Source organism: Rissa tridactyla, chromosome 1 (assembly GCF_028500815.1).
Source record: "Rissa tridactyla isolate bRisTri1 chromosome 1, bRisTri1.patW.cur.20221130, whole genome shotgun sequence".
Taxonomy (NCBI): Eukaryota; Metazoa; Chordata; class Aves; order Charadriiformes; family Laridae; genus Rissa; species Rissa tridactyla.
Window position 1 is genome coordinate 134,125,954 of NC_071466.1, and position 128,056 is coordinate 134,254,009.

At 41.8% G+C, this 128,056-nt stretch overlaps 1 protein-coding gene, 1 pseudogene and 2 gene segments (V, D, J or C); 3 read left to right on the plus strand and 1 right to left on the minus strand.

Annotated features, from left to right (window-relative positions):
* The first annotated feature begins 2,736 nt into the window (after positions 1-2,736).
* On the plus strand, positions 2,737-14,938 carry LOC128906050 (transient receptor potential cation channel subfamily V member 6-like; annotated as a pseudogene).
* An 11,680-nt stretch (positions 14,939-26,618) lies between these two features.
* LOC128910749 (ephrin type-B receptor 5) lies at positions 26,619-101,011 on the minus strand. 2 transcript variants are annotated; one of them, XM_054204378.1, is made up of 17 exons: positions 100,909-101,011; positions 82,312-82,530; positions 71,448-71,512; positions 69,181-69,877; positions 53,352-53,507; positions 50,888-51,226; positions 38,233-38,357; positions 36,965-37,127; positions 36,017-36,131; positions 33,204-33,259; positions 32,971-33,090; positions 32,314-32,561; positions 31,172-31,387; positions 29,976-30,125; positions 29,633-29,826; positions 28,244-28,399; positions 26,619-27,176 (listed from the first exon to the last, which is right to left on the minus strand). In XM_054204378.1, the coding sequence occupies exons 2-17, from the start codon at positions 82,403-82,405 to the stop codon at positions 27,068-27,070; spliced, it is 3,003 nt and encodes a 1,000-aa protein (XP_054060353.1). In that variant the 5' UTR covers positions 82,406-82,530; positions 100,909-101,011; the 3' UTR covers positions 26,619-27,067. The 2 variants fall into 2 exon arrangements, with proteins under 2 accessions (XP_054060353.1, XP_054060343.1); XM_054204368.1 differs by lacking the exon at positions 100,909-101,011 and adding an exon at positions 100,352-100,763.
* A 15,359-nt stretch (positions 101,012-116,370) lies between these two features.
* On the plus strand, positions 116,371-117,244 carry LOC128910763 (T cell receptor beta variable 6-1-like). The segment is given in 2 exon segments: positions 116,371-116,505; positions 116,601-117,244. Coding segments are annotated over 2 exon segments (489 nt in total).
* A 1,551-nt stretch (positions 117,245-118,795) lies between these two features.
* On the plus strand, positions 118,796-119,520 carry LOC128910770 (T cell receptor beta variable 6-1-like). The segment is given in 2 exon segments: positions 118,796-118,959; positions 119,055-119,520. Coding segments are annotated over 2 exon segments (489 nt in total).
* Positions 119,521-128,056: the final 8,536 nt, after the last annotated feature.

Below are 128,056 nucleotides of genomic sequence, written 5' to 3' on the forward strand. Positions count from 1 at the left end.
AGTTTCACTGCAGCAGAATGGTTGTATCCTCACCACAAAACTAGGCTCTTTCTTAGTAACAATCAAGACTGAGAGTTTCAAATTTAGAAAAGTATTTGAGGTAATCATCTGAGGTTTTGTGCTGGTTCATGGTACACGTTTCTCATCTCAACACATTCTTTGCAGATTTTAGTGTTAAAAATAGACTAGATTATTTTTCCTGCCCCAGACCAAATTCATTACATTTATTTCCAAAAAATAAATCACCCCAAACCCTAAATCTTTAGCCTTTGCATAGAAACTGATATTCAGGATTCCTTTCTGGACTGTTAGCAAATTTGGGTAGGTTTTTTTAGTATTAGGATCATTCTCAATCTTTTTTTTTTTTTTTTTTTTTTTTTTTAATCTGTCTGTGGATTTGTAGAAATTTGTGCAGACAGGTTTCCCATTCAGGCCAACAAGCCATTGAATCTGCCTGCCTATGTTGCCTTGGACCTTTTTTCTGTCTCTTTAGCATGGAGGCAACTTCATCCATACAGTCTTTCCAGCCCAGTGGGAAGAGAGAAATACAAGTTTTGTGCAAAATAAGTGTACTTCTGTGAAACTCTCAAGCTTTTGCAAGCCTGAGAAGTTCACATCCACCTGCCTATATCTGATACCTTTTCCATCTGGCACCAGATTTACTGCCGGCTTGTTTTCTCAGGGACAGTATCACTAAATCTTTTCAGGGGGAAAAAAAAGAAAAACAAACAAAAAACCCTAAACAAATTAAAGCACTGCAATAATAAGGTGGTCCATATATGTATCCCGCTGCTCTTTTCCCAGCAAAATCCATCCTGCTCAGCTCTGTGTCCTGGACAAAATTATATGTTTATCTTTTGTAGGCCACTAACACACCTGTCAGAACTGTTCTTACCTAAACTATCAGCCAAGCCGACCCCAGCTGGGTATTGTGAGGCAGCTGTTTGGGTAAGAGATGGGTGAATGAAGTGGCACCAGTTCTGAGACCACCACTGAAGTGCTGTGTAGAAAGATGCAACTCTTCTACCAAAGGGCGTACATCCTCTGTTTGTTCAAATTAAAGCAAGGCTGGGCTATGCGACTTTGGAGGCCTGAAGTTCTGTTGTTGTTTACGTATTGTGACATTGTTGGAGTATTTAAACAAACATACATGGAATGATAGCTTCAAAATTTGGAAAGGCTGTCTGACAGTCAAGATGAAATCATAATTAGTGACCAACCTTCAGGCTTTAATGATTGCTTTATGGTTTAATAATGAAACAATAAGAAGCCTTTAAATTGCCATGTGCTTCCAAGAGAAGTGACAGAACCTCATTGCTTGAGTCATCTTAATATGAATAATTGGCAAGTAGCACAATCAATCAAACATGTCTGGGAATAATGAAGATAAGTCTAGTGAGGCATGAGCTGAGATTAGTTTCTCTCTTGAAAGGTAGGAAGGACAAAGAAGCAGGGAGTTTCTCCCTGTTCTCTTCCTCCATTGACTGGAACTTCACTACAGATTAGCAGTATTATTTTAGAGCATGGAAGTACCAGGCACGTGGTGCTTTGACACTCTTCATTATATTTTTAATTAAAATATATTAAACATTTCTTTACTGAAATTATAATTTTTTAACCATTCTCAAAATTAGGCTTTTATTACTTGGAAAAAATAGTTGATTTAGAGACAAGATTCAAGGGTTGGGGAGGGAAATAATTAACCTAGTTCCATTATACAAATATTTACATGGGAAAGGACCTTTGGTGGTTTCTGCTCTGGAATTTTCTACTCCAAATCCTAGTTTACAGCAGGAGTGACTCCAAAGACAGATCAGGCTGTTCAGGTGGCTTCCGAACATCTCAAAGAATCTAGATTCCCCAGGATCTCTGGGTACCTTTTCTAGTGCAGAGCCAGAACCACCCTCAGGAGAAGAAATTTTTCCTCATGCTCTTTCAGAATTTCCCTTAATGCAACATGTTCCTGTCACCTCTCTCTTTCACTGCGTTGTTCTGAGAAGAGTTTGACTCCTCATTTTTTTTCCTCCCCCCATGGGTATTGGAAGATAGTAATTATATCTCCCCCGGGCTTCTCCAAGCTGAACAAACTAGCCATCCTCAGCCTCTCCTCATGTGTCATGTGCTCCAGCACCCTAAGCATCATAATGATTGTTAACTGTACTCGCTCCACTTCATCATTGTCTCTCTTGTACTGCAGAGCTCAACCCAAGACTTTTTTCTTGATGCAACCTCATCTGTGCTGAGGCAAATAATAATTTCTCTTACCCTGATGGCTGTGCTTTTCCTAATACATCACACCAAGCAGATAAACGGCATTATCCCAAAGGCACACTATACTGCTGACGCACATTCAAGTTGAAAGTCTTGTTGCAGAGCTGTCCCCGTCAGTCAGTCGGTCCCTGGCCTGAAGTGAGGCTTAAGTTAGTTCCATTCCTGATGTGGGACTTAGCCTTGAACACCTTAATGGCATATTTTTAGTTTCCCTTCTATTTTTTTTCCCCAAACTGTTATTCAGACACGTAACAATAAATAGAATTCCCACCTAAAATGTTTCAAAATTGTTCACTTCATTGAGCAAGTGGATTATTTCTAACTAGCTATCTAAAGCAGAGAAGATAATATTTGATTCAAGCTTGTCTTTTTTTTTTTTTTTTTGTATTTGAAAATTACCTCAACAAGAACAATCTTATTTAGGCTGTTAGGCTAGTTAGCCTATCTGGAAAAGTTAGATCGCCAATGCCAAAGGGAAGGTAAATTGTGAAAACGGACTATTTAGCATGTAAGTAATAAACAGGCCGCTTTCATAACATACGTATTTCTCAGAGGAAGAAACAGCAAGAAATCCTCTCATCAGCAGAATGACTTTTATGAACAGTTGCATGTCTAAAGATTGATCAAGTCATTTTCCTAGCTCACTGAAGGGTGAAAATTCTCACCAGCCTTTCTGCTGCTTCTAAAATGACTATAGGAATAGAAACCCTGAAGAACCCTAGCTCATTAACCATGTGTTTTTACCTTTTCCAGTTGTGGGCTTCTATTTTTCTGTGGATAGATTAATTCCTTTGAAGAAAACTTTAGCATGCTAAAAATAAGCTTCCATAATAAAAGAAAGGAACGTCTTAATTCCTGGACACTTCATAGGTAGTGAATCAACACATACACACTCTTTCAGAGTCCTGTTAGACAAGTTCATCAGATCTATGCAATTATCCAGCCTTAAGTGCACATATCCAATCAGATGAAGAGCACCTGGTTTAAAAATTATTCCAAATAATATATAATATATTTTACTGAAGTTTCATTAATGTATTAATTCAGGGATATTACATATACTGCATCTTCACAAAATTTTAATGGTGGGCTTTAAAAATTCATTTTAGGCATTTTAGTATCATGAACAACCTGTCAAGAATAAAGAAGGAGAGCACATTAGGCATAGGTACAAACAATTTTAAGACAAAGGTAAAGTTGTATAGACAGCGCTCTTATCCTTAAAGCAATCGAAATTGTTTAGGGTGGTCTGGAAGAACACAGAGAACTAAAGGAAGCAATTAGGCAAACCCAGAAGATTCAGGCAGGATGACAAGAGATCCTTCTGCCCAATTACAGCTCTCTAAGTCTATGAAACAGTCACCTCAAGCACAGAAGCCCCAGAAGAAAGTGTGATTTTGGACTATCCAGGGTAGATCACAATGAAATAACATTCCAGACTTTCATGTATATTTTCTTCTGAGATAAATTTTCTTTTCAAGTTTGACTTTTGACCATTTTTTTATTTCCTGCAACTCCACATTCAAATATTTAATTATTCTGTAATCAGCTTCCAGATTCTTTCCTTATCTTACACATAGTTCAGACTCAATTTTTCATAAAGGCATCAAATCCACTTTAACCTCAGAGATATACTAATTCCATTTCTAAAAATTCTAATTGAATGGTCTGAATTAGATTCAGGCCTCCCACCTTATACTCTGACTATTGGGGGACAGAAGAACCTCAACAATCCCCTTTGGAGGTAGCAATTTTTTGCAAAGCAGAGCATGTCCTTTGTGGGTCTAGAGAATATTAGCTAGAGAGGAAAGCCTTTTCTGCCCAATGTCTTCTTTGTGTCTTCACAGAAATTTGCAGATGATGTGATCTGTTGTGAAGTCTGAAGCAGGAGGTGAATTAGTTTTGGACTGTATTAATTTTGCAGAGATTTTACAGTATTCTCAGAGACTTCTTAGAGTCAATTCTGGAGAGAGTGTAAAAGCAACCTGAACAGTAGAGCCAGCTGGCTCTTGTCAGCTCTCTGATTTCTCACTCTCACCTTTTAGATGTATAGTAACCTACAGTATTCCTTGGGCCATCTCCCTCCCTTGGATTTCAGCCATCAGCCTCAAGGCATTTCATGTGCTCAAGTCCTGTTCTGTGCAGTGCATCTGCTGTATAGCTGCACCTGGGATAGAAGAATGCTTTGGATATTTCCCTGACCAGAAACCATCCAGAGAAGATTCTATATGGTGAACAGCTACTGCATGGTGACTCTTAGGACTTCCATTCTCTTTTGCTAGACTGAACATAGTCCGTTTAGATGTATTTTGTTTTGAACTGCTGAACTCCAAGTGATAACCCAGGAGACTGGAATCTCCTCCCTAAATAAACATTGCACAGAGATATTGCAGATTTCCAGCCTGCCGATTCTTTGGCAAACATTCAGGTTCAACACCTTTAGTTCATTCTTGACTTTGTCTGGGAGTAACAACTGTCAGGAAGGGATGGTGACTGTGAAGGCTTCATCAATATTCCTGAAGAACCTACTAAACTGAGGAACATTCAAAGATTTTGAAATGAGAAATGTCGTCTATTACCTGCCTTGCATGAACAAACTGTTCCTTCTACAGTTAGCTCAGGCAACCAACTACAGGTTGAAGGGGAATCCTAAAATTGCATTTTGTGGGAGAACTGTTTCTTTTTCAGTCTCTGTATATCTTGTATGCCTTCTGCAGCTGCAATCTCAGCCTAGAATTTTCATCTTGACTCATTGAAGAATGAAAGCTATTTGTTTGTTGAACTATTATTCCATGCTCCTCCTGGAGGAGAGCGCTAGTTTCTGCCATCTACATTGCTGCCTATTCCTAATCACTGAAGACATCATAGTCTGTATGCATAGAGAGAAGCTGTAACGACTTCAGAGCAGGCTCCTTTCCTATGAAGTATATGGAAACCAAGGGGAAACATGTGAAGGGAACATACAAGATTTGGTAGAAAGATTTCTCCCATCTTTTTCTGGGATACTTCTGGAAGATCAGGGCCCACCTTCCACAATAGATTTAGCATAAATGATGAGCCCTATGTCGTCTTTCAATGTTTCACTGAGACTAGCATGCAAATACTCACACTTAATACCTTTATTTCCTTGGGCATTGTGAGGCAGTGAAACAGAGGTACTGGATTGTAACTGCAGATGTTTATATTACCCACTGAACAATTAAGGAACTATTACAACCATTTTATCTTATCTATCATTTTAATAAATCAGGTATTGCATTGCCAGCAAAGATGAGTAGCTGACAGCACTACCTAGTGTTACGCAATGCCAACGAGTGCTGAACAAGTGTTGACCATATATTCAAGCATACTCCTGTATTCTTCTGCATCCTTTCTGCTCTTTCGTCTTCGGTTTCTGCATGCTGTTTTGCAGACGCAGGTCAGCAGAGAGACATAGCCCTTTTCCTAATTTAGTTCTTCAACCTTGTATAGCCGTGGTGTAATACCTGTTGGCAAGATCCTCTGTTACCCCAGTCTTGCCCTTTCAGCAGGTTTGCCAGTAACTTCAGGCTTGACTTCTCATTTTCTTAAGCACAGCCTGCCCCATTAAAAGCAGGCGGAGTGGTTTTCATTCTCTCCTTATGAAAAGCATGATGCTGCATGTTGTTAGTACATTTCCTTAGGGTATCACCTTATTTTACTTAAGTTAATAAGCTGATGAAGAAGAAGATTCTTTCTTTCTTTTTTTCATTTTGGCAGATTAAGTTGGCTGGTTACAGACAGACAGAACCCCTGTGGCTCTCAGCATCAGAGATAATTGCAATGGGCATGCAGCCAATCTTTATTTTTCTTAAAAATTATTTATTTCTGTTAACAATGATGTCTTTATTTTCAAACTTTCCAGAGGGATCATTATGCATTGTATTCAGCTGAAGCTCCCATGCTGGGATGGAGCAAGATGAAAGGTTTGCATATTTAATTAGGATTCTTTTTCTACGCAAGTTTCCTGGTTAGAGCAGAGGGCTGGGAGTCAAAGAGACAGTTTGTGTTCTGCCAGTGTATTTCCATCTGTCAGAAAGAAAGGATTTGGTTACTGAATTTTGTATTATGACAAGAATCAATGATCCAGCCTACTTGAGACTGGCTGATGAACTTGAAATGGGAACAAAAATCCAGAAATAATGCAGGGAATATGTGCAATTTCTGCATGGATCTCAGATGTCGCCTGCTAAAAAATGCTGAGGCCTGACAGTGTAAGATTGAAGGTAATTTGACACCTTGTACAAAAGCTAGTCAAGTACAGTAAATGTGCAATTACCCTGGAATGCTAAATTACCACCCGAGTGAGAATCATATTTCCTCTGTGATGTTTTCATCAGCTCTCTAGTCATTTAAAAGCGGAATTATAGATCTTCTGGTTATACAAAATGTCTGACCTTTAAAAGGTGGATCATTCATGTATGTGTCTTGACAGTTCTCAAAAGTGTCTGATATCTTAAGAACAAAAGCCTCTAACCAAGTCTGTTTTGCTGATGCAGCAAAACTAGTTTCCTATTATCACTTTTTTTTTTTTTTTAAGATTATGAATGGGGAATTTTTATTGTTCCAGGCTCCGGGAATCTCCCCTGCTCCAGGCCTCGAAGGATAATGACGTGCAAGCTATTCAGAAACTTCTTGCTTGTAAAGCCTGTGGTATGCATTAGAGTGGTAGTGCCCCTTCCTATACTAGCCTTGTCTGAAATACTTTTGAGAAGAAAACTTCTGGGGTCAGCATGTTTGGATAACGGGCTCAGGGCTGCAACTGTGGCAGAGAATAAACTTGCCAGGGTGGAGTGGAAACAGCTGAATGGTGGGCATTCAGCACTGAGGTGGTTAACTTACTATTGTGTCACTAGGTGCAATGAAGGAGACAGCCCTTCATGTGGCTGCCAGGTACGGCAATGTGGATGCTGCTCAGGCTGTGATGGAGGCATCCCTGGAGCTTGTCAATGAAGTAATGACATCTGAGCTGTAAGCAGGTAAAAATGATGAGCTGAAAGGAGAGTGTCAGAACACCCAAATGGTCCAAAACGGTCCAATAATGGTCCAGATCCATCTTAGAGAATCACTCAGGATCCCAAACAGCCAGTGAAACTTATCTACTCAAGGACGTTTGATTTTATTGTCCCCTGACTCGGTTGCTTGACACCTCTGGATACTCTGCTCTCATTCCAAGAAGTGAACTGTGTACCTACACTGATCTAAAAAAACTGTGTATATATGCTGACCTAAGTAGCCCAGAAGTTTATTTTGTCCTTACAATATATCCTGTTCTCAGCCTTTTTTCCCCATTTCTCATTCCCATTTGATTTGTCTGGATTGATAGTTGAGCAAGATCACTTCTTGATAACCTCTGCAGATATGTTTCAGTGCTTCAAGAAGCAGTATGGATTCATAAAATGATGCTTTTCCTGTCGGAAGTTCATTCTCACAGTTGTTGCTACACAGAGACATGCCAGAGGAAACAATGTAAGCAGCCCTGGGGAGGAGCCTCCTCCCTGACCAAACACACTCAATGAGAGGAGAACGCATCTGAATTTCTTGTACATTCATGTAGCCCTCAGGAGCAGCAGTACTGATCCAGTTGTTTTGCCTAAATTTCAGTGTGAACGTTACATTTAACTCTGTGAATTTTTCAAGGAGGATGCCGCTTTTTTAGAATGGTTTTGTAGCAACTCTGTACATTGTGTGAGAATTGAATCCCCTTATTTCAGAAAAAGACTGAAAAGAAGTAGCAAATACAGTGATTTATGTGGGAAACCTAGCTCTGGTCATTTGCCTGTCTCTGAACAATGGGCTTCATTTCTCTATGTCCCAGTTTCTCCATCTGCAAAATACCGTGAATTATTTCAGAGTTGTAAACAAAGGCTGATGTAAAATTTGGTGAACATTTCCAATGCTTGAGATACTCACACAGAAGTTATTACAGAAGCATAAAAATGTGAGTAGGAACGTAAGTGGAATAAACAAGGTGCTAAAACACTTTGAGAAATGCTGAGTATGAATATCATTCATTCTGAGTGGCAAGTCATTTCACAGTTGTAGTATCTGCCTTCAGGTCAAAACAAATTAAAGACTGCATGGCTGAAAAACTAGGCCAGATCCTGTGGTCCCTCTCACAGGACAAAATCCAGATTGTCTTCTACAAAGTCACTCCTAACATGTAAATGAGATGAGAGTCTGAATTGAGAATTTCAAGACTCTAGAGAAATCATACACTTCATGTCCCCAGTTCCATGGATATTCGTTACTCATTCCCATGGAAATTTCTTTAAATCCTGTATTTTACCAAGTATCTCTCAGTTTTCCACTGATAAAATGCCTGTGGCTGTGCTGTGGATGTCTAATTGTTGTAGTGCTTCTGGCACATTTGGTATGCTATGATAGACAACAAGCAAATTGTGTATTACAGGGGAGACTGCTCTTCACATTGCTGTGGTGAATGAAACCATCAGTTTGGTGAAGGCAAGAATGGAAAAGGGAGCTGATGTCAAGAATCCTCGGGCCACGGGATAAGTTTTCAGACACAACAGTTACCATCTCATCTACTTTGGTATTTACCTGTGGCCTAAACTGCTGTGATGTTTTCATCCGTGACATGCTAGCTGGGTGTCTTTGCATCTGTGCTCCTTTTCTTCCTCTTTCTATCAATCTGTCTAATCAGTAGCACATCCACGTGTCTTCCATAAGCCCTAACTTCAGAATTGCCAAGGAAGGCAAATCTTGTCAGAGACCTTTGCTCCATAGGTTTGGTCTTCGTTAAAAAAGGAAGTAATCTTTAGTCCATGTACTGAAGTGGAACTGTTACCCATGGAGAAATGCCTGTCTGAGCCTGCAGTTAGCCTGATACAGTTAAAAGAAGGACCAAACTTTAATCCTGGGTGTTGAGTCTGTAATATAATGATATTGACAAGAGCTGTTAATGTAGTCATTAACTATCACCCATTACAGCACTAATACAACTAATCTGAAACTTCATACCGTGCTTTCTCTTGTGCCCAAGAGCATCAGCTCTTCCATGTCCAACTATTAAAACATTCAGCAACCTCAACTATGAATGGAATTATGCAATATGAAATTCTGCTGTGTGTGGAAAGTAATACCAAACTAAAGTCAGCATAAAAATTATCTGAAGAACAAAAGTGTAGAATGTGCAAATGTATCCATACTGTTGAATAATGTTTTCTTCTCAAATGGAACTGTTCTTCTGTGGGTCCACATGTGTTGTAAGGAAATATTTGATATTTGATATGGTTTGTCCCTTAATATAATGCAGATGGCTTTGTGTCAGTGATATTGTTCACTTAAAATGTTACTGTCAGAAAGTATATATATATATATATATAAAATATTCACAGAATTTATCTACCATTTTGAAATTAAAGATCATTGTTTCAGACTGCACAGAGACTTATGATTTAGTCATCTGTCTTTCCTATTTCTTTCTCACGTGAATCTATTTCTTTCTGCTCTTCTTTCCTATAGTCTTCATGTCACATCACGTCATATCCTGTCACCGCTTCTCATCTCACCTCACCTCATCTCATCATCTCATCTCATCACCTCATCATATGCTTCAAAGAAGCATACGACAACCATAGAGAGCAATTTTTCAAAAAGGTCTCAGAAAATATAACAAAAAGTAAAGGATTGAAATTTGATAAGCAAAAGTGTAGTCTGAGTATTAGGAAATATTTGTGATAGTACAGAATTTGAGATACAGAATATTAGTCAATTAGCAGACAAAGCACTGGTCACTTAGAACTAGAGCAGAAAAAGCAAAGAAGAATTATATGTTTGCTAACAGTCAGTAAGGCTTGCTCTTGACACAAAGCATCAATCTGTGTATAATAAAAAAACACTCCCTGAAATGTTGGAAGACATCTGCTGCCAGGATTTGGCAAGACAGAGAAGATGTGAGATCAGCATCATGACTTGGTGCAGGACGGAATCATCTTTTCATTGTACTGTTAATCTGAATTACCCCTGAAGAGCAGAAAATCTCTGCAGGACAGATGGAAAAGAATGCAAACCCAAACCTGTTTTCATTTCCGTATTTCATTTCTGTTTTGATTTCTCAAAATTCTTTAACTTGCTGGTCATATTTCTTCTCTCTATAAAGTTGGGTTTTTCCCTTAAGTGCTACTGGTCTGAACTGTCATTTGATAAAAACTGGAATAGTGCAATAAATGTCATTAGTTGATTTCTGTTAGACAATGATCTGGCCAATTTACTTAGTAATTGTCAATGCCATGATCTATCAGTGTAAGAAAATAAGTTTAGGAGTGAAATTTACTACTACTTTTTATACAGACCCTTCAGTTCTTTATCAGTCAGACATCTGTGGTGTGTATGTATGTATATACCTGTGTTGGGTATATGTATGTACATGGAAGTTATATGTGCATGTACATATGTGTATATTAAACTTCTACTTTAATTTCTCTCCCAATAACATTAAAATTTACTCCTACTGAAACCAGTATCATAGATCTTTCCACCCCATTGAGTTTTCAACATTGTCCTCTAAAACAGCTACTGGTCCATTGTCTAATTTCAGATTGAGAAAGCATGAAAGCTTCCAAAAGAGGGTCACTTATCTTTCCATGTACTTGTTTAATGAATGCAAATTTTTGGAGAGTTAGACATTTTTCAGATAAATTTTGCTACAGATGGTGGTCTGATCTTACTCTTAATTACTTCACTGTAAATATAGTGACATTTCATTGAAGCAAAGGCATTTTAAGTGAACTACTTTTATGAGGAAAAAAATAATCTGTGTAAATAGAGCCATTAGGAGGCTTATCAACTCCTTTACATCCTACTCACACTATAAAATAAGAATGAAGTGGGACGTAGGCCTTGCACTGCTTCTCTGTACATGATGAACTTGTCTTAATGAATACTGAGTAGTTCTGTTTTGCCCTGTTAATAGAGACCATAGTCGGAGCTAAGATTATACGAAGGAGTTAAGATTAATATAAACTATTCCTTTCCCTTCTTGTTTGTCCTTTCTGATGTTTGTAAATAATAGAGTCTTTTCTTTGTTATGCTTCTGCTTGCATGTCATTGTACGAATGGTTCTTTCTCTCCATCCCGTAAGATCAAAGGGGAATTCCTTCTTTCACTCCTATACGAAAAAAGAAACCCTGAAAAAAAACCTGTTATAAATCATGCCTCTGGCTATGTGGCTTTGCAGAAAAGGACCTGGGGGTCCTGATGGACACCAAGTTGAACATGAGCCGGAAATGTGCCCCTGCCACAAAAAAATCTAATGGTACCTTGGTCTGATTAGGAGGAATGCTGCCAGCAGATCAAGGGAGGTGATTATGCCCTTCTACTCAGCTCTGGTGAGGCCACACCTGGAGTCCTGTGCCCAGTTCTGGGTGGAGCTGCTGCATGAAGTCCAACAAAACGCCACTAAGACAATTTAGGTTACTGGAGCTTCACCCCTATGAGGCAAGGCTGAGAGACCTGGGGCTGTTCGACATGTACAGAAATCTGGAGGGATGCTTTAAAGAAGGTAGAGCCAGGCTCTTTTAAGAGGTGCACAGTGACAGAACAAAAAGCAATCAGCACAAACTAAAACACAGGAGGTTCCGTCTGAACATCAGGAAACAATTTTTTACCGTGAGGGTGATAAAGCACTGGAGCAGGTTGCCCAGAGAAGTGGAATCTAGTTAGCCCTGTTCTCAAAAGTTTTGCTGCGTTTTTGTTCATTCTGAGGCTGTAGGTCCAAAGCAATTTCTCAGTTTCAAAATTCTTCCTGGATTTGCTCGTTGTTTGTGTCTTATGTTCTTCAGGCCCAGCCTGGAAGATCTTCTTTCTCCCTCCGCCTTCTCCTCTGAAGAACATACATCTTTCATTTGCTCTGCCTTTACTCTTTGCTATGACTTGATTCTCGTCAAAATAATTTTCTGTCTTTCTCAGGCAAAACCTCTACATTCCTCTGCTGCTTTCACCTTCAGCAAATAATTTGGAATGTTGTTGTGGGAATTTCAAATTAAGTGGTAGTGTGTAAATGGAGACATTTTTTGACACAGAGTTTTTCTGACTTTTTTATTAGTTTTGTTTAACTTCATGTTATTTCCTGCATTTCTTGTAACTGTTCTTCAGGAAAACATATTTGATCTTTCGCTGACTGTGCTGGGAGTGAGGAAATTGTGTATTTACTCATTGAAAATTGAGCTGATATCAGAGCACAAGACAAGACTCCTTGGGTAAGAAGTGTTCAATAACTTCTTTCAGATTTGCTTAAATGATGTGCTATCCCATTTTCCCAAACTGTTTCTGAGTGCTATCACTTCACTTTAAGAGTGCTAAAGTGTGAGGTTCAAACAGTCAAGTGAAAAACAGTAAAGAAGGATGGTCATGAATTTTACACAGTATATGGCCCTTCCAGAAGAGTCTGGTCCATGTCAAGGTTTCTGAAGACAATCTGTAAATCAGTAATGGACAGCTGATCTCTCCAGTTTCCAGAAGTCTAAGTTCTGTTGATGTCCTTTGTGAAAGAATATTAGTTTCAGCTCAGCAAAATCTGTCCCTTATGACAAGGCACAACACTGTAGGGATGCGCATATGAAAAATTATGCCCAAGACTGGAATTTCAAAGGTATCAACAATACCAACTGAAAACCAAGGGGAGAAAACAAACTGCTCTGGAGAGGCTGTGATACTAGAGCTACCTAGACAGAGAAAGGCTCAGTTGCAAACTGACTAGTCCTAAATCAGAAAGGAAAGAGGCTCTTGTACTGATATTCTATCACATCTACTTCAAGTCACCAGCAAACTACTTTTTTGATTTATTTCTTTTTTGTATATTGAAGGTCTCTACAAGGCAGCTGCCATCCTTAGGTTTTAAAGTGGATGTGTTTGTAGTGCACTGAGTTGGTGCAGGTTACTAAGAAATGGCTATTACTGAAGCTGAGTAGGGACTACCTGAGAGTCTGCCTTAGTTAGGAGATAAGGGGTTTCATCTTATTGTTTCATAAAAGGTCTCATTTTCTGTCAGACCTCTACAGGTAACACTGTTATCCATATGCTGGTTCTTCAACCCAACAAGACCTTTGCCTGTCAGATATACAACCTCATCCTTTCTTATGAGAGCAATAACATGGAGCAGGAAGCCCTGGACCAGATTCCTAACAACAAGCAACTCACTCCATTCAAGCTAGCAGGCATGGAAGGCAACACGATAGTGAGTGTGTGAATAGCCTAAAACTGTTAGGCTATTACCTAAAACTGTTGCCACTGTATCACCTCCTGAACTGAAGGAGTTGATGGATTACGTGTGTATGGGAGCTGCAGAAATGCAGCTGCCCAAGGTAAAAAGTGCTATGACTGGACCTGTGCTGATCCAGAGAGAACTTCTCAACCCCTGCATCATCATTGACAAGTTATCCTACCATGTATCACAGCACCAGTCTGGTCAGTGGTGACTTAGGAGACAAAACTTCTATTACTAATCACCTAGCATTACAGCAAGGGCTTGGGTTAATCCTGGATGAGGGAAAAGAGGACCTCTGTTAAACTGGTAGTGCTTGTAATACATGGGGATTTTTGGAAGTCTGTCCACCTTGCTATTGACCCCGATCAGCTTACTTAGCCTGAGAAACTGAGGCTGAGCCTGAGAAACTAACACCAGAGACTGACAAGTTCTGTTTTCCCTTCGCAGGAGAGCAAGGCAGTTGGTAAATCTGGGGAGACTATAAAGCCAATTGGTTTAAGTAAATGTTTTTATTGTTTCAATTGTTCCCACCTCATTAATTAGATATTTCAGCACCTCATGCAGAAAAGAAAACATGTCCAGTGAAATTTTGGCCCCCGACCTCCATCTTGTATGACCTCAGTGAGTTTGACTCATGGGAAGATTCTCTCTTGGAATTTATCATCGACACAATGAAGACAGAAGTATATTATTTGATCTCTAACTTCTTCTTTCACCGAGAAAGTCTTGCACACTTTCTAAATAGCCCAGAATATTAGAACTGTCCACATGTTGAAAGCTAGGAGTGCAGCTGTTACAGTGGAACATCACAACTGGCATAATCTCAGAGGAATTTGGGCTGAATGTCCAAGAATGGCCTGGTACCAGTGTCCTCTTTTCCTCCTAAGTGCCCCCTTATCCTATTTTCTTCCTCTGATGTTATTACGGCAGTGTTTATCTAGTGAGTACACCGGGTCTTTAAATAGGTGTAGTGGCAGTAAAGGAGTGAATAGGCCAGTGAGAAAAACTGTTGCTTTTTCTATTAGTCTTTCTCTGCCTGTGGCATTTTGATCATTCGTGTTTGACAGTAAGAGTGAGGTACAGCTAAGACTGGAAGGTTTACCTTCATCTTCATCATTCTGTGATATTCTATGATTTTGGGTTTTGATAACTTTGGCAATAACTGTCTTCCCAGTCTGGGGTGAGTTGTTCATAGGTTACTCTTCTCCTGATTGACAATGTAAATTTAGTCTGGTTTCTTTTCTGAGGCCCAGGTGATCCTTGATCTTACTCCTGTCACTGAGCTGGTGAGTCTGAAGTGGAATAAATATGGAAGTAGCTGTTTCTGTATACTGGTTGTGTTTTGTGCTCTACATGATCTGCTTCACCATGTGCTGCATTTACCGACCTCTGAAACTTCAAGACAGCACCAAAATAGATTAAAGAGACAATACAATACATGTGCAGAAACTGCTGCACGTGTCTGATTCTTCTTGTCCCCTTCATATCCCAAAGTGACTAAGCTTACACAGGGAGTCCTTAGTGTCAGCCACCAAGGTTGGGAATGACTGCAAAAGACTGACACTCTGCAGACGTAATGGAGTGACTCAAGAGCTTCACCCTAACTTTCCCAGGTCAAAATAACAAGGCAGCATAGGCTTCAGTATGTCCTAGAAGCATATTTGGGTTTCCTGAATAAGCTTTTATGCCCTACATTGAAACTCAGCATGACACTGCAATAGATCGCCCATTATTTAGGGATCCAATATTTCTCATAGTCATAGTGCGTCACTACAAAGGAAGAAGTAGCACTTCCTCCTGAGAAGCACACTTTTAAATCCTACAACACAGTCCAAAACATTAAGGTATTCTACAGCTGGCTACTTCCAGTTCTGGGGACATTTAGGCTACATGATATAGTCAAGACAGGGGACAGGTCCCCCACATGTGGAGTAGCTGAACAAGTGGCTATTACGTGATTCTGTATTAGTCTGCCTTTTTTATTCAAAACCTCTTTCCTCATTCTCTTCTTGTTCTTGTGTGTGAAAGGTATGTAAAAGTGTTAATGGAGAGCTCTGCTTACCAATACCTCTCAGAAACTGATGATTTATTTCCATTTTACAGATGAAGAAAGAGAGTCATGGAAGAGAAAAAGCTAGCACTTTGAAAACTGCTTGTGATTTTTAGTGCCCCAGTTCAATGGACAACATGAAATATCCATGGCCATATTCTGTGGAGTAGGTATCCACAATTCCAGGTGAATTCTTTGGCAGTTAAAATGCCCAGAACCTCTCAAAATCATCTGCTACTAGGTTGTCTACAACTGTGAACCTGACTGTGAGATAATTAGGTAGACATCTTCTGTTAGCAGTTGAGACCTAAATAAGTTCTCCTAGCCTAAGTCCTCCTCAGTTCTCCAGGCTGCAGAGTTTCATAATAACACTGAGAACTATGACAGAAGCTATACCATAAGGAGGATTTGTTTGTATTGATCACCACTGGGACAGCTTAAATGAAGCCTTATGGCTCCAATCTTTATCAGTTTCTAACATATCCTATGTGACTGCTGAAGATAACCTCCGGCTGGTCGGGGAACTGGTCACACCGACAGGGGCTACAATAATATTGATCTTGAAGGTAAATGAGAACATTTTATGTTTATAATATTTCCTCAGTCAACAAAATCTTAAAAAACTATATCCTCTTACCTAAATAGCTCAGATGGGGAGCTATGGATCACAGGCTTGGGCATTCAGGTGTTAAAGTCTTTTGTGGATCTGGATGCTCATGCTGTAAAATTATCCTGTCATTTATTATATAACTCTAATGATACTGTACTGTTGGTGTTGCATTGGACTGCAGTCTATGTGTTCCATCTTAGCAACTCAATGGTTTGTCCACACATTGCTGGGGATCTGTGATCCCACTCACATGGGAACTTACCATGTGAATTATCTAGTCTTTTGATCTGGTGGCAGAAATAAAGAATAACCTGAACTCCTTCCAGTTCTCTTTTCAAATTGAGCAGTCATAGTCAAGATCCTGATATCATAGTCAAGATACTGAACTGCTCTTACATTCTTAAGTAATGGTATCCTTAATATCCTAGTCATCGATCTACACTGTTTTTTCATTTTTTGGCATACCGAGTGGAATCAAAGGTCCATTCTTGGATTTCCTCTGTCTTGTTTGATCATCTGGTTAGATGGCAGCATAGGCAAAACAAAGTATAGGTTTATCCCTAGTCCCATGAATGTAAACTGGAGAACTGATTTCATTTTCTTCAGGTTTTTAGTGTACCAGTGAATAACACGAGGAATATTTTTTCTCTGAGGATGAAATGTACCATGTAAATGGTACTTGGTGGGTGGACTCTAATAGGCTGACAGCAGAATGACTTGACACTCTGAATCAATATGTTGAAGGGTCTGTAAGAAGTGGCTATAAAATAAGACTGTTTCCTGCTCTATAAAATTGTTGCCCTAAATCATAAACATCAATAGCCATATTATAGCAGTATCACAGTCAAGATTTTTTGGTCTATTATTTTGCAGAATAGATTGATAATACTGATTAAAGACTGCTTAACATTGTAAAATACTAATACAAAGATCCATTTTTTGAAAACTCTCATCCAAGGATAGTCCTTCACTGCTGGGAAAAAAAAGAGTGCACATTCTATATACATAGAACGAATTTCCTAAAAAAAACACTTATGTCAGAAGTATCTGTGTGTCCTCGCACACACAGTCCTGTCCACAAAGAAAATTGTGAAAGGCTTACTGTGGTCTGTGGGTGAATAAACAGTGAATAGAGTCACTGTGAAAAGCTGGCTTCCTGCCCACGTATAGTATCAGTGAGACTGGTTTCGCGTATTCTTGATATTCTCCTCTTAAAAAGTAGGGCCAAAAATGTGATGAAGAAGAGAACCATAACAATGATGGGAGGGCCAAAGGAGATGTGTGACAGAGAGACATTTAAATATTTCACTTTTTTAGTGTATAAAGAAGTGAATAGGTGACCTGATGATGGTGGATGAATAGGTGACCTGATGATGGTGGAAAATGCAGAAATACCAGATTACAAACAGTTCTTTATTCTAATTGTGTAGTGTACAAAAAAAGCTAGGCAAACTGCAATTAAAAATTATCGTAAAGGTAAGATTGAGTAGCCATGGGGAAAACCAGTCCAAGGTTCTGGTAGATTCATTATTCCTGAATTAATCAAGATTAAATGCCTTTCTAGCCAAGATTATTCAGTTGAGTGTAAATTGACTAACAGTGGGTAAAGAGGTGAAATATGATGTCCTGGAGGGTAAAGGAGATCAGACTAGATGATCAGTGTTTCCTCTCTGCCTGAATTTCCATGGCAATATGCCCATGGTTCTTTGTGAGAAGACTTTGTTTTATTGCTAGTATTTTGTCTAACCTGAAGATGATATTTGGAGATCTCATGTGCAGATTTAGGTCTATAAAGGGAGGGCTTGTTCAGAGGATCTAAATTCAGGATAAGAATTCAGAGGAAGAGAAGAGGACTGCTGGAATTTGATCCCAATTTCTGAAAAATTCTGATACCTGCAGTAAGAGAGAATATACATTCTCATTCTTCTTCAGAAGTAATATGGATTTACTGTTGTTATTGATGTGTTCCCTAAAATTTCATGAAATGTATGATGATTGAATGCAGCATAGCCAAGCATTGTAGTTGTCTTGCAATATAATGTCTGCATGATGTAGACCTTATACTTCTTTCATTCCAGCCTGCTTGGGTAACTCAGGAGGTGAGAACAGAATATTGGCCCATCAGTACACAATAGGACACTGAACTCAAGAGCATTGAAGACCATAAGAAGAGCTAACTGAAGGAGTTATAAGTAAATACACTGAGACATATAAAGGAGACATGGCTGTCTTGTCCTATTGTTCAGGCTAAAATTTGATGCTGTAGTTTACAGAGACAATCAGGTTATGCTGGCCAAGCCCATGATAACAGTCTTGGGGTTTTTTCCTTTCCCTCTTCTTTTTCCTCCTCTCTTTTGTCTTAGCTTTTTATACCACCTCCCAGACCCAGGATCCCCATGAGTTGGGCCACTTCCACAACTAGCCCATGGCACTTTTAGCAACTTTGAGCTCTTCCTCACCATTATTGATGGACCTGACAACTATGAAGTGGACCTGCCCTTCATGTATGGCATCGCTTACTCAGCCATTGCTGTTGTGGCTCCTTATGCCCAACTTGCTCATTGCCATGAAGGGTGGCACCCACTGGAGAGTGGCTCATAGAATCATAGAATCATAGGGTTGGAAGGGACCTCTGGAGATCATCTAGCCCAACCCCCCTGCCAGAGCAGGGTCACCTTAGAGCAGGTTGCACAGGAATGCGTCCAGGCAGGTTTTGAATGTCTCCAGAGAAGGAGAGTCCACCACGTCTCTGGGCAGCCTGTTCCAGTGCTCTGCCACCCTCAAATTAAAGATCCTCCTTATGTTTAGGTGGAACATCCTATGCTCAAGTTTGTGCCCGTTACCTCTTGTCCTATTGCCGGGCACCACTGAAAAGAGCCTGGCCCCATCCTCCTGACACCCACCCTTTAAGTATTTATAAGCATTGATAAGGTCCCCCCTCAGCCGTCTTTTTTCCAGACTAAAAAGACCCAAATCCCTCAGCCTTTCTTCATAAGAGAGGTGTTCCAGTCCCCTGATCATCTTTGTAGCCCTTTGCTGTACCCTGTCTTTCTTGAACTGGGGAGCCCAGAACTGGACACAGTAGTTCAGGTGCGGCCATACCAAGGCAGAGAAGAGGGGGAGGATGACCTCCCTCAACCTGCTGGCCACACTCTTCTTGATGCACCCCAGGATGCCGTTAGCCTTCTTGGCCACAAGGGCACATTGCTGGCTCATGGTCATCCTGTTGTCCACCACGACTCCCAGGTCTCTTTCCACTGAGCTGCTCTCCAGCAGGTCAGCCCCCAACCTGTACTGGTGCATGGGGTTATTCCTCCCCAGGTGCAACACCCTACACTTGCCCTTGTTGAATTTCATAAGGTTCCTCTTTTCCCAAATCTCCAACCGGTCTAGGTCTCTCTGTATGGCTGCACAGCCTTCTGGTGTGTCAGCCATCCCCCCCCGCCAGCTTTGTGTCATCAGCAAACTTGCTGAAGGTGCACTCTATCCCCTCATCCAGGTCATTGATGAATATATTGAAGAGGACTGGGCCCAGTACTGACCCCTGGGGAACACCACTCATCACTGACCTTCAACTAGACTCTGTGCCCCTAATCACGACCCTCTGAGCTCTGTCTTTCAACCAGTTATCTATCCACCTTACTGTCCATTCATCTAACCCGCTCTTCCTAAGCTTCCCTATGCCCTAAACTTCCTAAGCTTCCCTATGAGGATGCTGTGGGAGACCATGTCGAACACCTTGCTTAAGTCAAGGTAGACCACATCTACTGCCCTCACCTCATCTGTCCATCCAGTCATGCCATGAGTAGGATGACCTTGCTCTACAGGTCATCCTGTAGAGCATAGGTGAGAAAATTGTTTGACTATGTAACTCGTTGTGAATTATGAAGAGTGCGTTGGAAGGGACAGACTGCTTGCCAGTCCTGGAAGGGGCAGATTTGGGATCCCATTGACAAGTGAGGTATGTTCAGTTAAGAAGATTTGTGTATTTTCTTATGGAGGGAAGAACTGAATTCTTATGAGCAAAGGTAGGGCTAGATGAGAAGTATGTGTAAATGTTTCATGAATTTAAAGGTCATTAGAAGTGCGAATTTTATCTTTGCTTCTTTGATCTCATGGCAACTATGGAAATATTCTGTTTCCTCTGTTTCTGCATCCCTCAGTGCCTGCAAATATTTGCATATCCATTTATTTATTTACTGCAGATTGTTTCTAATCCTGCCATGCTGGAGAGGAAGCTTCCATGATGCCTCTGTCCTGGCACAAATATGGTCTAGGGGACAGGTAGTATCTCAAGTAAATTCTGTTAGAGTAGACAGCACGGTCAATTCATGTGTAAATCTATCAGGAAGGGCTACTCTGTTCTAAGAAGTCAGACCCAGTGAAACAAACCACGTAATGCTGGATAGGATTGTTGGGATCTGTTGTGGAGTTCTGAAATCTGAGGCTGGACAAGAACCATGAAAAAGATGGAATCAGAGCTTTAAAAACATTGTTATATGACATTAGGTCCCACACCCATACCCCAAGTAGAGAATTTTTATCTATAGTTCATCACAAAGTGAGGAACATACATCATGAAGTGAGCAACACAGCTTATAGGAGTCCTAACTAAATGGCTCAGCATAGTCACAGGCCCATAAACCATCACTTCTAGAAAATGTCTCTTCATGCTTAATCTTGAGTATCATGCAGTTCTTTTCCATTCGCTCCCACTCCTGAACTGCACTCTTTTAAACAATTCCTGTGTCCTACCTAAATGACTTGGGATGATACCCAGGTGGCATGGAAATTCTCTCTCATTGTTTGACCTTGTCAAACAAAGATTAAGGACAGATATTATTGCTTGCACGCAAAAAGCATATCAAATTCCTTTCTGAAGGGAAGGAGTCATTTCATAATCATAAGAAAAGGGACCTCACCTAGGTCTGTGGTACTGAAAGTTGAATTTACAGTCCAAGCTTGCCAGTTGTGCCACACTTTGACTGCGGCTGGATAAGAGAAGTCTTAAGAACAGTTCATTGATTTTATGTTATATATTTACGTGAAGCTACTCAACCTAAGATCCTCAGTGTTAGCTTAATAACTTAGTGCTATTTCCTAGAGAAGTTTAAAAAACATCCTAAATTTGAATAAAACCAGTCTAGCAGTCCTAACAATAACTACTACATCCTCACTAAGTTCTATGTGCATGCAGTTAAGCGGCTGTTCACATGAATCTAGGTATGTCCCTAGCCTGACATTTACTTTCCTAATTGTTAGGTTTGATAGACTGATCTTTCAGTTTGCAATAATATTTCACCTGTCAAAAAAATACATTGTTTCTCAGTACAAATTTCAGGCAACCCAGTTGTTGGACTACTGCTACTTCTACTGTAGTTCTCTTCATTGCGGAAAACCACATTTATTTATCTTCATAATCGTTATTATTGCTGCTGTTGGTTTATTCTTGTTATGAGTCAGCAGAGATGACAGGTTAAAAATAGCAACAGTTCTGCAACTGAACTCATAGTAGACACCCGAGGTGCCTAATGTACACATGTACACATTAGATGTATGTTATAATTACTGTCCTTTTTAACAGAGCAACACTAACAGATATATTTATAAATAACTTATTTCAGATAGTGCCTTCTCATTCATATCTTTCAAACTATCTGACTTCTCTGAATGAACCTGATTTTCTTATTTTTAATCTCCTGTTCACTTGCAGAGTCAATATGGTTCAAAGAAGACTAGAGTCTGTTCTCAGCAACAGGATTGTTTATAAATGATCAATCTGTTACAGCTGTCCAAATGCATGAACAGAAGTTGGTTTGTATAAAAGTTAGCAAAATGCAATGAGAGAATTGCATAGTTGTAACTAAAATTCTAGTTTTAGCCAGTAGTATGTAGAATTTCCAGTGCCACTGTAAACTAGAAAAAATCCAACCTTACTTAGCATGGCCTGAGTTTAAGGGATTAGTTTGCAGAAGTAAACAGCATTGCTGCTGTTAGCTAAGCACACTTGGTCCTGTATAAGAGGCACAAATAACAGACCGAACTCTATTAAATAGTTGAGGCATAGATGCCAAGACGCCAACCCATTGTTCATTCAAAGAACAAAGGTCATGGAAGAAACTAGAAAGAAATCTTTATATGTTTTCATGAATCTACATGTTTCAACTGAAAGTTTTCTCATCATGCAGAAAAGGAAGATAAATTATAAAAATATATAAGCTACAAGGCCGTTAAGCCTCCTCTTCTGTGTTTCATGTAGCAGATAGAACACCAGGGGGGAGTAATTCCTCTTTGAACCGGTCCGAGTTGCAAAATGGCAAACTCTAGAAGAAGACACAGTGATTTCTCATTAGCTCAGTGCAGCCCTTCAGTAACACAGAGGTGGAACAGGTTCACACACGGAGCGGAGCGTGATGGTCTTGAACACCACGACAAAAAGTAAATTCTGAGGGAGGTGCCAGTCAGCTTAATAACATGGGTATTGTCTGGGACTAAGGAAGCTACAGCAGCTTCTTTCTTTCTAGCTAGTCCCAGGTGCTGAATGCATTTGTACTAAACAGACAGTCTCTTTCAGCTCTCCTTCAGTAGCACTAAGCAACTTGTGCTCCCCTAACTAGCCTTAATATAGTGCTGTCGAAGTATGCACTATCTCATGCTTGAATTTAAAAATTAAAATTTTAAAAATTTTGGAATTTAAAACAAACCAACAAAACAAAAAATGGGGGCTGCAAGCCATATCATCTGCACGTGCACTGAGGATACTTGGGTGCCAAACATAGAAATCACTGTGTAAGTCATACTGTCATCAAGCCTTTCCTCAACATCATTTCAGGCATGGGTGCAAATACCTTAGCTTAAGTGCTTGTCTTCAAATAATCTGGGTGAGCAGGGCCTGCTTTTGCCATAAACATGCCATGGCTTAGTGAGGCAGGGGGTGCACAGACATGTAGCTCCTGGCTGAGAATTCCACTTGGCTGCCAAAGCAGCATAGGTGGGAACTTGCTTGCCTGATGTGCTCTTTGGCAGCACAATATGTTAACTGACATACTGGTGCAGACCCAATTGTCTGTCTGGGAGACTGTCCAGCAACAGACACCAAAAAAGGGAGGTGCAAAGAACCTCACCAGGAGTAATTACAAAACAGCTTGCCTTAAGGTGAAGTTTCTTCCTGTTTCCAGATAGTAAAAAGTTGGTGTTCAAGCAGAAGAGCTATTTGAATATATTCTTTCCAACTGTAAGTATGAGTCTTCTGAGTTTTCATACAAATGCTTAATGCCCTCATGAAAGTCTATGCATTGATACCTGTGCATTTAATTTACTCAGTCTTCTTATGCGCTGCATATTATAGATACCATAGGACTAAATGTGAGCAATAACTTATCAATCTCTCATTGCTTCTCTGGCAAAGACTACGGCTCTGTAAGTCTTTTTTTGTGCATTGTTTCTCACTCTTCTGGTGAAAGACAGATATTAGGTGCCTAGGTGAGTCCCACTCCTTTCCCTCCCGATTCTCATCCCTACCTGTTGAGGGTGCACACTGCAGGACATCCCAGATGATGTCTGCAGAAACAGAATGTAGGATTTCTGTTTTCACATAAGATTGAGAAAATTGAGATCAGGATATTTCTAATGCTTTTGCCACGACTGCCTTTCCTCCATGCTTGCAGAGTTGAGGACTGACATGATGACAAATCAGAGGGCTGGAGCACCTCTCCTATGAGGACAGGCTGAGAGAGCTGGCGTTGTTCAGCCTGGAGAAGAGAAGGCTCCGGGACACCTTATCACAGCCTTCCAGTACCTGAAGGGGGCCTACAGGAAAGATCGGGACGGACTCCTTATCAGGGAGTGTAGCAATAGGACGAGTGGTAACGGTTTTAAACTGAAAGAGGGGAGACTTAGTTTAGATATGAGGAAGAAACTCTTTACTGTGAGGGTGGTGAGACACTGGAACAGGTTGCCCAGAGAAGATGTGGATGCCCCTTCCCTGGAAGTGTTCAAGGCCAGGTTGGATGGGGCTTTGAGCAGCCTGGTCTAGTGGGAGGGGGTTGAACAAAATCTTTAAGATCCCTTTCAACACAAACCATTCTATGATTCTATGAAATAACACAAGATGCATTGCAATACAAGAGGTTTCACATCCCAAGTTATGGAAGAAGTAGTCTGAAAATAACGAATATCCTGAGAATAAAGAGAATGGTCAGACTTCTTACAGAAAACAGTCACCTTTTTATGCTCATTCTGTGACCTCAAATCTGTCCCTGTGCAGTTCTAGCCACAGCTAGGACATCCTGACACTCAACCCCTTGGAACTATCATAGGAACACTTCAAGCTTGCCTCAGAACAGGAGGAAGAAGAAATCTATGTCTGTTTTTGTATAGCGAGTAAATCCCTTTCCTCTGACTGTGAAAACAACATTGCCATAGCTTTCATATGCAAAAGTAAATGTCCTACTGATTGAACTACCACCAAGCATTTAATTTCACTGCAGCTCCCTATAATGGGCTACTAAGCCTCATTATCATTGATATGAGAGTCAGACAAGGCTCCCATTTTTTCTCCCATTGCATAGGGAGAAGGTATTTTCTGCATGTAAATTTCCACTATGCTGCAAAGAGGCCATAGGATTTAAGTAGGTGACCAATTTCTCCACTAATCTTGACCACCCAAGACATGGAAAATATAGCCTGCTGTATTTCCCTAAATGGGCCACAAAGCTTCAAGAATACACTCATACATGAATGCCTATATATGCATTGCTGTTTTCTGGTGAATAAATATGGAAGATGCTAGAGACCACAGATTCCCCGCAACATCTTGTGCTCAATATGCTTTCTGAAGAGGACAACATTTGTTCAGTCTCAGATGTTGTAGGTGGAGCTGACAGTCAGTATACACGTAACTGGATTTGTAAGTATTACAAGTTTGTAGAAACCCCTTAAAAAGCAACAGACTCAAAATTTTCTAGGGTTTCACTCCAGTCTATGTGGGTTTTTTCTTAATCTTCACACTGTCTTTGTACTGCTGTGAATGTTTTATTCCTGTTTCCTTGTATTGTTTTTGTATTGACTTTTTATACCTCGAAAGAATGCACTGCTATTCTCCCTCTTCAACTAAAAAAACCCAACATATGTCGCTCTAATGTTGTAATAAAGAGTCTGAACTGTGTTGGCTATTCTAGTGCAACTATTCTGGAGCACCTCCTATCATCTTATGGGACTCTTCAGTAACTATCAAACATGGTTTCTCAGCCTTCAGTTGCTGGGATGGCTGGGGGAATCCTTAAATCTTTACAGGAGTGGTATCGGCAGAAGTTGTGGTATTCTAACCTTGACAGCTGGAGAAATACAGTAAGTTGACGACTAGTTCACAGTGAGCCCACAGACGGGCACAGATTGAAACAGCTGGCATTATTTCCTCTATAGACACAAAGAAGATACCTTTTTATGCAATGTCTTCATTGGGGTCTTCCTTAACAAGGCCATTTCCATTTCCCTTCCTATGTGTTGGTCAGGTGGACAAGTGTACAGTTTATGAGGTTTCCTCTCAAGCTCAGATTCATGTTTTCATACTCTGCATACGGATAGATACAGAAATACAGTCTTGAAGCTCTGCTCCTCCTCAAAGCAGATCTTTCCTTAATCAGGCACTAATCTGTCTGAAGGGAGATATAAGCTCTGTCATTCTGGTCATTGTCATGCACCACTGTTTATTCCACGGACATTGTTATATGGTTTTTAAGGACTGAAGTGACTTGTGGGACTGGTACCCTTCCCTGATCACTCTTGGCAAGAACTTGTGAAAGAGTTTCACCTTCCTTATTCCAGTTGTCTATTTGGAGTTGACTTCTGCAGGTCTGCATTTTCTTCAGAAAGAATCTTCAACCAACTGTGCCCATTGATGCAGCTGGTTAGCGTGAAAAAAAGAACAAGTATTTTTCAGCAGCAAAGGGCTTCAGATTTTTTTCTGTAACACTCTTTACTATTTGTAAGGGGGTCAGAAGAGAACAAACCCCAAATCCTGGGTGCTCAGGATTTCAGAATGTCACAACTTGTGCCTTTCCTCTTAAGAATGGGCTTGTGAGGACCAGAACCTATGCTTCCCTCTCCACTGGAAGATCCATGAGGATGGATCCTAGGAATCCTCATTGTTCCATTCTGTTGCAGTCCCATAAACAGAGCTGCATAGCACAAGGGACTTGCTGTTCCTTGTGACAGCACAGTGGATTAGTAAGCTTCCCTCCTAGACCGTGGAGCAGACCCAAGAACTGCACATGAAATAGCATAGAGTTTTGAGCCCTTTACTCTCAACCTCTTCACCAGGTGACATGTCCTATTGCTTAGCACATATTGTGCACTAACTGGAACTTGAGTTCCCCACCAAGCTGGCATATCAAGTGACAGATTGATGCTTATCAGTAATAATTTCTCACACCATGACAGGATTCTTTTGGAAAAAAAATGGTAATTTTTTGCTCCCTTTATTAAGTCTCTGTAGCTTTGCTGGGCACCCAGCCACTGATAAAGCCTGCTGATGGCTTTGTAAAGTTGTCTGATACCTTTTGTTGGCAGAGAAGAGACAACAAGTGCTTGTGATCTGTCCAAGCTATTATTTCATCCCCTTCCCGTATTATTATAACTTTCCCTCCCCCAACCCATTCCCAATGTATGATGTCAGCCGCGTTTAAATGCCACCAGTTATGTAGCTCTGCTTTCGAATCATGGCAAGTCTTTGTTTTTGTTCATGGAACAGGACATGTAGTGTGCACACTCTGGGTGCAGTAAGTCTTCAAGTAGGATACTGACATCTCTTTTTCTTACAGCAAAAATCCTTCTGAATTCCTCCAGAACCTTTCCAGAGTTTGAGACTAGTGGAATAAGGATGGTGTAAACATCACACTTCTACTGGTTCAAGCTGATTCAAATGGACTCGCATGAGCTGTATGCTGTTTAGAATCTTTTTCTGGTGACCCACGAGGGTGATGCCAATATGTTGGATATCTCTGCAAGAGAAAAGAGGACGTGGAAGGTGTTAAAATGGGCTTCTTGTTCTCAACAGTCCCGGTCCCTTTCCCTGTAAATCTAAATCAATGTGCATGGATATCATCTTTGAGAAACAGTTGACAAGGCAGCTGCTTTTGCTTGGCAAATGTGTGTGGGTGGAGGTAGTGTCGGCAGAACTTGGTAGATTATGATACAAAAAGAAGCAGTGGAAATGGGCCATGAAAATGATCAGCAGGCTGGAACATCTCTCCTCTGAAGAAAGGCTGAGAAAACTGAGGTTGTTCAGCCTGGAGAAAATTAAGCCTCCAGAGAGACCTTCTTGCAGCCTTTCAATACATAAGGGGGGCTTACAAGAAAGATGGAGAGAGACGTTTTACTAGGGTCTGTAGTGATACAACAAGGGGCAAAGGCTTTAAACTGAAAAAGGGTAGCTTTAGATTAGATATAAGGAAGAAACTGGTTGTGGTGAGGGTGGTGAGACACTGGAGCAGGTTGCCCAGAGAAGTTGTGGATGGCCCTTCACTGGAAGTGTTCAAAGTCAAGTTGGATGGGCCTCTTAGCAACCTGATCTACTGAAAGATGTCCCTGTCCATGGCAGGGGGCCTGGACTAGATGATCTTTAAAGGTCCCTTACAACCCAAACCATTCTACAATTCTATGACTCTATGTATGCTCCTTTTCCTGGCTCCTGTCTTCTACGTAACACTTCAACACAGTGTATGGCATGGCTGGTTCTACGCATCCCCTTAAAAGTGGTTATTACCTGTGGCAGCTGTCATGAACATTCTGATGTAACAACCTCTCTTCAACACTGACAATATGTTTTGTAGTGTACATGGGATCAGTATTTGTGCTTATAGAGACATATTACAAATGTACAGTAGTATGGAGAGTGTCCAGAAGCCCTAATAACATGTAAGAAACAGTAGATACTTTGCTCTGGCTTCCCTCTCCTTTTTCATGTGTATGTATTCTCCCTATAGCCCTTATTAAATATTTCTCAGACTGCTTTCACTTTCTGCATGGAAAACTGTGTCTGGTATCTGCTCTCTACCCCTGTACTTACTCCAGAGTCATGCGTGATATGACATCAAATGTAATCAGACCAGCCTGGTCAAAATTCTCCTTGTAACGGCCCATCTTGATAGCATCCAACCACTCATGGGCATTGCTGAGTGAAGGGAAATCTGGAGGACAGTTGCTCAGGAGAGGCTGAGATGGTCTGCAAAAGAGGCAGGTTCTAAAAACTCAAGTTATCAACATCATCTGACCGCATTAATAAGGTCAGAGTTACGAGAGGGAGAGGATGCAACCTCTGAAGAGCACAGAATGGAGAACAATGATAATTTTCTTCATGCCCTAATTTCTAAAGCCCCACCTGGATGCCCTGTTTCTAGACTACCCATGTTCCTTTTTCTGCATGAAAACAATCAACCCAGCCCAAGAAATTGATACTTCCTTCCCATTTTATACTATCTCAGGCACATTCTCATCTTGTTGCCCCACATCTTTCCACGCTTTCTGGGTCTAGACCTATTAGCTGGACAAAGAGTTGCAGTAAGGAGGCTTCTGAGGCAGAGATGAGACCTTATACCTTTTTACCTTTGTGACTAGCTCTCCCTCTCCTAGATGCACTCCTTGGATCAGAAAGTAACCTATGAGACAATGAGTGCCTTGTTTCAGCTCCAACACCCACTAGATAAAAGCATAGCAGTAAAAGGCCAAATAAATGACTGTTTATACACAGCATTTGCTCTTCTCCCCATCATCTGACTCTGTCCCAAAGCTATAACTCTCTTTATGTGCTGTTTTTAGTAAACTGGGCATGACTAGGCAATTCCCTCCCCCCACCACCCCCCCTCAGCTGTGGAGTACATTCCACTGAGACAAGATTTATAACCACAGGGAAAAAACCTCCAGGCCAGCAGGATGTAGTTCCGTCATCAGCCCAACAGCCATCTAATCTTGGTGCCATTTACTTCCCCAGAGACTTGTCCTTTGCTGACCTCTTGCCTTTGGTTCCATAAGGCTGCAAAATGCAGTTGGGAAAATATGGGATGCAAGCCGCAGTTCTGATTAGTCTTAGCTACAGACTTCCTTCCATCCATAAGCCATGATCTTCTCTTCCTTCATCACCTTTTGTGCTCACACACAGATGTGTCCCTCCCTTCATTCCCTAACATCCCTCACTCACTCATGTTCATCCTCAGTGCTCCTCATCAAGAGATTTATCTCCCCTCACATTCAACACTCACAACTTCTCATCACCCATTAAGTGAACCAGGAAATACAGTTTTTCCAACACTCCCCCTCATTTTTTTTCCTTCCTTTTTGTTCCCAGCCTTAGACGAGAGGGTTGGAAAAAATACTATATAGCCTGATTTACTGCTTTCTTTTCCTCCTGATGCCTACCGAGACACAAGCCCTATTCTTCTGCACTAAATCCTTGTCTCACCTGCTGCTCCCAGTGCCAGTGGCTTTGAGGGCAGATGGCTTGCGGATCATTTTATCTAGGGCACTGACTATTTGCTCAAATTTGGGTCTCTGGACCCGCTCCTTCTGCCAGCAGTCAAGCATCAGCAGGTGCAAAACAGTTGGGCAGTCGGGGGGTGGTGGCAGGCGATAGTCCTGGTCAATGGCATTAATTACCTACAGGAAAAGAAGAACAAAGCTTTATCACAGCTGGGAAAATAAAAGACAAACAAGCTTCAATCACTTCATGAGGTATGACTTTCTTCTACTTGAACTGATACAGGACAGAGAGGTAGATGTGCATTCTCACTGCTTCTAAAACTTACATCCTGATTGGACATGTCCCAGTAAGGCCTCTCACCATAGGACATCACCTCCCACATGACAATGCCATAGCTCCAGACATCACTGGAGGAGGTGAACTTGCGATACTGGACAGCTTCAGGGGCAGTCCAACGGATGGGGATTTTGCAGCCCTAGAAAGCAGTCAGACAGCAACCAGAATGTCAGTGAGATAAAGACTGTTTGTGAAAATGACAACACTGAACTGATCAGATGCCTGTAGCACGACACAACTCTGAGCATGGGGCGCCTGTCCAGTTGACACCATCTTGTAGACATTGTTTGTTTAAATTATGTTCAAGGTTTCCACCTTGTTCTATTGACAAACATAGATGAAAAAACAGAATCGTGCCTCCTTGCTGTTACAAGTCCCATGATATAATAGATTTTCATTTTTATAGCTCTACTTTGCAGCATTTGAGAGGTGGCAGACAGTAAAATTCTCCTGAAAGTTACAACTGTTTGGAAATCTAAACCCATTTAAACAATCCCAACTTATAACATCAAGGACAGATACACTGAGTGGCTAGCATTAACTCCTTCTTCTTTCCATCTTGACCTCTCTGATCGCAGGTATGACCTGCCAAATGAGATATCATTCAGGTGCTGGTTCTTTAAAAACACATACATCTAAAACTTATTTCACCTTTCAGTGACTGAATTCTTTGTCATCCCTCACACACAAAATGGTAATTTCAATCTGCCTGTTATACTCGCGCCCCTTTTGTGGTATGTATAACAGGTATCAGAACTTCATAGGCAGTAATTTCATTTGATGGTTTGTTGTAAGCCCAGAAATATACTTATGTCAGTTATCTTTTCTGTAGGAAAAAACCAGCTCTTTCCTCAAAGGGTGGTAGTATGGGACTTCAATCTCTCCTTCAGTTCTTTATACTTTCTGATAACTCCTACATTGTTATGGGGTTTGTCCTATTCACCATCATTCCACAAAGAACGGCACCGAGACTCCATTTCTCATGCCAGAGGGGACCAAATATTCAGTTATTTTTGGTTTTTACTGGTTTGGAACAGATAGCCCACAAGATAGACAGAAAGCTCTAGCCCACTGGTCTCTCTGGTCTCAAGATGGACTAAAAAGGGTACACCAAATCAAGGAGGAAAATAGGAAAAAATTGTATCCGGCAGCACTGCAGTAACGCACTCCATAGCTGTAACTCACCAGAGCTCCAGTATAGGTGGGGTTTGAAGCATCATCCTCCAGAAAGCGGGACAAACCAAAGTCTGACACCTTGCACACAAGGTTACTATTGACTAAGATGTTACGTGCTGCCAGGTCACGATGCACATAGTTCATGTCTGAAAGGTAGCGCATGCCAGCTGCAATCCCCCGTAGCATTCCCACCAGCTGTAACACACTGAACTGTCCCTCCTTCTGCTGCAAGTAAGGAGGCAAACATAGGCTTTTATGACCACAGAACATGAAGCCAACAGGGAAGACTAACAAAGAGCAAGGTAACAAGGTGAATTTATGAAGTTAGAGAACATACATCTTAACTTCAGCCAAAATCTGAAGGTTCAGGGACAGCAAATAAGAAAGAAGGGTGGGCTTAAGGTAATGAATCTCAAATGAAGTCAGACACTGGTGATCTTTTTCTGAAGAGAAATCTCATCTTGTGGCCATATCCTCCTTTAGCATCCTACGCCTAGTCTCATTAACAACTAAGATGGTTAAATAAACATGAGCAAATCTGCTCTACTGCTTTAAGATCTTTACAATGGATTCTATGCAATTCTACACAATGGGTTCATGTGCTCTTCAAAATGTACCTGCCAAAGCATTTGTGGTTGAATTAGCATATGAATCAGTAAAAAAACCAAGTGAAGCGTCTATACTACAAAAACATCTGTATTTATGTTTCATTACTAGAAAAAACACTGGAAACCCTGAGTCCAAAAATAACTACAAGTTTCATTACTTCATTATAATGTTGCAACATTCAGTGGAATAAAGTCTGAAAATCATTATTAGGAAGGAAAACTTTGGAGCACGCACAAAAGGAACTGTAAGGCTGTGTACAGAGATAAACAATTTAGTACTGTTTACTATTAATTATTTGGGCTGGAGAAGTCTAAAATAATAAAGAAATTTTATGATGGGTGAGATTTTGGAATATTTTCACCATGTTGGTCCCAAACCACTTACTCTGGTAATTTGCTATCATTTCTATTGCACCTGAAGAGGGCAACTGAGGACTTATAGAAACAGGAGTGAAGAGGAAGGACAGGCAAAATTATCAGATCTGAGACCAGCACATAGCAAGATGAAGAGGTAACGGTTGTGGGAGACTCTGGTTGTGGTACCCTGAGGAAGGAATCCAGTGATCCATTCTCCATGAACTCTGTGACAATCATGACTGGTCGGCTCTTGGTGACCACACCCTCCAGATGGATGACATTGGGATGCTCAAATTGCCCCATGATGCTGGCCTCACTCAGGAACTCCCGCCGCTGTTCATCAGTGTAACCTGACTTCAGGGTCTTAATAGCTACTGTGTATTCACGCTTCCCTGGGTGTTTTAGGCGCCCAAAGCACACCTCTCCAAACTCTCCTGTCAGGGAAGGAAGAAACACACCTCAAGTAAGGAAACACAACAAAAAATTTTAGTTAGGTGCACTAAAACATTCCACTGTGTAAGATTTCAGGTGCTGCTTGGAAATAGGGTTACTAGGACTGTTTGGATTAAGGTAAAGTTCTCGATGAAGGCTCTGAATTCAGTCAGGTTGGAGACTACATCTTCAGGGTTCAAATGAGGAGCTCTGGATCTTCAAAGGGTGTTTTAGACTTGGTTTGGAGCCAGCATCTAAGGGTAAGTAGGTGAAGATGAATTTTGGTAAAAACGAAGGTTAGCTATCCTGAGACACTTGATGTACCATGGTTGGGTCCATTTCAGGCCAGTAGTGTGCCAGGTCTCAAGGTGAACAAGAAGGCACTTTGAAATCTGCAGATTCTCACACTACCTGATCCAATGACCTCCTCAATCTTGATGAAGGACACATCAATCTCCTTGGCAAATTCTCGAATAGCTTCATTGGGATCTTCATAGGTGGAAGGATCAATGTAATACTTCACTCCAAGTCCTGCAGTGGGGGAGACAGCCCAAAACATCACCAGAATCAAACCCTGAGAGATACGGGTGTTAATGACTCCTGAAGAGATAGACCCTTGTCATCCATTGCTCAAGAACACTTACCTCGTGCACTGATATACTGTTGCAGGCGGTCTGTGTATGGAGTCTCTCGCCTTTTACTGCAGGACATAAAGGAAAGAAAAGTCAAGACACACACACAAGAGCCTCTCACAGGATGTTGGGGTAGGCTTCGCAATGCAAGACTCAGGGAATCCTTGAATTTAGGGATAGAAGATGGGTGTTAAGATCCCGCCCATCTCTTGGTAACCAGTGCATGCTTGTTTTCTATGTGGTAGTTTTTACACCACTGTTTGCATCCCCACTTTAAATATGACAAATGATAGGGCCTCCAGCACTATCCTGAAAAAAAAATGTTATAGTTTAACATTACTGTTTTGGAAGTTTTCTTGCTATTCAGGCTAAATTTGCATTTTAATTTCATTAAATTATGACAAATTATCCTTATACTAATCTAAGGCATCTCCTGTGATGCCTTTTAAGTTCTTCAAAAACATTCCAAGATCTACTTACTCTAATGCTTAATTTGTATAAATTTCCCCCAAAGATTAATTTATTTTTCCTTCTGGTCTCTTAACAGCATTTACTTTGACTATTCTTTTCATAAGTGTGGTACCCAAAACCCACCACACAGAGCCAGATGAACAGTAATTTGTTCCATTATACTATTTTTGCATGTGCAGATCAAAACAGATATGGTCTTTATTATTGTAATATTTATTGCATATATGCTTCTAATTTCCAGTAAGCATAGGTCCCTCTCACCATAGGCATTTCTTGGATTTCATTCTCCTCTTAAATGTATGTGATTTAAACAATTTTTTCCCACATATTCTAGTTGTTTTATAAGTTTCATCTTATTCTTGGTTTGCTCTAAACATATTTTCCATTTTCAAGTCACTTCCTTTGTTCCCAACAATGTTCATATTTTTTTTCCAGAAATGTACACTTCATGCTAGTTTACAATCTTTTCTAAACCATATTCATTAGACCAGATTGTAAATTAAACCCTGTGGTATCCTGTAGTATCCCTGCAGTACGCGTGGATTTGTGTCGACTCATATGCATTGTTGTTTCAGGACCAGACCTTCTAGCTGGTGATTCAATTAGCAACTGAAGACAGAGTATCATGAAACATAATGATACTTTTCTTTACTAACATAACTAATTCAGTCATTCTAACAGGCAACTCTGTGTATTATTCTTACTTGTAAGGTTTAGATTTTAGATTCTGCTAAAATTGCAAAGAAACGGTTCTCCCTTCAAAATCTGTTCTGTTGTGAAAAGAAATTGGCCTTACTGAGGGCCTACGAGCTCTAATTCTGTTGTTGCATCAGGTATACATTCATGGGTTTTTTTATAGGTTATCATCTGACATACTAATGGTTTTCCATCATTTTAAAAAAAACCCAATAAGCTAAAATAGGTATTTCACAGTGTATACTGCCTGGAAAATGTGTACCAATGATTTACAAAACCAAGTTAAAATTATAGCGTTTGACTATATATATTCAACCTTTTAAAGAACTACTCATTTCCTATGGTGTTCCTCATTTCCTACATCTTCAAACTTACTTTTCTTATCAAGGACAAATTAAAATATAAATTTGGTATCTCCACTTTTTTCTGAACAACTATCTATTAATTGCACATTCAATTCAAGTATAAATTAATCTATTTTTTATGATATTTCCTTTTATGTAGATACATTTACAGAAACCCATCAATGTCTTTCCCCAACACAGTCTTGGTAATATTAATTTATTCTGGGTTTGATTTATTTTTTTAGAAAAATATACGCTTTATTGAGTTGTGCACATAATATTACATTTCCAGCTGTAACAAGAAATTATATTTTTAACAGTTCAAAGCTACAAAAGAAGGCAACAATGCAAGTATAACAATAATTGATAATTCTTTTCTTTCCAGAAAGAAAAATATTAAAAGAGAATATACACAGAAGAAGAAAACAAATGTAGAAAAGGGAAGAAAACAAAAAAGAAATAACTAAAACTAGATGTCACTTTCTAAAGCTAAGTAGTTTATACATTTTTTTAGGTCAGCAGAAAAAGCTAGAAAGTCCCTCTTGTGCAGAGGCAGAGTAGAGCAAAGATACAGAAATCCATTACTGGTAGTCTAGGGGATTAAGTTCAAACCTCAGCAAATTCAAGGTGCGGGTAATGACTGTTTCTTTTCTTCAAATAACAAACCCCCCAGTGTTCACTTTTGTACCTCTACAAAACCCTTACTTTTTTCTCTTTCTCTTTAAAATTTCCTTTTTTTGCCAGAACAGATTATCTCTACATTGACTCATCTGCCCTTTTTTCTTTCCAAAATGGGGAGCAGTATTTGCTTGCTTTAACATATATTTTATGAGTCAGTGTTCCATGGAACCATTGGGGTTGTACAGATTTTATTCTTCAGCAAATGAGCTATTGTCTCTTGGTCCTTGGTTAAAGGGTATTTGGCACCTTCTAAATAAGTGGATCTAAATATTTATTCCACCGGTCCTTCTTTACTACATTGATTCATTTTCCACTTGCTTGTCTAAAATGCAATTCACAGTCCTTTCTTTACAGTGATGCATTTAAATACTTTTTGAGCGCCAGCTTTAAAATGCTTTCCTTGTGTTCATATTGCTAACTAGCCGAATATCAGCTAAGTACATGAACAGTTTACCAAAGGAGAGGCTCCTCAGGTAGGAGTAATGGGGCAGGATCTTTCCTTAATTAGAAAATGGCATCTCAAGGACATCTGGGTAAGTGTAGATCAGGCTGTTTCCCTTGGGATGGGGTTATGTAGCGGGGGTAAGAAAGTTCCACTGTCTGCAGTGCACATGAGCAGGTCAAGGAATTCACCTCTTGAAGATGATGGCAAGGATGGCAATGGCAGCAATTACCAAGAAGGCTAGACCACCGAGCGCTGAGCCCACGATAAGCGGCAGTCGGTCCTGCACCATCTCCGAGCGCTCCCCTAGCAAGGAAGACACATGCATACACACACACAAATGCAGAGGACAGGAACTGTTAGAGTTTCCCTTCTACTCAACTAGGTCTTACACATAATTCCATCCCTACCAATCCTTTGCTTCACAGACTAGTCCTGACCGTTCAATAAATGCTTGACTTTGTTATCCCTTTACCCCTTCAGTCACTGTGCTTCTCCAGTGCCTTCCTTTCTACTTCTGAAAAGCCAGTGCTCCCTCTGAATCCACTTTTCCTTCCCCTGGTCCACTGACACCTTAGGTATAGGCTAGCTCTACACCTGGGCTTTGATCCCGTTGTCCCCTGTTAATTTAGCTTGTAGATGACATACACGAGTACCTTTGGTCCAGACCAAAGAGTATCACAAGGTAATATGTTGCTCTCTGCATGGACGGAGGGTGATACTGATGGAAGGCAAGCTTCTGGATGTATGTTCCGTGTATCACTTGTCTTTAAGACTTTCAGAGAGCTGTAAGATGTCCTCCAACAGCTGGAGACCAAACTGCAGCAGTGTATAGTGCTATGTACTGTAACACCCTCCTAAAGAGAGTTCTACTGACCCACTCTGCTCTGGCTGGTCAGAGGCGCAGAGCAACAAGGAGTGGCACTGGGGAATATGGTGTTAGCATAAACATTACGCTCTGACAGCATGAAACTTCTTTGACTGAACAACTCTGCATATGCAAATTATGATATACAGAAATACAAGTTGAGTAGGAGTGTCTGGTAGCAGTCCTCCAGATGATGAGCTAATACACTCAGGGACACACACAAGTGAAAGATGGTTGTGTGCAGATCTGACTACAAAATGGTAGCACTTACCTCCCATTAAAGTCTGGAAATACATCTTTCCACTATATGGGCCATAGCCCACTGCCGTTCTAGCTCGTACTTGGAAGGCATAGATCTTGCCTGGGCTCAGATTTGATATGGTGGCCATGTTGGTTTCACTAGTCAAGGTGAATGAATTATCCTCATCTTCTGCCTGTGAATGATAGTGACCAAAAAAGGAATGTGAGAATTCTGCCCACACTGCTGGCTCTCCTCATCAAGGAATGCTAGTTTCCATGTTGGCCCAACATTCTTTGAATCTGTTAAAGACCCTTGCAACCACAACTGCTATTCCAGACCTGACTTCATAGCATGCTCTTCGTTCCTCACTACTGTTTTTCATTCCCTTAGGCCTGGGCTTCCCACAAAGCTCAGCCAAAGACCTTCAGTCCTGACCTAAACAAAAGCGAGAGACAAAACTACCTTGTCCTGTGGTTCCTTGATAAGGATATCCATAAAAAAAACCCCTAGCCTGTCCTGAAATTTTGTTCTCTACAAGCTCCAAACTCATGTATTCTCCTATAAGAATCCAGAGCAAGAAAACATAATGCTGTAATCCAGGAAGCTGCTAAACATGTCATTACAAATAGCAGGCCCATTTATTGCTAGAAAAACAGTAGGCCTGAAAAATCCTGCAAAAATATTTATATGAAAGATTAAGAATACGGAATGGGAGCTTGTCTGAACAGCTCTACGTACCTCTTCCACTTGAATCAGTTGGATTAGGAGTCATGAAAGATGTGAATGGAGAACAACTTTATATTTGCCACCCTGTAATTCCAGCACTTAAACAGGTAACTGATATCCGCCACTTAGGTAATGAAAGAGTGCATTCCTCCTCCCAAAATTTCTTAGAGACACAGGACTTCCCTCCACAAACACATGACAATGTTGCAATGAGTCCAATTCCAATATACACATTTGGAAACTTCAGCTCCTTCCACTGTTACCTGTGCCAGTTGTGGCTAAACTTATTAGGTTGTTAACCATGGCTTTTTAGCTTGGCTACAAGTGTCTTCTCTTTTTTGATTCGCATTGTCCCCAGACAGTTTCAAGGTGGGAAATGAGATGGACTGATGTTAGATGAAGTGTATATTATAAAATTCTGGTTTTGCTACAGCTTGTTCTTCCCTTGTAATTGAAGCGTTTTTCTCCACCTTGTCCATCGTGATCCAGGGGTGCGCCTCCCAGACAGACTTCCCTGTTCTCTTTTGCATAACAGATATACAACAATCATCACTGCATCACCTTCTGCTCACCTTGTCGAAGTAGCGTAACTGGTAATCCAGGATGATCCCATTGGGCTGGTCTGGCTGAGGCCATGATAGCGTGATGCTACTGGTAGTACGACTCACCTGATGCATCATAGGGACAGCAGAGGGGACTGGAACAAAAGAGAGGAAGGAGAGATTGCCAAGGAATAAGCTTAACAAGGAACTATAATTGAATATTCATTATGATGAGTTAATAAGTAAGGTCAGCTCTTCCTTTAATTTCCCTTAATTTGCATTATGAAGTACTTTATAAAATAACCAGAAGAAATCCAGGCCCAATTCTACTCTACTGGGAGATACAGTCACTGACAACTTAGACAGAAAGAAAATGAAGAAATCCACATCCAACTGATCATGCACAGGAATTATGACATGAACCATATTGTAACTGGAACATTACCCTGATCTTCAAATTTGCAATTTTTACAAACAAGATGACAAGCTGCTCAGCGCCACTGCCTTGTTCTAGGATCGCGCTTGGAGGAACAATGCGAGAGTGGTCAGAGAAAAAGCAGAGCATACTACCTCTCTTCTGCTTCTCCCCCGGATTATAATTCTTTGCCTGGGGAAAAAAATCAAGTATGGGCTTGAGTAATGGAGGCCTTTCACTACCAGATGATGGCTGCAAACCAGAAGATGGAGGCAGACGAGAACACTGATGCGTCAAGGAACAGACTTTGAAGCATTGCTCAGTTCAGCGATCCCAGTTCAGTTGCAGATTACAAAGAATGAAAGCATCTCATTTTCATAGCCTGATACGCAGCCTTGTGTTCAGACCAGCTCCTGGATCTCAGGCCAACACCTGTCAGGACTGTTGCCCAGATGTCAAAACTGCCACTGTATTTGAGACTCTCAGTCCAATTCTGGGCCATTGAACCATAGAAGTCCAGTCTGAATGGGCTTCTAACTAGCACTACTGCCTGGAACCATCACCTAAAGATCATTGTTAAGTGTGTAAGTGTGGAAGCTTCACATATAGTTTTTCTGTCTGTTCTTAAATAGCTTGCTAAGTTTTTGTCTTTTGGTGAACAAGGCCAGCCTGGCGTACTACCCAGGTGGAGCTGTTAGCTCTCTTGATTCCACTATGATATTAAGTTCTTATAATCTGTGTCTGGTATTAATTACTGTGGGAAAATGTCAACTTCCCTTTATGTACAAAGCAAGGATCCGGACATCAAACATAAAAGAGGGCTTTGGAAGCATGAATCTAAACCAGAAAGCAAGCAAGAGCTTGTGTCTACCAATTTGAGAAATGTTTTGACTGGCTATTCTAAAAGCCTGAAGTTCAGTTCAAGACTTGTGTAATTGCCATTACTTGTCACTAACCCGAAATTCATTAGATCAGTAGGAAGGAAACAAAATACCATACTGAAGATAATATGATTAATGATTTCAAACACTGTTCACTGAACTAAAATTACATTGCAATGAGAAACAATCCAAGCTACTATTTGGGGCAGTTTTGCTTTCCATGTCTTTGTCCTCCTGGAAGCACCATTCACATGTTCTGAAGACAACAAAAGTACAGAATACCTATTTAATAACAGCCCCTTTCCTGAAGTAGTTACTTCTTCCAAAAAATGTCCTCAGATCAGGAAGGGGGATAAATGGTTATTAAAGGAAGTTGCATGTGAATCTTTCTCAAGAATGAAAATCCACTTCTACAAAAAACATCCACGAATTTATACGTACACACACACTCTCCAGGCTTGTGTGAAAGCTAAAAGAATATGAGTTTCTTCTTAGGAAGATACTTCCAAGGAAAAAATTCAGGGTACTTGGAAGAGAATCCTTCACCTTGCCAGTTGTCTGTCCATAAAGCTCTTCTCAAGTTTTGCTTTCCTTCTGCAAGCAAAATGTCATGTTGCCAAGAAGCCTCGACATAGAGGGCTAGAGAACGCTCGTTTTCCTGACGGAAATAATATTTTCAGCAACATTTACATCTTCCAGAAAAAGCATGCCAATGAAAAGCTGACACCTAAATCCACTGGTTTTACACAACGGACATAAACTTCCTTGAAGTGAGGAATGAGGCAGAGACATTTGGTAAATGATCAAAACCTGCTGAATAGCATTTTTTCCCCTCATAATCATGAAAAGGATAAAAGGAATGTTTTTAATAACAAGATACAATTATTCTGAAAGACACAATTCAAATGGGATCCAAACAGCTCAGGCAAGTGGGAACCAGTTAAAAATGTAAATGAAATAAAAATGTAAGAGTATAAACAATAAAATGCTTTCATCCTTATTCGCTTTATTTCTTACAATTGCTTGTCTTTCAAACAAGATTGCACAACTAATTCACCTGCTGATGACAATGTTTCAATAAGGGTGGAAGACAGCAGCAATTAATCAAGACCGTATGTAGCATTTAAGAAAAAAATCAAGAACATTGTATTCAAATGATGATGTGAGGAGAATGGGATAACTGGTCAGTTAACATTTGATCGAGACAGAGTTTGCTACATTTTAATGTTATGCAAAGTTTAACTTCCTTCTGATGGGACATAAAGCACACACTTTATGTGTGAGAGGTGCAAACCTAAATTCACAGCTACACTGTAACCGAAGAGTCCACTTCCTTCTAGTTTCGAATTTTGCAAAATGACTGGCATTAAATCTCCCCTCCATTCCTGCCCACCCACCTCTTTTCATTCCTCTCCTTCCCACCTCCAGCAGTTGTTCTTCCCACCCTTCTAATTTCTTCCCAGTCCACAATTTTTCCTGTACCTGGAAGGAATACTCAAGGTCAAGTAGCGACATCTGACCTGTATTTTAGTTAAAATATATCAATTCTGATTTTAATATATACTATCAATTTTCAGCTACCCATCAACAGGTTATCTTTTGCCAACAGTACAAAGAGCTGAGCTGGCACTGTGCATAGTACATTTAGGCACAGCGAAATCGGCACCAGAACAATGATGATACACAGTACCCCACTCAGATGGGCAGTATGCAGAAGCAGCACAACTAGTCGAATTAGAAATACTGGAAACATAAGAAAAAAATCACTGGAGTGGCTTTACCCAGAGTTACACTGTGTGTATCTCTCGACCATGCAGTGCAGCATTCTAGAATGTCCCTATTATCCAGGTATGTCCATCACTCAGGGTAATCGGATGGTGGTGGTGGGGATGCCCAGGATAATGCAGTCTGCTGTATTAAAAATAGTCATTTCAGTGGTACATACCTAATAAGCAGAAACTACTTAAGGCAGAAGCCTAAACCAGTAAAAATGCTCAGTAATAAAAATAGCTATGAATCAACGCAAGACAGTTAATCTACCTCTCTGAGACAGAGTTCAGATTTTGATAGGTGTGTTTGCCTCTCTTTTAAGGACAAAACTTATGAAACACTTGCCAGGAAGCTCTCCCACCACTTCAAGTAAAGGAGATATCTAGATTTCTTCTTTGAAAAAATTTATACTAGGGTGATGTGAACACTACTACTACAGTGATGTGAAGTGTGAACCTATTTGTGGGTGGAATAAGTGCCTATTTGTCAGAAGTGTATGATAAAGTTACACTCCTGGTGTTAATAAATTAGGAAATACAAAGGTCAAGGTTTTATGTCTTAAGAAAACACCCAAACTACCCTACCCTCTGCTGCCACAGAAGTGCTAGATGAGTATTTTCCTTTGTATGCATGCTGACTTTCAAATGTTTATAACAGGACATTGCTTTCAGAGCTCGTTTCCTACATACAAGTGTCCAGTTCCATGTTGATTTATCACTTTTATTCATTCCTTTCACATGGGCTTTATAAATGGAGAAATGCTAGGTCTGTCTCTAACAACAACTAAAATCACAGGGCCTCACTCAATCCAGTCGGGGCAGATCGACTAGATGATCGTTGTAGGTCCCTACCAACTGAACTACTCTGTTGTATTCTCTCCTCTCCTCTCCTCTCCTCTCCTCTCCTCTCCTCTCCTCTCCCCTCCCCTCCCCTCTCCTCTATGCTATTCTATTCTATTCTATTCTATTCTATTCTATTCTATTCTATTCTATTCTATTCTATTCTATTCTAATTATTCAATGAGTGCAAACAACATTTTGTGAGATCAAACCGCTAAGCAAGACTGAAAAAGGGCTACGGCTACTTTTTGTATACTATTTATAAAATAGCAAATGTATGGGAAAATCATGCACATATAAAACCTAATTAAAGCTGTAAAGCTGTCAAACTCCACTTAAATACAGCTCCCAGACTCTATTTTTTTGTGAGCTGTCAGTTGCAACTATTCTACATGGCAGGACAAATTTTTTCCTGGTAGCACACAAGGGTGGATTTAAGATATTTTGAGTACATTGAAAATGCTACATTCTCTGAACTACTCATGTTTGAAAAGTTTCTGCTGTTTTCGAGAAAAGATGAGGTCCTTGACTGTAGTATCTCCCCAGGCCAGCAACATGTGCTGCAAACCTAAAAATCTACCTAAATCGACAGACTAGGTAAGGAAGGAATGTGAAGGAAGTGCAGGCAAATATAAAGTTACATGGCAATCCCCACTTATGCAGAGCACAGCCAAGTGCCATTCTCAGGACACCAAGACCATCTCTGGCATGTGAGTGACATAGAATCCATATTCCGTGCAGATACCCGTGCTAGCCAGATGACTCCCATCCCCAGTCAATACAATCAGTGGAACCTAATGAGCAATAAGGCTCACTCTAAAGCAAAGACCCAAGCAGCAATTCAGTTACCCATGCATTTGAGAGGCCCCTCGTATCCATTCTCTCTGTCATCCAGATGGCATGGTAGGTGCTGGGTCTTCTGCTGTTCCTACGCCATATCTGCTAGCCCTGAGTAGATGTCTTGGCTACACCAGGGTGTCTCAGAGGGACTTAGATGCTTACATGGGAATAACTGAATGGAGCTGGCAGCTGGAAGTAGCCTCACGTTCGGAGGCACTGATCCTCAAGGGGGACTTCAAACACCCTAAGATCTGCTGGATGAGCAACACGGCAGGCCATAAGCAATCCAGGAAGTTCCTGGAAAGCATCAGGGACTACTTCCTGACTCAAGCAATAGAGGAGACAATGAGGGGAGCTGCCCTGACGGACCTCATGCTCACAAACAAGGAAGGGCTCTTTGGTGATGTGAAGTTGAAGGCATCCTTGGTTGCAGTGACCATGAGATGGTGGAGGTTAACATCCTGAGAGGGGTGACGAGAGCTAATATTGAGCTCGCAACACCAGATTCAGGAGAGCAGATTCAAGCCCTTTGGGGATCTGCTTGGAGAAGTCCCATGGAATAAGACCCTGGAGGCAAGACTGGCCCCCCAAAAGCGACGTAATGTGCAAGGCTTACCTGCTCCAGCTGCAAAAGTGGTGCATACCAACGAGCAGGAATTCAGGCAAAAAATGCCAGAAGGCCTGCATGTTTGAACAAGGGGCTCCCGGCTAAACTCGAACAAAAAAAGGGAGTACACAGAAGGTGTTAAGCAGAGACAGGTAACCTGGGAGGAACAGAGAGGCACTGTCCAAGCATGCAGAGATATGGTTAGGAAAGCCAAAGCCTGCCTGAAATCGGCAAAGGATCTGGCAAAGGATGTCAAAAGCAAGAAGGGCTTCTCTAGGTACATAAATGACTGAAGGAAGGCTGGAGAAATTGTGGGCCCGCTGCTGGGTGGCACAGGGAACCTGGTATCACAGGACATGAATGTCGTCTTCACATCAGTCTTTACTAGCAAGACCAGCGTTTAGGAGCTCCAGGTCACACGGACCAGTAGGGACGTCTGAAGCAAGGATGATCTTATTCCTGGTAGAAGATCAGGGCCAGGAATATTTAGGCAGACTGGACCTACATAATTCCATCCACCCTGATAGGGATCATGATTCCATGCGGAAGCTCGTTCATGTTCTTTAGAGGCCGCTCTTGATAATCTTTGAATGATTCTGGTGGCTGTGAGAGGTGCCTGAGAACTAGGGGAAAGCAAATGTCACTCCTATCTTCGAGAGGGGCAAGAAGGCGGACCCAGGGAAATGCAAGCAGCTCAGCCTCTGTCCCCTCATCCAGGTCATTGATACACATGTTGAACAATAATATCCTCATGGAGAACACTGTAAGGGCTTTAAGCACTGACTCCTCTAATATCCTCATAGACGACCTGATGAAGTATGGGCCAGATGAGCAGACAGTGAGGTTAATTGAAAACTGCCTGAACAACTGAGACCAGAGAGTGGTGATCAGTGAAATGAAGTCTAGATGGAGGCCAGCACCTAGTGGTGTACTCCAGGGGTCAATATCAGGTCCAATACTGTTCAATATCTTCACTAATGACATGGACGATGAGGCAATGTGCACCCTCAGCAAGGTTGTTGATAACACAAAACTGGGAGGAGTGGCTGATACACCAGCAGGTTGCCCTGCCGTCCAGAGGGCCTCGACAGGCTGGAGAAATGGGCTGACAGGAACCTCATGCAGTTCAACAAGGGGAACTGCACAGTCCTGCACCTGGAGAGGAATAATCCCATGAACCAGTATATGCTGGGGCCTGACCACCTGAAAGCAACTTTGCAGAAAATGTCTGGGAGGTCCTGGTCGACACCAAGTTGAACATGAGCCATCAATGTGCCCTTGCTGCAAAGAAAGCCAATGGTATCCTAGGCTGCATTAGGAGGAATGCTGCCAGCAGGTCGAGGGAGGTGACCTTTCCCCTCTACTCTTGTGAGGCCATGCTTGGAGTCCTGTGCCGAGTTCTGGGCCCCCCAGTACAAAAGAGACATGGACATACTGGAGAGAATCCAGGAAAGGGCTACAAAGATGACTAAGGGACTGAAGCAACTCTCACAGGAGGAGAGCTGAGACAGCTGGGACCATTCAGCCTGGAGAAGTAAGGCCTCCAGTGATCTCGTGAACGTGCACAAATACTTGAAGGGAGGATGCAAAGAGGACGAAGACAAGCTCTCTTCAGCAGTGCCCAGTGACAGGCCCAGAGGCAATGGGCAGAAACTGACACACAGGATGTTCCCTCTGAACACAAAGAAACGCTTTTTACCATGAGGGTGACTGAGCACTGGGGCGGGCTACCTAGAGGGCTTGAGGAGATTCCCTCCTTGGACATATTCAAAAGTGTTCTGGATGTGGTCGTGAACAACTTGCTCAAGGTGACCCTACTTGAGCAGAGGGGGTTTGCAGAAGATGTCCTCCAGAGGTCTCTTCCAAGCTTAGCCATTTTCTGATTGTGACCTGACAGCTGAATCATTCATTCTGCATTACTGACTAGGCATCCACGGGCTACAACAGGAATTCAGACAACTGGCTCACAGGTCACCACTTAATTGGGATTCAAGCTAAACCCTGCCAGGGCTTGTGTGTGCTTTCTAGGTATTTATGGGTTTTCTTCCCCTTCTGTCCCATAAGCTTCTGAAAGCATCCAGTGTCTCTCTCATTATATTTCACATGGTTTGATCAACCTCAGCTATGCCTCTGATGTTCTCTAATACGCCTCTATATTCTCTAATACTAGACCCAAATCTACCACTCTCACATTCTTCTTTCTCCTTCGTTACTTCTTCAGGTATCCTATTATGCTAATATTCCAAGCAAATGGCATGAAGACCCTAGCTTTGTTCCACACATCTTCCCACATATGATCTTCAAGGAAGATCGATCTGAATACAGCATAGAATTTCCTTCTTTATGTGTTTAATATCTTACCATTATTTTGAAAATGTCCTATGTCTTTTCCACAGACTTCAATTTAGTTCTAACCCTTTCTCTAAATACCCGAAAATCCTTTAAAAGTGTCTTGGGCTGTCTTCTGTCATAACCTCGTACTTTACTTCCTGTGGATGAAGAGTACTTTAGAAAGGCAAATTAGCTATTTTCACTTCCCTTACCTCTATTATTACTACTTTTTGTGTATGGGTTCCACTCATGCCTAATAAACGGGAAAAATTCCTTTATGCCACAGGGTGCCATGTTTTACTATGCACCTCCTATTTCTACTTGCTCAAAAAGTTTCCATCTTTGTTTAAGCAGTTGCTGAAACCTGAAATGTGAAAACAAGCACATTCATTCTCTGCTCGTGCTGCAGAGATAGGACATAGTAAAGAGAGAAACTGGAATAGTTTCTTTTTGTGGAGTGATCATAGAAATTTTTATGAAGTCCCAGTCATAACTAGGCGAATACGCTGAAGAGGGCAAAGTTGACTAATATAACTAAGGGAAAAATTAAACCTTAAGAGTATTTTTGTTGTTCCTATGTAAGAACAAAACAATACTGTTAAATTCTTAGGGATTTTGGCAAGTGGTCAGGGTTGTTCAAACCGCTTGTTATGTTGAAAATTAATGCAGTTCATTCAGCAGACAATGAACACAGAGCTCACACTCTACTTGTTTTTACTTGCTGGTTCTAGCCTGGCAAAACACAGTAGTATGTAGCTTTTGACAGCTCTCTTTTTATTCCTTTCCTGTTTTGATCAAGAAAATGCCTTGCCTCTGTCCCTGCTCTTGCCAGCTAAGTCTACTGGACTCTCTTGTCTCTCTTTGAAAAAGCAAACATCTTCAAGCAACTCATCCATTTCCCTTCATAATGTCGTAATCATACTTGGCATTTAATTCTTTTCCTCTTCTCACACCATTTCACCTGAAAATCTTCTGTCAAGTCCTCTTAAATTTCCTGGCACTACCCGTAACTGTCCTTGTCCCCATTCAGCCTCTTACACAAGCCTTCAGACTGTCTGGCTTTAATTCCTGCAGTTCTACAGATCTTCTGGTATTGCCAGGTCCCACTGCTCTGAGTCCAACTCATGTAGAAAGCTGCTACAAATCTTTTCACAGGTACAAGGCAACCTGGTCACATAACCTTTATCCTCACATATCTCCATTGCTCTCATAATGTCTGGATTCAGTTAAAAAAATCTACTTGCTTTTTAAAGCCTGCATAGATTTGCTCCAACATTTGAATCTTTGCTTTCTTTATCTCTTCCTCTTCTTTCTAGGAAGGTAACAACTGCCTGAATGAATAAGTTCAGTAGTGTGTCACTGGCAACAGATATTACTACATGCTTCAGCGGAAGATGTAAGAAAAAAATGGACAGGTATTTACAGCTCTGCACAGAGAAAGTTTTTTCACAATCCTTTAAATGAAAACCTGACTTCTGTCCTGAGACATGAGAAGAGATTGTTTTTTACCCTGATAATTACACTCCGAGATGTTAAAATAATCATTAAAATCTTAGTCAGATTTTTTTTTTTTTTAACAATAAGGTTGGATTTTAAGTTCTTTGCTTTTTTTGTGTCAGGTTCCCCTCTGTGAAGATGCATAACTCTACTACAATTACATAATAGCCTTTCCTCATGCACTTCATGCTCTCCAGAACAGCCTCACAACATCTTTCTATATATTCTGACACTTCTTTAGGTATTCACCCTCAGCAATTCAAACCTGAGCTGAGCGCAACTCCCTTCTCTCTTGTCTCATCTCTGGATAGTTTATCCTTCTGGTAATCTGCATGTCATACTATTACTATCCAAACAGGTTTTATTATTACTATCCAAAAAGGTTTCAGATGCTTTTTGTTACAGAAAGTTAGGTATTACTATATTAAAGGCAGTTTTTCAGTGCCAGCCCTTCTTATCCTGTCTTCAAACACATAGTCACTGAAGAGTAGGAACATCATAATCAGGCTACCACAGAAAAAAGTGATTGTGTAACCAAAGGATCCTATCACACTTCGAAGCAGGGCTAGCAGACTGTTAGGGGTAAGCAAATTCCTAGATGAACATTGTTTTGGAGACAGGAATAAAGAACAAATAGGTAGCAGGGGAAAAAGCAAAGCAGAACTGTTCCAGTACAGAATATTGCCTAAGAAATGTCTAACAAAGGGGCAGAGGGTGGGAAGGAGGAATTTTTTTGATCAGCAACTGGAATAAGCAAGATGCATGAGTAAGCAGAATATTGAGAAATTGCCAGGGCCGGAGGGTCTTTCTTTGGTCGTCTTTAATTCAATGTAGAGAAATTTTTTGCTACGGCCATTTATTCCAAAAGCTTATCTTTCTCCACTTTGCTTTTTTACACCCTTCATGCCTTCCTGCCCCCTCCTTGTCTCTTTCAGAATATAAGATCCTGAAACGTCCGTCTCTGTTTGAATAATAATAGTAATAATAATAATTGTTATAATAACACAACAACAACAACAATAAACCACACTAAAGTGAAAAGCTGCTGAAGGGATTGAAGGGAGGGGGTATGGATGAGACATGCCACGTGATAGAGGAAGCAGGGCCTTGTTAGTATGAGCTGTCACTACAAATCGAGGGCAGCTCATCTCAAGCTCATTCCTAACGATCTTGAGGAAGAGCAAGGAAAATAAATGTGAAACACAAAAAGAAGTCACTCGGTACACATTGCTGTTTAAGACAGTTGTCCTCCCCTGAAACTCCATCTGTGCACAAGAGAGGCACCTTAAAAAGAGAGAGAACCAACACACCCAGAGACACCAACAGACACCTGGAGGAATAGGAGTGGTGAGAGAAGTCAAACAGAAGCAAAAGAAGAGGGCAGATTTGGTGATTCCAGGTAGGAGAAGAAGCAGCCACTCAATTACATTACCTCAGATATAGGTGAAGAAGGCTGAGATGTGAAGCACGAAGAAAGATAACTCTTCAGGATGTTAATAGAACACCCACCTGCCTCCAGTAGAAGTCAAATGAACTGCCTGGAATTACTATACAAATTACCCAGACATATCTTTTACTGGAAACAAACGCGGATCACCCACTTGCAGCCAGCCTTTTAAGGGGACCGAGTATCCTATACATGCGCTACTACTCAGTGCCTGTCAGGTAACAATCCAGATGGAAAAACCGGACATTGTCTAACCCCTGGCATCTGCTAACAGTAGGAAATTACTTGGGGTGTATATATAATCCTTTCCATAGCATAGAAGCAGAAATTAAAAGATGTGATTTAATCAAGATCAAGATGCCACATCTGGCTCTGCAGCATTTCTCTTGAGCTTTATTGAAGCCTCGTTTTGCAATGGTTTCCACAACTACTCTGTGGAATCTCATCAGGAATTTGTTTAACATTTACACATTTCTAAATGTTTACAGACATTTTCTGTCACTCATTTCAAATTATTCCCCCTCTTTCTCCTCCTCATCACTTTAGTCCTCATTATATCCTCTTAAAGAAGCTGTGTACAATTCCTCTCCGTACCAGCTTATACATGCTTGTAAAGAACAACATATGCCTAGTCTCTTATTGCCGACATTTAGCAGAACCGTATGCCCGTTTGCGTGTGGCTCTCTCCAGCTCCAGTCTTTGAATATGATATTTACAGAAAATCAGAATTTGCTTAATGCTGGTCTCCATTCTCCTCTGCATTAAAGCTTTCTGTATGCTACCCATCCATATGACCTACTCTTCCACTGTTTAATCTCTTCCCTTCCTTTGCTTGCCCACACAAGCCACTAGTATTTTAGTTTAGTCATCTCTGTCATTTCGTTCCTAGTTACAGGGATCACAACAGCTTTGATACAACAGTACAACACATCAACACATTTTAATATCTCTATCATGTAAAAAACAAAAAAAAGAACAAAAATCCCACTTTGTTTCCTATTGACAAGAGAACAATATTCCAAGACCACTTATCAGAACAGCAAGGTTGAAAAGGCAAGAACAGGGTAGAAGAAAATACATGACATGTGGAAGAACCTAGAGTAATTTCAGTAAAATTGGAGTGGTGATTCTGCTTCTGGATCCTCTATCAAACTTCAGTTTAACAACTCCCCAACAATTGTAAAAACTGCAGTTTTCATATTCTTTTATGACCACAGGACCACACAGTATTAACATGCACCATCCCAAGGTCATGTATACTTAGTTGCCAAGTAAATATCAGTGTATACATTCTTTCTTGTCATACAGTGCCTATCTATATCTTTAACTGTATCTTCATCTTTAGACAGTGCCTATCTGTCTCTCTATTTCCCACTTCCTCGCTTTGATATGCAGCAAGGCAAAGGTGGACAGATTTGATGAAACACTCAATACCACTTGTTAAAGTGCAGTAGAGTATGAACTGAAATGAGGAGAATGGAAGGTGGTGTACAGGAACAAGAAAGGATGGAAAAACAGAGTACCTCGCAACATAGAAAGACAAAAAAAGAAAAGCGAACAGATGAAAAAATGCTAGGAAGACTGACTGAAGTATAAAAGATGAAATGGAGAAGAGTAGGATATAGAGAAGGTGAAGAGGGAATGAAGAAATGCTCTCTAAGAGCTGCTGTGGCAGCCTGATGCCCACAAAATCCCTGTCAAATCCTAATCGTGTCTCCTGTCCTTCACTATGAAGCAACATGATATGTCTGACTCACAGAACTACATCTCCCATTGCCATGTTCTCCAGGGCAGCTTCTGCCCCAACAACTCTTCTCATTATACAACCACATCAGCTGCTAAACTCAGTTTTTCTGCCAAGAGGGAAGAAAGGAAAGCCCATTCAGAGAAAGAAGGAATGAGAAGGGCAGAAGTGAAATCATGGAACTAGCAGGGCACAATAAAAAAAAGCACAACACAAAAGTAAGAAGACAAAGCTCCAGGATTCAAAAGATGAAAGCAAATCAAATGAGAGACAGAAGTGGAAATTTTGGGACTCAGATGCAGGAGTCTCCTCACCTGACTGGCTGGTGCTAACATTGATGGTGGCATAGTGGGGTGCTTCTGAGCTCAATTCAGTCACCAAGTTGACAGCCTGGATCTCAAAGGTGTACTGCACACGGGCCAAAAGGTTGGAGACTTGCACGCGACTTTCTGTCAGGCCCACTTGGCGTGGTTCAAATTGTATGCTGTCCCCACAACGCACACATGGCCCTGAGGACCCTGCTGGGCATACTTTGCAGATGACGTTGAAGAAAACATCCTTGCGGCCACCCAGGTCCTTGGGGAGGCGCCAGGTCAGGAGCACGTTGGAGCCAACAATTTCATAGCTAAGGTCACGGGGAGCAGACGGGATGCCTAGAACACAGAACGAAAGATCAAAATCCCATGAAAGAATGGGAGAGAGGCTGGGGAGGGGAGAAGACAAAGCAGGGGGAAAAGAACAGAAGAACAAGTTGCTTTTTCTTCTCATTCTTACTCTTCTCTAGTTGTTAATTTGAACAAGGCTAAGAAAAACATATTCTTCTCTACATCAAACATACAATTACATACACTAAGGAGCGACTGTACTATCACATTTTAAAGAAACAAAATTAACAAGGCTTTTTGTTTCAAGGGTGTGACTTTTGCTTTTCCCTAAAAGAATAGCCAATGTTTAGGGAACTTCCAAGCCTTTGAAATGTCAAATTTTGCACAAGTTTAGTAAAAACATGTCTCTACCGAGACCTCTAATTCTCTCCTTTGGCACCTAATATCTCTGGACAGTTAGCCTGTTCCACCTATTGCAGGAACTGAACACCAGTTTCCTTATGATTATTCCTGCTGCCAGCCAGATTCCTGAATGGCGTCAGGCGTAAACTCCGACAGCTGAAAAACTGCCCATTCTGTGCATCCAACCCTTCCCCTGCTGGCACAGAGACAGTGAAGAGATGGGGGAAAATGCAGAGGGTGAGAAGACGGCGTGGTGATGAGAATGGGACACGACACCAGAGTTAGAAAGTTAAAAGCTCAGACAACTAAAAATAAGCAGCAGTGTTGCACTGCTAAACCTGGGCATAGATGTGAAGGAGGACTGGAAGGGTAGGGACAGAGAGGCTGAGCTGGATAACAGGGAAGGTCGAGAGAAACATGATTTACAGAACATTTCCCTCCAAAGGCTGTAATGAAATCCAATAATACTCATTCTCACCATTAATCTATAGTCAAGAAATATTGATGAAATATTTCTCTGTCTAACGCTGATCAATATAAAGGATGATGCCCTTTGTTAGTACAGGTGGATGAGGCCTTTGTGGGGGATTTCTCTGGCTGCAATATAGTTCATTGCTGGAGCATTTGCGTATTTCCATTAGGTGTATTTCCCTGGGGACACACATTTCCAGTGTTGTTAAAAAAAAAATGCTGGAAAATTGCACAGAGATTTTTTTAAAATTGTATTACTGACAAGATGAAGCATTTGCACATCAGGAAATGTCAGAATTAAATTTTCTTTTGTGATCTTAACTGGGCTGTTCAGCATTTGTATTGTAGTATAGTATTTAATTGCATGATCACATACTAGTTTTCCCTGAGGATTCTTATCACAGTCAGTGCAAAGGATAGACAACTGCTCAGGAAAAATAATCCCTGTGAAGTAAAGATTGCTCGATGCTGCAGAAGAAGGATTGTATGCAGTATAGGAAACAAGGGATTACAGAAAAAAACCCCACAATCCCATTTCCTAATTTCTGAGTGTTTAACTTCAGAGCCATAAAGTGTTTGCAAGATGCTTTAGGAAGTTAAATTTTTTTCCCTGTCGCTTACACAAAATTCAAGAGTGATGTTTGATATATTATTTAAACTATATTTTTGATTGCTAATCACTAACCTTATTTAATTTTCTGCATCTAATTATTCTTTCTTGAACGATTAATATTCATAATCAATGACTGTGAAAAGTCATAACTGATGAGAACCACAGAGAAACCAATGAAAAAATTAATTATTTTCCCATAAATAAAATCTGAAGAATTTGAATTCTGTGTAGTAAATATGGTCTTCACACTTTCAATGATAAAGGGAAGAAAATACTGGTTAACTCCTTCAATGAACAATATTTACCCCATGTATTAAATTAGTTTAGTATTTCATGAGAAATTAGCATATTATTCTCTCATTAAAAGCTGGACCTTATGCATACACTTATGCAGTGGACCTATTTAAGGCTGCATGACTCTGAGCATCTAGTATTGCAACACCCCAGTATTCTCAAAACACAGTTTCAGCAATGTATCAACGTTGTAAAAACGCATGTGGGAACATGCCTTCTCATCTGCCTTCTCATCTACTTTCAGCCAGTGGATACACCCTGTAGGCAACTGAAGGGGCAAAGGGAAGTTCTGGGTTATTTCAGAGGTCACGAGGAGAGGTGAATCGCAACTTGGGCACGTTCTCTCTCATTAACTGCCCTTCTTGCTTTCCAACACTCCATCCAAATACTTACCAGTGCAGGGAGCATCAGAATTGTCGGAAGCAGATCGATAGTAGCGGTTCTGACACGCACATTCTCTGGAACCTGGCAGTGGAGCATGGCTGTGGGCAGGGCATGGGTGGCAGGGGTCATCTCCCACAGATACTTTAAAGAAACCAAGGGGACAGGCTAAGAGGAGGGAAAAGAGAGAAGCAAAGGCAGGAAACTCATTAATTCAGATTCCAGAAACAATGCAACTTTATTTACATTTAACTCATGCTGCTGCTCTAGGGAGAAGTTACTACATAGAGTAGCTACTACTGGTTTTATTGCTTTATGGAGCATGTATTGTTAAAGTTGCAATTTCAAAACAGTTTATTTCATTCTGTACTTAAACTGATTCACTGGCAGATGAAAGAGAACCAGTCCAGAAACAGCTTTGACCATCTGAAATAATCGTCTTCTCATTACTCACTCAAAGAGCTTTAGCATTGGAGAAGCGAAAGAGCACAGTCATGTGATCTACCTGGAAATAGCCATGACAGTTACAGGTATTATCCACAGCCCCTTCTCCCCACCCAACACAGCCACAAAAATGGATTTTTTATGCTGCCTTTAACAGTTTCATTGCTTAAAGTAATATAAGCTGTCGTGGCTGGTTTTGCACCAAAATTAGAAACAAGCACTCCGACTGGCAGTCTTATTCTTTTCCTGTAGGTCTGGAAACTTCCCAATAACAGATAAAACCCTCTTAATTTAGTCCAATTTAATCTGCAAATGCATAGGAACGTGCCTATGCAAAAAGCTAAAACAAGGATGGAAATTCATCCTACAGCAAAAGAAAAAAAAAAAAAAAGAAAAAAACCCCCAAACGCCTTATTAACAAAATGGGAGTATGGCACATTCTACATTTGGCAAAGATGCTATGCTGAATTACCTAACAGAAGGTGCTTGGATCTTACATTGAAGTGCTAGAGTAAAGCTTTTACAATTTTTATGTAAGTTTTATATACGTTTTCTAAAGCTGATTTTCTATATAAAGAGATACAGCTCTGATTTTATGGACCAGCAAGCTCAGGTGAAAGTTCATTTGTGGACTGACATTTGGTTAATTAACCACAAAATACATAGAGCATTTACAGGGTATAGGAAACTTTCAGATAGACCTCAGATGAGAGTTTGATGTCAAAAGACACAAGGGACACACTCAAGAAAAGAACTATGCTGGTGATCACCATAGTCAGAACATTCCAAATGATTGTGGATAGCAAAAAGTTATATAAAAAAGGAAAAATGTGTAAAAGAAGAGTATCGCATACAGGAGTTAAGATGAAATTAGGGTATCTAAGGAATGCTCCAAAATGGAACACCACACCAGAAGCTGCAGAATTACCCCATCTGGTTATTACTTACTGTACTTGCAGGCTTTCACCTCCAATAATAATTATTTGGAAATGTTTCTAGGTGCTGAATGGCCATTGATGCATCTTTCTTAGTAAATAAACAACTTCAGAAGAAGAGTAGCTTGCTTATTATCTAACCTTGTTTTCATTTGTATTTGATTCCCTTTCCTTTGGGTTTTCAAAGACCATTATAGAATTTTTGATGTATGCTGTGGGACTGCAGGTATGCAAACCTTAACAGAGCTGAAAACGTTACAGCCACAGTCCAGACATAACAGCCAGTAATATCTGTGAAGTCCCATCAGCTTTACACCTGTAATATTACTTAATTTTCTCTGTCAGGAGTCTTCTTGGCTGCAGAGTAACCTCCACATGTACTGTGATAAGAGTGCTAAGTCCTGGAACAGGTCAGACCACAAAAGGGACTTCAATAACTCTGAATGATAGCTATTAGATGGGAGAACGCAGATTCTTCCCAGCACTCAGAAAATGACAATGTTCAGTCTGTGATACACTGCCATATGAAAAGGAAGGGGGAAGAAGAGATTGTAATTTTGCACGTGATGGATGATGGTAAGAAAAGAGCAACTGCCTTTGCCTTCAGGCCTTTATTCAGCAGAAAATAAAATTATTCTCATCTGGAAAGATCTGTCCCTGTGTTCTTATGTACAAAAAAGTAAGAAAGATTTTGTCCACTTTAAGAATTATGTTCCTTTCATTCAGTGTAAGGCTCTGCTAACAGCCACAGATGTAGAATATAATTTTCACATTTCTTGGCAAATGCACCAGTACTGAAATTATGAGTATTATGAATGGGAAGTCCTCATCCAGCTCCCTGCATAGTCATTCGACCAAAATTTAACACTTTCAGGGATCTTCCTTTATTTATTTCAAATTTGAGAATGCTGAAGTGAATGTGAACGTCTTTATTTTCTTACAAGTAATTTTATTTCGTCCATATTTTCTTGCATCAAACCCCTTCCTTCTCAAGCTTTTGTCAAGGTTTAGAACTACTGGCACATTCATTCCACTTGTCAAGGTACACCCTGGAGAACGGTTCTTTTTCTTCATTCAGTACTAGAGCCTGACATCAAGTCAGGGACAAGGTCCTTGCTGCTAGTCACAATAGTGAAAATGAACAGATAATGATAATGCCTGGAGTCTATGTGATGCTCAAAGGAAATCTGTACAGGATATAGACTTTACCCCTGCAGTGAAAAACACATATTTACCCTGCAAGGATAGTGTTAAGAGAATTCAGGTAGATTAAGCTCTAGCCCAATTGGAAATCATATGTAAGCTAGACAAAGTTGTGAATGAAGAATTCGTCCAGTGTTTAGTGAATGACATTTATTTTAAAATAAACATGGTTGTGTTAAAAATAAACAGACACTTATTTTTACATGGTGCTTTGAAGTCTACTGGCAACTTGCTGTTGAGTCTGGGGATGCAGGGATGGCACACTGTTGATGAGTTAGTTAGACAAAGGTATTAGGCACAAGTGCAGTGTTGTAAGTTTTACATAATGGAATGGCACTACCACCTCACTAAAGAGAGAGAGTTTAAAAAAGGCAGAGTAAGTCTGTTGCTTAAAAGGCCATGCAAGCTTTCGTTAATGCTATGGACAGTCGCTACAAGTGACGAGAAGCATTCAACAGCTGCTTATAAAACCCAAGCAACCACAGCAGCAAGAAAACAAGCCTTTGTATCGCGACATGGTGTCTGCTAATGGATAACAATGTTACCTACTCATACCACAGATGGAGTACGATACTATAGAGACAACAATTTGGAAAAGGTACTCATAACAAATACTAGAGATCAAATACTTCCAGATATTCTTTCTTACTTGCCTCACAAAATTTAATTTCTTCACCCATGCACCCTGCTTGCCATTGTATGCCTGCACCATGTGCAAGGCAGGTTACTGCTGTATCCCCTAGCGCTGCCCAGTGTGCCATGCTTTTCATGCTGTCACTCTTCAGCGGTTTCTTGCTATCTATTCCCTCTCTAACTTTTTGAGGCAGCATCTGTTCTTGAATGTAATCCCAGAGCTGTAAAAGTCAGTGAGCGAAGAATAGTTTATTTATGCTGAAGAGTAAAGCAGCCTGAAAACAGGTGACTTTACAGTAAATTACTTAAATAAGACGGATGCTTCCACCAGAAGCAGCAGGCTTCTGAGAAAAACTTGCAATACAAGCAGCAAACAAACAAACAAACAAACAAAAGCCTAACCACATTTAACAAAGAACCTCGCCCATTTCTGAAGTGGTTTTGTGATATAGTTGCCATTGAGAGAAAAGTAGGAGATTTAATGTAAACATATCTCCCCCTCTCAATGTCTCCAGGTCCAACGGTGCCTTGTCCTGTATTTAACATAAGCAAAGAGTGAAGCAGCCACATAGGCTTATTTATAAGTACTCGTCTACAGCTGAGTGAACTGCACAAATAAAATTCCACTGTAGCTGTTTCACCAACAAAACAAATTTCAGTAATATTTCTCTGTCCTCACATGCTCCCTCCCTTTTGGGAGAAGAGGTGAAATGTCTGTCATTTTGACTATCATGTTCCTCCTCAGTGACCCAGAGAAACAGACAAGCGAGGGGTACAAACAGTAAGTTAAAGTCTCCATTAAGATGCATAATTTTTACAAGGTGACTCAAGCACAAAAAAACAACAACTGTGATGGTTAAATGGTTTTCTATGCAAAAACCCAGCCCTAAAATGCTGTTACCACATCACAGAGACAAGAAGGCTCCCTGTAAGAAAAAAAGTCAAGACAGCAGACTAGTATAAAATTACATGGCAATCCCCACTTATGCAGAGCACAGCCAAGTGCCATTCTCAGGACACCAAGACCATCTCTGGCATGTGAGTGACATAGAATCCATATTCCGTGCAGATACCCGTGCTAGCCAGATGACTCCCATCCCCAGTCAATACAATCAGTGGAACCTAATGAGCAATAAGGCTCACTCTAAAGCAAAGACCCAAGCAGCAATTCAGTTACCCATACATTTGAGAGGCCCCTCGTATCCATTCTCTCTGTCATCCAGATGGCATGGTAGGTGCTGGGTCTTCTGCTGTTCCTACGCCATATCTGCTAGCCCTGAGTAGATGTCTTGGCTACACCAGGGTGTCTCAGAGGGACTTAGATGCTTACATGGGAATAACTGAATGGAGCTGGCAGCTGGAAGTAGCCTCACGTTCGGAGGCACTGATCCTCAAGGGGGACTTCAAACACCCTAAGATCTGCTGGATGAGCAACACGGCAGGCCATAAGCAATCCAGGAAGTTCCTGGAAAGCATCAGGGACTACTTCCTGACTCAAGCAATAGAGGAGACAACCAGGGGAGCTGCCCTGACGGACCTCATGCTCACAAACAAGGAAGGGCTCTTTGGTGATGTGAAGTTGAAGGCATCCTTGGCTGCAGTGACCATGAGATGGTGGAGGTTAACATCCTGAGAGGGGTGACGAGAGCTAATATTGAGCTCGCAACACCAGATTCAGGAGAGCAGATTCAAGCCCTTTGGGGATCTGCTTGGAGAAGTCCCATGGAATAAGACCCTGGAGGCAAGACTGGCCCCCCAAAAGCGACGTAATGTGCAAGGCTTACCTGCTCCAGCTGCAAAAGCGGTGCATACCAACGAGCAGGAATTCAGGCAAAAAATGCCAGAAGGCCTGCATGTTTGAACAAGGGGCTCCCAGCTAAACTCAAACAAAAAAAGGAAGTACACAGAAGGCGGAAGAACAGACAGGTAACCTGGGAGGAACAGAGAGGCACTGTCCAAGCATGCAGAGACATGGTTAGGAAAGCCAAAGCCTACTGGAAATCAGATCTGAGGCAGCTCAGCCTCACCTTGATCCCTGGGAAGATGATGGAACAACTAAGTCTGGAAACCTTTTCCAGGCACATGAAGGACAAGAAGGTATTTGTGAGTAGCCAGCATGGATTCTCAAAGGGGAACTCGGGCTTGATCAACCCTCTATGATGAAATTACTGGCTTAGTAGATGAGAGGAGAGCAGTGGATATTGACTACCTTGACCTCAATAAGGCTTTCAACACTGTATCCCAGAATCACAGAATCACAGAATGGTAGGGGTTGGAAGGGACCTCTGGAGATGGTGTAGTCCAACCCCTCTGCTAAATCACGTTCACCTAGAGCAGGCTGCACAGGATCACGTCCAGGCTGGTTTTGAATATCTCCACTGAAGGAGACTCCACAACCTTGCTGGGCTGCCTGTTCCACTGCCCTGTCACCCTCAAAGTAAAGAAGCTTTTCCTCATGTTCAGATGGAACTTCTGGTGTTCCAGTTTGTGCCCACTGCCGCTTGTCCTGTCGCTGCGCACCACTGAGAAAAGTCTGGCCCCATCCTCTCAACACCAGCCCTTTAGATATTTATAAGCGTTGATGAGATCCTCTCTCAGTCTTCTCTTCTCCAGGCTAAACAGACACAGGTCTCTCAGCCTTCCCTCACAAGAGAGATGATCCAGTCCCCTGAACATCTTCGTAGCCCTCCACTGGACTCTCTCCACTAGTGCCTTGTCTTTCTTGAACTGGGGAGACCAGCACTGGACACGGCAGAGGGGGCTGGAGAAGATATCCTTCAGAGATCTTTTCCAAGTTCAGCTATTCTGTGATTTCCCTTAAATATATGCAAATTAAAATGTGTGGATAAATCCCTTTTGTCTTGGCTGCCCCAATGCCAGATCCTCCACCACATACATGATTGTGGGTGGACAGGAAACAATGAAGGAAAGATCTTGACATTAGGCTACATCTCATTTCAGATATTATGAAAAGAAATAAGAATAGGATTGGCAGGTTCCCTCTGCGGTAGGAACCTAAGAAAAGAGTTTAAAGGAGACAGATTAAAGAGTAAAGGAAAGCAAAAAGGAAAAGACTTATCTGCCCAGTTCAACTCACATGACAGAAATGGCAGCTGAAGAACTATGGAGTGGAATCTGAAGCAATTTAGGAGGAAAGATCTCTCCACAGTGACTATTTTTGTGTTTTCTAGTGAAAAAAGTGAATGACTACATAAACCTATAATCTCATGCTGGTATTTCCAGGAGGAATGGCAGATAGAGAGAAAGGATCATGCTTTCAAACTCTCCCTCTGCCGCTGGGTATTCCTACTTCCAGCAGAAAAACAGCAAAACGAAATTATACAGCAGACCGCAATCAGAGCTGATTTGCAGTGATTAAACATGATTCACGTCTCCTGTACCGTCCTAATGAAAAGATAGTTAAAAAAAGAAAAAAGAAAAAAGAAAAAAGAAAAAGACTATGAAGTGAGACTTAAAGGGAGGATGCAAAGAGGACGAAGACAGGTTCTTTTCAGTGGTGTCCAGTGACAGGTCCAGAGGCAACGGGCACAAACTGTAAACATGAGGTTCAGAGGTCCCTCTGAACACAAGGAAACACAAGGAAACAGTTGTAGTTACTTCTATTTTACATTTGCAATTTTGACCAATAAGGCTGGACTGACTACAATAGACACTAACTGGCCTCCACATAGCTAAAGAATGGCCTCTATAGGCAGAGACTGTAGCTATCACATACCTTCTGCTTCCACCTAAACCCTGCCTCTACATCCAGTCAGGGAGCTCCTTACATTCACAAGCACCTTTATCCCTTTCCAAAATTGCCTAATATACACTAGCTCCCTGCACTCAGGACTTTAGCCCACAAATGGCAACAATAATTGTTCCCATGACATGGAGCTTTTCCTGGCATTGCCTCATTCCAGTCATTCTATAAATAGTATATAAAAGGTCAAGTGCGAGGAAAGAGAAAAAAAATCTCCTGGCAATCTAAATAGGCAAAAGCTACTTCCTTTTATTTCAGCAGATGCAGTGAGCCTAGGGCTGTCTTTCCACACACAGACAGAATCCACCTCTCATTTGTTTCTGAAGGATCCCTTTCTTCATACCATGAGATTTTTCAGTTTTCATCTACCTTGCATTCCCTTCTTACTGCAGATCATGGCATTATGTCCACTTGCTGTGGTCCTATAATCTCTGCAGATGACTACTGTGCTCACTGGAGGCAAATACCTAAACTTTTCTTATCACCACCACTAGGACTAGCATGTTTTGCTTTAGTGAACATTACCATTTCAAGACCATCCCAGAGAAAGCCTGAACAAGAGCAGCTTCTCCTGAAACACCTCTACTGTATGCCTGCAAAATAACTTCACACAAAACCCCAACCCCCATTAAGCCACAGGCCTTGTCACTGGGGACAGTACAGCTTCATCGTCCCCCAGGCACCAGTACTTTCCAAGAAAACACAGAAAATCACAGCATTGATTCACAATATCCAATGCAAGGACAGAGGGCTGCAGAGCTAGCACCTCAGGGAGCAGAGCAAGCTGCCACTTCCCATCAAGTCAAGGTTACTATGAAAGGAGAAGGCAGAGTTCGGAGTGCGCAAGCGCCTTCCCCTCAGCTTGTCTCAGTCATTTTTCATATCTTGGCACAGTGTCAGAATGCCACAACAGTTCAGCGGGGCACAGCTCATCTCAGAGACACTGACCCAATTTTCCTCAGCTCCCCCCTACAACACTCACCCCTGTGTTGCTTGTATTTGCCTGACTGCTCACTAGAGACAAGTTCCACCCGGGAGGGCAGAGGAGCAGTTTCTGACAGACTTCTAACAATAACAAATATCAACACCAGCAGAAAAAGTGCTGGAATTATGGAGGGGTGTATGTGTGAAGAAAATGAAAATGGGGAGGGAACAGACCAAGAACCAAAGAAGCTAAAAGAGAGAAAGAGGCATTGAAAAGCTTACTTGGACAATAAGAGCAGAGAGGAAATATTCTGAGAGCCAAACAAAATACAGCAAGGGAAGAGAGACCAAAAAGGCAGTTGGAAACTTCAACAGAGCTTTATGTAAACCCAGCAGTGTTTTTAGGGAATGTGACAGAGGTGACACTGACTTTTTGTACCCAGATATGATTTGGAACTGAGCTGGGACATAGGAAGACGTTTAAAAGAGTATAAAATTGCTCTCTTCTTGACTGAGACAAGTGATCTATTTCTGATATAGGAGTTCTGCTCCCAGGTGTGCTGTGGGGCAGCAAGAGTGACTACTAGATGTGAGAATATCAAAAATGAACAGACTGTCAAAGCTGGCATTGGAGTCAAACTAGGAAGGTTGAATGGCCATAGCCGAATTTGAGGCCTAGGGAAAAATGGATGTGCATAGCTACAGAGGGCCTCAAATGAGAATGACTCTACGTGTAAAATTACTGAACAGAAAGTTCATTCTGTTTTACTTCAAACAAGGACACTAGGGAAAGCAGAACGGGCATGCAGATCAGCAAGAGAAGATAACTGGTATGGGCCATGTCACTTATTTTAATAGATAATGGGAGGCACTGCTAGAATAAGCCCTGAACTGAATCAACTGCAAAGAGGGATGGAGTTTGCCAGTTACAGAGAACAGGATGATGGAAAGGATTTAATAATTTATAATACTGTAGAAACATGATTTACACATTAAAATCAAGCAAGGCGTTTGACACGGTCTCCCACAGCATCCTCATAGGGAAGCTTAGGAAGAGTGGGTTAGATGAATGGACAGTAAGGTGGATAGATAACTGGTTGAAAGACAGAGCTCAGAGGGTCGTGATTAGAGGTACAGACTCCAGTTGGAGGTCAGTGACGAGTGGTGTTCCCCAGGGGTCAATACTGGGCCCAGTCCTCTTCAATATATTCATCAATGACCTGGATGAGGGGATAGAGTGCACCCTCAGCAAGTTTGCCAATGACACAAAGCTGGGGGGGATGGCTGACACACCAGAAGGCTGTGCTGCCATACAGAGAGACCTAGACAGGTTGGAGAGTTGGGCGGAGACGAACCTTATGAAATTCAACAAGGGCAAGTGTAGGGTGTTGGACCTGGGGAGGAATAACCCCATGCACCAGTACAGGTTGGGGGCTGACCTGCTGGAGAGCAGCTCAGTGGAAAGAGATGTAGGAGTCCTGGTGGACAACGGGATGACCATGAGCCAGCAATGTGCCCTTGTGGCCAAGAAGGCCAACGGCATCCCGGGGTGCATCAAGAAGAGTGTGGCCAGCAGGTCGAGGGAGGTCATCCTCCCCCTCTCCTCTGCCCTGGTGAGGCTGCACCTGGAGTACTGTGTCCAGTTCTGGGCTTCCCAGTTCAAGAAGAACAGGGAACTGCTGGAGAGGGTGCAGCAAAGGGCTACGAAGATGATCAGGGGACTGGAACATCTCTCTTATGAAGAAAGGCTGAGAGACTTGGGTCTTTTTAGTCTGGAAAAAAGACGGCTGAGGGGGGACCTTATCAACGCTTATAAATACTTACAGGGTGGGTGTCAGGAGGATGGGGCCAGGCTCTTTTCAATGGTGCCCAGCGACAGGTAATGGGCAAGAGGTAATGGGCACAAACTTGAGCATAGGAAGTTCCACCTAAACATGAGGAGGAACTTCCTTACTTTGAGGGTGGCAGAGAACTGGAACAGGCTGCCAAGAAAGGTGTTGGAGTCTCTGTCTCTGGAGACATTCAAAACCTGCCTGGATGCATTCCTGTGCAATCTGCTCTAAGGTGACCCTGCTCTGGCAGGGGGGTTGGACTAGATGATCTCCAGAGGTCCCTTCCAACCGTCATGGCATAATTACCATGCAGAAGACACACTATAAAAGAAAAATCTAAGTAACTTTGATAAAACACTGGCGGGTTTTTTTCCCAGATGTAAGCCTATGACCAGCTTATGGTGATAGGAAGTAATATCCTACCAGGGCAGGCTATTCCACGGTGACTGCTGCTGTGTATCTTGCATCTTGTTCTGAATAAGGCGGGATCAGCCAGAGTTAGAAGCAAGGCATGGTGAAATGATAGGGCCCTAGGTTGACCAGGAGTTTCATAGTTTGTTTCCAGACAGCTGAGCTGTCTGGGAAAAGTTATGTCTGGCATGGGACAGCCCCTGCCCTCTTATCACAGAGGGCACCCCACTAGACTCTCCACCATCATAGTTTCTACAACTGTTTAGGTGGGGAAGAGATAGTGGAAAATGAAAGAAAGATAAGGAGAGAAGCATGTGGCTTTTGGTTTTTTTTAAATGGAAAAGGAGACCATCAAATCAACTGAGATAAAATACATGAAGTGACTAGGAACTGTTTCCTGCTGAACTGTTGATAGGAGATCAGTTGAGTAAGTTGATTTTTAGGTAAAAGAGGTGGAGCTGAAGCCATTACTAGCTAGTTATACATTGGGAAGATGGCCAGGGAATGGGTTGTATGAAGAAAAAAAGACAAAACAAGAGAGGAAAGATTTGGGCAGGGGAAGAATAGAATATGAGTAGAGAGGAACCACTGAATATAGGAAAACTGCTTGAAAACCACCAAATATATGTGCATGTAGCAGAATAAGGCTGGAGAAGCTGATGAAAGGAGCAATATGTAAGGAAAAAAAAAAAAGGTAATCTAGCACAAACATTATTATGAACTGTGAGTTTACCTCAAAGTTAAAGCTCTTACTCAGGAGGGGCCAAGACTGGGTTTGTTCATTTTAAAGAAGAGAAGGCTGGAGGGGGGAAATTTATAGCTGGCATCAGCCACCTAATGGGAGGACATGAAGAAGGTGTAGGCATAAGGTAACAGAACATGAAACAACTGACACAAGTTTTAATACATCTTATTACAATCTCTTTCTATATAGGAAAAAGAAATTTCACCATGGGTGTTGTCAAACATTGGAACAGTTGCCCAGGGACATCCTGGAATCTTCACCTTTAGGAATAATGAAAACTAGACTAGAATAGACCTTGAGTGACCTAACCCAATTTGATCCTGCTTTAAGCATTAAGGTGTTGTAGCAGAAAACTTCCACAGGTCCCTGCAACGTACATTCTTCTATGGTTTTAAAGGAAGCACCTTTAAGCAATTAAAATTTGATAAGAGCTTATTGTGCCTTTTTTTTTTTGGCTAATAATATATGCATATTTTTAGCAGACTACTGAAGCTTATGATTTAACATAAATCTTAACATTTCCTTAGCCTCACACACTGGAAAAAAAATTATCCAGGCTGGTGAGGAGGGGCATCTTTTAATAATATGGAAATAACCACGCAATATTCTTCCCAAATGAGCCCTCAAACAGCCCTCAACTGTGTGCACGGTTAATAGCTCCTGTAGTTATCAGTAATACAGATGTGATACCTTTTACAATCAGAAGGGACTACATATGGCCATGGACATGGGCAATTTTATGGAATCCTCCATCTGACTTCTTTGTACACCCTTGCATCCTACAGAAGAGCCAATTACAGCTACTAGAGGAGACAGGCAGACCTTTTGCTCCCTTAATACTCTCAGAAACATCCAGGGAAAGAAGAGAGAAGTAGCTGTGTGGCGGGTTAACCTTGGTGAACAGCCAAATGCCCACCCAGCCACTCTCACTCCTCCTCCTCAGCAAGACATAGGGAGAAAACAGGATGAGAAAGCTCATGGGTAGAGATAGAGACAGGGAGATTGCTTACAAATTACTATCACAGGCAAACCAGACTTGGCTTGGGGAAAATTATTTTAACTTATTGCTGATTAAAATAGACTTGGATAATGAGAAAATAAAAACAAACATTAAAACACCTTTTCTCCCCCCTCTCCCAAGCTCAACTCAACTCTTTTCACTCCAAACACTTGTACTCCACCAAAGCATCACAGGGTAGGATACTGGGTGTGCTCCTTCCCTCTCACACTTTTCCCCTACCCCAATGTGGGCTCTCCATGAGTCACAGTTCTTCAGGAAATATCCATCTGCTCCAGTGTGGGACCCTCCACGGGCTGCAGTGAATATCTGCTTCAGTGCCTGGAGTGCCTCCCCTCCTCCTCCTCCTCCTCTGACCTTTGTGTTCCCTCTGCTGTTTCTCATTCTTTTTGTTCCCTCCCACTTTCTCTGTCTGGTGTTTTCTGCCCCTTCTTAAATATGTTTGTACAGAGGTGCCACACACATGGCTAATGAGCTCAGCTCTGTCCTGTGATAGGTCCATCGCTGGGCTGTCTGGAAGAAGTTATGTCTGGTAGGGGATAGCCCTTGCTCACAGAGGGCACCCTATCAGACTCTCCACCACCAGAACCTTGCCACGTAAACCAAATACACTATGGTACCCAAAAGCAGTCCAGGTCCAACAGGGGGACTTCAACAAGGATGAAAAGACCTGCCCCCAGTCTCATGATTGAGAGGGGTCCCTCCACTCTATCCCTTTCTAAGTATGGTTCCATCTATGTTTTTCTCCTATAGTCCCATGATCTTCCTCAGACATCAAAGCTGGATAAAGGGAGCAGAGTCAGTCCTTTGAGTTACAGAAACAGCTGGTGGGTAGCTGGAGAGTAATTGCAGATGTACGGGTATACTGGTATAGTAATGGCACATTTTCAGTGATGTAGGACAAACATCATATTGGATACAACTATGGGACTGAGTAGAAAACCAGACATGGAACTTGATTGGCAGAACTGACTTGGAATTAATTCGTATTTGGACTTGAAAGGAAAAAAAGGATAAACTCTGTATTATTAAATTAATAGTTCTATTTCAGTGATTTTTCAAGCTAAGAGCTCACTTCTTCATTTGGAAATCTGCTTAACACTTTATCAAGCAGTCATTTCTCTTCTCTTTTTTCTCCACATTGTCATTTTTGAAATATTTTTAAAAATGTCTCAGTCATGAATTCTACGTACTATCTTCAAAAGCATCTGGTAACTTAAATTCCATGTGACTTTTAGCAAGAAAGGCAACGATAAGCAGTGGGCGGTGAATCCCAAGAAACATACTATATTGTAAAATTATTTGTGGATGTGGAATGCAGGAACAACTGTTTCCAGTAATGAATCTGAGAGAAGATGTGGGAGAACAGCCAGTCAGTCCAGAATTTTGGGAATCAGTAGCCTAGGATGGTCCGATCACCCAGAACTTTCCATTTCTGGCCTTCTATGTGTAAAAACACTTAGAGTCGCAGGAAACCTTGCAAGGCAGGGCACCCTGTGTGTCTACATCTACAGAAAGAAAAGGAGCTAAGGTCCCAGACTTCCTTTTTCCTCTGTAAACTGACATTCTCCTTTCTGACTGTTCAGCATGAGATACTTTATTTAGATAAGGTCAAAAGCGAATCCCACAGAGATCACATCCCACATCACCTAAAGGGCTTACTAAAGGATTTTGTTTCACTCTTCTATTTAGCTGGAGAAATTGTCCATATAGTAAGAAACTGCAGGCAGTCTTATGAAGCTAATGAAAGAAAATATCCTAACTGATGATAGGGGTCAAGAAAAAAAAAGGGCTTTCTATCTATCTGCTCAGAATGGTTCTTGTCAGATTCTTTGTTATAAATAAAGAGGTAACAGCTGGTCCAGGAAGGACTCCACAGGCTTCCATATGGTGAGGGGGAAGGCAATGCCCACACACTCTTCTAGTAAAGTGTAAGAAGGAAACTTGCTTCTCCTTCCTATCCTTGGCTCATTCTTCAGTCTTATTAAGAAGAACTCTCTGCAGGATCATCAGTAGAAATCTGCCCTTGCCCTATTGCTTTTGCTCTGTATTTCATCTAGAGCACTGTAGCTACTCTGTATCACAGTGTACTTCTGTTCTTAGGAAGGGAGAACATACAGAGAAGTAGTCCTGGAAAGGACTCCGCACAAAGAAACACCAAGCAAGGGGAAAAATTACACTAGCTGAACATGTCTCCATTCAGACAGGAGAGCAACATACTGTTAGCAGGAGAAGAGATCACAAATAGTGAACGAGGCAGAGGAGTTTACGTAAAACATGAGGAGAAAAAAACACCTTCTAACATTAAAATTCGTTATTTGGTTGTCTTGGCTGTTCTATGCTGCTCATGGAATCTCAGGAAGTAAATGATGGGAACAGTGTTTTGTGCCTTGATAGGCTGTGATTATTTCAGTTATTCCTTAAAATATTTACCATTTTCATCTATCTTCAGCTTCTGTGATATTGGGGCTGCAAAGGAATATCAGCTTTCATTGAACGCTACAAAAGGGAAGATAGATTTTTTTAAAAATTCCTATTTTTATTTGCCAAGCCCAATTTCCACATTTTTTGAGCGCTTAACACTACTATCTGATAAATTATTGCCTGGCAGTTTACCTCAATTGTGAAGTAGTCATGCTATTGATGCAGACAACAAAGCTAGCACCATATTGAGCTCCTCTATGTCCGTCTGAGCTTTCTGTCTCAGGAGCAGCACTACATGAATGTAGTTACATTTCTTTCAGGGTGACCAGGATAATAAGGTGCGCACGTTTTAATAATTTTCAAAGCTTAAACAAATAAAAGGCACTTATCAATTTTAATTGATTTGTAAGTCTCCTGCACAATGAACTGTATTTTCAAAAAGTTATTTTGCATGACCCCAATCACTTAATGAAACAGGAACTTAAGGTAACATATTGACAGCTATTAACTATCCATTGCACTTGTAGTTGGTGTTAACCAGAATATTTGTACCCTCGATGTCCCAGTTGAACTCTTATTTGAATAAATTACAATCAAACTTTAAAATTGTGTCTGCCACCAAAACTGGATTCCACATTACATTTAATTTTTTGGAGTACTAAGTGTGGTGCAGCAACACTTTGCATTGCTGAGAGATCTTGAGTAGACACATATTAAAACCAAGGAAGCACCAGAAGAACATTACACATAAAATTATATAGCCAACATCAGCAGTTTGGTCTAATGGACTGTCGTAAGCTTGAGACATGAAGACAGTCATGCCATTAGACTAGGTGTTCAGACTTGACCAGATTTTGGCCCAATACCATTACTGGGTGATACGTAATTTATTCTACTGCCTCCTACAACCATTTCACAGAAAATAGCATGGGGCCCAGGGCAGAGAGCACATTAGAGGCAATGATAATACCATTATCACTGTTTTTTCTTATTGAGCCAGGCTCATAGATCCCTGCTGCATGTTCCCCATCCCATGACCAGGCTGCTGCCATTTCCCCTTTCTTTTTTTTAATCACTAGTTCCAAGAGCACTGGCAAAAGGGTCCAAACTAGTTAGGATGACAGAGTGTATTAGCTCTGGGCTCAGCTCTGCTTTATGTGGCATCACTACTATAACTCTGTTGCCTCTTGGTAAAGAACTGGAACTATGTTAGATCTGGCCAGTTACAACTGCTAATTCTGTATATGTAGCCTGACAGGCTGTCTCTGGCGGCAGTTTGAACTAAGGCCTGAGTGGAGTTTCCAACCATGTTCTTGGCACCAAGAAGTGGTTGCTCCAAATCCAGTCTGAGATGCTAAAAGTGTCAGAAGAGGTTGCTAGTAACCATTGGCTGTTAGAAATTATTTAATCTCCTAGATCTGTGAACTTTCAGCAAATGTCAAATAATACCAATACAGAGAATCAACAAAGAAGTGGCTGCCAAAGGGGTGGGGAAAAAGGGACTCTCACCTTGGCAGGCTCGTTCATCATCAACAGGCTGGTAGCCAGCCTTGCAGGTACATCGTCCAATGGCCACCATCCACTCTCCTTCTCCATTGCAGTGCAACCGAACACCTGAAGACCCAGTCATGCTTGTCTCTTCAGCATTTGGTACACAAGTCCCTGGTGACTCCACCAGTGAGGTCCTCTCCCCTCCAGCAAAAGTTTCAGGGAAGGAGGCAAATCCTTTCACCACAGCTGGGCACTTGTAGAAAAAGACCTGGACTGCCACCAGAGACATGCAAGCTCCTGAATCCTGGAAGGCCAGATAGAAGCCATGCTTGGTGAGAGGCCCAAAGCTACGTACTTTAACATTCATCTTTACCACCTTCCCAGTGCTGTCCACCTGGGAAAAGCTTTCATCAGCTGCAATAGTATCCACTTTGGTCCAGGGGCCCTCACGCCACTCTGGCAGTTCCTGAGAGGCTATGTCTGCCTCTGACTGGTGGTAGTAGAGTGTGAAAGTCTCCTTGCAAGAAGAGGCTACGGTGCGCATGCTGGCACAGTCTCTCACTGAGAAACGGAGGCGGACATGGACTCGGTGGGCTCCGCGTCGCTCTATGAAGTGAGTACGCAACCAGTTATTCTGACCTGGTTCGGCCACGTTGCAGACTTCAAAGGTTCGGATCAGGCGCTTCTTGTCATCCAGGACACTTACCTCATCCCACTATAAAGGATATATAGGAGAGAAAAGGAAGAACAAATAGTAAAAAAACATGGATTGAGTTCAACTGCAACAAAAATACAGGATCTCTTCTCCCTGGTATCCAGTGATACGACACATGGGAATGGTTCAAAGCTGCATCAGGGGAGGTTCAGACCTGAAATTATGAAACATTTCTTTATGAGTGGTTGGTCAAACACTGCAACAGGCTTCCTAGAGAGGCGGTTGTTGCCCCATGCCTGTCAATGTCATTTGGACAATGCCCTTAATAACATGGTTTACCTTTTGGTCAGCCCTAAATTGGTCAGGCCGTTGGGCTGGATGATTGTTGTAGGTCCCTTCCAACTGAAATATTCTATGCTATGCTATGCTATGCTATGCTATGCTATGCTATGCTATTCTATTCTATTCTATTCTATTCTATTCTATTCTACAAGCTACAGAGGTGGGCCCGAGCAAACCTTATGAAGTTCAACAAGGCCGAGTGCAAGGTCCTACACTTGGGTCAGGACAACCCTCGTTATCAATACAGGCCGGGGAATGACATGATAGAGAGCAGCCTTGCAGAAAAGGACTTGGGGGTACTCGTGGATGAAAAGGTGGACATGAGCCAACAATGCGCGCTTGCAGCCCAGAAGGCCAATCACATCCTGCACTGCAACAAAAGAACCGTGGCCAGCAGATCAAGAGAGGTGACTGTCCCCCTTTACTCTCCTCTTGTGAGACCCCACCTGGAACATTGTGTCCAGCTCTGGAGCCCTAAGCACAAGAAGGACATGGACCTGTTGGAGTGGGTCCAGAGGAGTGCCACGAAGATGGTCCAAGGGCTGAAGCGCCTCTTCTATGAAGATGGGCTGAGAGAGTTGGGATTGTTCAGCCTGGAGAAGAGAAGGCTCCAGGGAGACCTTATAGTGGCCTTCCAGCACCTGAAGAGGGCCTGTAAGAAAGCTGGGGAGGAGCTGTTTGCAAGGGCATGTAGTGATAGGACGAGGGGCAATGGCTTTAAACTAGAGCAGGGTGGGTTTAGATTAGACATGAGGAAGAAGTTCTTTACAATGAGGGTGGTGAGACACTGGAACAAGTTGCCCAGAGAGGTGGTGGAGGGCCCCATCCCTGGAGACATTCAAGGCTTGATGAGGCTCTGAGCAACCTGATCTAGTTGAAGATGTCCCTGCTTACTGCAGGGGGGTTGGACTAGATGACCTTTAAAGGTCCCTTCCAACCTAACAGATTCTATGATTCGATTCTATTCTATTCTATTCTATTCTATTCTATTCTATTCTATTCTATTCTATTCTATTCTAGTTAGTCCATGTGAAAGGATTGGCTGGAGACCTCATGAGTATTTCTGAAGGAGGGTGGAAGGAAGGGGGTAAGGATGTGGCAATAGTATCCCACCTAGTATCCTTCTCTCTTACCAATCTGGATTTGCACAATGTACCACGTTCAAATTGTTCATATGTACAACATCCATAAAACATGTCTCATTGGTTCCAGTTTCCCTTTCTTCATCAATGCATATACACCTTCTCAGCAAAGGTGCAGTCAAAAAGATGACAAGGGAAATGCTTACCCCATCAGAAGGGTGGGTGGTCCAGCCAATCTCTGAGGTCTCTCCAGTTGTATCCAGAAGTATTTCTGTTTATATTAAAAAAAATAAATACATTTTAAAAAGTGTTTTGTGCTTTTCCAAGCCAGACTAAAATCTCATCTGTCTCTCACAAGATTGTCTCTGAAAAAAAACCCCAAAACACGTCTTGTAGAGGGCTTCCACACATCCAGAATATACATTAATGTTTTGAGATTAAGTATGACAGGCTACATCCATACTAGCAGATTAAGCAGCGCCAACACAGGCACAGAGGCACTAGGCATGTAATCCTGCTAACTCACGGTCAGCAAGTTGCTTGGCAATATTCTGGCCAGACAAAAACTTTCCCAAGGCAAAGTTTAAGCACACTGACAGCATGGAGCAGAGTTATCACAATAAGCAGTACAGATGAGGCCACCCCCTTTTTGGAAAGGAAAGGGTGGGACAGAATGATGAGTTATATGAATGCATGCCAGTCTCCTCAGGACCACGGCTGTCCATTTTATTTGCAGGTGTAAATGTGGGCACAAGGCCAAGGCACTTTTGTTTCCATCTCTGGAACTGAATTTCTGTGGGAATTTAGGATGATGACCTAGTTGATCCTGTAATGGATTCACTTTGTTCTGGAGCTGGGCATTAGGCTGCAAGTCCTCCTATGAGTCCCGTTTTTATCAGAAAATCAGTATTAAATAGTGTCTTGCATTAATACCACTCAGGAGTAGGGTACCTGCAGAACTTCACAGGCCTAGTTTATTCCCACGACTAGTCTGCATTACCATTGCTATTTAATTTACCACTGGAGACAGGTACTAGTCTTGACTGCTCTTGGAGATGTTATTCTCTGTTCAGGCACAAAGAAATACAGAAGAGAATGTGACAGTGCAAGCTATACACATAGTATTTTCCAGAAGTGAATGTCAAGGTCCGAGACCACCCTGGAAGTCACTGGTATGCAAGCATGTGCACTTTTCCGGGTACATTTACAGTGAGGACATAGGGAAAGAAAAAGACTCTATCAAATAGGTATTTACATGCGTTGATACATACTGTACAAATTGACTGCTTTTTTTTAAATTCTGGGAAGTCAGTCTCTTCTGTCTGCTTAATTTTCATTTTTCTATATTGTGTCTTTGTTTAGAAAAAAAAACACAAAAAAAACCAACAAAAAAACCCCAAACAAACAAAAAATCGAAAACCAACATGAATATCCAGCTTATTTCCAAACAGGCTTAATTATTCCCCTTGCAAAGGTTTAACAACGTGATAGTCCCCTGTTTTACACAGGGGAGATCCTCAATAGCTTCTGTTTCCAAATTACAGATTGCTGACTTCACTATCCCCATCAGCGCTGCTGGGGATTCACTCCACATTAATCAGCAGAAAGGAAAGACTAGACTCATCCTGAGGCAGACATGATCAAGTGAGCAAGTTTATCCAGACCTCAGGCTTCATCGATATCCCCGAACTGATGTTGCCTATATTCCTACAGGAGTCAATGTATTTCTTAGACCTTCCTAAGCAGCCAATGCAGTTCCTTGCTCCAAAAGCAGTGCAAACTATCTGGGTTGGCTTGCCAGAACTGGAAAGAGCTACTGGTTACAGTTAAAGCACAACCCCACTGAAATTGCCTAACAAACCTCAGGAAGTGCTGAGCAGCTCAGTACTTGAGGATAGCTCAGCTCAGATGGCTCCTCTGAGTGGCAAAACATCTGTGAAAGCCCTATGCCTCCTTGAAGTTTAGTCTTCCCCTAGGCTGTCCTGGCAGCAGAGGGACTTGGCATTCCCCCCTTGCACATTACTGTCTCAATTGCACAGTCTGGCACAGGGGTTGCACTCCGTCATGTCAGTACTCAGCCACTAGATTCTCAAACATGGCTTTGATATGCTGGAATAATATACTATGGTAATTTTTCAACAAAGAAAGAACATTTTTTCTAGTCAGGTCTGAGTCTCCCATTCACCAAAGTATAATGCAACTATCCCGTGGACACTCTAGGAGAAAATAAAATAGAGAAAAATTTAGTCAGGGTATGGGAAGCCGGACAAAAAGTGAGAAAGGAAAGAAGAGGAGAGAAAATAGAGAAGACTTGCTTAGCAGCCTGGGCTCTGCCATGACTAGCAGGAAGCGTATTCTCCAGAGGGCTTCTCACCAGTGAGCAAGGTAATTTTTATCAAGCACATGAATACTTCACAGGCGAACAGACAGAGGCAGCCCAAAGCAGACAGAACTGCCCCTCTCACAATGAATACTTTAAGTCAGGAAGCATTAGAAAAATAAGGAAAGTAAACAAGAATGTTGTGTGCATAAATCTCATTTGTGACCCACAGTCAGAAGTCCCTCATTATTTTTCTTCTTTTTCTCCCTTTCCTACTGGCTGTAGGCCTTGAAGCAGATCCCCAGTCACACTAGCTGCATGTGCACTTGTAAATCCAACAAGCTGTTAGACTACGTTCTGAGGACAAAAGGCACGGTATAGCTCATGTTCACATGGCTGAAAACTCCAACCCCACAGAAGTGCATGGTGGCACCCAAACAATCTCTCAGGAATGGTCCTTGGTCCATCCCAACCTCTGACCTACACCTAGGCACTGTTTAGGAGAAGGTTAGCTGGCATGGGCCAAACCCATGACTGTGCTAGTAACTTAACAGTATGAATGAGCACATACCAGTGTACTGGTATAAGCCTTCACTCTGCCACTTTATTAGTACTGATGTAGCATTCTACATCCTCAGTGTGCTGGGCCAGACCAGTATTCTGCCGCTCTTCAGTGCAGATAGCAATGGTCTGTTCATCTGAATTTACCAACCTGGAATAAAAATGGCTTACACCCTTTCTATTTTGCTCAAAATCAAGGGTATTGTATTATCAGATCAGACCCAGGCCCAGGACAGTCCATGATCCTGCTAGAGACAGCACTTCTTGAGGCGACCTCAGAGTACCAACAGAACAATATTCCACTATGGATTAAAAATAAGGAATAACCAAGGTATCTGAGCAATCTGGAGACTTCTAAACACACAAAACAATAGCAATTCTTCTTTGACTTCTGCTTTAATCTTACACTTTTGAAGAATGAGATTCCAATTTCTTATTAAGACTGCTATTTTAGTACAAAGAAGAGAAAAAAAGCCGATGAGAGATTCTCCTATACTTGTCTTCCCTAAACTAAAAAAAAACCATCATCTTTTATAGCAGAGTCAAATGGATTCATTACACTCTTCTTAAAACAAAATTCAGAATTAACTAAACTCTCATTTCAGTATCTCCTCTGTTCTTGCAGGCCAGAAAGGGTGAAAAAAAAACCCCACAAATACTTATGCTAGTACCAGCCTATACTGATGCCACAAACCAATCTCTTGAGCTGCACTATACTATAATGCCAGCGTCAAGATCAATTGGGCAGAGGTTGGAAGTTGCTATTACAGATCAGACTGTTCAGAATAGGTATGTTAATGTTTTTCAGATTTTGGTTAGCCTATATTCAAGCAAGACACTCTAGTGCTTGTCTTACACGCAAAATTTTCCCCTGATGCAAGAGGATGACAATTCACCCAAGGACGATCAACTGTTGGACAAACTTCATGAAGGCAGAGATGGCCTAACAGCTTTCCGGATTGCAAAAATGGCCTAACAGCTTTCTGGATTGAAGAACACTTGTCCTCAGTGTCTTAACAGTGGAGTGGTGCAAGAGGGAATTATACAACCCAAGTCTAGGCAAACTATAGCCACTGAGTAGAAAGCTGATCCTAAGAAGACAGCAAAAGGATCCTTTTACCTGTGGGATGAGGAGCTGGTGCTAAGAATGACCAGATCATAGGATCGCAGAATGAAACAAGCTGGAAGGGAGGTAAAGAGGTCATCTTGATCAACACGCCTCTGCAGGCCAGGCTAAACTACAGAAGGTTGCTCAAGGCCTTGTCCAGTTGAATTCTGAATATATCTAATTGTACACACGTAATGGTAGATAAGGCAAAGGGCACTAGGGTAAAAGGTAACATTCAGAGAGTTTGCTTTGCTATGCAGCTGAATGCCCCAAGCAGCAAAGCTCCCTGGGCTTACAGACTTCTTGAAAACAACTGAAATATTACTGGGCTTATTCTGCCTTGTATGATCATGCCTTGAACATGAACATGTAGGAAGACTGTGAATGCTCTCTACGAGGGCTGGAAAGAGAAAGAATTCTCTGGGCTCGTGCAAAAATATTGTTAGGGGTTGCCCAGTCCAGTAACCTCACATAAGCAAGGCTGCTGCAGCTCCATGTCCGCACGTCCAGCCAATAGCAAGGCTGAGTGGATATTCCCAATAGGCACACGCACAAATACATGTAGGCACTGCACATATACAAATGGCCAGCCACAAAGATCAACACAGACAGAAACACTCACCAGTCATGCAAACAGAAATAGCACCACTAATGGCCTCATTCTGCTCCCCTTTCTGGCTGGTCAGGATGAAGGTCTGTTAGTGGGAAATATATATGCATTTATATACAATACGGATGCCTGCAATAACTGTTCTTAAACATTCAGTATCCAGTAGCTAACCTCTGTGTCCGCAGACTTACCATTTGCTGGCACCTGCGCATACAAGCACCTGAAGCTTGTAGCCCAACTCCTGTTCCTAGTATTCAGACACCCTCACTCACTGATACATCCCTCCACACACACACACAGAGGTTCGTTATGGATCCTCTACTAACTGGTTTAGGCATGCGGTCTACCCAGTAGCTGGCCCTGGATTCTTCTTCTCTTAGGTTGCTGGCACTTGGACATGTGAGCCACCAAGGCCCTCAGCCCGTTGCTGTAGTGCTGCCCCACTCCACGTAACCCCGCTTACATATACAAGCATACGCACAGCTACACGCACTATAGATCCCTCCAGTAACCGGCCTTAGACACTTAGCCTTCCCAGGAGCTGGCCTTTGATCATCCTGTCTCCAGTTGCACAGAGAAACACAATATACAGATAGGGCTCTCAAAGAACCCCCAGAACTTATGGTCTCCCCACTAGTTGGTCTGGACCTCCTGATCCACTAAGGAGATAGTTCCTCCAGCTGTCTCACTCACAGAGACACAGACACACAAACAGGTGTCTCATTCATCCCCCACACTCTCTGGTCTCTCCCTGGCTTCCCAACCCACTTACTCTACTAACCAGCTAGTCTGGCTTGGTATTTGCTAGAGATCACAGACTCAGTCATATATGCTCACTCACTCCAGTTGCTGGCATCACAGATATGCAGATCTTATGACCTATGGTAAAACGTGAGTTCCTGGCACTTGATTTTCATCATTTCCAGGCTCTCCAGTTACTGGCAGCACTGACACATGGGCCCCTATGACCTGTGGTTCAACTCCAGTTGCTGGCATTTAAATGTCCATATACACACATACACACAAAATAAAGCCCCCTCATCCAGGAAACTAGTGAAAAATTGAACTTCAGAAGAAGATAGGATAGACTGTGGTGATCAGGTGCAGATTAAGGCCTCACGGGCATACTGACCAACAGCCTGTTTACACATGACTGGGCCCTTATCTCTCTTATTTTCTCACATTTGATCCTCCCCGAAACCACCTTGATCCCCCACTTTCCCCACCTACGGTTCTCTTCCTAAACAACCCACAGTAAGTTTTGCAGAAGCCACAGATGATCCTTCCTACATCCCATAATAAGTTCCTGTGCCCCTGTTGGTAGTAACCCCCCTCAATCTGCAAGGTGTTCCCGAGAGAGCTTCCACTGACTTATCTTAACGGGTTCCATTCCCGCTCAATGGGCTGATCACATTCCTGTGATAGCCCTAGGAGAGGTTGGGTGCTTATTCTCTATTAGGTTATTCGGGTTCCCCTGCTTTTCGTTGTTCCGCTTTGCTCCTCTGAGTGTGAGGAGTGGAGCCTTTTATCACGCAACCGAACAAATACATTTATATATGGGGGCTATCACTTGGAGACAGAATACAGTGAAACCTTTGGGAAGCCTTAAATACACTTGAACTTCCTCCAAAACTAAACAGCTATTGTGATGAAGTAACTAATATATCAATGGCTAGTGACACATGCAACTGTAACAAGAATTTTGTTTTTCAAGAATAAGGTGATGAAACGAGTGAAAATCCAAACAAAAATAGCCAAAACCCCCCAGTTGTTCATAACTACTCAATACAAAGATTGTTGTTAATTTTTAACAAAAAATGTCTTCTTCACAGTTCAGCTATGACTTAACATGAAAAAGCAAGCTACAGAGTTAGAGAATATGCCTCCTAATGTAAAGAGAATATATACAACCCTACCCTATATGAGACAAATTAGTTTGATTTTTTTCTTGGATAAATCTACATTGTGAAGTCATTCCTGCAATGAATGTTCCTGGTTTACTTTTGTACTCATATGCAATTAATAAAAAAAGCTATTTGGAGTTAATGGGATACGTATTTAGTGAGTTCCATGAAGTATAATATATTTTAACTATTTGCTATGTCAGAGCAAAATGCTGACACTATCAGAACACTGAAGTTTTCATGCGCATGGAGTAATTCTCACACCCCAATCAGGAGTTATGTACCGTCTGTGAAAGAGAGAAATGATGGCCAAATGATCTAAGATATGGAAATACACAGCTATTTGCAAGGTAGCACAGCTTTTAAGCTTTATGAACGACTGTATTTTTCTCTTTACCTCCCCTATTCTTTTGTTAAAGCTCTAGGGAAACTGCCAGGATTAGCATGTCGCACTAATTCCTCTGCTGATGTCAGGAAATGCAGACATCAGGAAATTTAAAAAAAAAAAAAGACATTAAATGCTTAGTTTCAACTTTGAATAAGCAATCAAATTAAATTATTATCTACAGCTTTCCTAATAATATAATATAATAGGTATTCTTACGCAGCTTATGAGATTCATTCTGCAAACACCCACTATTGAGTCTAGAACTTATCCAACTGCCACTGCCATCAAACTGGCTACTTTTGATGACAGTACAGCGTGATTTTTAAAGTTTAACTATGTTTTCCTGCTTATTTTTTTTTTCATAAACATTAAAAAGGGAGCTTGGATCTTCCAAAGTTTCAGTGAAACATATACTGAAAGTCCCAGATGCTGTGTATTATAAGAACGCTATTCCTTTTCTTTGAAGTTTTAATTAACTTTTAATGTAAACACTGTTAGTTGCAGCATAAATAGCCTCTACTGTCCTACTGGCCTGCAAGCAGCAAGAGCTAGCCTGCAGCCTGTGAACAGTTTCAACAAAGGGCTATGGTACACACCTGGGAACAGGGATGTCCTACCATGAGGACTACAGAGTAATGTATTATGGGAGAAAACCAACCAAGTAGAGCTGCTGAGACTGACCAATGGGATAACTCAGACACCCCTCCCCTTACAAACAAGCCCCACGTCCATCTCAGTCCCATTCACCTTCTGAATGTCTACAACAGAAGATACCTCTGCCCTGGGCTTTTCAAGCACGTGGCAAAGATTCTGGCATGCAGGGAAGCGTCAGTGACAGAACTGGGAAGAACATAACGGAAAATCTTTGCTAGGATTTTAATAACTCATGTGAATCGCAAGCAACTGAAATAAAAAGTTAATTTTAATTTTTTTCCCCTGAAGTAAAATAACATCCATTTAAACCTTTCTTTGTACATAATGAAACAAAAGGCAATGGTATTTTTTAGTCTAAAGATTACCTTTGAGGAAGGTAATAGTTTTCCTCCACTTCAAAATCAAGCCAATTTGAGCAATCAATACATTACTTCCAATAACCCAAGATGACAACCAGTTAATAGAAAAGATAGGGGAAAAATGAAATAAGAATACCCGACCTCAAAACCTTTTCCTTGCGTGTTCCCTTTTGCCAAGGAGACACTTTTAATGCAAAAAGTTTCTACCAAAGCAGAATAATTATCCTCTTTATCTTGAACTTCCAGAAGATATTTAGAAAGGCTGTCCAGCCATTCTGCAGGCTGGAGAGCTTGCTGTAAAATAAATGCAGTCACTCACATGCAGAACACATCATTCCTTTGGAACATACTTAATGAGTTCTGCAAAATGAACTCCACTTGTGTTTACAGCTGTAAACATCTATAACTCAGTCAAAGCAAAACCAATATTCCACAGAAAATGTAAGTCTGTGCCCTAGTAAGAGCTATTTCATTAGCAAGTTAACACTTGCTCTCAGCTATTTTGACTGTAGCGCATCAGGCATTCTTAAATTCTATGCTTCACTAACGTTTACAATCAGAAAGGCTGACCTACAAAAATGCTAAATGAAAAACTGTAGACAGTAATTCCATACTTATATAGATACTCACAGAAATAACATTTCAGTGTATTTTTTAATGTATTTTTGAGAAAAAGGAAAAAATCTATTTTTGCACCCAGCTCAAAAATAGTGCTCCCCAAACTAAAACCTCAAAAACTCTTGCAGAGCCATAAACATTGGGAAATGAAATCTTAATGAAAACTTTTGTGCAATCTTGTTTCCTTTCATAAAGCTAAAATAATAAGTTTACAAATGTCTTCTGTTTCCAAAACAGTTTTCCCTCATGCTTCCCATGCAGGTTTTTTTTTAGTCTAAAAATGGTGTCTGGAAAATTTTGGACAGACATGTTCATTCCTAGTGAAATCACTGTGTCCAAATACTAGATCTGTATCAAATAAGTTCAGCCTAATGATTCATTTTTATGTATTAAAAACAACAACAATAATAACAACAGAAACACCTTCAACTGCTTACAAGAACTTCTTTACTTCTGAGTCATGAAGGGGTTTAAAGTCCCATTAGGTCCTGTAAAAGGGTACTGCCTTCCTTATTTCTGAAAAGCATTCCACATAAAAGTATTTGCTCCCTTCATAATGCATAGAAAAATGGTTTGAATGCTCTGACTACTTTTCTTCTCTCCACAGCTTCTTCTTTTTCTGAAGGATTTATTCTGAAAGCTTCTTCTTTTCTGAAGGATTTACATTAAGGTTTTATCAATATTGTTTTTCCCCTGTTAGAAAATTTCAAACAAAGCTTAGTTTGAGACAAAAAGTGATTTACATTCGGACTGCTTAAATCTAACTCAAATGCCTGAGAAACACTTGGAGAAAAATTACCTTGATTGATTTTCCCACTCAGTCAATCCTCTACAATTAGAGGCAAGATGTATTCTAGACACCACCTAAAACTTCTAAGAAACCTTATAAAAACTAAAGACCAAACTGGATATTCCCTATATTTTTCAACTTGAATCTGAAACATGAAGTTCAAGTTTCCACTACATATAATAATGCATCAATGAAACGGCCATGGGCCTTTTTTCTTCCTTAAAACCAAAGCTTTGTATATAGTTATCATCAGGCTTTCCTTCCCCTAATGCATAATTTTTCTTTGCCTGTTCACCACAACAAAAATACTTACCTCTGAGATGCAAATTAGCTTTGGAGTGCAATCCTAGGATCATGTAGTACAGTCACAATGCAAGGTGCTGACTCCCCTGACTCTGAGTTGAGAGTTGAAATTCAGCTCATGGGCAACTGTGCTATTTGATCTCCATAGGCAGAATTTTACTGTCCTATTTTAATCCAGGCAATTCAACCATGAGATCTGTGAAGCTGTATCACAGAGTGTTTTCTATATTCTTTTATCTCTACAAACTTACAGGAAGGATCACTGAATTCCAAAAACGTAAGTTCCTCAAGGCATCACTGAGTTACTTTATATTTGCAGAGAATGGACATTTTCTCTCCCTTTTTCTATCTCAGTTCCTCTACCAGTTACACTAAGGAATAACATAGTACTTCGTAAAATCATTTTTGAATCAGCACTTAACAGAGTTGCAGAGATTTAAGAATTTGTATTACAATCTTACATCAATTATTTCCTCTCTGCATTCCCCTCCTATTAAGAGAAGCGATACTTTAACAAGCTTTTCTTTTCACTAGTAATAAGAAAAAAAAACAATATTTTTTTCTTCCAAATCTTCACTCTCTTTTTCTTAGACCTCACACTATTCTCCTTTCCCTTACTCCAGGTCTTTCCTTCCTTGCCTCCCTTTCATTCCCTCTCTCCCTCCCCTCCTTTATCAGAGGCTTTCACATCTGCAAGAGATGAACATTCATCACAAAGCGGTGCAGTTCATTGAGCACATGTAGCTGCAAGGATGTTTCTTGGAACAAACAAAAGGATTGTTTACAATACCTCTGCCCTTCTCTGACTCTCTCCTGTAGCTCTCATTTTATCTCCTGCTCTCATCACCCTTCCTCCTATAACTTGTTCTTTCTTCTCACATTTTCTGGGCCTCTCTTTTCCCCTGCCCACCTTTTCTCTATCCTGTCTTCACTGCTTTCTACCTCCTCTCCTCTGCTGGCTGAACACAAACTGCCTGTTCTTGTTAATGCAAAGCATTCTCTCCATATCTGTTATATAAGGCAAGTTGTTCAGATGGCAGAGACAAAAATACCGGATTTCTGCTCACTGGCTGCTGCCTTGTAGAACAGCATAAACATCGAGAGATTGTTTCACAAAACAAACAGTGTGCAAGAACAGGAACACAAGAATCAAATACATGCAAAGCATAAACAAGGATCTTATTCCCAGGGCAAAAAAATTATTCTTTCAGACTGTCACCTCTGAGATAGCTAGTAGAAATGTTTATTAATGGTCCTTCATAAGAAGGTTTGCCCGTCCCACTAGAAACAATATTAATATCTTTTTACATCTCATGAGATGTGATCAACCTTCAAATAGAAAGACGTGCTCAATGCTCATCTGAACTAGGATACGCATACTGGAGAACACACTTTTTTTTTTCTCTCTAGAGAAAACTTACTTAAGATGTTGCATTATATAAAATCTGTTCTTACCTTCTAGCGAGGTGACTAGATGAAAGAAGCAGACCATCCAGAGCCAACCCATTCCTGCCACTCTTCTTGCACTGATGCCAGCATTAGAATACATGAAGATTCTCTGTAGATACCACCATCTCAAAAGAACACACACCACTCCCTTGAAATGGTCAGAAATTTCGTGGAGTGTTTTAATATCTTCCCAAATCAAAGCACAGACGCCTTCACAGAGAAATACTGGTTAAGAAAAAACAGAAGGTGGAAACGAAAATCAGGTCACAGTAATACAGAACTGGCAGTTTTTACACACCATCTCCATCATTTACTACTTCCGAGATACAGGTGAAAAAGAGTAGCACAGACCCAGTATTTACCCTATACCCACACCTCCCACCCCTCAAGACTTCAGCCCCAGTTGTTTTCAACCCTGACAGTATGCACAGATTTTGAGACTTTCATGGCATCAGTGAGAGTGGAGTTTCCAGATGAATGTTAATCCGTCCCACAATATAGACCGTATTCTTACTTAAGTCCTGACTCTGCATCTTTGGCAATGTCTCTTGGAAGGTGTCCGTTCCATTTCCCCTGCATGCTTTCCAAATTCTAGCTCTTATAATTTACACTTTGCGTTTTCAGGGGTCTGCAGGGCAGTAGCCAAGACAGGACAGTTTTTGCTGTTTCTGACAATACAAATCTTCACACCTGACAGACTTGTAACTGCATTTCAGATGCAGGCATTTGTCCCCGTAAGCATATGACTGTACAACGCTATTGAAGCTGGACAGTGTTTTTCCCATTAATATGTCGCAGGTGAGGAAGCAAACATTGTGATATTTGAGGTCAAATAGGGAGCCTGTGTTAGAGCCAGGAAAAGCTCACAAGTACAAATTTGTTGTCTTAAGTGGGAGAACATACAAACAAAACCAAACAAAACTCCACCGCCACCATTAAGAACCTGACATAAAGGCTTGTCTCACAGTCAGGGAGCAGCATGTGGCCTAATCCAGCACTGCATTAGATCCATCCAGCCCAATAATTTTGCTAAGCAAGGTATTTCTGACTCCATCTGCCCAATTCTCAGCCCACAAGAGAAATATCACGGTAATATGTAGGTTACATGCAAAAAGCCAGTATGTTTTGTTTCTTTAGGTGCTCTTTGCACAGAGCATTGAAAACACTTCAATGTCTTCAGTGAGACAGTGAAGCGTAGCTAAAGGGAAAGAAAAATGTCTCAGGCAATATAGAGAAATGGCTCAATAACCTGGCTGAAATACGGGAGAGAAGAGTTGTAATTAAAAGGGGCAGCTTCACTGCAATTATCTGAAAACCTAGCGAGGGGGGATTTGAGCAAGTTCAGCGCAGCAGAGAAAAAAGCAGCATGGGGAGTATGAGAAAAGGCAATGGAGTGCAATTTGATTTACCTTACTAAAGAGGGGGAGAAATTACTGGACAGGGTGGAATAGTTCTCTTACACTGTCCCTAATAAGAACGCAGAACACCAGACGCAGATAAACCAAACACACCCTAGGCATCACTAAAATGTAAGGAAACTTATGTTTCTTAAGTAAGGAAACTTACATTACTTAAGGGACCTCAGGAAGAAGCAAAAACTTTGATTCATTATTTATGAGGAAAAGGAAAAAGAAAAAATCAGTGAAGTATAACTGAGGAAAAATGAAGCTTAAATGGGAGGAATGATATAATTCAGGTACTACTTATTATTTTATGAAGTGCAGAAGAAAAACACCACTGGATGAAACTGTAAAAAGGAGACTATTCCGGGCTGAATGATCAGAAAACCCTTCTTTAGAGAAAGAACTATCCAAGCACACAGCAGTGTTCTCCAGGAACAGGGCTAAAGACTACTGCCCGAGACCGGGTACACTGGAATCAAGCCAGTCAATCTTCTACATGGAGATATAAATACTCAGCCTTTGTACTGCCAGTCAATACATAACACTGTAACACCTAAAAACTTTTCTTTTAGGCCAGCCAAGTCCTGAGAGATGGGGACTTTTAAACATTCATTTTGAAGGCAAATAAATGTAGAAACAGAGGTCAAATAAACCAAAGAAAACTTTCGTTTCAGTCAACGGGATAGTATTCATTCACAGAAGGTTTGAAAACAGCCCACAATTCAGGCCTTCTCAATGTCATGTAACTTCTGAGTGGCAGAACAAGAAACAGAACCCAAATATATTCTGGCTGCTGGATCTCAGGCCAAAGTCTTGAAATTACTAGGTAACATGTAAGGAGGAAATCATTTTGCTACCATAAAACAGATAGAACTGAAAAAACTCTGCTACCAAGAAGCAGACACAAAATCATTTCTGGCTCCAAGGAAACCAATTGTTCTCCTTCCCTCCCTACCTGCACATCTCTCTTACAACATCTGTTCAGCTTACCCTGGTAGACCCTGCATCCCAGCAAAGTTGCGCTGCTCTTCATGAGGCATCATACAGCCTTTTTCTGGAGTAGACTGGAAAATTATTTTTCCCTGAAATAAATTGTGGTTAAACCAAAAAGCCGGATTTGATTTAGCAGTTAGAAAGATAAATCTATCTTTCTTTTTTTATTTTTGTTATTCTGCCTCTTGCACACCTCAATTAAAAATGCTTACTCCACAATGAAGGACAGAGGATAACATTATGAAAGCATTTAAGGGAGAGTAGGAGGGAAGCGCTAGCCTCTCTGAATTAAAGAGTACCAAGCCCCTAAATTGCTAACCACTGCCCTGCCCTTCCCCCCAGCACTTGATGTGTGCAGAATTTGACTACACCCAAAGACACTCATCTTTCATTCTTCAGTTCTCCTACTATTTCTTCCCTACACCAAACTACTTAAACAGAAACCTCAAACCATTCTAACTTTTCAACCACCCTCTTCTCTTGTTCACACAAGCACCTCTCCATGGCCTTCTCAGCTTGTTACTTCTTCCAAAACTGCTTTCAGATGGATGACATCTCTTTGATACAGAATCCACTATCCCCCATTCTCTTCCAAATCCAGCTGCAGAGTAATACACCTTACCTGCACAGGATCCTTCAACAAACTTCCTTAAATTCCCCTTCTCATCTTCTCTCTCTCCCAGCTACATAGAACTTGCCACCCATGTACCAGCTGTCAATCCTTCCATAACGGATTCTAAACCATTTGGGGGCAATACTTCCTTGGCTAGTGGAATGATCTCCAACTCCTTGAAAGCCCTGAAAATCATAAAGCATCTGAAAAACATGACAGTTCCCGAGGATCCAAATGCCTTTTAATGATTCAACCCTATAAAACACTGAAGATCCCAAGCAGTCAGAAAAGATCATATTGCATTTGCTTTAGTACCAAGCTCCAAGAGACAGGAGATGGATGCCTCCAGGTTATCTGCTTACATTATTTACCAATCTGTGATGATTGTTTACTTTGGCACCATCACTGTGGTATCTGGATGACCAAAATCTAATTATGTTCAAGATTCCAAAAAGAGAAATGAATACAATTATCACTAGTATTTTCAAGAATCCTGGTTTCTTAGCTGAACAACCAGTGAGGGAGAAGAGTTCTTCGCAAAGCTTGTCAAGGCGAGTTTTGAACATCTACAAGGATGGAGATTCCTCAGTTTCTTTGGGCATCTGTTCCAGTGCTGAACTACTGGGTGGGGTTTTTTTTCTTCCTTATTTATAGTCAGAATCTCCCTTGCTCTCTTCTATTGCATATCTCAACAGAAGAGAGTCAGCTCTTGCCCAGCACCTCAAAGCTGCTTCTACACAAGACTGCAAACACAAACCACTTAAACCTCTTGAATGTGAGACATAGTATGCCTGGCTTAACTGGCACTGTTTGCAGCCTGTTTCTTCTCACCAGACAGAGACAGTGCTGTAATTTCTCACTTTTTCTGAATCCAGTCTTGAAGTGGGAACAGTTTAGTACGGTCTCCAGGCAAATGATGCTCAATGCTACAGGATAGACAGCAACAGTGCTCCCGTATGTACTAGGACAACTGACACTTGTACAGGTCTGTGCTTGTGAGATTTCTGTCACAAAGGGGGCTTGCTGTGTGCCCATCCTGTACCTAAACTGTGGCAAACATGAAATATTTCATGCAGCCAGTATCTCTGCAGCAGTTCCCTTATGCACATAAAGGATTCCCTCAAAGTTCAAGCACTGTCAAGGATGACACCTGAAGAGTGACAGGGCACTAAGTGTTGCTAAATGATTCAGCATTGATTCAAAATTCTCTTCCATCAGTGCATGTGTTTTTACTCAAAGGGAAGTAGATTTGCTCCTAGGTTTGTGTAGTCACTTTTTTTAGACTACTCCAGTGGCATAAGGCTTGAGTCTTGATGGAGCTGGTCATGCACGTGACAAGCCTAAGGGGGATCTCCTTAGAATGGACTACTTTTTTTCTTCTGAGTTTGCCTGGCACCCTGAGACTGATCAAGAACAGTGACAGCTAGATAAACTGTGTTAATTCTCGGCTGGCCACAGGTTCTGGTGGGCCTAAAGTTTAAAGAAAACCCTTGCTTTCTATCTGACCCTTTTGATTCCACCCATAAGTCTTCAGACAGACCTTTGCTGAAGCACATTCTAGCTTAGTATGCAGACAACATGTAGCCACAGATCAGAAAGCAATGCACATTGACCCTATTCCCCCCTGACAGATACCACCTGCAGAACCTGACCTCAAAGAGCAGTTAAGCATTCATCTGAACCATGCATTTGTCTGGCTCCTGCAGGACGAATTCGGGTATGCCTTTAGCACTAAGAAACAAGCTAGGATTGTTCAGGCACTGCACAAGTCTCCTAGAAAAAAGATGAGGGCCTGACAGGTTCTTCATCTCCATGAATGGAATGTAGCTGTTTCTTTGAGTTCTGTGAAATTAGAGCAAACAAGAGGCAGCAAGAACTACTAGTCACATAGCCCACGATTCCTACAGGAGACCTAAGGTCAGCTCCAATATTCTGTTCCCTAAAAGAATATGAGCTTCATCCACTGCAGAGAGGATGCTCCATCCCGCACTACTTTGCAGAAATCCCAGCTCTAATATTGGTCCAAGTATCTTGTTCCCAGGAAGCATGGAGGCAAATAGAAACAATGGTGCTGTCAACACAATATAAAAATTGTCAGTTCTTAGTGAAGAGTTCCTGACAGTCTTCCTTATATGAAGAGCACTTGTGTTTTTCAATGTGTAGTCAAGGGAACAACAATTCTGCAAGCTTTAGTGCAAACTACATTTCAAAACACAAGAAAGAACACTGAAGCAGATCAACATCCATCTAACGACAAGTTTCTCTAGGTCTCCAGTGCCAGGAAGAGGTTTTATTTGGAGACAGCTTGCAAGCCTAATCTCTATGTAGTCCAATCCCCTACTATTCCTCCAGCATCCACAAATACAAGACTTAAGTAGGGTTGATAGGGCATATACCCCAATCTATTCCCTTTAGTATGTCTTTATGAATTGATCTAATCCCTGTTTTGAACTTGCAACAGATTTGAAAAGATATCTATCCCTGTGCAACAAAGTACTTTTATGTATTTTAAATTGTTCTACTAACAGAAGCTGAAATCATAACAATGCCAGATTTTTACTTTTTCTCTTCCTCTTAACTGTCCCAAGAACTTTTCCAAATCATCTTGTTTCCTCCCACTGGGACAATGCTTCTTCCTCTTTCATTGTTAGCTGACTCCTCTAGGCGTATTTCACAGTAGAAATCATTATATGGGTATAGCTTCCCTTTGCTACCCTCAATTCAAGAGATTTCCCTCATATTTGTCATACTTTTTCCTCACACAAAGCATCTAGATGCAAAACAAATGCACCTCAAAAATTCTTCTGGGCAGAGAAAATGCTGTACCTTTGCAGGCACAATCTTTCCTCCTCTTGCATGTTTTGCACTATGACTCATAATAGCTTAATATTATTTCTCAGTGATAAGCATTAGAAAGATAAATAAGCACAGCACCTGGGAGAGTCAATAAACTACTATTCCAACGAATTTGTGCCGCACATTGATTCATCACTTTTAGGCAAAGTACAAAAAGAAGAATTAAAACTTCTTCTCATTCATGATAAACAGGGAACCATGATAACGTTATACACCAAGCAAGAGGCCTTCCCCCCTCCTCTCTCCCCAGCTCTCTTCTACTATAATTGCTCCTTCACCACTCAGATGCCCTTGCAACTAAGGTCACGCGTCTCACTAGGATAAATCTCACAATGCTGTTGTGAAAAGCTGTCACTCAATGCCTGTGCAAAACTGAGCATAACATAATCCTGCCTACCTTCTCTCTTAGGCAGTAATTACAGTAACTGCTATTCATAGAAATCTTTTTACACCCTAAACAGGAAGTGAATGGGGGGAGGACAACACATAATTTATCGCTCAGGGTTTTAATATTATGAAGTTAATGTGTTTTTCTTCAAAAAAAAAAAATCACTAGGGCACATATAGCAGCACAGAGAAATATTTAATTAAATATGTAAATCATTTGAATAATTGCTGTATATCCTTTTATCCTCTGTTACTATATGATATTATTTTGAATTACTCCAGAATACTTCAAAAATATCTAAGAGGAGAGTAGAAGCTGTAACAAAGCCTTGTGGATTTTTTATGGTCCATTCAGTTTATTAATTTAATTTTGAGAGAAAGGATCTAGGTACTAATGTATAACTAAGCTTAATGGAATTCTTCCTCAACAATGTACTTCATAAAAGATTTCCTCTAGCTGGCTTGATCATTTGTTCCTTACAGATTATCTAAACAGGGTTGTGTTGGTGTCTTTTGAGACTCTTTTAAGTTTACAATGACAATCCAAAGGTTGATTTTGAATGCTTTCCAAAGAAAGGGATTTATTTCCTTGTTTACCATGGAAACACCAGGAGTCTTGAAGCTGATCTTCCATGCTCTGATTATACATTTCCTAAGGGAATCCAAGTTAAGGACTTCCATAGCCCTTAAAGGGAAGAGATGCTTATTTTCATGAATTTTTATTAAGCCCTTGAGGCTCGGATAGGGTGCCCAAATTAGAAGCATAATCACTCAAACAACATCTACAGTCAGTGGACTGAGCTGAATCATCTTCAGTAGGTACCCAAGATCTGTACTAATTTAAAAAGGGAGCTATGGACTGCTAAACAGCCCCCTCCAAATGACTCCTTAGGTGCAGCCTAAAGATATCTGGGGAGGTTCTGAGCCTCTGTGCTGTCTTCTAACCCATACAGGTGGCCATGTTAGCATTTCTTTAGATAACCACAGTGTTTTCCTTTAAACGTCTCTTCTCTGCTACAGCACATACACTTGGCTAGAGATGCCTCACAGCTTTGTGACCCTGGTTTATCTTCCTAACCAAAGTTAATTCACCGCTTCCTTGTGTTTCCGCAGACTCTCTCAGTGCCTCCCCATCATGTTTCTGCTATGCCTAACAAGATGGACACTGATCTCTTGAAACTATTGCAATTTAAAAAAAAAAAAAATTTAATTAAAGATACAGATTCTTTCTTCCACCTGCTTACTAGGTATTTGAATTATATGCATATCTAGTACAACAAAGCTCCTGAATAAAATCTCTTCCCACCTCACAGGACTTGACTTAACTGACAATTTTTATAGCGATTCATGTACTTTTCAAAGAAACATGGGTAATTATACCCAAGTTTCTAACATTAACACCTGGAAGCAAAATCTCAGCTCTAGAATATTAATAACGTTATACAATGAAAAATGCGAAGAAATGCATTGTTGTATATGTTATCCATCACTGGTTGACAGAAACTCTCCTTAAAAATAATAAGAATTGGAGTGATACCAAAATTACTCCATTTGAATTTTCATACAATAAATAAAAGACTACAGAAAGAAGAGGGTGAAAAAGGATCAGCAGCATCCCATCATATTTATATATCTTTGATGGAAAGAGAAGATAACAGCAGTACCTACTGCATATGGTTCCCCTGTGCTCTTATCAATTTTACTCTAATTTCTCAACGAACTTCTTTCAGTGCAACTGTGCACAGATCCTTGCAATGCACTTTTATCTATGTGGAAGTAAACATGATGTTTTCAAGTATGATTTACCTTTAACAAGCATACTTTTATCTGTACAAAATGAAGACATAAGGCTTCAGAGAGGAAAAAAATAGGTAATTTACACCTCCCTGTGTAAAAGGTTGTATTTCCAAAATTCTAAGCACAGAATGTTATGTTTAGGGGATTCGACTTCAGTATCCCTGAAGATGGCCATATTACTAACTTCTAGGTGAACAAATTCTGCGGCAGTAAGAATTCTTTGACAATTGACAGTTCCTTTTCCAGTACAACTGGCAACAGCTAAATTTAAGTAAATGCTTCAAATTTCACAGTAATTTTATGACAGAACAAGTTTGAAAATACAAGGAAAAAGATGCATACTATTTTGTCATTAAAAAAGGGAAGGGAAATAAAACTTTTTCAGAAATAGTATTTAAACAAAAGATGTATGACGTAAAGATTATGTCCCTAAAATCATGTTCTCATCTACTCAGCAACGCTCACCTTGCTTCTTTTTAATCTGAAGTTAAAGTTTTATTATATACCGAGTTCAGATTGCTGATGGATGGAAAATGATAAAGAGGCCAAGCACAGTGTTAGCAATGGGCAGACAAGCCACGCCACAAATCAGACAAATAACCTTGACATTTGCTGACCAAGTCTGTGAGAGCATCTGCAAATCTGCATAGACAAACCAAGCACAGAGCTGCAAAAGGGCCTTAAAGGCACTGTCAGGATGCTGGAAAAGAAATCAAGGGCCTGAAGTGTTGGGTTGGGGGAAAACTGAGAGTGGCTTACAAAATAATAAATAGATAAGCCTAAGAAGGGGGATATTTCATACTAATGCTGTTTCCCATTTTAAACTAAGGATGTAGCCTAACATGGCATGTCTCGAAATATAGGAACCAAGACCTATGCACAAACACTCAAAACATACAATGGAGGGCAAAAAACAAACTGAGAATACTTTTCTTAAACTGCTCTTTGTGGACAAGAGCTTGCAAAGCCTTTTAGTGAGGACTAAGATTTTTTTCAGCTGTGGTAAAGAATGTTCATTTTTTGTAACAATATAATTAACTGTCTTCATGTCCAATTTTGCTTTTGACTTTTTGAGGGTTTTACTGTAAGGAACACTTAGCATAAGCAGAAAATGCGTGCTATTCATATTCACAGTGTCTAAACTTACGCTGTCTCCATTAGGAGACAGTGGCAGAACTGACAGTTCGTTAAAAGATAATGTTCATCTTCTATGGGAATTCCCTGCATTTTGAAATTGCCTTTCATTCCATGAGAGAAACTGGCATTTCAAAACAGACTACAGAAAGAACTAATAATATTACAACATCTTCATTTAAGTGCTGCTCACTCTTGTTATTAGCCTTCTTTCTGGCTTCAAGGAGGCTACTTGGGTTTTCAGAGAATGTGCTTCATGATTTAAGGGTTAATTATAACTACTTTTTTCCATTTTAATCAGTTTCACAGCCTTGGGCTGTCATAGAGCTTGGTTCTCAAATTGCTGGCAAATTGTATTTGCAGATAAAGCCTACTTACATTTTTAAAACTATTTAATTATTAGCATTATTTATCGTCAGTGTTTTTATTCCTGTTAAGAGAAGCAAGGAAAAAATGCTTCTTTGTAAAACAACAAGACAGAAAAGCACTGAAGCACAATCACTTTACTGATTTGCTAATTGCCCTGATCTTGCTGTCCAAACCTCCTCTGCCAGCCTCACTCCATGCAATTGATTACCAGCTAGCTTCCATCCAATTATACCTCCACACTTATTGCAAATATCAGTTTGCCAGTTCATAAGGTTGCCATAACAGAGGCCTGTAACATAAAATACTCCCTCAATGGAAGTGGGAATAAGAAATTATCTTCAGTCAAGCTGATTACCTTACATTTTGCTGACTACACAAACAGGCTATACAATACACAAGCTTTAGCTCCAGCATGCAAATTAGAGCGTTTGATGTGGAAATACATGCACAAAAGTAGGAAGCTATGAGGGAGAGAGAAAATGGCTCAGTGAAGACTTCTACCGCACAGTTTTCATCCTTATAGCACCACTGTTTGCCTAGATGGGAATTCTGTCTGATCCACCATTAGTTTGAGCCTCATGCTCCCATTAGGCACTAAACCAGTACAAAATAATCCTGCACTGCACTGATCATACTCCACAGAACTCCACATCCACACTAACTATAGTCTGTCTATAATCATTTTTGCAGGAGGTGTCACTGCATTGTGCAGTAACAGCAACTAGGGAGCTACATCCGCAGCAATCTCTCAAGGCGCTGTAAGAACACATGCACAGGAACTATGAAACCTAGAACTTATTCTGGGAAAACTTTAAGAAACTAGATGATTTCCCCAGTTCTGCTCTCTTCAATTCCAGTCTCCAAATCCATAATCTTCATTCATTTTTACAATGAGGGTGGTGAAACACTGGAACAGGTTGCCCAGGGAGATGGTAGGTGCCCCATCCCTGGAACCATTCAAGGTCAGGTTTGTCGGGACCTGATCTAGTTAAAGGTGTCCCTGCTTACTGCAGGGGTTGTTGGACTAGATGACATTTAAAGGTCCCTTCCAACCCAAATTATTCTATGATTCAGACTCAGTATCCTTTTCTCATAGTACATTGGTCTCATTGTTAAAATAACTGAACTGAGCAACGAGAACACACAATATAAGGGTCCTATTCAACTTCAGAAATATCTGACTTGGTCTTTAACACTGATTTTCTTTTACCTTTTGTCAATAGATATTTATTTAAAGGACAATATTAATGATTCATGCTGGTCCAAGGCTTAGACCAGGCTCTCACTTTGATTTTGGGAATCAGGTTGCCCAAAATTGGCTCTTGTCTAAGAGACAGCTGAGAGAGCAATGAGGCAGAAATGGCAGCTTGAAGAAAAGAAGTGACATCAAGGCTACAACAAAGAGAGAGATGACCTGGAAGGGAATGACTGGGTGAAACAATTAGCTGAGTTCAGTGAAGCATCATGGGGAGCCCACGTGTAATGAAAGCAGGTTAGGGAGCCCCACCAAAAATTTGAACTTGCCACTGGCAGAGCCTGCAGAGCAGCCAATTCCATTCCCGGCTCCTTCCCTCCTCCTCCATCCTACATTTCCAGTTTGTTGTTCCCACCCTCAGGAAATAGGAACATTATGTGCCACTAATACGTCAGCAGAACAGAAAAAGTCTTAAGAGGAAAAGGGAAGGCCAAGCGGGTTACAGTAGAAAGATATTTCAGGCTCATAGCATCTCTTTCTAATGCTTGTTTGTATTATTTTTCGTGCCAGAGGTGAAAGCAATAACATATAAATCTCAGAGCTCATCCTGCCTCCTCTGTGTCTCAAAGGCGTATTTATATCTCAGTGTGGATGGTGGGGCTCCCTGCTCTTCTACAGCCACGTCCAACCTCAAAACCAAAGGACTACACCTAAAATGGAGCAAGTACAACACACCACTTCCCTTCCTTGGATACCAATCAGTCTTGGTTGTAACGCAGCAGATCCAAGATGCATTTTCTGTTGGGAAAATAGTCCCTCCCTCAGTTGCTGGTGAGACTGTAATAATCGAAACTAAGAGAGCGGGCTGGGCATCTGGCCTACAGTTTTCAGTCAACTGGAGGATTTTTGTCTGTATATTCCTTTAGGACTTCCTAGTTATATTTTTAAATGACATAAGCAATAGGGCTCCCTATTGCTATTGCTATTGCCGTTCCACAACTTCCTACACTCTACTTAGACCCTTCTGGAAGAAAATATGTCTTAATACTGAACCTGAAATCATCTGTTCTGGGCAATTTGAGCCAGGCTTTTTACTTTAGCCACATTTCCTAGGATACTGTCGATAAGTCTCCTGGGTACTATAAATACTCCAGAGCAACGCTTTTTCAGTCATCATTAAGATAATTCTTTCCAATAGCATGTCAAAAATTCCCTACAGTGTCCTAATCACTTCTGTCGCTCTTCAATGAGCTTCCAGTTCATCAGTGCCATGGCAGAGAAGTTCACACAGTCAAATACAAATAGCCCATTTGCATTAGTGTCATACATTCAGGGATTGTCCAATTTGAACACCACAGGTTTGGAGACCCCCAAGAAAATACAGTAGAAAACACTGGGCTGATCTGCTATGATCTGGGGGGGGGGGGAGTGGGGGGGAGTAGGGGGTGGGGACAGAGAAGCAAAGCCTTTTTCAAAAGAATCATCTAAAAACTAATTTTAAAATAACTTTCTGAGGTTTTAATGCACGTTCCCCCTTCCCACTCTGATTTCTGTTCACACAGCTCTTTGCAACACTATTAGACACTGTGGGCTGGTACAGACTATCAGTCAAGATAAGCAAGACAGGTACAACAACTCCACGAGCCTATTCTGATCCTTTCTATTAGAGTTGTCCAGTAAGTGTTATTTTACCAGAGAGAGTAAAACTTCCACTAGCTTAGTTCTTTAAAATAATTGAACATTTTTATTTTTACTCTGTTTCCAAAGACAGATTTGTTTTCTTTACACCCTGCCACTGCACACACACTTTTGGGGGCAATTCATTAGACAGAATCAAAAGAATCGATTTAGTAAACATTTTTTTAAGCTATTCTCTTCAGGTAACAAGGATCTAGCCACTAATGTGATTTCCTTAGTTGCAGGAACCTGCAGCTCTCTGACACCATCCAGAACCACTTCGAATTCAAGATACGTAAAATTATCCATGAGAAACAAGCAATTGTCAACGCGATTCTTCCAGTCAGAGTTAGGAGGACTTTTGACTGAAACAAGGAGCACAAGTCATACATCATTCCCATTACGTTATTTCACCAAATGTCTTTCCAGTGCCCTGCCTGGGGGCCTGAGCAAAAAGGTGCTACAGTAAGGCTCCAAACGAAAACTAATTACTCTTCAGCATCTGACTCCACATACGTGTCCCGGCAGAACACAACACCAAGACACATGCAAACTACAGAAAATTCCCTCTGTCAAGCCTCTATCTATCTGCAAGATTTTAACAGACCGCCAATTTATACTCACATCAGCACAATTTGTTCTCAAATCATGTGGTACTGCACCTTTACCGATTTCTACCATGCTTACATACTGGAGGAAGAGAAGGCCACTAAGATCCTCTCTGTGCTAGTAATTAAATGAACATTCCTCAGAAGGACTATTCCATTCCTGATACCATAATGGTGGCAGTGATAACTGCTGATATGGTGGCCCCTTTATGAACAACACATGCTCCAAACGGGATTCGCAAACTCACTGAAAAGTGAAAATGCCAGTACATATTTGCATTCCCATTGCTGCTGGCACCAGCTCAAAGCCTACTGACATTAGCAAGGGAAGGGACCATCTGGGAGACAACTACAGGCAAGCATCCCAATCCAGCTGTGCTTCCAGCAGCTTCTTCCTGGCTCAAAACCAAGGAATAATTTCAAACATCTTCCTTGTGCAGAAAGCATTTCAGATTCTGCTTACTGGAATCAAATTGATCCTAGCCATGAGCGAAACTTAGCATTTGGAAATTCAAACAGTTTTATAAACAGTCCAATGTGAATTTCCAATTTGAAATTATTCAAAACCTGCACAGAAATCTCCACAACAATATCCCTCTTGTGACATCCCACCCTCTTCATAAAGAATAGTTAGGAAGATAAGAGTGTTCTGCCAAGGAATCCTGCTTCTATTTGCAGACATCCTCAAGATCTGAAACAACCTGTGGTAAGCCTGATGCTAAAGGCTTCCACATAGGCGTCTGTATTCTACACACTGCCTCTGAAGTGGTCAGCTGGGCCAACTAGATTCGTATCATGTGAGTGTCTTACAGTAAGTAGGAGAGAGATCAGGTCATTTAGGGAGCTTTGAAAGCTTTACAGTAACTTGGAGGAACGTCAGTATGCTAAACCAGAAATAAGTTATAAGGAGTCAGTAGTCCTCAGTCTCTAGCTTCTAGAGTTTAATTACATGACTTAAACACATTGGATATTTTCCAGAGACATGGCACCAAGAAAAAAACTGCACTTGGAAATTGCAGAATCAGCAGAGGAATCATTTACTTGGCAAGCTTGGGGAGGAAAAAAAAAGAAAAAGCCTGTCTGAAAATGAAGTCATGTATGTTTCAATATACAGGTCTGGGCTGGCAAGAATTTCCATCTTAAGATGAACCAAGACCTTAAGGATACAGCCTTCATATGTAAGACTATAGTTTTCAGACTGGATAAGCTGTGTTCTCATAGTATCCAGCATCTTCTCTACTCCCAAGGTAGCACTTTTTTTCTCCTGTCTTAACCGTTGTCGTGTGCATACATGGGCATGTGCATATATGGATGCATATGGGAGGGGGTATGCGCATGTGAAACATTTGAACAAAAATTTTCTTGACAAGCAAGTCCTGAGTAGCAGAAAGCATAGGGGCCTCTGGAGGCATGGAAAATTGAAACCAGTGACTAGAAGAGCTTGACTTCCAAAGCTGCTTCTTTTATCAGAAGTGGTGTCAAGAAAGAACTTCAAGTAGCACCTCCACGACAGGAGCATCAGCCTGCTCCATGGTGACTTTTTAAGAAGCAAGACAGTGTCTTCCGTAAAAAACATTGTGCCAGTACCTCCATAAAGTACACACTTTTTTTTTTTTTTTAAACACCACATGTATTAATAGTACACTTTAAATAAAATACTATTCCTGGTAGCAGGGGAATATTTCTTGAAAGCACAACACATGCTTCTGGGAAGAAAGTACTAATGTAGTTCTTCTCTTTGTTAAGTTTAAAGCTCATTGTATGAATCAAATGCGAGAAGAGCGACAACATGAAATGGCATTTTCTTACTCAGCAGATTTGCTGCTCACATGTCAAAAGTACCGTGGCTGATATGAGTAATTAAGGAGTTTTTATCCTTTTAGGGGTCTATTAACACAGACAGATGCACAGTTGGCATCACTCGAGACAGAGAGCTAGTTTGCTGCTGCACAGTATCTACAGAATTATTTACAAAATCCACATAAATTATACCTGTGCACCCCCCCCGAAGTCCATGACACTGCATGGTAGCCAAAGAGAGCAAATAGGGAGAGATGAGGGATGTCCAGCCCAAGACTTAACAGGCAAAAGCTAAATGATAAGGTTGCAAAGAGTTGGAAGACTGCTGAATTTGTGGAGTCAGTAGCTGGGAAAAGTACGTTAACTATATTGCTGTAAGATGATGGAAAACTTCCTAACAAAATACAAATTTTCCTTTTTTTTTTTTTAAACAGTACGATAAGATATTAATATGACATTAAAACAGGTTTAAGAGAGAACATAAGAGAAAATAATGACAAAATTATAGGAGCCTTATAAGTTTCCTCCGAAAGCTTTAATCAACTTTTCTCTTCATGGAAATGAGTCTTAGCTTTTTGAAAAAAAAATCATTATATGTTTATGACCCAGAACAGCCAATCTGTAATATTCTTAACAAATCCTTTTTCACAATAGTGCCCTTTTTGGGTAATATCACCATCCTTTTTGGTGGCTAAACCACATTATAAAGATCTAGCTTGACCATACATAACAGTTTCTACTTCTTCCATCTTATATTGTTTGTGTGTGCAGTAAACATATGCAACATGGCCACAAAAATGAGAAATAAAAATAAACTATGCAATCCTAAATGTGCTCTAAATTTGCACTCATCTGTAGGGACTTCAGGAGAACCTTCTGCACAGAGGCTGCTGACGAATAATGCATGGATAACAAGGAAAAACAGGTTTTAAGGGGAGCAGACCTATAGAGGGAAGCATTCCTGAAGCCAGAGGAAAAGTATGCATAAATCTCGTAACAGTGCAGGTATCCAGGGAAGAAGAGTTGACCACAGAGCAACTCTATGTTAATGTAGGCACACAAGGTAAGGGGTGAGAAACTATAGTGATCTCTTACATGACTCTCTGCATATGGCACATGCAGTATCAAAGGGGAGAAGAAGACATCTGCACCTGGGCACAAAGAGGAATGTACCCAGTGAATTTGTATAGGCATAAAGACGACAATTCCCAATGGATTGAGGGATTGGCTCTCTTGTGAGACACATCTGCTGGCAGCCTATGGGAGCATGCTGGAGAATACGCAGCTGCCTCCTTGGAGCCACCAGCTGCCTTTCCCTCAAAACACGTTTACACTGTGTCATTGGTCAGCCTGCAAGTCAAATACAGAAGGCGATTACAATACAATAGCAGCCCTGAGCAAGAGAAAAAGAGGAGAAATCTCTCCCTCAACCCCTGCCAAAACCAGCCTCTATAACCCAAGCTGTTCTTGCCACAGATACCAGCTTGGAAGAGCTGAGAACCTCAGAACAAAGACAACATGCCTTTCTGCAAGGTTTCAGTGATTGGAAGAGGATATAATCCTGCTTCATACAAACTCCAATACCCCAAAGTAATGGTATTTCCAAGTATCAAAACACATGGCCATAGAAACAATTCTGTGCAGCTCAGTGCAAGTGCAAGAAAGTCAAGTAGGAGAGAATTCAGAAGACAAGTAAAAACATTTAGTGGCTAGAGGGGCACACACATACATGTCAAGGAATTAAAAACTACACCTGTAAGTTGGCTAAGAGGACATACATGCAAAAGGCAGAAAAGGAAAGGATGCAATTACATGCAGTTATCTGAGGCTTGCCAAAACACTAGCACAATAAACTGAAGTGGTGCAAGGTGTTGAATTTAGGGAATGAACTTCTAGAGAAAAACAGATTATTTTTTTTTTTTAGCACAGAGATCGGGTAACATCAAAGAAAAAGGATGATTAGACTGTGGCTTATCTTTTTCTTTCCTGCTCCCACAGGGACCTCAACACTGGAATTATTTCAAACTGGGAATGAAGACAAACCTAAAAATAGTCGCTAAATCTTGTATTAGTGGCTTGGGGCAGGTGGATCAGCTATGACTAAACGAGAGGTGCACCCACATCCAGTTTCCACATTTCTGATTATAACCTACATAACAAGGAAGGGAGCCTCCCTCGTTCATCCCAGCTGAGGCTGCAGATCCGTCTCTGTAGCAGATGTGTCTGGTGGCAGCTACTCTTCCCACTGTCTTGACTTTGTTGTTTCCATTTGCCCTCTCACTTTCCTTCCTCATCAATCTGCATGACTTGGTATCACTGCTAAAGAAGGATGCCCCTTGGAAGATTTGCTTCCCCATCTTTACTCTATTATTTCTAGAACTTGTGGGGGAGACAGGTGATATTCACGCTTCTCCCCAACTGAATGACTGTGGCAATAGCAAGAGAAACTTCGGAGTAAGTGAAATCATCTCAGTGGATCCACGAAAGGCAAATTTAAAATTACCCATCACAACGGCCCCTCCCACATTCACAGATTTATTTAGCATGAGTAGTAGTAACTTGCATCATCTCCTTGAAAAATAGGTTAACATGGCTTTTCTCTGCAACAAGCACTTATACAGCCATCTGTCCCCCACAAAAGCATTAAACAGAGAAGGCCCACAGAGAAGGCCACAAAGCCTTCCTTGTATTGTTCCACGAGGATTGGGAACCTACACCAGCACACATCTACCCCTGCCTTCCTGCTTCAGAGACTTCAAAAGCAGCATTTAACCACGGCTCTTCACGGAGCTAGAGAGAGAGAAAAAACACGGATAGGAGCAGACCGAACACGCCACGCATGTGTGGAAGATACTGGTTTTGATAGTAATTTCTGTGAGCAGAGAAACAGTGACCCGATTTCAAAAAGCTTTTTCTCTCCTTGCCCACACGCGGCACCTGACAGCCGAGGAGCGCTTGGGGGAGGGTCTTTGATGGGCGCTCCGGGTCCCTGCAAAACAGCCTTTAAACAGCAGACACCAGGGAAGGAGCACAGGAACCCCCACAACCTTAGGAGTTGTAATCCCTTTCAGAAGTATCACTCGTCTGTTCCGTGTCACCCCGCCACGGAGGGCGGAGACCCGAGGATCTCCGCCGGCCACGGCTCTCCTTCCTCAGATCTCTTCGGCCAGGCTCACAATGCCCTTCCCCGCCGGACCGCTCGCCGCCACAATACCTTTTGCAGGACTCCAGCAACACCCCTTTCACTTCCCAGCATTACTCAAGCAGTTTTCGCAGGAGCCCTTCCTTCCCGCTCAGAGCCGTGCCGACCGGCCTCCCGGCATCAGAAAAGTTGGACAAAGACCATTTCCACCGTGCGAGCTACACCATCTTGACGGGCTTAGCGCCACGTCGTCCCTCTCGCTCTGCACCCACTGCCGCTTTGTCCCCCGGCCCCGGGCACAGCCCTTTGGCCCTCGATCGATGCCTTCTACAACTCGGATGCTTGCGAGTAGTTCCGATCCTTGCGCTCCTCTCCAGGCCCTTCTCTGGGAACGGGTTTGTTGGGTTTTTTTGTTGGTTTTTTTTTTTTTTTTTTTTTTTTCCCTTCTCTCCTCTCCCCGCCCAGGATCCCTCTTCCTACAGGAGTCTCTCTTCCCCCCGCTTCCAAGGATCTGCCTTTTCCCTTTCTCCGGGCTCTTCTCGCTCGCCCGCTTTCTCTCTCTCCTCCCTCCCCTCCTCGCCGTGCCCCTCCTCCTCCTCCTCTCTCTAGCCCGTTCCCCCCCTCCCGACCTGCTTTCCTTTGCAGAGGCCCAGCCTGGCGCAGCAAATGGGGGGCTGGGGGTACTGCCAGATCCCACAGGCCGAGGCAGCCACTCCTGTCGCTTCCCCGGCGGTCACCATCCTCTCCCTCCCCCACCCTCCGCCGGGGCTCCTTCGTCCCCCGCCGCCGCGGACGCCCCTCCGCCGGCCGCCGCAGCCGCGGCTCGCAGGGGATGGAGCGGGGAACGGAGCCGCCCTCCTCTCGCAGCAGCTCCGCTGGGCGGGCACCGAGTTCCGTCCTCCGTTCAAGTCTTTGCTGCCCAGGCTCCCTCCCGCTTCCCCCCGCCCCGGCGTCTTTTCAGGCAGAGGGGGGATTTTCCGAGTGGGTCTTCCCTTCCCCTGGCCTGGCCTGCGCCTCCTCCGCCCCGCTGGCGTGCTGCGGCCAGGCTTTCGGTGGGGGTGCCCGAGTGTGGCCGCAAGGCGTGCGTGCCCCCCTTCTAGGTTTGTGCCACCAGGTACAAGTGTGGCAGTACAGGACTCACAGCCTTGGTCAGTCTCTCTTGACATGGTTGAAATCCACGTGGCTGTACGGCGTCTGCTGTTGTTTTGTGGCAGCCAAGCTTGAAGTTAGCACACATGCGCTTGCTCGCAGTCCACTTCCAAACGCTCGCAATTAAATGTCACAGAGGCTAGGTGCTTCCTTGATTCTAGGTACCAACAAAGCTCAACTCAACCAGAAATGGTGTGGCGGGATCAACCGGCACTCCTCAGTTCTCCCAAAGGGCAACCTCAGCTTCCAATGTAGAAACAAAGGAATGGGAGCATCTTTCTGGGTCACTCCCATCTCCTGCTAGTGTAAGAACAAGAGTCAATCTGCAAATGTCACTGGGCTGAATATGGAGGATTCAGGATGAGGATGAGGCATGCTGCATAACCCTCTGATTGCACCTACTGTTCAGTGAGTTACACAGACAAGTGGCAGAAAATGAGGGTACTGTCAGCTACAGTGCAAGCAGAGAGTGCCCATTAGGACCAAATGGAAAATACATCAAAACTCAGTGGCTTACAATTCACCAATACTTGTGATAACACAGAGCAGAATCTGGGGCTTCTGCTGCCAAAGTAACTTCTTCTGGTTTGAAGTATGAGCTTCACGTTACATACAATATCAAGTGACCATGATTCCCTTCAATGTAAAGCACTGTTAGACATACAAAAGCACAAATGCACATATGACACCCCACTGCATGGTAAAATGTATAAACTTCTGCTTAAAAGAAGTACTATTAGCAGATAGTGCCACATCCCAGCGTTTAAAAAGCTAGGGATAGTTTCCACAGAGCACAGCCTTTTTTAGTAGTTCTGTATAAATGCAGAATAACACAAATACCTACCTCTTCCCAGACAGCATAGTTTCTTTCTTAATCCTCTCTGTGGGGGTTCTAGACACCAATTACAACAGACCTCTTTCCTTCCAACTCCCCCCCCCCCCCCCTTTCCCCGACCGGATTCTAAAAGACTAAAAGAAATTGACTTCGGGAGAAATTGCAGATACTCAGCTCCTCTTGGAATCTCGTCCTTACTCAGTTCGGTAGTACGTTTTTGCACATATGTTTTCCTTTCTTCCTCGTTTTAGTACTACGAGGAGCATCTGGCCCCTAGAAAGGAGCAGTGGGACTGTACCATTGCAGCGGGGTCGGGAAAGAGGTTAACTAGCTGCTTTGTTCAATAGCTGCAGAAACACTTCCTCCCCTTTATGGTAATGAAATATTCCCCCCAAAACCTCCTCCTCCTCCTTCTCCTCCTTCTTGTGGAATGAAAGCCAAGCATGAGTGAGCTGCTACTCTGAATAGGGAAGTTCGGGAAAAGTTCCTGTGCTACAGGGAGGCACACATGCACATGCAACATCCAAACCCTCTTTAAACTCTCACTTGGTGGAAGACAAGACAACAGTCAGACCTTCACTAGGGATTAATTTTAAGGCAGTGTTTAAATGTTCTTTCTTCAATGCTGCAGCATTTTGCAATGTGTGCATTTATATCTTGAAAAACTTTTCCAGTTTCTGAAACCTTCCTCTACTAGGCAGATTATCACATCACACCAGAAAAACTCGGCCCTCAAAATGCAAACAATCACAGCCCAGACATGACAGAAACAGAGAAACAAAAGCTCTCCATCCCAAACTACCACGGATGGATCTGATTCTCAGGTCAATCTTAATGTGACTAACCCAGCATAATTTATGCAACAGTGTGGCTGCAAGATATACATCAGCGGTCTCCAAAGTGGGGTGCATGCATCCCAAGGGGTGTGCGAGAAGACCCACTATGGTGCAGGAAGATAATATTAGAACTTCTGTTGTACATTTATATAATTTATAAATAAGTAAATATATGTATATGGGGGGTGTATACTAAAGTTTTTTACCAAAAGGGGTGTGTGATCAAAAAAGTTTGGAGACCACTGAAGCAGACAATCATGTGCTCCAACTTACATAGACATTCATTTTATAGACACAGAATTCCACACAATAGTGAGTTGCAAATACCCAGACACACAAACACATCTCGTAATATTTAAAGCAAAAGAAGAAGGTGCAGTTATTAAAACAATCGTCAGAATAGCAAAGCATAATCCGTTTCATAAATAATCTCCTCACTGTGTGAAACATGTTAGGTCTTGAAGAGAAAAGAGTTGGAATGTGCAGGGCAGGCCACACAGACCAAAGGAAAAAAAAAACCCACCCATGAGAGAATAGCTGAGGAGGATAAAAGGGCGGGGTGAGGCTAACACGAGGGGAATAGAATTTCAAAGGAAAAAGAGAGAAAAAGGAGGGTAAGAGTGAGAGAGGTGGGAGACAGAGGTAGAGAAAGCAAGATACACATAGCAACTATAAAAGACAGACAAGGAAAGAAAGGGATCCGAAGAAGAAAGGGAGGAGCTGGGAACAGCAAATAGAATAGCAAGCAGAGGAAAGAGTAAGAAGGGTACTATTTATACATGAGAGGACATGTTTGACAAGCAGTTTTGAAGCAGAACTATTTTCAGTGGATAAAATCCTCAAGAAGATTTTTTTCAAGGGCAGATGTGTCGCTTCAAAAGTCTACAATAGCACATTTTCCTTCACAGATTTCTGAAAAATAATCATACAGATGCCATATGTTATGGCCTCATTTTGTTTGTTGATGTGTTTGGTGAAGTACAAAGGTATTTTCTCCCTAAGAAAGCCCCGCATAGAAAGAGGACAAGCTTACAGAAAATTAATAAGAGAGAACTGAAGACAATTTAGGGAAGTTCAGAAGTGCAAAAGCACTGAGGGGCAGCCCCAGGTGGAGTGTGAAAGACCAGTCCCTGCAGCTTCACAGTCTCTACACTGGCCCTCGGTAGCCATTAGTATAGAGTCAGGCATCTTTTTTGTTTACTTTTTAATCTTTATTACAAATAATTAGATTTTCTACAAGTAAGGAGGCGTCATATGGGTTTAAGTTCTGCCTTGAAATAAGCAGTGTGTTTCTGCTTACAGAGCAGACTTGTTCTCCGCTTTGTTCCTTCTCTGCCATCACTCACTTCTGCTTAAAGCATTGTTTCCTGAACTCTAATGGAAATAAATCTAAACCAAAGAGAGGAAAAACCACAATCTACATTAGCCAAATATGCACCCACCTGTATTTTTAATGACTATTTTTATTAAGTATTTGTATCAGTTGTTATGAAAATTCCCTTCCTTAACTACTGCATCAACCAGTCTTTATAGTATGACAATGTATTAACTTTGTTAATAAATATATATATATATTAGTTCACATTATACACTGTATTGTCAGAAGGTAGTGAAATTTTAATGAAGGTGTTATCATTGTTCCTGCTTAAGTAAAAGAAATTAAAGGACAGCCCGGTCCTGAAAATAAGGACTTTGCTTCTTGGAAGCTTGACATGTCCATGAAGGATAAAGGATATCTTGGACAACCAAGATAACGCCACCATCCTATCCCAAATCTTTGAAACCCTCACAGCATCATCTGGCTTCATAGATAAGTAATTTTAGCAAGACTGACTCCAGGAACGTCTGGACAACAGACAAGCAGCAAGAATGCTGCAAAAAATATATTTGCTTTGCAGAGTTTTACTATGATTAGTAATTATTAGTGTGGGTGTTAGTGATTAGTCAAATCATGTAGTACCCAAACGTTTAAAGGGTGTAAGAATCATGTGTAAAACCACATTCAGGTTGCCCCAATTCAGCTGAGACACCTCATGCACATTAATTAATATTTACCCTTGTAATTCTATACTTTACATCCTAAACTCTCTCCCCAGTTGGCATGGGCCAGTTGCAAATTTTCATGACATTCTCAAAGGTGGAGAAACAGCTAGACTTGTGCCAATTCACTGGAGCTGCAGTCTAAATGTCTCTTTATCTATCAATTTTCTAGCAGTCTGCCTATACAATCCAAGTGTTTTGACACGCTCATCACACAGATTGAGTGCTAGTGTTCATAATGCTAATACCCAGAAGGAAAACCAGTCATTTATGCTGTGGACCGGGATTTGGGGAACATTTAAAAGGAGAAATAGCTGCCTGGGAATTCATGACTGGTTCTGCAGCAAGCCTAGTTCCATGCTGGGACTGGGCACTTTGAGTATATTTAGTCATTTCTCTGTAGACCTGCAATCCAGCTGGGGAAGTTCAATATTGGCTGCTAGCTTTTTACCTGAATGCTCAGACCTAATAAATTAATTTGGAGCTTCCTGGGATATGAGACACTACGGGGTTTCTGAAGCTGCCAAAGGGGGAAAGACTAAAATTCATGAGCCATACAGCCATGGGTCAGGAATGGAAATGTGCAGCCCTAAGTGAGGAAGATGTATATTTATGTAGTGCGTGTTGTTACTTAAGTCTTATGAACTTCCTAGAAACTATGAATGTACAGGTATATTTCTTATAAAGGTAGATGTATCTCTTGCTGTCTTCTCTGTATTCTATCAAGCACCTGGGACTAGCCTTTTCTACCTGCTGATCCATGTTGATTCATGTTTCATACTTCACTCACTTCCTTTGGAGATATGCTGTGACCCCGGTTCTTGACTAAGTATGAGCTTTCTAATTTCTGCTGGATTTGTGAACAAGAACTGCAAACTCCTGTTGGAATAGCATAGACAAAGTACCACTGCATTTTTTTCAGTATTGTTTGTTTGACTTGCAAGGAAGAAGGGCTCAAATAAACTGCAATTATCCTAGTGTTTTGCTGCTTCAATAAGAGTGTTTGGAAGTATTCCATACTTAAAGCAGTTCTGTGCTAGATTCAGGTGACTGTTGCTCATCTGAAGAATGACCCCGGAAAGCTGCATAAGATTTCAAAAAGCTTTGCTTTCTGTTGCATGCTTATGCTCAAGCCGAAAAAATGGATCAACAGTTAAGTAGATGTGAAGGGAAGTTACATTTCTGAAGTGCCCTGGGGTTTAAGCAAAATTGCCCTGCTAAAAAGATCCCATAACATGCAACTTGTTCTTGGAAGCCCAGTAGAAAAATAAGGACAGTAAGTTACTGGAGCTGAAAGGCAGAGCAGTGAAGTTTTAAACGCTCTCAAGAAGCTGCAAGGGAAGGGAGCTGAGGTTCTGTAAGAGAATGTAAGCTCCCAACCGACTGTTTCTCTTTGGCTCCCAAACTGGGCAGCTTGCGCCACCCTATGTCAAAGTACAGGGTCTCTGAGCCTGCTCAAGGTTATGGTAAGGGATTACATAAATAACTGCAGATTCAGTTTAGCTCTGGGCTGAAAAGATGAATAGGAAAGGAGAACTACAAAATTAGTTTGGATTGGAATAAAAATCTTCTCTTTCTGATAGAAAAAGAATGTGGGAAGTGTTAAAGCAATTCATTTTGTTTAGCATGAAACACTCACTTATTACTGATTACTTATTTCAGGAGCTATTCAGAGAAGGAAATGAATGGCTAGATACATAAAGCTGCTGGCAGAAGAAGTGTTTCATGGACAGAACAATTCTGTAGCCTGGCAGTTCCTGGGTCCCAGTCTATAGCCTCCGTGCCAGTTTGTTCCCCAGGGAATGCTTAATTACTTGTAAGACATGGAAACATCTCAAGAGGAAACATTAATTTCTCCCTTCACTCATTCCACCTCCCATGCACAGACAGGCATGCTCAGGAACCTGGTGGTGACAACATATTTGTAGAAAACAGTTTAAAATCACCGTAGTGCAAAATGGGAACTGCTTTTACGGCTGTTGTCCCACAGACATTTCAACTCCACAAGAATACGAGCCTCTACTGAGATAGAAAACCTTAGGCTCTCTTTTCTCTGCCCTGAGATGTATGTCCTCCTCACCTTCTCTGTGCTGACAGCAGAGATTTGTGCAGTGACCTGGATTAAGGAACTGATCTGGCTGAAAACTAATTCAGCCAAAATTATATGTAAAATTTTGGAGTACGTGTAGGAAACTTTATGGACCTGTACAAATGCTAGAGCTGGAAGATGGATGGGAAGGCAGAGGATGTGCAGCTTGGGGAGGGGCAGGCAAGAACCCCCCTTTTAGCAGCAACCCAGCTGATGTACCTTAAAATGGACATATGCCAGTCCCCAGAGTATGAGGCCTTTAATACTAAGTATCCCATAATAGGGATGGGTTTTCACTACCCCTTGCTCTTGCAGTCTGTGGCTGAAACTGTTCTCTTCCCACCAAAAATAAAGCTGGAAAAAGAAAGAAAATCCTTCAGAAACTATGTGGGAAACTAAAGCTAAACTTGAAAATGCCTCCAGAAATTATTGAAATGCCATTGTTCAGTAAATCTGCTGAACACTAAGGGTGTGGGGGTGGGAAATCATAGAATCATAGAATCATAGAATTGCTGAGGTTGGAAGGGACCTTTAAGATCATCGAGTCCAGCCCCCTGAATCTTGCGGGACTACCTAAAACTAAACCATACAACTAAGAACGTAGTCCAGATGCTCCTTAAACACAAACAGGCTTGGTGCCATGACCACTTCCCTGGGGAGGCTGTTCCAGTGACCAACCACCCCCCCAGTGAAGAACCTTTTCCTGATGTCCAACCTGGACTTTGCCTGCGGCAGTTTCATTCCATTTCAATGGAATGAAAAGACAATAAAAAAACGTTTTTATAAATACATTAGTGAGAAAAACAGGGACAGGGAGAATCTCCATCCTTTATTGGATATGGGGGAAAACATAGTGATAAAGGATAAGGAAAAAGATGAGGTACTTAATGCCTTCTTTGCCTCAATCTTTAATAGTAAGATCAGTTGTTCTTGGGGCACCCAGCCCCCTGAACTGGAAGACAGGGACAGGGAGCACAATAATCCCCCATAATCCAAGGAAAAATAGTTAGTGACATGCTACACCACATATACATACCCAAGTTTATGGGGCTGGATGGGATCCACCCAACGGTACTGAGGGTGCTGGTGAAAGTGGTCACCAAGCCACTTTCCATCATTTATCATCAGTCCGGGCTAACCGGGGAGGTCCCAGTTCGCTCGAGGTTAGCAAATGTGATGTCCATCTACAGGAAGTGCTGGAAGGAGGATCTGAGGAAGTACGGGCCTGTCAGTTTGACCTTGGTGCCAGGGAAGTTTATGGAGCAGATCATCTTGAGTGCCATCACACAGCATTTACAGATCAACCAGGTGATCAGGCCCAGTCAGCATGGGTTTATGAAAGGCAGGTCCTGTTTGACTAACCTGATCTATGGTTAGTCTAGGACAAGGTGACATGCTTAGTGGATGAGGGAAAGGCTGTGGAAGTTGTCTACCTAGACTTTAGTAAAGCCTTTGATGCCATTTCCTACAGTGTTCTTCTAGAGTAACTGTCTGCTCATGGCTTGGATGGGTAAAAGAACAGGTCCAAAGAGTTGTGGTGAATGGAGTTAAATCCAGTTGGTGGCTGGTCACAAGTGGTGTTCCCCAGGGCTCAGTATTGGGGCCAGTTTTGTTTAATATCTTTATCAGTCATCTGGATGAGGGGATTGAGTGCACTCTCAGTAAGTTTGCAGACAACACCAAGTTGAGCAGGAGTGTTGATCTGCTTGAGGGTAGGATGGCTCTACAGAGGGATCTGGACAGGATGGATGGATGGGCCGAGGCCAATTTTATGAGGTTCAACAAGGCCAAGTGCCAGGTCTGGCACTTGGGTCACAACAACCCCACACGATGCTACAGGCTTTGGGAAGCGTGGCTGGAAAGATGCCTGGCGGAGAAGGACCTGGGGGTGTTCATCGACAGCCGTCTGGATATGAGCCAGCAGTGTGCCCAGGTGGCCAAGAAGGCCAATAGCATACTGGCTTGTATCAGCAATAGCGTGGCCAGCAGGACCAGGGAAGAGAGCATCCCCTTGTACTCAGCACTGGTGAGGCTGCACTTCAAATACTGTGTTCAGTTTTGGGGACCTCATACAAGACAAACATTGAGGTGCTGGAGCGGGTCCAGAGAAGGGCAATGAAGCTTGTGAAGGGTCTAGAGAGCAAGTCTTATGAGGAGCAGCTGAGGGAACTGGGTTTCTTTAGTCGGGAGAAAAGGAGTCTGAGGGGAGACCTTATCGCTCTCTACAACTATCTCAAAGGAGGTTGTAGTGAGATGGGGGTTGGTTTCCTTTCCCAAGTAGCAAGTAATAGGACAAGAGGAAACCACCTCATGTTGCACCAGGGGAGGTTTAGACTGGATATTAGGAAAAATTTCTTTACTGAAAGGGTTATCAAGCATTGAAACAGGCTGCCCAGGGAAGGAAGTGGTTGAGCATGGTCAGCCAAGGGACGTCATCCTACCCCTCTACTCTGCCCTGGTGAGGCCACATCTGGAGTACTGTGTCCAGTTCTGGGCCACCCAGTTCAAGAAGGACAGGGAACTACTGAAGAGAGTCCAGCGGAGGGCTACAAAGACAATCAAGGGACTGGAGCACCTCTCTTGTGAGGAAAGGCAGAGAGCGCTGTGTCTGTTTAGCCTGGAGAAGAGAAGACTGAGAGAGGATCTTATCAATGCTTATAAATATCTAAAGGATGGGTGTCAAGAGGATGGGGCCAGGCTCTTCTCAGTGGTGCCCAGCAACAGGACAAGTGGCCATGGACACAAGCTGGAACACAGGAAATTCCACCTCAACATGAGGAAAAACTTATTCACTTCGAGGGTGACAGAGCACTGGAACAGGCTGCCCAGAGAGATTGTGGAATCTTCTGCTCTGGAGATATTCAAAACCCACCTGGATGCATTCCTGTGCAACCTGCTGTAGGTGAACCTGCTTTGGCAGGGCAGTTGGACTAGATGATCTCCAAAGGTCCCTTCCAAGCCCTAAAATTCTGTGATTCTGTGTTTCTGTGAGTCACCATTCCTGGAGGTATTTAAAAGACATGTAGATGTGGCATTTAGGGACATGGTTTAGTGGTGGTCTTGGCAGTGTTAGGTCAACATTTGGAATCAATGATCTTAAAGGTCTTTTCCAACCTAAATGATTCTATGATTTCCTCATGTCCTATCACTCATCATCAAAGAGAGGAGATCAGCACCTCCAGCTCCACTGCCACCTTTGAGAAGTTGTAGACTACGATGAGGTCACCCCTCAGCTTTCTTGTCTCTAAGCGGAACAAACCAAGTGACCTCCTGCTCTTGATACCTTTCACCATCTTGGTCACCCTCCTCTAGACACACTGTAACAGTTTGATGTCCTTATATTGAGGTGCCCACAACTGCACACAGTACTTGTGGTCGGCCTGCACCAGTGCGGTGTAGAGTGGGGCAGTCACCTCCCTCCACTGGCTAGCTATGCTGTGCTTGATGCACCACGGGACATGGTTGACCCTTTTGGCTGTGAGAGCACAGTGTTGACTCATATTCGACTTGCCATCAACCCAGACCCCCAGATCTCTTTCTGCAGGGCTGCTCTCCAGCCTCTTGTCCTATTAGAGTCCAGGATGTGAACAGAGAGGACTAATGTCTGTGAAAAAGATAGGAAAAATAATTGAAGAAGAACTTGGAGAAGGGAGTGTGCTTTTGAACTGGATCTCAAGACAATAGAGAGCCACCGGAGGTGTTTGAGAATGAGTAATAGAATTTTCCTTGTGCTGAAGTCTGCATACAGGAGTTCGGAGGCCAAAGATAATACGTGGAGGGTCTAGCATTTCCCTAGTTCTTCCAAGACAGAATGGAATTCTAGTCCACTATGTGTGTAAAATCACATGAAGCGTGCAATTCAGGAGTGATTCTTTCAAAAGCCGCGTGTAGGGGCCTCTAACGCCCCGAAGAGGACCTCACTTTGTATTTCTGTAATTGAACATTGCCACTAGGTGGACAGAAGTGGTACTGTTAGCTAACAGAACAGCATGCTGATCAACGTCCAAGCATCCCAAAGCACACCAAAACGTGCAGTTAGGGGTATCAGCCTCCACTGACTTACAGCGGATGCTTCACTTAAGTACCATTTACTAGAAGGAGAGATGTAAACAGGAATAAGGGGGGAAAAACAGGAGGAGTCAGAGACGTGTGCACACCTGCAGGGCTATGATCTTACTGGAATCACGGAGATGTGGTTGGGTGGCTCCTGGGACTGAGTGTTGGAATGCAAGGATGCAGGCTCTTCAGGAAGGACAGGCAGGGGAGACAAGGAGGGGGTGTCACCCTCTATGTCAATGTCAAGCTGGAGTGCATGGAGCTCAGCCTGGAAGTGGATGAGGAGCTGACTGGGAGCCTATGGGTCAGGATTAAAGGGAACACAGGGGCAGGTGACATTACAGTGGGGGTCTGCTACAGGCCACCTGACCAGGATGGTGGAATGGATGAGGCCTTCTATAGACAGATAGGAGCGGCATCACGTTCACAGGCCCTGGTTCTCATGGAGGACTTCCACAACCCCGATATCTGTTGGAGGGATAACAAAGCAGGGCACAAGCAGTCCAGGAAGTTCTTGTCATGCATTGATGACAACTTCCTTCTCCAAGTTGTAGAGGATCCAAGGAGGACAGTAGCTATGCTGGACTTTGTCCTTACCAACAAGGAGGGGCAAGTGGGGAATGTCAAGCTCAAAGGTAGCCTTGGCTGCACTGATCATGAAATGGTAGACTTCAAGATCCTTAGGGCAGCGAGGAAATTGTGCAGCAGGCTCAGTACCGTGGACTTCAGGAGAGCAGACTTTGGCCTCTTGAGGGATCTGCTTGGTAGGATTCCATGGGATAAAGCCCTGGAGGGAAGAGGGGCCCAAGAAAGCTGGTTAATGTTCACAGATCACCTCCTCCAAGCTCAGGAGTCATGCATCCCAACAAAGAGGATGTGAGGCAAAAGCATCAGGAGGATGGATAAACAAGGAGATCCTGGATAATCTAGAACAGAAAAATGAAGCATACAGAAGGTGGAAGCAAGGATAGGTAGCCTGGGAGGAATCCAGAGAAATTGTCTGAGCAGACAGGGACCAGGTTAGGCAAGCTAAAGCCCAGATAGAGTTAAATCTGGCCAGGGGCATCAAGGGCAACAAGAAAGGCTTCTATATGTATGTCAGTGACAAAAGGAAGGCTACGGAAAATGTTGGCCCTCTCCAAAAGGAAATGGGAGACCTGGTCACAAGGGACTTGGACAAAGCTGAAGTACTCAATGACTTTTTTGCCTCAGACTTCACCAGCTAGGAGCTCTGTCCACACCACCCAAGTTGTAGAAGGCAAAGGCAGGGACTGGGAGAATAAGGAACCACTCGTGGTAGGAAAAGATCAAGTTTAAGACCATCTAAGGAACTTGAAGGTGCACAAGTCTATGGGACCCAAAGAGATATATCCGCAGGTCCTGAGGGAACTGGCATATGAAGTTGCCAAGCCATTATCCATCATATTTGAGAACTTGTGGCAGTCTGGTGAAGTTCTTGCAGACTGCTAAAGGGGAAACATAGCCCCCATTTTCAAAAAGGGAAGAAAGGAAGACCCGGGGAACTAGAGGCCAGTCAGTCTCACCTCTGTGCCTAGCAAGATCATGGATCAGATCCTCCTGGAAACCATGGTAAGGCACATGGAAAATATGGAGGTGATTGGTGACAGCCAACATGGCTTCACTAAGGGCAAATTGTGCTGGAAAATTTGGTGGCCTTCTATGTTGGGGTTACAGCATTGTTGGATATGGGCAGGGATAACTCCCACTAGACCAGTTTGCTCAAAGCCCCACCCAGCCTGGCTTTGAACACTTCCAGGAATGGAGCCTCAACAACTTCTCTGGGCAACCTGTTCCACTGCCTCACCGCCCTCATAGTGAAAAATTTCTTCCTGATATCTAATCTAAATCTACCCTCTTCCAGTTTGAAGCCATTACCCCTCATCCTATCGCTACATGCCCTTGTAAACAGTCCCTCTCCAGCTTTCTTGTAGGCCCCCTTCAGGTACTGAAAGGCCTCTATAAGGTCTCCCCAAAGCCTTCTCTTCTCCAGGCTGAACAGCACCAACTCTCTCAGCCTGTCCTCATAGGAGGAGTGCTCCCACCCCTTGAACATCTTCATGGCCCTCCTCTGGATCCGTTCCAACAGGTCTATGTCCTTCTTCTGTTGGGGGTGGGGGCCCCAGAACTGGACGCAGTACTCCAGGTCGGGTCTCACGAGAGAGGAGTAGAGGGGGAGAATCACCTCCCTTGACCTGCTGTCCATGCTTCTTTTGCTGCAGCCCAGCATGTGGTTGGCTTTCTGGGCTGCAGGCACGCATTGCTGTCTCTTGTTGAGCTTCTGATCCACCAACACCCCCAAGTCCTTCTCCTCAAGGCTGCTCTCAATCCATTCTCTGCCCAGCCTGTATTTGTGCTTGGGATTCCCTCAACCCATGTGCAGGATCTTGCACTTCACCTTGTTGAACTTCATGAGGGTTGCATGGGCTGTCTCTAAAGCTTGTCTAGGTCCCCCTGGATGACATCCCTTCCCTCCAGTGTGTCAGCCCCTCAACACAGTTTGGTGGTGTCAACAAACTTACTGAGGGTGCACTCAATCCCAACATCCATGTCGCCAACAAAGATGTTAAGAGGACTGGTCCCACTATCAAGCCCTGAGGAAGACCACTCATCACTGGTTTCCACTTGGACATTGAGTCATTGACCACAACTCTTTGAGTGCAACCGCCCAGCCAGTTCCTTATGCACCAAGCCGTCCATCAGTTAAATCCATGTCTCTTCTATTTAGAGACAAGGGTGCTGTGCAGGACAGCGTCAAATGTTTTGCGTAAGTCCAGGTAGATGATGTCAGTTGCTCTTCCCTTAACCACTAACACTGTAACACCATCATAGAAGGCCACCAATTTGGCCTTTTGTGCTAACTAACTGGAAGATGTGAAGAATCCTAGACTAAACACTTTAAAAACCAAGGCATCTAGGAGTAGAAATCTGTTCAGTGATGTGTCTCTGTCACATGATCTAAAGCTCTTTCACCTAGTGTTAGTAGCATTGTCTTTTTTGCAGACAGCGAAAAAAAAAAGGGGCAGCAGAGGGCAGCACGATCACACATCCAGACCAGTAAACTAGGAGGGACACCTCCTTTGTAAAAAAAATCACGTGAGGTGTGCAAAAGGAAGGCGATGCTGAGTTCTAAAGCAAAACCAGGGTGAAATGCAGCTTGGTTGAGCATTAGTGAGTGAGGCATTTTTGTTCCTGTCCTGTTCCCAGCGACAGGACAAGGGGCAATGGGCACAAGCTAGAACATAGGAAGTTCCATTCAAATACACGGAAAAACTTCTTTACAGTGAGGGTGACAGAGCACTGGAATAGGCTGCCCAGGGAGGTTGTGGAGTCCCCTTCTCTGGAGATTTTCAAGACCCGCCTGGATGCAGCCCTGAGGGATGTGCTTTAGGCAATCCTGCTCTAGCAGGGGAGTTGGACTAGATGATCTCTAGAGGTCCCTTCCAACTCTGAAGATTCCGTGATTCCGTGATTCCGTGATTCGAGTGATCTGTAGTGCACAGCTCTGTATCAGCAACATTGGAGTCTTTCTGCAGTAAGAGAATACATTCAGTTACTAGGAGGAGCTGCAAGCTGCTTGCCCAGAAGATACTTTTTGTTGTGTTACTGGGTGAGATGCACCATTACCCTGCAGATCCCGCTTTGCATTTGTTGTTAGAAAAAGCGCTAGTGACCTCTCATGGAACATATTTACAAATTGGCTGTTCTCATGTTGGCAGTCTCCTGATGGCTCATCTAAAGGCTTTCTCCCTGAAAAGAAACCCTGCAACACAGTACACTAGAGAGTTGGTTTGTCTGGATTCAGATCCTGGCTTGAAACACCAGCAACGTCGTTTCGAATCTAGATATTTTCCTTGAATGTCTTACCTATTGCTGTAGACCACTCCTCTGCCTCAAGTCCACGTAAGCCTGGAGGAAAACGCTAACTATGTGTTCTCTGTGAAAGGAGGTTTCTCTTTCCAGCCCATTTACCTGGACCTTAGGACAACTTTTACAGCATATTTATTGAAGTACCTCATCAGCTCCTTCACACACTAGTTTCTTCCCTCAGCTTCATTATATTGGCTTTGTGAAATACCATTCTCAACATCAGCTCTGAGATCTTTCTCCTACAAATAAAGAACTTGTGTATTTCTGAGTCAATACTTTCAATTCAGCATTTCACAGTAACCAGTTTAAGGACAGAGATAGGTATCTCTGGTGCATTAGTTCCAGTGCCCTTTCCCTGCAGTTCTGCCAATGCAACGAAAGAGAACTGTGGGAAATTCATCCCCTAAGGATCACTGTAAACACCCTTCATTCCACCAGATGGTATCCTTTCACTTAAATAAGAAAGAATAGTTTCAGCACCACAGATCTGTTTGATTTTGGCAATCATCTCTGGGGCCTCATTTCAAAGCTATAGATGGCAAGTAGGACTGCTGTGATGATTCCCACTGTGCATCCAAAATACCACGATAGGACAATGATCAGTTTCTTACCATAGGTTAAAAGAGTGTGTCACAGTGGTATCACTCTGAATGCTGGAAGTCGAGTATACAATTCATACAGGTACTGCTGGGACAACTAAGGGAAAAGACATTTTTAGATGTTTGCTTCAGGAACAAGCCAAGTTTCCTTTATTTTTGGTGCATGGTAAGGCTACAGCAGGCTCCCAGATAAGCTCTTCCAAAAATAAGATCATGCTTACTGGTTCTGACAGGTGGAGAAGGAATAAAGCATATGAGCATATGTACTCTATTGGCTCTTTGTCCACAAAGAAAAATCCAACAGTCACCAATACAAAAAAACCCATCCTTTACTTGGTTAAACTGAATATTTTCCGTTTTATTTAGGAAACAAAATATCAAAAGGCAAAAGAAAACACACAAGGGTGAATCAAAAGACAATCGCCATGTATGACAATACTCTGCCTGAGAGAATAAGAAAAACTTCCACCTGAGCCCATCGGAAAATATCTTTGTGTTTTCAACAGAAACACTTCAAACAAAGAGTTTGCTTGACTCTTGCTTGACTCTTCTTGCAGGAAGGAGCTTGGTTTTCAGCATAGATTCAGCTGTTACAGGGATCTCTGCTATTGGTGTAAGAGAACCGTGTGAAATGGACCTATATAAGTCCCTTCCAGGGGCATGCTCACTGACTGCTGAGGCAGAAATGAGGATGTGGACAGCTTGGTGTGTGGCCATGTACTTCTTTGGAGCACGTAAGGCATCAGTAGAGCCGTGACACCTGCTCTGCTGCTGGGAGAACGTAGCTTACTTGTTTTACTGTGTTTTTTTGTTCTGCTTTGTCTTATAGGAGCTGAAATCACCCAAACCTCAAGTCTTGTGGTGAAAGAAGATGAGAAAGCTACTCTGACATGCAGTCAAAATAATAATCACAATGCTATGTACTGGTATCTGCAGCAGCCAGGGAAGGGGATGCAATTGATCTATTATTCCATTGGTGCTAATCAGGAACAAGAGGGTGACATTCCCACGGGATACAAAGCTAACCGGTTAAACCTCACAAACTTCCATTTGGATATTTTGTCTGTGAAGATGAACCATTCAGCTGTCTATTTCTGTGCCAGCAGTTTGGACACAACACTTCAAAGTCACTCGCTCTCTTTACATAAACTTCTCTCCTTTCCAGCACCTTCCCTCAGAGGGGAGCTGCTCTCAGCACAGGAGAAGGGTATGTAGGCCAATAGCCTCTTCACAAACCGGGTACTGCCGAGAAGTTGGCCACTCAGAACAGGTCTTTGAAGTGCAGCTGAATTGCTGAACTCCTCTTTCCTGATCAGGGAAATCTCTCTCTCTATCTCAACAAAACAATCCATGAAGATTGTTAACAAAGTGCAGACATAGACAGACAGAAAAGGAGACCTCTCCTAGAGTGGCTAAGGCAGCCTGCTTGCAGTGAGGTGCTTTCTGGTTCCACAATCAACAAGATGAGCGTGGAGGTGGTTGAAAGATTTTGGTCTGTACCTGCAACAGTTTGCACCCTTGACCAAGGATTCTCTGTCTCAGAGAATAAATGAGCTTCGAGAAAAGGCCGCACCTTCAGGTACATTCAAGACTGTTGTTGAGACAAATGTGGAAGCTTAGAAACCTCGTGCTGTGGCCATGGACCAAGCCAACATGGCACCTTTGATCTGTTTAACTCTGTAGTGGAACAGGTTAGACATGGTCTTGAGAGCGCTAGCAGGCGTTCCAGAACAAGATAAATCCTCTTTAGGGAACAGTCAGAGGCAGGCAGGCAGGCAGTAAGCTGGGTTCTGGGCTAGGGAGTGGTTTTGGTTTTCAGACCTCAGCCAACGGTAAGCAGAGCCACTCTTTGTTGTGCTTATGGCTAGCTGTGAGGCTTGCTTTAGCAGCATTTGTGCTGCTAATTGAGTGCTCAGAGATAATTTTAACCGTGTTACTTCAAGGATGGCACATGAAGGCATGAAAGATTCAATGCTGGAGGGAAAAACGCTGTCTTGCCAGGGAGTTTTCAGGCCCAGGAGCAAAAGGGAAAGCTGAGAACGTCCCATACCGACAGTAAAAGAATAGGAGATTTGACTTAAGAATCCAGGCCTATAACCTCAGCCAGAACAGCAACTGACCAGAATCTGTAGAGGTATTTGCCATAGATAAACTGGACTTAGGTCTTTCCCTCTACCTCAGTGTCCTAGGCACAGGCCCCAATCCCCAGTGACCTCTCTCGTGCTTTCTACAAATCCATTTCTTCCCTCTCCCTCACCTGTATCCCAAACGGCAGCCTGCCTCAATCTGCTGACCTTACAATTTTATTAAGTCTACAACAGTCTAATAGTTCTATCTCCTGACTTTCTGTCATTCCCGTGATCTGAAGTGCTTTTTAGTCACCTGCTGAAACTCAACATTCTACTGGGCTTTGAGTTACTCTCTGAGGAAAAATATGGTAAAATGATTCTGTGGAAGATGAATGTTTAAAAAGCACCATTGGAATAGCATTACCTTCTAATTTTTCAGGAAGGTGGAAAGGTAATGGGAGAGGGAGGCCCAGGAATAGAGGCAGAGTCCAGAAAAAGGAGGGAAAGTAAGAGACACAGCATGGCCAAGTAGCAAATGCAGAGGACTGAGTTACTGGAGATTGGAAAAAGGAAAATCAAGGCAAGAGATAGAACATCTGGCACAAAGTGCCTAATATCTCAAATATCTCAAGCAAACTAATTAAGGTCTGAGTATACGTATTCTCTTTGCTCTTTGTCCACAAAGAAAAATCCAACAGTCACCAATACAAAAAAACCCCCGAGCTTTACTTGGTTACACTGAATATTTTCCATTTTATTCAGGAAACAAAATATCAAAAGGCAAAAGAAAACACACAAGGGTAAATCAAAAGACAGTCGCCATGTATGACAATACTCTGCCTGAGAGAATAAGAAAAACTTCCACCTGAGCCCATCGGAAAATATCTTTGTGTTTTCAACAGAAACACTTCAAACAAAGAGTTTGCTTGACTCTTCTTGCAGGAAGGAGCTTGGTTTTCAGCATAGATTCAGCTGTTACAGGGATCTCTGCTATTGGTGTAAGAGAACCGTGTGAAATGGACCTATATAAGTCCCTTCCAGGGGCATGCTCACTGACTGCTGAGGCAGAAATGAGGATGTGGACAGCTTGGTGTGTGGCCATGTACTTCTTTGGAGCACGTAAGGCATCAGTAGAGCCGTGATACCTGCTCTGCTGCTGGGAGAGCATAGCTTACTTGTTTTACCGTGTTTTTTTGTTCTGCTTTGTCTTATAGGAGCTGAAATCACCCAAACCTCAAGTCTTGTGGTGAAAGAAGATGAGAAAGCTACTCTGACATGCAGTCAAAATGATAATCACGTTACTATGTTCTGGTATCTGCAGCAGCCAGGGAAGGGGATGCAATTGATCTATTATTCCATTGGTGCTAATCAGGAACAAGAGGGTGACATTCCCACGGGATACAAAGCTAACCGGTTAAACCTCACAAACTTCCATTTGGATATTTTGTCTGTGAAGATGAACCATTCAGCTGTCTATTTCTGTGCCAGCAGTTTGGACACAACACTTCAAAGTCACTCGCTCTCTTTACATAAACTTCTCTCCTTTCCAGCACCTTCCCTCAGAGGGGAGCTGCTCTCAGCACAGGAGAAGGGTATGTAGGCCAATAGCCTCTTCACAAACCGGGTACTGCCGAGAAGTTGGCCACTCAGAACAGGTCTTTGAAGTGCAGCTGAATTGCTGAACTCCTCTTTCCTGATCAGGGAAATCTCTCTCTCTATCTCAGCAAAACAATCCATGAAGATTGTTAACAAAGTGCAGACATAGACAGACAGAAAAGGAGACCTCTCCTAGAGTGGCTAAGGCAGCCTGCTTGCAGTGAGGTGCTTTCTGGTTCCACAATCCATTTATTTTCTATCTCTTCAAAACAGTCAATAAAGATTGTTAACAAAATGCAGACATTAAATAAAGGAAGTGGAAACTGCAATCTACACAGCCACAGATTATTTGTCCGTAAGACTTTTTGTTACCTGACACATAACAGTTACTTGAAATATACATATGTCTAAGTCTGAAATACTATAGAGATAGTGTCTCATAAGTGCACTGTCATTCCTCTTTGAATATTATCAAGCAGTGAAAGGCACAATGCTTTTCACTGTGCTTGGAAAGGTTACCATAATCACAAGAAATCTGTAGAACTAAGATTGTCAATAGTAATGAGAAAAAAAAAGATGATATAACAGAACTAATATGCAAAAGTTTGGATTAAAATTGCAAAGAGAAGCCATTACCATGGTCTGCAAGTGCATAGACACAGTCCTGAAAAGTTTCATTTGTTTGGAGGTGTAAAGAGGAAAGGGAGATAGTACAATGTAGTATGCAATTTAGAATGCATTCACATTCAGGTAAAATAACATGTAGATTTCCATTTATTCAGAAATTGTTCTAACTATCCAGTTTACTTCTGGCTACATAGTGACACACATGATGTGTGTGTCACTTCTATCTCTTTATGCCTGATGCTTATACCTCTCTCACAGTTTAATAAGCAGCAACACAGTTTATATTAATCTGGTTTATTCCTTCTCTCTATGGGTGAGTTCTGAGGGTTTTTTTCTCCCAGGCAACTTTGTGATGTTTCTCATTCAAAATCTTTGTCTGACTTTGATCTAAGCCCTAAAACTAACACTGATCCAGAAAGCATCCCTATCTTGAAAACAAAAACGTAGAGGGATGAACAAGCAGGATGTGAATGTAATTTTGTTTATCATATAATCTCTTCCTGGTGGAATATTTCAGGCTTGGTGTGAAAAGCCTTGTGTCTCATACAAAAAGACATAACAGTGTCTTCCCAGCAACATCATTCTCCCAGATAGTGTCATCGATGCAGAAGGATTAGTGATAGCATGAGATACTCTTTGGTGTAAACATTCCATGATGATAATATAACAAATTGTCCTAAATTGTCCTAGAGCAAGAAAGCACTAAGCAGGGTCTTGTGATGTGTCAAAGTCACTGTATAATTTGCTGGTTCTGAAATAAAGAAGAATAATAATGTGTCCAGTCAGAGTCTTTTGGAAAGGTTTAAAGAAAGGATGTAGAATGGGAACATTCAACATAGCATCCACATTCTGAGATTATTCTTATCCCATTCTGAATTATGTCAAATTATATTGTAAATGCTGTAGGGCAAAGGATATATTACCACATATTCAGGATAAACGTACTGATCTTCAAAGGAAAATTTCAATTTGTGATTATTGTGCAGCATTTCTTCATTGGAAGTTATTGGATTACAGACACATCCCCTGGAGAAAAGGTGAAAGAACCTTTATTTGAGTCCTTTAAATATCAGCTGACTGGCTGGGGAGCAGCTTTGCAGAAAAGCAATTGACTATGAATAAGCAGCAAGCCCTTTCAGCAATGAGGTCTAATTACAGTTTTGGTTGCATTTTAGCAAGAATGCAGTTAACATGTTGAAGCACTTCTGAGGCTGTATTTTAAATGCTACCTCTACTGCCCATAGACACTCCTACCACGCTCCAGCCCCAGTACAACAGAGATATCAACAATTAGTAGAGAGTCCAGCAGAGGGTCACTAAGATGATTGGGGGTCTGGAGCAGAAACATAATAGGAGAGGCTGAGGGAATTGATTTTGTTCAACTTAAGAGGAGAAGGCTAAAGGTTGGCTAATTACATGATTCCAGCTGCCTAAACAGAGGGGCCTTTGGAGAGGCACAGTGGAAGCGAGTGGGAACAAGCTCCAGCAAGGTGTCCAGGTTAAGGACATCGTTAGGAAACTTCCTAGCCTGGTACGGCCCTCGGACTATTACCCACTGCTGCTCTTCCATGTGGATGGTGATGAAGTCGCAACAGGTAGCCCAGAGTCCTCTCACATCAAAATTTTTCTGCAAGTATATGATTTTTATCATTTTGTTTTGCTGTTTTGAGATACCTAGAAAAAACATGTTGGGGTTTTTTTGTTTTTGTTTTTTTTTTTTAATTTGCAAAAGCAGGTCAGCAGCTCCCCCAAACCTACAAGTCTTTCATTTTTTGTGTGTTGCACAACAGAAACAGCAGCTGCGCATGCAAAACCCATCTGCAGACTTCAGTAACAAGAAGATTGTGTGATAACATGAGCCAAAAAACCCACCAGCTTTCATAAAGCCCGTATGTGTCACTATTTCTGTCCAACTGTAATACGGTGAACAGAGAGCTGCACCCTGTGCCGCATCCTGAGAGGCTGGTGTGGTGTTGTGGTAAGAAGGGCTGATGCGTTATCAAAATGTGTTTTTTTGAGTATATGTCAAACCGCATCCTGTTTTGCCAAAATTCAAGTTCTGTTCCCTTAAAGAGATATTTTCAAGCACATTTTGACACATCATCTGCTCTGATGCTGAGGTACTGTTTTCTGCTGAGACCTGTTTATTGCCCCATTCTGTAGAAAACTCTGGCTATGCTAGACAGAAGCTCCCTTCAGCATCAGCCCCATCACAAACATCCCATGCAAAACACTCTTGAAAATGAGCATGATGTACACAAACTTCTCAGCTCTAGCACTTCTCTGATAGTTTTCTGAGTCAAGATTTTTCTGAAATTTCTTGGCTTATTTCACCTCAATCTCTCCTCCTTATCCTAAAGTTTTAAAAATAAAAAGAAACGAGCACAGAAATTGACTGCCCCCTGAACGTATAACCTACAAAATCTTTAACCGACAAAATTTCCCAAAAAAACCAAGAGTGAATGTGTTTTGTTATTTAGCAAAGAAATAGTAGACCATGTTTTCTTACCGAAGTTAGGCAGCTTAGTTCCTGTCACAAAATGTTGCTCATATCCAGAGCACAAAGACATAACAGAGTAATAAATCCCTCACCCCACATACCTATAGAGCAAAATAAGTATTGAAATTGTGATGAAGGCTTGATTCTGCACTGCTAATACCATTTCCACTCTGCTTGAGGAAAAATAAGTGTGCTAGATCCCTGGTGACTTCTCTTGGTGCCAATAAGGATACTAAGTTTATAAGTCTATGAAAAGAGGCAAATGGTACATCAACTGTGTTTCTCATGCCAATGTCACAGGATTTGTGAGCTCCATCATTTCTATTAAAACTATCTCCTTTTTTTTTTTTTTGCATAAGCTCATGGCAATGCAGAAAAGAATTGAGATCAGAAAAAAACAGGGCTAAATGCTAGACAATAATGCCTCTTGCCAAAACTCTGTTTGTCTGTGTTTGAAAATATGAATGCTTGAGTTTTGTGGTTCTCTGTGTACATTATGTATGAATTTTTCCCCTGATACAGAGATGTTCTGTGATATAACCTCTTTAATTCAGATTCTTCCTATATATCTTTTCTTACACCCTCATTGGATGACTTTACAGAATTATGTCCCGCATCAGCATTTTTAATTTTTCCCGATTTTCTTTTTTAGACTCATTTGACCATCTCCTTCCCCACTTTTTTCTTTCCCCATCTGTCTGCTAGGTATCCAGCGTATACATCTGAAATCTGAATAGCCAGACAGCATCGTAGGCAGCTTAAAGATGTCATGGTAAAAATAATTTTAATGACTCTAAGTAGTGCATAAGAAACTAGACTGAAACTAAAAACGGAGGGTGGAATTTTGACTCTAATGAAATTAGTGGAAGCTTTATCATGTATTTCAATGTAACTAGCATTTTAATATTTGGTTTTCTATTTTCACTTTCTGCATCGAGTGTTATAGTTCAGAGTCAGCACTAGGTTGCCTGCACTTAACTTTGGAAAAATGGCATTTTTGCTTAAAATGGTATCTGGATCCTACTTTCTGAAAGTGTAAATGCTGTTAATTAGGAAAAGCATAGATGATATGACACTATCTACAACTGCAAACTGGTTTTCTTCAGCTATATATTAATTTTCACCAGAGCCAGGCTGCAGTAGGTTTGTTCACCCATGCACTAATACACTTTGGCACCACAATGGCCATGTGGTTACCTGTTCTTAGATGTGCTGTGTTGCCTGACTCTTTTCTCTCTATCTTCTCCTAGAGAATCCCAGTGAGGATCACCAGATGGTGCTGATTTGGGTTCCATCAAAAATCCCCTTTCTTTTTATTCCAGAATCTTAAAGGAACTCTCTGGTACCATATTTCTTTCTTACATTCAACTGTTTAGTTGTATCACTTGTCCAAAATGTAGCTTGTCTACTCCAAAACACCTATAGTTTCTCCCCTATTCACTTTGACCAAGCTGTGCCGTAACCACTCTGAAAGTCTATGTGTGAGAACAAGATTGATCACAATTTTTTTGATAGGCTTGATAAATGCAGACATTTTTAGCAAATGTCCCTGTAGATTATATTCATCTTAATGTGTTCCAGACAGAGTTGGAACTGGCAGAGTGCAACCTCACAGTGTAATATCAAAACCGCTCACACCTGTCCTGGGCTGCTGCCCAGTGATGTTAAACCTTCAAATACCATTTTTTTGCAGAGTAGTAGCCAAAGGTATGCTGAAAAGAAGGTATATCAGTCTGTCTAAATAGTACTTGGTTATTAAATATTCCGCATTGTTTTCTAATAATTCTTTGGATCATAGCATAAAAACAACCCCTGATTTCTCTGTCATTAGTGAAGCATTTTATTGCCTGGTGCTATAGTTTGACATCAATATCCTCACAATTTTTAGGAATCGTGAGATATATATATATTAAGATTCAGTCTCTTTCATTTGGACCCACTCTCACTTTCTTTCCCTCCAGCCTGCACATCTTTTGCCAATTCCTTATGAATACCTCTACATCCTTCCCAGTCCTACTTCTTCTGCCTTTTTCATGGACACACATTCCATTTGGATGTGACAGTGGAAGACAGACTGTAGGAATAAAAGGGAATCCTAATGATTAGTTCATTCTGTAGGCAGTTTAATTCTGGGGAAAAGACTTGGTCAGTCACACAGTTCATCTCAGCGAACACTGAGTAGAGTGTCTGGGAGTTCCACATTGTAGAGTTAGCATATATTCTTCCAGGATACACTTATGTGACTTGAGGTCTCTTTAGTCTTGTCTCATCCTTCTCACTCCCTTCAGTTTATTCCATTAAGCTTGCTTGCTTCCTAGCTTTCTCCACAGTTTTATTAATCTGACAAATTGCCCTATCACAGGGGAAATTTAATAACAATTCAGTTCATTAATTTGTCCCCTTCTTCTTCATGGTCCCTACTATTTCCCCATTTCTTGACCTGTCTTTCCTGAAACACCGTCTTTAGCCTTCTTAGTCAAGCTCTGCTGACTCAAACCCCTCCAGTGCAGGTTTTTTTTTCGTATCTCAAAGAGTGAGCCATGTTCCGTTTTCAAAATACAGTATTATTGCTGACCTTCATATAAAAATTGTATGAGGAGCTCTTTCTCCTCCTTATTAGAGCAACATTTCTATTTCCTAATCTATCATACCTAGAAAAGCCAATCCTGAAAGATTCCCCACCTCTGAAAGAGCTGTACTCCTCAATCCTGGAGTTGCAGTATGCTATTTCACTTAGATAATGTCTACAGCATTGAAATACCAGGACCACAGGGAAGATCCTTGCAGTCCTTCACTCTCTTTGCTTCCCTTTCTTTCAAGCTTAACAAAAATATATTTTCATTTAATCTGTTTTGGTGTTAGGCATCCTTTTACCCATGAACCTGCAAATACTGCTTTTGGGCATGGGATTTTGCAAAACCCTTGCTGTTAAGTGTCCCAGACAATGACTTTTCTGTTTTTTAGGCCACTTGCCATCATATAACGTATCATTTCACAGTCCAGCAGACTGAAGTGTAAACACGCAGCCTGACATTTGCCCTCATCCCTTACTTAATTCTGAAAGACCTAATTGGAAATCCCTTACCCATGCACTTTCCTTCCTATAATTCATACAATGATCAGGTGCTTAACCCACAAAATATGTTTTCTCCTCTCCCATAATTAACGGTCTGTCTGCTTCAAGCGATGAGGGACCCGAAACTAGATGTCCTTTTCAAGGTAAAATTTTATCATAGTCACCAGAAATAATTTGTACTATTCATATTTCTTGGGAGATGCTCCTTCAGATATGCAAATGCTGTCTCCCACAGGAAGGTCAGCACCTCTGGCATGTGCTAACAAAAATGTTTGTCAAGGAGGGTGAAAGAGAATTGACAGATGCACTCAGTTTTGCTGTCAGCTTCTACTTATCACTCAGTTTAGTCACCAAGGTCTGTTGTCTGAAGTTGAGAGGAAAACCACAAGAAAACAGTACATATCTGTTGTAACAGTGTTAAGATTTTAAAAGGGTCAAGGAAAAAGAAGCCCCCATCAATTCCTCTCTTCCCTCTCTCCCCTCCCTGCCTTCTGTGATCTAGGAAATTTTGGACACAGGAGTTGACCAACTGGGAGGAGTGGGGAGCTGTTTACTTTCTGTTCTTGGGACTCTAGGACCCTGGCTTGTGCCAACAGATAATTGTCCCCTATTCCATGTCACACTTGGCATGGAACTCGCTCACCAACCGGTTTTGCTTCCTTCACTTCAGATTACATCCTTTTCTCCATTTGTTTAAAATGCTATTTCTCAAGTATGTTAGTCATTTGCTTGAATTTTCAGACAGCAATTCCTTGCCATCAATCCTCCTCCTCCTCGTAAAATACATAATTAGAGTTTTAACTTGTCCCTTAATCTATCATTCAGTTCCTGAATATAGTATTAGTGCCTTGATCTACAAGTTATTTACAGCTTTTTAGTTTTATTTCAAGAATGAAAACAACATCTTTCTTCTAGGGTCTCCCCCACTCATACTGTGTCTGTGTTTCTCTTTGGTTTTTTTCCACTTCTTCTGTATCTTTGTTTATTTCCTTGAATCTTTCAAAAGCAAAAATGACCTAGACAGTCATTTACAATCAGGGCAAATGTAGCAAAAATTATTTATGAAAATAACATTTGCAGCTGTAAGAATGATCACCTCTCTCACTGATACACAGAGTAACTTAAACATGAGTTGAGTAAAATAGAAAATATAGGTATAAAAAGAAATAATTGAAAGACAGATTTTTTTCTGGCTTTCCTTTTTTATTTCAAACACACTTTGTAAACAACATTTTCTTAATTGTAACAGTCAGTTTCGTCCCTCTTCCAAACTGCAGTAGCTCTGTGTAAGTACAGATAAAAATTATTGCTAAAATTGCTAAAATCTTGCAGATAGAAGTCCAAATGGCTAAGGTTTTTATTCTGTGTTCTTTGAGTTTGTGTAAAGGAGAAAACAACTCAAATTTTCTCCTTTAGTGGGGATGCAAATGCTAAGACTTTATATGAATTATTGAAGGACATTAAATTGTTTAGTTGAGGATATCGAAAGATGCTCCTTTTGTTCATGCCTTGTGAATTTGAGACCCATAAAGGCATTTTTGCAAAAAGCAGTCTCTAAGAAAAGAGTTCTCCTTTTTGTTTGAAACAGCCATGAAACTACATAAGTAATAGTTGTAATCAAAATACAAAATAAATCTCTGTTCAATATGATATTCTGTCCTGTTCTGAAGTGTTTCGAGGAGATTAAAGAAGTGACAAGCACAGAGCAGGAAAAATTACTCCATTTTATGTGATTATACCCATCTTTCCTCTAGCACTAAGATATACTTTTTTCTGACGATGACATTAAAAAAGACATACCAGGTTCCCCTCAAATCTATCCTCAAACCCTTTTCAAACAAACAAATGCATTAACTGACAGGTGACTTTTAATCTATGCACCGAATGTTTCTTCGCTACCACCATGAGCCTGGTGCTGTTACCAAGCTTATCTCGAGGAAGAACACAGCGAGAGAAAAAGCAGCTAACGTGCCTCTCCTGAAAGGGTGTCACTTCTCATCTGGGAAGTACTGCCAACAGGCGTACAAACACATACACGACACAAGTATACGTGTACACACAGCCAGCCACGTCGGTCACTGCAGACAGCAACACTCGTGCAAACCGACCTGGAGGTTTGAGCCCCCATGGCCTACCACTGCCTGCTACAGACCCCCTCACTCACAGGTACAAAACCTCATGCATGCCTTCGCTCATGCACACACACACGCGCTGGATCCCAGTAACTGGCCTTAGACGTTGAGTCTACCCAGCAACTGGTCCTCCACAAACTCCACGGTCCTCCAGTTACCTCCCACACCCACATGCACACTGGGACCCATGCTCCTACACTATGGATCTCCCAGAAACTAGCCTTAGACACGCAGTCTGCTTGCTAGCTGGCCCTGGGTGCTCACCCTCCCAGTCGCTGGCACTGG

Bases quoted from the DNA above. Each gene is read 5' to 3' on its own strand.
- LOC128910749 (XM_054204378.1), bottom strand. From the start codon at position 82,405: ATGTATTCTAATGCTGGCATCAGTGCAAGAAGAGTGGCAGGAATGGGT. The intron at 31,388-32,313 runs GTACCACAACCA...CCTTACTTGCAG, and splicing joins CACTGGATTCCTTCCTCAGG to CAGAAGGAGGGACAGTTCAG. The intron at 30,126-31,171 runs GTGAGTTACAGC...ACTGCTTTCTAG, and splicing joins CCACCTATACTGGAGCTCTG to GGCTGCAAAATCCCCATCCG.